A 144,179-nucleotide genomic window follows, 5' to 3' on the forward strand; every position below is an offset into this window, starting at 1 on the left:
CAGACAAGATCGTACACAGAAGCATACACATATACATTCCCAAAAAGAGGAAAAGGGGAAAAAATCATAGATCTTGCTCTCAAAGTCCACCTCCTCAATTTGGGATGATTCGTTGTCTATTCATGTATTCCACAGATGCAGGGTACATCAAGTTGACTGTGGAGCTTTAATCCGCTGTTTCTGAGGCTGCTGGGAGAGATTTCCCTTTCTCTTCCTTGTTCTCACAGCTCACAGGGGCTCAGCTTTGGATTTGGCCCTGCCTCTGCATGTAGGTCGCTGGAGGGCGTCTGTTTTTTGCTCAGACAGGATGGGGTTAAAGGAACCGCTGATTCAGGGGCTCTGGCGCACTCAGCCCGGGGGGGAGGGAGGGGCATGATGTGCGGGGCGGGCCTCGGGGGCAGAGGCTGGCGTGACGTTGCACCAGCCTGAGGCCTGCCGTGCGTTGTCCCGGGGAAGTTGTCCCTGGATCCCGGGAACCTGGCAGTGGCGGGCTGCACAGGCTCCCCAGAAGAGTGGTGTGGATAGTGACCTGTGCTCTCACACAGGCCCCTTGGTGGCGGCAGCAGCAGCCTTAGCATCTCCCACCCGTCTCTGGGGTCTGCGCTTTTAGCCGCGGCTCGCGCCCGTCTCTGGAGTTCCTTTTAGCACCACTCTTTTTTTTTTTTTTTTTTTTTTTTTTTAACATCTTTATTGGGGTACAATTACCTCACAATGGTGTGTCAGCCTCTGCCCTACAACAAAGTGAATCAGCTACACATATACACATGTTCCCATATCTCTTCCCTCTTGCGTCTCCCTCCCTCCCACCCTCCCTATCCCACCCCTCCAGGCTGTCACAGAGCACCGAGCCAATATCCCCGTAGCACCACTCTTAAACCCCTCTCCTCGCGCACCAGGAAAAAAAGAGGGAAGAAAAAGTCTCTTGCCTCTTTGGCAGGTGCAGACTTTTCCCCGAACTCCCTCCCGGCTAGCTGTGGTGCACTAACCCCTTCAGGCTGTGTTCAAGCTGCCAACCCCAGTCCTCTCCCTGTGCTCCGACCGACGCCCAAGCCTCAGCTCCCAGCCCTGCCCGCCTCGGCGGGTGAGCAGACAAGCATCTCGGCCTGGTGAGTGCCGGTCGGCACCGATCCTCTGTGCAGGAATCTCCCCGCTTTGCCCTCCGCATCCCTGTTGCTGTGCTCTCCTCCGTGGCTCCGAAGCTCCCCCCTCCACCTCCCGCAGTCTCTGCCCGCGAAGGGGCTTCCTAGTGTGTGGAAACCTTTCCTGCTTCACAGCTCCCTCCCACTGGTGCAGGTGCCATCCCTATTCTTTTGTCTCTGTTTTTTCTTTGTTTTCTTTTGCCCTACCCAGGTACGTGGGGAGTTTCTTGCCTTTTGGGAGGTCTGAGGTCTTCTGCCGGTATTCAATAGGTGTTCTGTAGGAGTTGTTCCACGTGTAGATGTATTTCTGTTGTATCTTGGTGAGGAAGGTGATCTCCCCATCTTACTCTTCCGCCATCTTCCCAGCACTCCAGTGAGGGTTTTATTGTTATTATTATTTGTTATTTTATTTTTCAGTTCTTTATTTGCCATGTGGACCTTTTTAATAATGATTATTTCTTTGCCATATTTTCTAGTTTGAAAATTTGATTCAGATATTTTGAAGTGGTTTGTTGAAGCACTGTTGTGATGGCTGCTGTAAAATATGTGTCAGACAGTCCCAGTTCTGATTCTTCTCAGTGTTAGCATCTGTTGTCTTTTCTCATTCATGTTGTGATTTTCCTGGTTCCTGGTATGATGAGTGATTTTCTGTTGTATCCTGCATATTTTGGATATTGTATTATTACACTTAGAAACCTATTTCATTCTGTTTTTTAGTAAGACATCCTTTTTTTGAGGTAGTATGAGATCTGGGTTGGTTTGTATGGTTAGCTTCCTGCTTGACCTTACTGACACCAACCCAGAAAACGTGGGGTGCTGATTTACACTGTCTTTGCAGATGGGTAGAGTGGATGCTCAGTTACTCCTGTAACCCTGATGACATTTTCTTGCTGAAAGTGGGGCTCCATCTAACAGTTTCTCATTGCCTCCATGTGGAGGTGTAAGATCAGCTTCTTTTTAGGCAACACTGCCAGCAGGGAAAGGGGAAGTTGAGGACTGATTCATACTGCTTTGTTGCTACAGGACAGATGTGGAAACTCAGCTCCTTACTGGACTCTGATGATATAAGAATAGGCAAGAATGCCTCACCATGCACCTCCAGGTTTATTCATATTGCTTCCAGCTGAGCTCCATCCTCAGCTCCCCACTGGGCCCCACTGACATGGAGATGGGCATGAAGTCTAGCGGTAATTAGCTTTGACTCATATTACCTCATTAATTCATATTACTGTTGGATGGGGATACAGATCCAGCTTTCTGCTGGATCCAACTGACTCTACCTTGGCAAGGGAAACAGAACATCACCTGATTTTTCTGGGTGAGGGTAGATCAGCTCCCCACTCAGCTTCACTGACACTACCCTGGTTCAAGAATTGGAGCACTGTCTAATTCTGGTGGGAGGGAGATATAAAATCAATTGCCTGCTCCATCCCCAAAACCACCCAATGAGGGACTCAGTGTACTACTGACTTCTGCAGGTGAGGGGTTTAGAAGATCAATTTCTCGCCTGTCTCTACTGAAACTGTGGAGGTGGTGGGCATGTAATTTTCCATAGGTGTTTGGCTGGAGTAGGATGAGTATTGCTCAAAACAGTTTCTGTTGTTAGGCCACATTTTCCCCTGTCCTTTCTAGGAGAAATAATCTCTTTCTGGAGTTTTCTGTCTGTGACTGTTAGCAGTTCCAGGTTGGATTTTTCTGCAGCACCATGTCTGGTATATATAAGAGACAACAAGGGAACTCACTAACATGTTGTTCTTCAAATCTCAAATTCTCTAGGCAGCCAGGCTTTATCTTTCCACCTTTAAGAGATTTTCTATGCTTGATTTTTGGATTATATCCAGGGTATTTTAGTTGTAAGGGGTAAACCTGAGGGGAATGAGGCTCTTGCATCTTGGCAGAACTGTAAATCTCTGCAGTTATTTTTAATTCAGGTATTCATTTACTAATTCAAAAACATTTATTGGGCTTCCCTGGTGGCGCAGTGGTTGAGAGTCCATCTGCCGATGCAGGGGACACAGGTTTGTGCCCCGGTCCGGGAAGATCCCACATGCCACAGAGCGGCTGGGCCCGTGAGCCATGGCTGCTGGGCCTGCACGTCCGGAGCCTGTGCTCCACAACAGGAGAGGCCACAACAGTGAGAGGCCTGCATACCACACAAAAAAAATTATTATTTACTATCTACTACACAAACTGTTAGATACTGGGGACTGGTATCATTTCTGCTCTCATGAATAAAACATCTTAATGGGGAAGAGAAAGACAATAAATACATAAACAAATACACTAAAAATAGTATTTCAAATAGTTTTATGTGCTATGAATAAATTAAGAGAAGGTATAGGGATAGTAATTTCATTGGGGATGTGTGAATGCATATGTGGCCTTGCTAGACAAGACTTCTATGAGAATATAACATTTTAGTTTGGGTTTGAGTAACAGGAAGCTATGCCAGCTATGCCAATATCTGGAATAAGGGTGTTTCAGGCAGAGCAAACATCACCTACAAAGACCTTGAGAAGAAAATAAGCTTACCAAGTGTGAAGAATAGAAAGAAGGTCAGTGGGGTTGTAAGACTGTTGGGAAATAAGTCAATGTGATAGGCAGGAGCCAGTTGATATACAGTTTTAGAGGGCAGTGTAAGAAGTTTCAATTTTATTATAACTATGATGAGGAGTTTTAAGAATGGGAGTGATATTACCCACTCTATCTATCTTTCTATCTAACTATCTATCTGTCTATCTATCTATCTATCTATCTATCATCTATCTATCTGTATATCTATCTTAACATCATTATTGGAGTATAATTGCTTTAAAATGGTGTGTTAGTTTCTGCTTTATAACAAAGTGAATCAGTTATACATATACATATGTCCCCATATCTCTTCCCACTTGCGTCTCCCTCCTTCCCACCCTCCCTTTCCCACCCCTCTAGGCGGCCACAAATCACCGAGCTGATCACCCTGTGCTATGCGGCTGCTCCCCACTAGCTATTTTATGTTTGGTAGTGTATATATGTCCATGCCACTCTCTGACTTTGTCCCAGCTTACCCTTAGCCTTCCCCGTATCCTCAAGTCCATTCTCTAGAAGTTCTGAGTCTTTTTTCCCGTCTTGCCCCTAGGCTCTTCATGACCATATTTTATTTATATATATATATATATATATATATATATATATATATATATATATATATATATATGGTCTACAATCTACAGATTCAGTGCAATACCTATCAAATTACCACTGGCATTTTTCTCATTTTATTTATCCTCTATGGGACTCTGTACTTCCTGGACTTTATTACTTATTTCCTTTCCCATATTAGGCAAATTTTTAACTATAATCTCTTCAAATATTTCTCAGTTCCTTTCTTTTTCTCTTCTTCTTCTGGGAGCCCTATAGTTCAAATGTTGGTGCATTTAATGTTGTCCCTGGAGGTCTCTGAGACTGTCCTCAATTCTGTTCTTTCTTTTTTCTTTATTCTGCTCTGCAGTAGTTATTTCCACTATTTTATCTTCCAGGTCACTCATCCGTTCTGCTGCCTTATTTATTCTGCTATTTACCCTTTCTAGAGAATTTTTAATTTCAGTTGTTGTGTTTTTCATCACTGTTTGTTTGCTCTTTAGTTCTTCTAGGTCCATGTTAAACGTTTCTTGTATTTTCTCTATTCTATTTCCAAGATTTTTGATCATCTTTACTATCATTATGCTGAATTGCTTTTCAGGTAGACTGCCTACTTCCTCTTCATTTGTTAGGTCTGGATGGTTTTTGCCTTGCTTCTTCATCTGTTGTGTGTTTCTCTGTCTTCTCATTTTGCTTAACTTACTGGGTTTGGTGTCTCCTTTTCGCAGGCTGCATGTTCGTAGTTCCCATTTTTTTTTGTTTTCTGTCCCCAGTGCCTAAGGTTGGTTCAGTGGGTTCTGTAGGATCCCTGGTGGAGGGGACTAGTGCCTGTTTTCTGGTGGTGGAGGCTGGATCTTGTCTTTCTTGTGGGCAGGTCCACTTCTGGTGTTGTGTTTTGTGGTGTCTGTTGCCTTATTATAATTTTAGGCAGCCTCACTTCTAATGGATGCTGTTGTGTTCCTGTCTTGCTAGTTGTTTGGCCTAGGGTGTCCAGCACTGTAGCTTGCTGGTTGTTGAGTGGAACTGGGTCTTGATGTTGAGATTGAGATCTCTGGGAGATTTTTGCCGTTTGAAAATCCATGCAGCTGGGATGTCTGTTGTGGACCAGTGTTCTGAACTTGGCTCTCCCACCTCAGAGGCACAGCCCTGACGCCTGGTTGGAGCACCAAGAGCCTGTCATCCACACAGCTCACAATAAAAGGGACAAGAACAATAAAGAAAGGAATAAGACAATAAAATAAAATAAAAGAATGTTATTAAAATAAAAATTAATAATTAAAAAATGTTTAAGTAATAAAAAGAGAAAGAAAGAAGAGAGCAACGAAACCAAAAGACAAATTCACCGATGATAACAAGTGCAAAAAACTATACTAAAAAAAAACGGAGAGACAGAACCCTATGACAAATGGTAAAAGCAAAGCTATACAGACAAATTCATACACAGAAGTGTACACATACACACTCACAAAAAGAGAGAAAAGGAAAAATTATATATATATATATATATATATATATATATATATATATATATATATATCATTGCTCCCAAAGTCCACCTCCTCAATTTGGGATGATTCATTGTCTATTCAGGTATTCCACAGATTCAGGGTACATCAAGTTGATTGTGGCGATTTAATCTGCTGCTCCTGTGGTTGCTGGGTGGGATTTCCCTTTCTCTCCTTTGTTTGCATAGCTCCTGGGGTTCAGCATTGGATTTGGCCCCTCCTCTGCATGTATGTCCCCTGAGGGCGTCTTTTCTTTGCTCAGACAGGTTGGGGTTAAACGATCAGCTGATTCAGGGACTCTGGCTCACTCAGGCTGGGGTGAGGGAGTTGCACACAATGCAGGGCGAGCCTGCGGCGGCAGAGGCCAGTGTGAAATTGCACCAGCCTGAAGCACGCCGTGTGTTCTCCCTGGGAAGTTGTCCCTGGATAATGGGACCTTGGCTCTGGCGGGCTACACAGGCTCTTGGGAGCGGAGGTGTGGAGAGTGACCTGTGCTTGCAGACAGGCTTCTTGGTGGCTGCAGCAGCAGCCTTAGCATCTCATTCCCGTCTCTGGGGTCTGCACTGATAGCCGCGGCTCGCACCCGTCCCTGGACCTCCTTTAAGCGGCACTCTTAATCCTCTCCCCTCATGCACCAGGAAACAAAGAGGAAAGAAAAAGTCTCTTGCCACTGTGGCAGCTCCAGACTTTTTCCCGGACTCCCTCCCAGCTAGCCGTGGCGCACTAACCCCCTTCAGGCTGTGTTCAGGTAACCAACCCCAGTCCTCTCCCTGGGATCCAACCTCCGAAGCCCGGGCCTCAACTCCCAGCCCCTGCCTGCCCCGGCGGGTGATCAGAGAAGCCTCTCTGGCTGGTGAGTGCTGGTCAGCACCGATCCGCTGTGCAGGAATCTCTCCGTTTTGCCCTCCATACCCCTGTTGCTGCACTCTCCTCCATGGCTCTGAAGCTTCCCCCCTCTGCCACACAGTCTGCACCCACAAAGGGGCTTCTCATGTGTGGAAACATTTCCTCCTTCACAGCTCTCTCCCGCTGGTGCAGGTCCTATCCCTATTCCTTTGTCTCTGTTTTTTCTTTTTTCTCTTTTGCCCTACCCAGGTACGGGGGAGTTTCTTGCCTTTTGGGAGGTCTGAGGTCTTCTGCCAGCGTTCAGTATGTATTCTATAAGAGTTGTTCCACATGTAGATGTATTTCTGATGTATTTTTGGGGAGGAAGGTGATCTCCACGTCTTACTATTCTGCCATCTTGAAGCTCCTCTCCCAATCTATGTTTTTAAAAGTTCTCACAATTTGCAGTGGAAAGGATGTGTAGTGGGAAGGCAAGGGTAAAAGTATGAACAGGGAGGAGGTTATTGCTTTTGTTGAGTTGAAAGTTGATAGTGGCCTGTACTTGGCTGGGGGTGTACAAATGTTAAAAATAGATTGATTTTGGATACATTTTGAATATACTACTGGTAGAAATTATGGTTGTATTGGAAGTTAGGGGTGAGGGAAAGGGAGGGCTGAAGGATGACTCTTACGTTTCCATCTTGAATAGCTTAACAGATGGTGATACCATTTGCTGAAATGGGCTAGAATGGAGGAGCAGCACATTTAGTGGGAAAAAGCAATATTTCTCCATTAGACATATTAAAATATGAATTTCCTTTTCTACATCCTAAAGACACAATACATTCTCAAGCTCCCTGCTGTCATATATGCTGTTAGTCTGGCATAGAATGTTTTTTCACCTATCTACCAAGTTTCTCCTCATCCTTCAAGGTTCAGCTGAAGTATACTCTCTTTGTTATTCCTCCTGATCCCTCCCAGTTATCTGGTTCTTCCATCTGCTTTCAGAGCACTTTACTTATAACTGTCTTCTGTACTGGAAAATGAGCTTGAACAGTTTATCCCTGTATCCTTAGTGTCTAACATAATGTCTGAATTTTATTTTTTAATTGTAACATGAGACTGGATGTAGGTATGGACAAGACGGCTGACTAGGTAGACCCTGAACTCACCTCCTCCCATGGGCACAATGAAACTGCAACTATTCAAAGAGCAACTATCCATGACAGCAACCTGAAGACTAGCAGAAATGACATGCTACAGCTAAAGATATAAATAAGGAATCACAAGATGAGTAGGAGAGACAGAGCTTCCGTATAGTTGAGACCCATATTCCCTGGTATATGACCACAAAGGGAGAATAATCCCAATTGCACTGGTTCTTCCCACATTGGGCTCTCCAGCCGTGTGGTCCTGCACCAGTAAGATGAGCCTCCAGAACATTTGACATTGAAGGCCAATGGGGCTTTTTGGAGAGACAGAAGACTGTGGGAAACAGAGACTCCACCCTTAAAAGGCACACACAAAATTTAACATGCTCTGAGACTCAGAGCAGAATCAGTAATTTAAAAGAAACCTGGGTCAGACCTGCTTACTGATTTTGGAGAACCTCCTGGAGAGGCAGGAGGCAATTGAAACTCACCCTGGGGACACAGACACTGGCAGTAGCCATTTGTGGGAGCTCATCCCACCAAGAGTACACTGGTGCTGGTAAGCACCATTGTTGCTTATTAGTGCTGGAACCTGGCCCCACCCATCAGCCATTTGGCACCAGTTCTGGGATGCTCCATGTCAGTCAGCTAGCAGAGCAGGGACACAGCCCTACTCACCAGCAGGCCAGCTTCTGTAGGACCCCCCACCCCGAGACCCAAGCCCTCCCGGGATTGGACCCGCCCACCAGAGGACCCAGGAACCAACCCCACCCACTAGTGGATCGTTACTAACCCTGGAACCCAGCATCGCCCACCAGGGCATGGGCAAGAGCCCCAGGATCCCCTGAGCCTAGTTCCTACCCACCCTTGTACTGACAACATCTCTGGGACCACCAAGGTCATGCAGCCAAAGATGCTGGGACCCAGCTCCACCCACCAGTGGGCTCTCATTAGCCCCAGGACTTCCTGGGCCCTGGCACCACCCACCAGTAGGACAACTTCAGATCCAGAAACTCTGGGTCCCATAGCCAGAGACCCTAAGACCTGGCTTTGCCATCCTGTTGGCTGGCACTAGCTCTGGCACCAGGCCTCACCCACCAGCAGGCAGACTCCAGCCCCAGGATCATCAAGGCCCTGTAGGCAGCTGTGTCAACACACAGTGTAAACACCAGCAGCCTGGCACCAGCCCCAGGATTCCCTTGTCTCTTGCCCTATCCACCTACCTATACCAACTCTAGGGTACCCAGGGTCCTGCAGAGACCCACCAGTGTGTTGGCATTAGCCCTGGGTCATCCTTGGCCCTGGAGCTGGACACCAGTGGGCCAACACCAGCTCTGGGAACCCGTGCCCCACAGCCAGGTACCCCAGGACCTAACTCTTCAAGTCAGTTGACACCCAGGACTGAGCTTCAGCTGCTTCTGTGTGAGCACCAGCCCTGGGACCACGGCAGCCTTGCATCCAGCTGTGGCAAGAACCAGCCTGTCCTCTAGCAGGCCAACACCACCCCAGGACGTCCTGGGGCCCCACCCAACAGCAGGTCGACACTTGCTCTGAGATCCCTGGCACCAGAGCCAGCCACCATGGGACCTGGCTATACGCACTGGTGGACCAGCACTAGCCCTGAGATCCCTCTGGGCTCAGTAGCCAGTCAACCTATGACATGGCCACAACCATCTGTGGCTTGGCACCAGGACCTGGAATCCCCTGACTGTGAAAGCAGCCATACCAGGACATGGTCTTGATCACCTGTGGCTCACAGCCTCTGCACAAGGCAGTGTCTGGCAACCAACTGGACAGGGGTACAGTCCCACCTACCAGTGTCCTCACAGTAATCAGCCCACCACAACAGAAGGACCCACACAGCCCACATAGAGGGAACCCAGAAAGTATACTGTCTTTTCTCATTCAAGTTGTGATTTTACTGATTCTTGGTATGATGGAACTCTGAATCATATTAAAACAATCTATTTTAGGAGGCAGTAACCCTGTTTATGTTTAGCATAAGTCCTGGCATAACTTTGTGTTCCAATGGCAATGTAACTTTCAGAGACTTTGCTGTGCTCTTCAGTTTTGCTTGGTCTCTCTGGTGTCACTGAGGTTCCTGTTGACCTCTGCCAGAACCATTATTGTCTCTGGGTAGGAAAAGGGATTCTCCAGCTTACAGGCACAAAGAGTGCTTCTTGGGCTGCAGCTTACTATGTTGGGATTCTCCTTGCAGTTGCTTCCTAATGTCTAACTGGGGGAGGAGAGTCTCTGGTCAACAGAGATGAAGAGCAGCTTCCATGGTTACTTGATGTAAGCAAGGCTCCTCCCCAGTCCCTCGTTCCAGAGTCCCAGGCCCACCTGGGCTGTCCCTAGGACTCCTTTTTGACTTTGGGCTGCATTCTTCTAGGTTAGGTGTTAGGAAGATGATTTGTTGCTATGTTTCTCTATTCTTCTTCAGGCTGCCTTCCTCTTCTCTATCTTTTTGAGCCCTTCTATTGTTGTCTTTTTAAAATTATTTCCAAGGTTTATTTATCTCCAGAGAGAGGTGAACCTATGGCATCTCATCTAAACTGGAAGTCCAATTTATGTTTTTCAAACATCACTTTTCTGCATGGAGAATCAATTGTAGGAGGCTGGAGTGAATGTAAGGTTATAAGCAGGAGGCTACCACACAAATCCTGGTAACAGATGGTTGTGCTTTAGTCTGGGGTGGTAGCAATGAAGATAGAAACAGATGAATAAATTAAAGATATTTTGGAGGAAAAGCAAACAAGGCTTACTTTGCGATTTCTGACTTGAGCAATTGAATGGATGGAAGTGCCACTTAATTGTCAAAAACATCTCCTACATCCCCACAGGGAGAACACCCACTACAAAAATGCATACTTTTCTGTAATACATGGGCTTGAGCTTACATTCCCCAATCAGGAGCAGAGTTACACATTCAGAAAAAACGTATCCCCATCCCACCTACTTCTCCTTGTCTCAGATTCGTGACTGAGACCACCTTCCATTTGCATACAGATTACAATAATTGAGTAGAGTCCCCAGAGTGCACTGAGTTTTCAATAACCTTCACGTTAACAATACACCAACAGAGTTCTGCTGTTAAGTGCATTGATTATGCAATGGTTTAAATACTCTCATTTGATTTTATCACTAAAAATCCAAATCTTCTCCCTACTCCACACCCTGTTATGTTTCTGAGACTTCCAGTAAAGCTCTCCACAGAGCCATTGACCACAGTAAACCAAGATGAATGATGGGCTCTGGCCTGTGTTTTACCCTCCAACTTTCAACATTATTTAGCACCTGAACACCAGCTTTGTGGGTTTCTACAGTTAATCTGCAAAGTGTTGCTAACTAGGCAGACAGTTTTGCTGGAAAGACAGGAAAAGGAAAGTTGGATTCAATATGGGTAACAAATGATGGAGATTAGTGGAGTTTCCATGATATAGAAGGATGAAGCAGGTATTTGGAGTCGAATAGATGAGGGCTTGAATCCCTACTCAATTTTTAGCTGAATGACCTGGGGTAAAATCACTTACTCTCTATAATAATTTGTTTACTAAAAGGTAAAACAAAGTATCACCCTGATAGAACTAAGGGAAGTAAAATGCAATCAGGTATTAGATGCTTTGTAAAGTGTAAAGCACTATGCATTTCAGTTATTATTTTAACTGTCCCTGATGCCTCTTCCATTTTCCACTTGCCATGTAAAATGGTATTATGGATACTATAGTAAGAATGGGCCATCTTATCCCATCCCTAATCTGTGTCTTGTCTGTGCTCTCTGACCAAGGTTTTAGAGAGGCTTGAACTTGTAAGTGACAAAGGAATATTGCTTTAAATTACCAGAGGAAGGACTCTACCCTATAAAGAGGCCCCCAAAATTGCAAGTAGACCTCTCATACCCCCAACTACCAAAAGAGCCCATTAGATCTGTGCCCACCTCTCCTTGCCCAGTGTAAAGGTTTGAGCTTAGTTTCAGCCCTTTATTTCCCTCTGGCAACTTTTCTTTGCATTCAGAATACTTTTGGCACTTATGGGTCAAAAGATGGTACCTACCACTCTGATTCTGAGGCTTCCTCTTGGGCAGCTTCTTCACTTCCAAAACACAAACCTGCAGAGTCCACAAAGGATAGGCAGACCCATTCTATGACCAACACTAGTCACCCCCACCAGTCTCGCTGAGTGCTCTCTTTTTCAATAACAGTCACAACTTCCCAGAGGCCACAGAGACAATCAAATTCACCAAGTTCACTCTTATGGTGTTCTAACAAGCACTTTAATGTGTAGGATTTTCTGACTAAAACATGGAGAGGACACTCAACATTCCCTTCAGTGCAAATGCACCAAGAACTTGGAGTACTGCCTTCCTGAGGAGCTTTTGCCTCCAAAGGTTGTAGTTGCTCATGACAACAATATTCCATCTACCCACTTAACCAAAACAGTCCACTGCCAAGAAGAATCAAAATACAAGTTGGATCTTAAAATCCCACCCCACCCATTCCCCATCAAGACTATGTTCTTAGTCCTAGTTTAGATTTGGATTATCATCACAGCTCACTTAGCCTCAGTTCAAACTGAACTTGCCTAAGTCCTGGAAAGCAGTAGAAACCTAATCAGTGAACCTTACTCTTGGTATCTACTTTGTGAGAGGAGTCAGTTTTTAGAAATTTCCAGACCTTCCAAGTGTCAGTGGGTGATATAATATAGCTGTTGAAATTTGTGATATTAGATACTAGGGGACTCAGCCCCAGGTGCCCAAGTGGAGTAAAGAAACTAAAGAAAAAGAAAGCATATCATTTCCATGTAAATAAATTAGTGAAGAAATACTCTTTTGAGTTTGATTCCCTCCTCTGCCTCATTAAAACCCATTCCCCTTTGACAATGACAATGAGGTCAGCTGCTAGTCCATGACCTGCTGGGAGTGTGTCCCAGATGTGCAGTTCCAGGATCCAGCTGTTATTGCTTGAGAGACAGAAGCTTGAAGCTGTCATCCAGGATGGACCTCCTGTTGCGCCGTAGCTTTCTCTGCCGATGCTGGTACCACACCACACCACCAAGAGCCAGAGCAATGAGCAGGAGAGTGACACCCATGGCAATCAAGACAGAAGTCAGTATCTCGATATCCTTTACAGGGATCTGCATGCCCAGCATCCTCACATTGCTTTCTCCAATGTCTCTGGGAATTGCTACTGAAATGGAACAAGAGGCAAGTGGGAACCCTGCGATGGAGAATATTCTAAAATGTCTTATTTTATAGTCAACTCTGGGAGAGGAGAAATAAGGTCATCCAAATAGGACAGAGGAACTATCCTTAGCCCTCAAAAGATCAGCCAATGATGACAGATACGGAGGTTACAGAGAACCAGCATAACAAAATGTCATAGCTGAGAAAATTATTAGGAAGCATTGAGGCACCAGTCCCCCCATGGAAAGAGCTAACACTCAGAGTGAGAAGGGCCTTGACATATTTCTTTAAATATATAAAAACCTGTGATGTAGAAAAAAAAAAAAGAATTGAATTTGGTTTGCGTGGTTCCAGAGGGTAGAACTGGGAGCAGTAAGTAGAAACTCCTGAGAAGCAGTTTGACTCAATTATCTAGCTTATCAATACTCACTTTGACCATTGGACCATGACAAGAGCCTGTCTCTGTGCTGTCTGGTCTCTCACATCTTTGCGTCATTATAACACTGATGTCACATTGATCTTTCTAGGTGAAATATCTAATTTTCTTAGTTCCTGGCATACAAACTTTTGATGATCTCCAATCAGCCTATGGAATAAAGCTCAGACTCAAGTCAGACATTGCAACTCTCACGATCAGGTTCTAACTTAGCCTACTCTTATTTACTATCTTCAGGGATAGCAACTCATTCTTTGTTCTACAGAATGGGTGAGCCTCTTCAGGCTTCCAAGACTTTCTCATGCTGCTCCCATTGCCTGAACACCCTTTCTTCTTCCTCACCATTCTATCCCTAGCTTAAACATTATATGTCTCAGCAAAGCTTTCTTCAATTCAGCTGTATAACTAACAATGGTCTTTCTTTTGTGTGCCCAAAGTACCTGTACTGTTTGTACTCCCACAATTTACTTCCTTGGGCTAAGTGACCTAATCCACCCTCACTTCTGGATTTCAGTCTCCTCTTTTATAAAATGGGGATAATAACCATACTTAATTCAGTGGTTTATTGTGAGGCTTGAGTGAGTTGATATTTATAAAATATTTAACATAGCTCCTGGAAGACATCAAATGCACAATAATTGATCCGTTGTTATTATTGTTTCCCCACTTTAAAAAAATAACATAGTATCCAGCACTGCAATTATTGTCTCTGTGTCTCATTCCACTTTTAGACATGAATCTCTTGGAAAATAGTGACTATGTCTTACTTTTTTGGTGTCTCTGGCAGTTAGTATGTGTTTGATGAATGTATAACTGGATGAATCAATATTCTTACAGAACTGAGAGAAGATGAAATATAATGAGTTCAAATGGAAGCTGGGAAACATTCTGGTTTTGAGTTTACATTCTACCACTTACTTCCCTTGTGACCTTGGAAAAATCACTTTCCATCTCTCAGAAAATATTGGGCTTTAGTAGACCACCAGTTTTGAGGGGTTTTCCTCACTGTTTAACGTTTTTAACAAACAAGAGCTTATGAGGATGTATGTATGTATGTACACACTGATATGTAAAAATGCATATACAAATGTATGCACAAAATATGTATATATAAAAATATATGTGTGTATATATATATATGTATATATATATATACAAATACATATACATATATGTATGTCACTCTGCTCTCTCTGCTTCATCTTACCTCTCCCTAATCCTCCAGGACATACCCTAGTCCCCTGGTTGACTGTTTATAAGATACTTAGATCATTAGGACCTTTCCAAACAGAGCTGAAAAACCTCCAGACTAAACTGAAAATCTCTAACATCTATTCTAGCCTCTCACAACTTTATGAATCTTTCTCAGTTCAGGTACAAATGAGGTAGAGAGTGAAAGCATTATTTGAACCCAGCCTGGATAGAACAAGAAGCTCTATTTTCTGGAAGTACAGAAATGGATGGTTCTAAAGTGTCAACTATTTAGTATTCTATAGATGAAAGATTAATTACCTGGTGCAGACTGAATGGCATTTGTCCTAGTTTCACACTGTCCTTGTGGGGAATTCATATCTGTACTATAGCACCTTCATTCACAACTCAGCAAGACCTTGAATTTTATTTCCCCTCATACATTAGTAAGAGGATAAGATAGCAGCCTTCACTGAGGATGAGGCAATTTTCCTCAACTCAGGAGGTTGGGCATGGGGGTCAGAGAGAATAAACCTGCTGAGGGAAGCTTAACTGGAAGCTTAACCTTAGATTCCTGGCTTCTGAAATCTTAAATAAATCTCAGGATGTTTTCTGCTAGTATTGAGGTCCACATTTCAGCCATATGAAACTCATCTTCTAGAGGCACTGAACTTTTCCCCAAATGCACAACATATATAACTACCCAATCTGTGTATCCTTCTCCCTACCTTTTCCAGTCTCTTCAGAGATGATGGTGGTAGTGCTTAAGTGTTCTGGAGGAAAAAGAGAAAAGAAGTTAGTCCTATTATTCTTCCTACTTATCCGCAGGCTTGTTGTAGGAGGTTAGCAATGGTTGGAGGACTCTCTGTGATATAGTAAGCAAAATGGAGGTGACTGGAATTAACTGTCTTGTGATCAAAGTCAGTATTGGTATGTGGATTTGATTTTGAGCAGTGACACAAAATATAAGCAAGAGCATAGTCTTAGGAGTCCAAAAGGTAAGTCACCCCTCTGCCAAAATTTACATATTTATTGACACTTTATCCTCATTATTGCTCTTTTTGCCACCTTTTCCCAGCCTTCCTTCAGGAAGCCCCTGTTCTTTGTCAAACCTGCACCCCTACATATTCAACCTTTTTAGAATACTTCTTCCTCTTCTTGCTTTAATGAGGCTGAGCTCTTTTCTGAGAACTATACTTCCTTTATATCTTCTCAATACTGTTTTGAGATTATTTATTATTCCTCCCCTTTTTGCAAAGATCCATCTCTTTTGAGGCTTATATTACTTGGCTAAAAAATCACAACCACTTCTTGTCACTGTTACCTAGCAGTTTTCATTCATGGAAGTCTTTGGTACGTGGCTCAGTCTTTCTTGTCTTCAATTCCCATCATAAGTGTCGACCTATCCAACACTTAAGCCTCACAGTTTTTAGACCTCTTAACTCTTAACAAATTTCAAATATACTCCAACTCTATCAACCACTCTTATGGTTACATTGGGCTAATTATGCAGACTTGCTCCATCTCATAAGTCTAAAATCTAAGAACAGCCTCCTATTCTCTCCATGTTCTAATGCTATTTATTCTATTTCACCTGTTATTTTCTCCTCTCATGAAGACCTCTAGCTCCTGGACACTTCCATTTTTCTCACCTCACCAGTTTCCTCCTGTTTTTTTCTTCCATTCCTGGCCAGGCTGGACTCCATTGTCTATCACTTCAACTACTAACTTACCAGGAATATTATAATCATTTGCTGAAACCCCAGTAACTATACTTTCATTGTATTTTTTTCTGGTATTATGATGAATGCTGGTGGAGAAACATCACACAATTGTAAAGATCAGTATTCTTTGGGTCCAACTTCAACTAAGTCCTCAGTGCTGCTTGGCAATAATTAATTTATTTCCCATCACTCAGAGTAACTTTTCCCCCACCACCCAGAGTGGTTATTTCATAACCACTTTGCCCACTCTTCTAAAGCCCCTTACACTACCATCTATCTTTCATTCTTAGTAGATGACTCTGTCTCCTCCATCACAGATGAAACACAGACCATCAGACAGAAATATCTACCTTTTTGTCAAGCCTCTCACCCAAACCTACACATTGGTCTTTTCTGTTTTCTTTCTTCTTTTAGTAGAAAAAAATGACCTTACCCCACTCTAATATTTTTTTGTAGCTCTGACTTTCATCCCCTGCTTCTTCCCTGGGAAGCCCTTTCCAACAATTAGTCTTTTATTCCCTATCTGTCTTCAACTCTTCCCTCTGGTTGGCCTGTTAGCTTATATGTGATTGGAACAATATCAAATTAGACCATAGTCTGTCAAACAAACAAAAGGTAAATAGGTAAAATTTATGGACTGGCTCATTATTATAGAGAGAGGTAAGTTATTCTTATTCATGGAAGTTCCTTGATGATATGTATTGATGCAGTCTCTTATCTATTAGATGGTCCATATTTGACATGACCCGTTACTACATATGGAGAAAATCTATTGCTTTGGATCTATAGCATCTTGATGATATATCAATTCACCACTAGAGTTTGATTCTAAGGACTGACAGGATACAACAAAGAATTATGTGTGCCTGTCTGGGTGGTAGGGAATAGTACCACAGTAGTAACTGGAAGACACATTCTAGCAGTATGTGTTACCAGAGAACAAAGTTTTCCAAAGATATAGGAAATCATAATGTACAATTATTCGTCTTCCTCCCTGGGGGTAAATAGCAGAGTTGTATTTTCTACCCTGGTTTGCTAGCCCTGTTTAAATGTCTAAAGACATTTTCCCACTTTCTATTCCTGCTGACAGAATGTCAATGGCTGGGAATCCCAGAATACCTACCTCAATATAACCAGTTTTCAAAACAGCATGACTTAAAAAAAAAAAAGAACAGGAGAAAAAATACCTCTCTGGATTCATGTGGGTCCCTAGAGTTTCTATTGAGCCTCTTGCAAGGGGGATAATGATGAGTACTGGATTCAGGTTAAGAGACTTAAGAAGTGAGACTCAATGCTTTGATGACCCAAGGACACAAAATTCAACACAGCCTACTCTTCTATGTTATTGGTGGTGAACAAAGATTTATTGGTAAAGAAAATACCCTGGCTATTACGTCTCCATATAACAAATACAAGGAAAAAGTTTTTTCCATCCTTGTTAGCATCTGTCTGGGATTAGTTGTAATTGAAGGCTAATATCTCTTTCCAGCCTTAGACAATCCCCACAAAACAAACTAATTAAGGGGTGACTGTTGGAATTATATTTTTCCTTTTTATAAAAAAAGAACTCATTAATAAGATTCCTTTGAAATAGTTAATACCTCTAATAAACTCTAAAATAATAAATTTACATACAAATTAAATGTATTCAAAGGAAGCAAATCTACACTAAGCATCAATGCATACAGCCCAGCCAGGCTGAGTCAATTCATGTGAGCTCAACAAGTATCAAAGAAATTAGGAGGGGGCATGAGCAGGGGAGCAACAGGGAATGAGAAATATTGGTTGGGAGAACACTAGAAGGGGTCTGTTCTGTCTTCTTGGGATCAGAAGATGGATGCAAGTCACTTCTTGGATTATCTGGTTCTTACAGGCTAGATACAGTGCCAGAAGATATCCTAATTAGGCTTTACCTCTTTGGGACAAAACCATAAAGACAGTCTCCATGCCAGCATGGACATGGTCTGTAACATGACAGTGAAGCAGCCATGTCCCAGGGTTGCTGGTCACCATCTCCACAACCTCAAAGGTCCCTGGGAACAGATCCACCACGTCTGCCCGGTAACTCTCTCCACTCTGCAAGAGAGATTGTGGGTGAGAGAGAGAAAGTGAAGGGTAGAGATAGTCTCAGAACTTATAGGAATTAAAAGGCTTGGGTATCCACACCAGAGACATGGAATTTCAAGATTCACAGACCAGAGAACAGCTTAAAGATTCCATCTTATCCATCTCTTCTGTGAACCCACCCATACAAACTGACTCAACAGAGGAGACTCTCTCTCCTCCTACTTTTTCTTAAAGTGTCCCAAAGTAAAGTTCATTTAGTCTTTCATTAGGGGGATAAAAACTAGTATATCCATACATTTTAGCAGGCTTAAGCCTTGACCCCTAGGAAGGATCCACATATTTACTTTAGAAATGAAACTCAATTTAGTTTCTCCTCTATGCCACCACCTTTATCAGGACTTCTAAGTCTTTAAGTCCACATTAATGCCTACAACTCTGACCCCTTTTCCTAAGACAAAATTTCTTCTTCAAAACCCACATGTAGTCCCATGTAGGTCCTGAATTGAAGTTCAGGAATGGATTAAGGACTTTCAGAGATTGTGAGACACTACTCTGAAATTTCTTACTCAGGATGACTGCTTACGGGACCTCAAGTCCCTGACTGAGACCCAATTACATTTATTCCTTCAATCTCCTTATCACATAAATGAGCCATTCATTTCTTCTATATCATAGGGGAAAGCTAAGGCCTGGAGGGCAATGACTGACCTTGGGATACAAAGCCAAACTAGAATTCCCTGATCAATACTCCATGTACAAGACCTTTCTTCTTTTAACTGATTATTATCATGTTTCTTTTTATTCTCTTCTTTCTTAATGGATATCAAAGCACTCTGAGGGACTCAGCCTCTTTTCCAGCTCACCCGATAGAGAAAGCTTTCTGCATGGAAATGGACAGTGTGTAGGTCAATATCTTGTCCCATGGCCAGCATGTACCAAGCCACTCGTTCTCCTTGGTACATGGTAAGGCCCCTGAGGTTGGCATAGAGTTTTCCATTAATGGCTGTAAGAGAAGAAAACTATTTTATATCTCTCATTTTGACTTACCACTGCCACTACCCTAGAGCTAATCCCTATCATCTCTGATGATAGCAATACCCTCCTAAATTCTCTCATTTTTATTCCATTTGTCCCTCTCCAGTCTATCTTCCACATTGGTGTTACAAGAGTGGTCTTTCTAAATAACTAATATGATCATGTTATTCTGCTGCTTAAAATACTTTAATAGCTCCCTCCTGCCAAAAATATCAAGTCCATGCCTCCTTAGCTCAGCCAACAAGGTCCTTCAAAATACAGCCCCAAACTACCTTCCCAAACTCATCTACCATTATCTAACATATTTATTTCAATTAAGGTGATTTTTTCACCATCCCCCCATATGGTCCCATATTCATGTTCTCTGTGTTCTTGCTTATGTTTCTGATCTTCCCTCCCAGAAATTTTCCCTACTTTTATCCATCTTTTCAAAGCCCAGTCATACCTTCACCTCTTCTAATAATACTTCCCTGATCTAGCGCCTCTCAGCACCTCTCATTGCCTGCATTCCTTTCCACAACTAAACTCCTCCAGTACTGTCTGTACCACCCTTTGGAACTCACTAGAAACTGCCTTATACATTTACCTATCTTTTAATTTGTGGAATTTTATATCCCCAACTAGGTTGTAGGTTTCTATTAGGCAGGACATAAATGTATATACTATATTCCTTGTATTCTTCAGAACACCCAGCAGACACCTGAGCCTACAATAAATGTTTAAAAAAATACCTGTCACATTCTTGGAATTTATAATGATATTAACACATGGGACTCATCATCTGCCTCTTCCCAGGCCACATCCTATGCTTTAAAAACAACAAACCACTCATCACCATGTTAATTCACACTGTCAAGACTATGCCCAGGATACACACCCCAACTTTTCATGTTCTCACAGAGGGAAGATGATTTATACTCTACATCCCAAGAGAGGAAATAATGGAAGGAACATTTATAGCCTATTTACTCTGGCCAAATTTTGTATTTGAGAGAAGGGACTAAATACGCTTAACTCAGTCTGACCATAGAAAGTGGTGCAGATGGATTTGTTATTCCATCATGGGGAAGATTTTATCCCTGTGAAGGAGGAGGGTATTGTTGTCCCTCTACGTCAATGACAGGATGAAAAATCTATCCATTGTTGGGGTAGTATTAGTAAGCCCATTTTGTTGCAGAACTAAATTCAGTTTGCAAATTAGCTTTCTCAGTAAGTTCACATTTGATCTTAAGCATCTCTGCCTCTTGCTCAATTGGTTCAGGAATCTGGAAGTGAGAGAAAGGGTATTATTTGTTTGCCCTCAGACACCAACATTATTTTTTTTCTCTAGTGTCAGCACTCAGAGAGTTTTCAACAAATATTTGATAGGTAGATAGATTGATACCTGAAGAGTTTGGATGAATAAACACGTAAACAAAAAGATGGAAATGAGCATTATCTAAACCCCTGCACTAGCAAGATCTGTGTCCTCTTTTCATTTTGGTTTTGGGCAATTTATTTCTCTGATTTGAAAGGAGCTAAAAAAATTCATTTTGTAAAGTTTGTGAATCACTGGATTCAATGTGAATCACTCATATTTCCATCAAGGGGAAATAGCTAGAATCTGTGTGACTATGAGATACTACTTTTGAGTTCCAGTAGAGTCACTATAAAAGCTGCAACTTATCCTCAAATCAAAGAAATACTACACTAGAAGAGATAGTGAGAAATCACTTCATACATTCTGCTGCACTTAAATTCTCCCTCTTCTTTGAGATTTTCTCTATTTTTTTTAAAGATACACAAATCTCTAGAACAAAGGAAGGCTTGAGTGCACAATTTACCTCCAAAATCCATTTGAGCATCAAGAAGCTCTTATTTGTATGTAATATAACCCAGTATGCTGCTCTCTGAATGTCTCTCTCCAATCCTTCCATCTGTAAATTGAACCTTTGTTTTAAAAATAGATTAAAAGATAAGCTGTCCTTCATTTGACTATATTAGAATATATTGAGAAAACAGATCTCAGATCCAGAGTGGTAAGGAAATAAGATAATATTGAGAAACTAAACTCAGAATTTTTAAGTAGAGAGGCCCTAATCAGCCAGTGCACCAGGTACATTGAGGGTCATAAATGTCCATCTTGCCTTCTCTAATATGTTAAAATGTGCTAGTGTCACCACAGCAACTTTACAGAGTCAGCTTCCTGCTTTCTGGGCACTTGAACTAACGTAGACCACATTACCTATTTTATGTATGAAATATATAATACTGTAGTAGGAGACATTTCTTTTAATTTGTCCCCATTCCACTTTCCTATCCTTTCAGAAAATATGCTCCCTTGGGTTGTGATGGGCCTATCAGATACCCCCATGCAGCCAGTAGGGACTTCTTTGGAAGAGGGTTAGGTTCTTTTCTACAGACCATGCATTTTATTGCTCTCCAAGAAAGTCTCATCCTGTAGGTTAACATGGCCTGGATCCTGGGGCCCATAAGTTTCCACATTCTCTTCCAGATACCAAGACTGGTTCTCATCAAAAATCAAGAATAACAAGGCAAATTCTCGGTCCATGTCATGCCGTCCTCCATTGGGCTCTAGGATGCCCTTTCGGCAGATAGCCAAGGGTCCCACCAGGCCACTGTACATGTCCTAAGGATAGGAGGAAGAGGGAGAGAGTGAACTAGATGGAGTTGTTTCTGGGTGGTAGTGCTCTACAGAGAGATAGGCTAACATCCAAGCCCATTGTGCCCTCAGCACTTCATCATAATGTCTTGTATTTATAAGTACCTCATCTATATTATCTGAATTCATCCTCACAACAATCTTGGGACATAGGAAAGATATGCTATCTCACTTATGATTTACCTCTGCTGGACTATTCGTTGATCTCCAAACTCACCAATCATTTTCACAACACAATGCCTTTTCTCAGGCTGTTTCTTCTTCCTGTAATGCCCCCCCACCACCATATCCCTATCTTTTATCATACTGCTATTCAGCTTTCAAGGCTCAATGTATGTCTACCTATCATTATGTTGCCTTCTCCAGTTTCCCCCTCATTCATCCTCTCCTCCAAGCAGAAGTAATCACTCTCTCATGGACCCCCACAGCAGTTTCTATTAAATGGTTTTATAGAGCTGCTAATACTATGCTATATTTAAATTTTATTCTGTGTATATATATATATATAGTTATATTTTATATATTTAATGTCAACGTTATGTTTATATTCATCTGTCTCCCACAACTAGATCATACTCTTTGAAAATGGGAACTGTATCTTACATTTGTATCATCCAAAGCACCAGGTAAAATGTAGTAGGCTCTCAATAAATGATAGCTGACATCTGCCTGTGGATGGGTGGCTACATAGATAAGCCCATTTTCCAGGAAACAGAGGCAGAATGACTTGCCTAAAGTCACTTCAAAAGCAAGACAGAACAAAATTTGGGCTAGAAACCCAATCTCTTGACAACAAATTCTAGGCTTCTTGAATCATAACATACTGCCTTATATTATCCAAGAAGAAGAAATAAGGAAGAAAATCCTCAGAACTAACATGTGATGCTACCTATTCCTTTCATCCCTCCTCCTAACTACTAGAATAAGCCCAGCATTTGAGGAATTTCACCTGAACCCTGGACTTTAGTGCTGGGCTTCTTACTACATCTGTTTAATAACTTCTTTTTACTAGGCAGCCTGCCCAATTCTGAGACAACTCCAGGAAGCCAATATTGTCTTTACCTTGATGGGATCCACTGCAGAATAATAGATCCAGGAAACACAAGTAGAATCATTGGGCCCAGGGCCAGATCTCTCTGGGATGTTCCACTGGTAAGTGAGAACCTCACCTAGAAGTGGTAACAGGAGTCTCCAGTTAGACCAGATCAGAAATTTCTCCCAGTTCCCGGGTATCCCTAAGAGGCTGTGGCAGGTGAGTCCCAGGACCTTTAAGATATTTCTCCATCATTTCCATATCATTCTTCATTTTATTTTTGTGACTTTATTCTTATCCCTCCTGGGACACCCTCAACATCTCTTCTACTGTCCCTATCTTTAAATATTCAGGTCCAATACTCTAGTAAGGCAGTTCTGCTACTATTCTCCCTGCTTATAATGACCTTCCTTCTTTGGCTCTGTTTTGGTCTCCCTATCCTGCTGCTGCCTCCTAAATGCAGCTGTTTCTTCAAGGCTCTGTCTCTAGTCCTCTTCTCCTCTTTTTCCATACTGTCTCCATGGAAGATTTAAGCCATCTTTCTGATGTCAATTAATCTGCGTGTATTGATGCCTCAAATACTTAGCCAGACTTTCCTTGTCATTAAGCTCCAATCCAAAATGGGCATAGAGAGAACGTACCTCAACATAATAAAGGCTATATATGACAAATCCACAGTAGGCATCACACTCAATGGTGAAAACCTAAAGCATTTCCTCTAAGATCAGGAACAAGACAAGGATGTCCACTCTCACCACTATTATTCATCATAGTTTTGGAAGTTCTAGCCATGGCAATCAGAGAATAAAAAGAAATAAAAGGAATACAAGTTGGAAAAGAAGAAGTAAAACTGTCACTCTTTGCAGATGACATGATACTATACATAGAGAATCCTAAAAATGCTACCAGAAAACTACTAGATCTAATCAATGAATTTGGGAAAGTTGCAGGATACAAAATTAATGCACAGAAATCTCTTGCATTCCTATACATTAATGATGAAAAATCTGAAAGAGAAATTAAGGAAACACTGCCATTTACCATTGCAACAAAAAGAATAAAATACCTAGGAATAAACCTACCTCAGGACACAAAAGAATTGTATGCAGAAAACTATAAGACACTGATGAAAGAAATTTAAGATGATAACAACAGATGGAGAGATATACCATGTTTTTTTTTGGAAGAGTCAATATTGTGCAAATGACTCTATTACCCAAAGCAATCTACAGGTTCAATGCAATCCCTATCAAATTACCAATGGCATTTTTTACAGAACTAGAACAAACAATCTTAAAATTTGTACTGAGACACAAAAGACCCCGAATAGCCAAAGCAGTCTTGAGGGAAAAAAACGGAGCTGGAGGAATCAGACTCCCTGACTTCAGACTATTTATTTGTTTGTTTGTTTGTTTGTTTGATGGGATTAACAGAAACAAACTACTTTATATAAAATAGATATGCAAAGAGGATATACTGTATAGTACAGGGAATTATAGCAATTATCTTAAAATATCTTATAATGGAGTGTAATCTGCAAAAATATTGAATCATGATGCTGTATAACTAAAATTAACATAATATTGTAAATCAACGACTGAACATTGGGGACAGAGTCAAGATGGCAGAATAGGAGGATGTGGAGTTTGCATCTCCTCACAAATACATCAAGAATACATTGGAACAATTCTCAGAGAGCACCTACTGAACACTAGTGGAGGACCTCGGACACCTAAGGGGACAAAAAAATCCCCGAGCAACCAGGTAGGATGAAGGAAAGGGGGAAGAAAAGTGGAAACAGGATGAGACCAGTGCCCCTGAGGGGTAGCTAAAGGAGAGCAGAGGTTCCTACACTCAGAAAAGCTCACTTACAGCAAGGGGAACAGTGGTGACAGAGAGGGACTTTCAGGGGATTGGGAGATTGGAGGGGAATGCAGCAACCAGTATGTGTAAGGCAGGACAGAGTAATACCTATTCACATAGTCTGTGCCACAGCCCTGCACACCCCAGCCTGAGTTGTGTGTAGGAGGGCTGGGTGCTGGAGAGTGAGGTTTGGAGAGTGGACCCAGGGAGGGGGTAGCTGTTGGTTGTGAGGAGACAGCCTGAGGCAGCATGAGGGAAGGGCTCCATGGCCAGAAAAGTTTGCAGAGGAAGCCCAGGCCACTATGGAGGTGAGATGCAATTGTTGAGTGGTGTGCAAAGAGCAGGATTGCCATTGGAATGCCCTTTCCCACCCGTTTGGCTGGCCTCCTTGGGCAACGTAAGTTGTGCATGCCTGAGCAGGCTCACCCACCCTGAAAACCAGGGTTCCCCTCACCTGCTCAGGCCTTGGCAAGCCTGCTAGGGACCCAGGCCTGAGCCCTACCCCTGCCAAAACCTCCTCTGGCCACATGGGTTCAGGTGGACCTGAGCACAACTCCCCCAAAGCATCCATGGGCTGTGTGGGTCTTGGCAGCCTGCCACCACCCCTGACAAATCTTCCTTTGTCCACGGAGGTCCTGGCAGGCTGAGCGCCACCTTTCTCCAAAGCCTCCTCCATCTGTGCCAGCCCCTGAAGCCATGCCCATGGAAGTCTGCACCCTGGCTGGCCTATGCAAGCATGTGTGCTCCAGGCCAGCTTCAGGAGCAGATGCTGGTGAGAGGAACACAAGCAGAGGTGGGGATGACACAGCTGGTCCAGAGACCTACCAAGAGGTCTTGGAGGAACTCCTGGGGAGGTGGGGGTTGGCTGTAGCTCACCGTGGGTGCAGGGACATTGATAGTGGAGGCATCACAGAAGTTTCCATTTTTAAATTTTTTATATTTTTATCTTTAACTTTATTTTTTAAACTTTTAAAATTATTTTATTTTATTTTATCTTTTTGCTGTTGTTCTATTTTGCTTTGTTATTTCATTTTTATTTTTTCTAAAATATTTTTTATTTTTCTAATTTTATTTTTCTTTTTATTCTTTGTTACTGTCCTGCTCTTTGTTATTTGTTGTCCCTTTCTTCCTGTTGGTTTGTTATTTTGATATTTTTGTTTAGTTTTGTTTTGCTTTGTTTATTATTTTCTTTTGTTTTTATCCTTTTTTTCTAGTTTTGATTTTTTGTGTGTGTGTCATTTTTGTGTGTTTGTCTTTTGTTCACTCAGCTTTTCTTTTAGTTTGTTTTTTGATTTTCTTTTGTTTTCAGTTTTCTGTTTGGGTTAGTTTTGTTTTTATTATTGGTTTTGGTTTGGGGGCTCTCTTGTTCATTTTGGTGTCTTCTTGTTTTTTTGCTTTCCTTGGGTTTTTTTCGTTGTTGTTGTTTGTTTGTTGTTTTGTCTTTCGTTTATTTTGATTTTTTTTGTTGTCTTTGGTTTTATTTGTCTGTTTGTTTTCTTTTGTTTGTGTGATTGTTACTTCTTATTTTTGTTGGTTCGGTTTTGTTTTTATTATTTGCCTTGGGCTTTGTTTGTCTGCTTTTTGTTTGTTTATTTGTTTTTGTCACATTGTGCAACTTGCAGGATCTTGTTTCCCAGGCCAGGGGTTAGGCCTGAGCCCCTGTGGTGGGAGCACCAAATTCAAACTGCTGGGCTATCAGAGAACTACAGGTCCCAGGAAATATTCATTACTGTGAGGTCTCGAAGAAGTCCTCATCTCAGCACCAAGACCTGGCTCCACCTAACTGCCTGCAAGCTCCAGTGCTGGACGCCTCAGGCCAAACAACCAGCAAGAGAGGAAAACAGCTCCACACATCAACAAAAATGAGATGACAGAGAAATATGTTACAGATGAAGGAGCAAGGTAAAAACCTACAAGACCAAATAAATGAAGAGGAAATAGGCAACCTACCTGAAAAAGAATTCAGAGTAATGATAGTAAATATGATCCAAAATCTCGGAAATAGAATGGAGACACAGAACAAGACAAGGATACCCACTCTCACCATTTCTGTTCAGCACAGTATTGGAAATCCTAGCCACAGAAATCAGGTAAGAAAAAGAAACAAAATGTATCCAAGTTAGAAGAGAAGAGGTAAAATTCTCACTATTTCTAGTTGACATAATACTCTATATAGAGAACTCTATAGTCTCCACACAAAAACTATTAGAACTAATAAAGAAATTCAGCAAGGTTGCATGGTACAAGGTTAATATACAGAAATTTGTTGCATTTCTTTACACTAACAATGAAATATCAGAAAGAGAAAGTAAAAAGTAATCCTGTTTAAAATGGTGTCAAAAAATACCTAGGAATAAACTTAACCAAGGAAGCGAAAGACCTATACACTAAAAGTTATAAAACATTGACAGTAATTGGAGATAATTCAAGGAAATTGAAAGATATCCCATGCTTTTAGATTGGAAGAATTAATATTGTTAAAATGGCCATACTACCCAAAGCAATCTACAGATTTAATGCAATCCCTATCAAAACACCCATGATATTTTTCACAGAACTAGAACAAATAATCTTAAAATTTATATGGAACGAAAAAAGACCCAAAAATTTCAAAACAATCCTAATAAAAAAGAACAAAGCTATACTTCCAGACTTCAGACAATACTACAAAGCTACAGTTATCAAAACAGCATGGTATTGGCACAAAAACAGACATATGGATCGATGGAACAGAATAGAGTGTCAAGAAATAAACCCACACACCTACAGTCAATTAATCTTTAACAAAGGAATCAAGACTGTACAATGGAAAGAAAGAAGTCTCTTCAACTAGTGGTGTTGGGAAAGCCAGATGGCCACATGTAAATCAATGAAAATAGAACACTCGAACACTTCCTCATACCATATTCAAAAATTACTCAAACTGGTTTAAAGACTTAGATCTAAGACATGAAAGCATAAAACTCCTAGAAGAGAACAGAGACAAAACATTCTCTGACATAAATCATAGCAATATTTTCTTAGTTCGGTCTCCCAAGGCAAAAGTAATAAAAGCAAAAATAAACAAATGGTACCTAATAAAATCTAAAAGCTTTTGCACAGCAAAGGAAACCATCAATAAAACAATAAGACAACCTGTGGAATGGGAGGAAATATTTGCAAACAATGGAACAAACAAGAGATTAATATCCAAAATATATAAACAGTTCATACAATGCAATATTGAAAAAAGAAAGAACACAATCAAAAAATGGGCAGAAGACCCAAATAGACATTTCTCCAAAGTAGACATACAGATGGCCAACAGTCACATGAAAAGATGCTCAACATCGTTAATCATTACTGAAGTGCAAATCAAAATCACAATGAGGTATCACCACACACTGGTCAGAATGGCTACCATCAAAAAGTCTACAAACAACCAATGCTGGAGAGGGTGCAGAGAAAAGGGAACCCTTGTACACTGTTGGTGGCAATGTAAATTGGTTCTCTCTCTATGGAAAACAGTAGTTTCCTTAGAAAACTAAAAATGGAGCTACAACATGATGCTGGGCATATATTCAGAAAAGGTGAAAATTCTACTTCAAAAGATATGTTCACCCCAACGTTCATAGTAGCATTATTTATAGTAGCCAAGACATAGAAAACACCAAATTGCCCATCACAGATGATTGGTTTAAGAAGATGTGGTATAGATATACAATGGAATATTACTCAGCCATAAAAAAGAATGAAATATTGTCATTTGGAAAAACATGGATGGACTAGAGAATATTACACTCAGTGAAGTAAGTCAGACAGAGAAAGACAAATACTATATGATGTCATTTATATGTGGAATCTAAAATATAATACAAATGAATCTATATACAAAACAGAAATAGACTCACAGATATAGAAAACAAACTTATGGTTACCAAAGGGGAAAGGGAGAGGGGAAGTGATAAATTTGGAGTATGGTATTAACAGATGCAAGCTACTGTACATAAAATAGATTATGAACAAGGGTTTACTGTATAGCACAGGGAAATATATCTATAGCTATCTATCTATATATAACTGAATCACTTTTCTGTACAATATTGTAAATCAATTATACTTCAATAAAAAAATCAGAAATAAAAAAACTAAAATCACAAGTGAATGTAGGGATATTTTATCAACCTCACAGAAATAAAAAGGATTATAAGAAAACACCAAAACAATTATATATCCACCAATTATATAACCTAGATGAAATACACAAATTCCTAGAAATATACAAATTACCTTTCAATACTATCAGTTTTTGATTTCATGTATGTTGGAGTTCTGTTGTTCAATGTGTGCATATTTAGGACAGTTTTTATTTTATTTTTGAGAATTGATCTCTTTATTATATTGTAATATCTTTCTTATCCTTGGTAGATTCCTTAGTCTAAAGTGTACTTTCCCTGACAGTAGTATTAGCCATGTTAGAGTTTACATGGTACATCTTTGTCCATTCTTTCACTTTTATCCTATTTTTGCCTTTACGTTTACAGTGAATTTATTTTATATAACATATAGTTGGGTAATCTTCTAAAATCCAGTATCACAATATACATCTGTTTTTATTGGTGTATTTATATTTGTTTAAATTTAAAATTATTATTGCTATTGTTGAAATAAAATCTATCATATTGGTAGATTTTTTTTTCTATTTTTCTATTTCTTTTTGTTTTTTCCTTCTTTCTTGCTTTCTTTTGCATTAATTGAGCATTTTATGTGATTCCATTTTTTCTCTATTATTAATTCACGCTACCCCTTTAAAAATGATTTTACTTATTGCTCTAGAATTTATAACATATATTAGAATCTATCTTCAAATAATATTATATTGGTTACTATCTAGAAAGAGATCTTTGCAACTGTATATTCCCAATACATCACTTCCAATCATTGTGGCATTTTTTGTCATATATTTTATATTTGCATATACAAAAATACACTACATTGATAAAGTTTTCTTTTAGACAGTCTTTTGAGCACTAAAAATGAAAAAAAATTATCTTTATTTATTCTATTTCCAGCACTCTTTATTTCACTGTATAGTTACCACTTGCTTTCTGGTGTCATGTCAGTTCTTCCTGAAGTGCTTTCTTTAAAATTTCTTGTAATATAGATATACTAGCAATGAATTCTTATAGCCTTTTTTTCTGAGAATGTTTTTATTTTTCCTTATTAGTTTCACAGAATATATAATTCTTCATTGACAGCATTTTTATTTCAGCACTTTAAAAATGTTTCATTACTCTTTCTTGCTTTTATAGTTTCTGATGAGAAATCTGCCATAAGTTTTATCTTTGTTCCTTTGTATGTAATGTGCTTTTGTTCTATTTTTCTGGCTGTTTTCAAGATTTTTCTGATTGTCTTTGGTTTTAGTAGACTTTACATGGCATGACTAAGGGTGTTTGCAAGTGTGTGTGTGTGCATGTGTGTGTATGTGTGTGTATTTATTTGTTTGCTTTTGGTAATTATCCCCGTTGGTCTTCTCAGAGCTTCTTGATTCTGTAGTTCTATGTCTATGGTTGATTTTGGAAAAGTTTCAGCTATTATTTCTTTAAATCTTTTGCTTGTCCTATCTCTCTTTCTTCTCTTATGATTTCAATTTCATTTATGTTAGAGTGTCTGATATTATCACGCAGATCTTACATGCTTCATTCTGTTTCTTTTTCCTCTTTTTTGTCTCCTAGTGTTTCAGTTTTGGTAATTTTTACTGACCTATCTTCAAGGTCAGTAGTCATTTTCTCAGTTGTGTGAAGTCTACTGAAGAGACCAGAGAAGCCTCTCTCTCTCTCTATTTTTCATTTCTAGCATTTTCATTTGATTCTCTCTTATAGTTTTTAATTTCTCCACTGAAATTATCATCCCATTTTGCATGTTTGTCACCTTTTCCATTAGGGCCTTTAACATATTAATTGTAGATATTTAAAAATTCCTGTCAGGCAGTTCCAACATCTATGTTATATTTGAATTTGGTTTGTTGTTTTCTTTGTTTCTTAGAAGTATGGGCTGTCAAGGAACAGGAAGCTGGTGTTCCCTAATCTGCAAATTTTGCTATCCTCCAAATTCTTTTTTTAAGTGAAAAGAATCTAGAAGTCAAAAGCTAAACTGTATGATTCAACTTTTATGACATTGTACAACGGAAAACCATAGGGATGTAGAACATAAGGAAAGTGGTTGACAAAAGTGGTGGGATTGGGGGAAAGGCTTGACTACAAAGAGGCAGCCTGAAGAAGTTGTTTTGGGGTAATGGAACTGTTCTGTATCTCGGTTATGGTGGTGAATACACAACTGTATGCATTTTCAAAATCCATGAAATTCTACAGTATGAGTGAATTTTACTAAATATAAAGTTATTTTTAATTAAAAAAATTCTAAAACAGAAGTATTAGTCCTTCCCTCTGTTAGAACCATGGGTCTTGATTAGGCCATGATCTGTGTGGTCAGGCCTTAAACTCTGATGGGTAACATATTTTTCTTTGGCTGAGGGTCATGCAAGTTATCAGATGATGAAGTACAACACATGTATGGCTGAACAATTAAAATATCTGGGGCCCCTAAAATATTTATATTTGAAATGATTGTCACTTATACACAGAATTCTGCTCAAAGTATGGACAAGATCCTTAGTTATTTAAAAACATGGATTAATGGACCTCATCTACAATCATGATTGCTGAATTCTGAAAGTCAGGATTTTGGTGCATCATGGAAATTTGATAAAGGCCTTGATTTCCATTTTAGGCTTTTTAAAAGAGTATGATTTCAATTTAATTTCACTGTAAAATATATTCATTAATGTATAATATATACTTTCTTTAAAAAGCTAAAAAAATTCTTATAGCATGGAAAACAGATCACTTCAGTCACTGTTGAAGAAGCAATTTTTTCCCTGAGCTACTGAAGCTTTTTAATGCTGATGGGAGTGACAGTGAAGGATACAGAAGTAGCCTAAGAGTTGAACATTGGCCAAAAGAAAATGGATTGCCCAAAAAGAATTCTCAACAACTAGATCACTTATATCTGCTGTTGGAAAACTGCTTGCAAACATCTGGCTATTAAAGCAGACACAAAAAGCGACTCTCTTTACCAGAGGGTAAAGAAGCCTCATCATCACAGGGTTCTCAGGAGGCAGTCTAAGACACAATGTAGGAATATTCTGAACACAGTTCCTTTCAGGAAAACACCAAATCTAAATCTACTTATGGGAAAATTTCCTCTGAAAAGAGACCTGAAAACTGGCTGAGTGGTTCCTTCATATTGGCAAATGAGAAAAGGATCACATCGAGGCAGTAGGAGGGGCTGAGACATGGTCTTACCATAAATCCCGCCCCAGCTCAACAATCCAGAATTAGGAGGGAACTCACACAACCGAAGCTTCTCCCTGAGGAGCAAAGTGTTCATACCTCATATCAGCACCCTCCCCCTTTAATACCTGAACCTGAAATATGAAGCTGTAAAATATCTGGCTTTTTAAACCAATGGGGCTCATGTTCATGAGATCCAAAGCGATGTAGTGAACTAAGAAATACCTTCTAAATGGCTCATATGCAGACTCACTCGCCCCAGGGCCCAGCACAGACGTAACCATTCGAAAAGCACTCAGACTTTATGTCAAAGCAATTCATTGCTAATCTTAAAGCACTGACCTGAGGAGCAGGGGCATGTTTGGATAATCTCCATGGATGAAGATGCTGGTGGACACCATTTTCACACTCTCGCTCTAAAATGCTAAAGCTGACAAGAGCTATTTTTTCTCAATGGGTGCCACCTCTACCCACCAATTGGTGGGCACCATCTCTGTGCTCCCTCTCTCTCTCTCTCTCTCTGCCTTGATAAAGCTGGCAGGCACTAAGTCTTTTTTCCCTCAGTAAGTGCCACCTTCACTGTTGCCCTCTGCTACTGTCCAGAATGCCAGTATCTCCCAGAGGGAAGCTTTTATACATGTCTGGTGCCCCAGTTTTTATATCTGGTGCCGTGGTTTATGTGGCTGCAGCCCAGGAGTTTCCCCTTAAATGCCTGGCTCTGGTGACTAGGGGGGGCTTGTGTTCCTGGGTCACATGGGATTGTCACAATTGGAGAGACAGTTCCTGGAAGGCTACCATCCCTGGGGTACTGCACACAGAGCAGACTGAAACAAACCCCCAGTCTTTCCTTGAAAGAGGCCTCTTTGTTTGTCCTGGAGTTTTAGCTTTGTGTGTGGAGGGGAGGGCTGTCTTCAGGTAAGATAAAGAGTTTTCCAGACAAGCAAAAATCTTAAGAAGTTCATCAGTACTAAACAAGAAAACTAGTATGGTGGATAAAAGACAAAAGTAGTTAAAATAACAATAACTACAATAATTAGTTAAGGGATATGCAAAATAAAAAGATATAAAATGTGACATCAAAAACATATAATTTGGGGGGGAAGAGTAAAAATGTAGAGTTTGAGAATGCATTCAAACATAAGTTGTTATCAACTTAAAATAGATGGTTATAAATAGAGGTTGTTATATGTGTCGTAGTAACTACAAAGGAAGACCTATAGTAAACACACAAAAGATAATGAGAAAGGAATCCAAGCATATCACTAAAGAAAGTCACCAAACCACAAAAGTGAGCATGAGAAGAAGAAACAGAGGAACTACAAAACAGCCAGAAAATAAACAAAATGGCAATAAGTACATGATAAACATAGGTTTATCATGAACATAGATGCAAAAATCCTCAACAAAATATTAGCAAACCAACATCAACAATACATTAAAAGGATCATACACCATGATAAAGTGAGATTTATTCCAGGGATGCAAGAATGGTTCAGTATCCACAAATCAGTCAACATAATTATACACCACATTAACACAATGAAAGATAAAAATCATATAATCATCTCAATAAATGCAGAAAAAGCGTTTGCAAAATTCAACATCCATTCCTGATAAAAAAAGCTCAACAAACTGAGAAGAGACAGAATATAAGTCAACATAATAAAGGCCATATATGACAAGCCCACATATAACATCATATTCAACGATGAAAAGCTGAAAGTTTTTCCTTTATGATCAGGAACAAAACAAGGATGCCCACTCTCACAATTTTTATTCAACATAGCATTGAGTCCTACCCAGGGCAATTAGGCAAGAAGAAAAAATAAAAGGTACTCAAACTATAAAGGAAAAAGTAAAACGGCCACTATTTGAGGATGACATGATCTTATATATAGAATACTCTAAAGACGCCACCAAAAAACTTTTAGAACTAATAAACAAACTCAGCATAGTTGCAGGACACAAAATCAACATACAGAAATCCGTTGTGTTTCCATACACTAATAACAAACTGTCAGAAAGAAAAATTAATAAAATAATTCCCAGTTATAATTCCATCAATAAGAATAAAATACTTAGGAATAAAATTAACCAAGGAGATGAACGACCTGAAAAATAAAAACCATAAGACAATGAGGAAAAAAATTGAAGAATACACAAATAAATGGAAAGATCTTCACAGATTGGGAAGAATTAATATTGTTATAATGCTCATACTACCCAAAGCAATATGCAGATTTAATGTAATTGCTATCAAAATTTCAATGGCATTTTTCACAGAAATAGAACAATTCTAAAATTTGTTCAGAATCACAAAAGAATCTGAATAGCCAAAGCAATCTTAAGAAAGAAAAACAAAGCTGGAGGCATCATGCTCCCTGGTTTCAAATTATATTACACAACTACAGTAATCAAAACATTATGGTACTGGCATAAAAACAGATACATAGATCAATGAAATAGAATAGACAGCCCAGAAATAAATCCACACTTATATGGGCAATTGATCTACAACAAAGGAGACAAGAATATACAATGGTGAAAAGACAGCCTCTTCAATAAACGGTGTTGGGAGAACTGGACAGCTACATGTAAAAGAATCTAACTAAACTACTTTTCACACCATATACAAAAATAAACTCAAAATGGATATAGACTTAAATGTAAGACCTGAAACCATAAAAATCCTAGAAGAAACCATAGGTACTACACTCTTTGATGTTGGTCTTAACATTTTTTGGATCTGTTTCATCAGGCAAAAGCAACAACAAAAAAATAAGCAAATGGGACTACATAAAACTAAAAAGCTTTTGAATAAAAAACCCATTTTTTGAAAAGGCCACCTACTGAATAGGAGAATATATTTGCAAACAGTAGATTCAATAAGGGATTAATATACAACATATACAAAGAACTCATACAACTCAACATTCAGAAAAATGAACAACCTGACTAAAAAATGGGCAGAGGATCTGAATAGTCATTTTTCCAAAGAAGACATCAAAATGGCCAACAGGTACCTGAAAAGATGCTCAACATCATTAATTATTAGGGAAATGCAAATCAAAACCATGTTAGCAACTCATATCCATTAGAATGGCTATTATCAAAAAGGCAAGAAATAAGTGTTGGCAAGGATGTGGGAAAAAGGGAACCCTTGTGCATTGTTGATGGAAATGTAAATTGGTGCAGCCATATGGAAAATAGTATGGCAGTTCCTCAAAAAATTAAAAATAGAACTACCATATGATCAAGCAATTCCAATTCTGGGTGTTTATCCAGAGAAAACAAAACCCCTAATTCAAAAAGATATATGCACTCCCACATTTATTTCAGCATTATTTACAATATCCAAGACATGGGAACAACCTGAGTGTCCTTCAGTGGATAAAGTTGATGTGATATATACATGTGTGTGTACACACACACACACACACACACACACACACACACACACACACACACAAAAATGGAATTCTATTCAGCCATAAAAAAATAAAATCCTTCCATTTGTGACAAATGAATGGACCATTAGGGCATTATGCTAAGTGAAATAAGTCAGAAAAAGTTCAATACCATATGTTCTCACTTATATCTTAAATTAGAAAAAAACAAGCAAAAAATAAACAACAAAAAACCCAAGATACAGAGAGCAGATTGGTGGTTGCCAGAGGCATGGGTTAGGAGTTGGGCAAAATGGGTAAAGGCAGTCAAAAGGTACAAACTTCCAGTTGTAAAATAAATGTCATGGGGATGCAATGTAAAACATGGTGACTATAGTTTATAATACTGTATTGCATATTTGAAAGTTGTTATGAGAGTAGACGTTCAAAGTTCTCATCACAAGAAAAAAATTGTAACTATGCATGGTGACGGATATTAACTACACTTATTACGGTGATCATTTCATAATGTATACAATTATTGAATTATTATATTGTACATCTGAAATGAATATAATGTCAAATGGCAATTATACTTCAATAAAAAAGAAGCCTCATCATGCAAATCCAAGATTGCTGTTGTCATTACCGTAGATGAACAGTGTCTCTGGGAAATCTGTTGTCTGGGGCTTCAAAACAGACTTGAGGTTCTGTAATGCAGTGATGGGTACCTTTCAGGAGCCTGGTGAAGCAGACCTGATGGTTGTTTTTTTCTCAAAATCCTAACTTGTGTGCATATTCAATAAGAAGTCTCTATCATATCCAGATATATCCAGTTGACCAATCTGTTACAGAGTTTTACTGAAGACAGTTTTTATGATGTTTTGTGATCAACTTTGTAAAGTGTTCCGGTTTTAACTTGAGATCTTTTTGTAATGAATTGTTCATAATATGTTGTAGCTGTACTTAACTCAGCCCATCTTTCACTTAAGATAGTTGTTTACAGACATAAGTATGTGAGCATTGTTGATTTGGAGTTGACCACCTGTTAATATGCGGAAGAGGTAGATGATAGTTCTTGATTCTTGTGATGAATGTCTCTATATGTTAATGATTTGTTGGTGAGCACTCAAGGTAATAGAATTGATATACATGTAATATAGCATGCTTCTGAAATACAATTTATTATTTAATCTAGATGTTTAACACTATTAGAATATAAGCTTTTCCAAGGGTGTAATTTTTCCATGTATAATTTACAGTCTCTTTAAAAAATATATATGGTGTCTGTAGAATGTGCTATGTGTATTTATAACAACTATTTATATATTATGGTGTAAGTATTTTTAAATTACATGTTTTACATAGATATGTGGGAAAACATTTTTAAGGTGTGTGTACATTTACAACTCTAACTACATGATACTTGTTTTTATAGTAGTAAAATATTATGCTGCATTATTACTTGCATAATCCTCATTTCACCACAAGTTAACCAACACTCTAACTTATAATACAGACACTAAACTAGGATTTAATAAAGATTTTAGGTTAAAATACAAGTTGTTCATGCCAGTATTCTGAAGTAGTAAGTACAGTTTTTCAACAGTGGTGTGATTGGTCTCATAATTGGGTTAGGTTTTTCCTCTCTACTAAGAAGAAATTTACTGAATACAGGAAAATTTGTACGCCATGTGGGAGTATGTATTATAAAACCTTTAAATTTATTTGGGGAAGAGGGGGAGGTGTACAAATTCCAAGCTTATCAGAACCTATATCATTTAATATGGTTTGGGGATTAGGGCATGTCTGGTATAACCATCTTGGAAAGTGGTTTTAAAATGATCCTTCAAAGTGGTTTTAAAATGATCCTTCTATTAAAGGTTTTAGTCATTTACATTGACTAAAATTTAAATAAATTTATCATCTTCCTCCAAAAAAGATCCATAGCAAAGGGTGAGAAAAGTTAGTTGTATCCCCCTTGAGATTAGGAAAAAGCTAAAGGTTACCACCACTATCACTAATATTAGAGATCCTGGCAAACACATATGTCAAAAAGGAAATAATGAGTAGAAGGATAAAATACTCATTTTTTGCAGAATCAACAAACTACAGAATTAATAAGGAAATTCAGGAAGCCTACCAGATAAAAGATTAAATTATAAAAATCAATAGCATTTAACTACATTAGCAATAATCAATTAGAAATATAATTTAAAATTAGCAACAAAAGCAATAAAACATCTACAGATTAACTTAATTAGGCATATGTAAAACCTTAATGGGGAAAATTTCATAACACTATGAAAAAAGTGTTATGTGTCTTCACAGAGAAGACTATCTGAATAAACGGAAAGTTATTCCAACAAGTGAATAATATAAAAATGCCAATTTTCTCTAAAATAATCTATAAATTCAACACAATACAAATCAAAATCATAGTTGGATTTTGTTGTTGAACTTGATAAACTTACTCTAAAATTTATATGAAAAAATAACACATACTTCAGTCAATCTTGAACAAAGGAGGCCTATCCTCCAAATATTAAGACAAATTTCAAACTTATAATAATAAAAATAGTATGATATTTTTGCAATAACATAATAACATACAAATACAGCAGAATAAAAACTTGGAGTCAGATCTATTTATTTAAAGAAAGTAAACAATGAATGTCCATCAACAGAGGAATGGATAAAGAAGATGTGGTACCTATATACAATGGAATATTACTCAGCCATAGAAAGGAATGAAATTGGGTCATTTGTAGAGATGTGGATGGACCTAGAGAGTGCCATACAGAGTGAAGTAAGTCAGAAAGAGGAAAGCAAATATCATATAATAATATGTGATATATGCTTGCATATATGTGGAATCTAGAAAAATGGTATAGATGATATTATTTGCAAAGCAGAAATAGAGACACAGACGTAGAGAACAAATGTATGGATACCAAGGGGGAAAGGGGTGGGGTGGGAGGAATTGGAAGACTGGGACTGACACATATACGTTATTGATATTATGTATAAAAAAGACAACTGATGGGAACATACAATATAGCACAGGGAACTCTATCTAATGCACTGTAGTAACCTAAATGGGAGGGAAGGCTAAAAGGGAGGGGATATCTGTATGTGTATGGCTGATTCATTTTGTTGTGCAGTGGAGGCTAACACAACGTTGTAAAGCAACCATACTCCAATAAAAATTCATAAAAAAAGAAAGTAAACTATAAAGGTGGCAAAAACAAGTAAAATGGGGAAGAGCTGAGTTTTTTAAGACATGGTATTGAGAAAACTTGCTCACTATATGGAGAAAAAAATTAAATGGATCCCTAGCTAATGGCACATAGAAAGGTAGATTCTGGCATTATTAAATATCTGAATGTGACAAAATTATAAATAGAAGATAATATAGCCCAATATCCTTATGACCAGAGGTGAAAAGGACTTTATAAACAAAACTTAAAAAGCACAAATCATGAGGCCAAAATTTGATTACAAATGATGTTCTGTTCAACAAACAACACCATGAACAAAATGAACAGATGAATGACAAATTGGGAAAAGATACCTGCAATGTATAAAACAGACAAGGAACTAATAAGTAAAATATAGAAACTCTTGAAAATCAGAAAGAAAAATCTATCTAGAAACCCCAATCTATCTAGAAACCCCAGAATCAGAACACTTCTTACTCCTTTCACTGTATTTGGCTGGCCTGAGCTGCCATCATTTCATACCTGGATTAATCTAATTATCTCGGTCACTCTTTATTGTCTAACTCACTCCCTAAGTGATCTCATGCATATTATATCTTTAAATATCATCTACATGCTGATGACTCTTAAATTTCTATCTCGAGTTCACACCTCTTCTCTAATTTGGCTACACGTGTAGCCAAATACCTACTTGATATTTCCACATCTTAAACTTTATTTCAAACTTCTCCATTTCATTGAATGACAACTATTTCCATTGGTCCAGACCAAAAACCTTGAAATCATCTTTTTCTGCTTTCCCCCTCCCATCTCACATCTAGACCATCAAAATATCTCATTGGATCTACCTTAAAAACCCATCCTAAGTATGACCACTGCTCATCACTTCCAAGCTACCATCATCTCATCATCTCTAAACAGAATTACTGCATTGCTTCCTAGATCATCTCCCTAATTCCTCCCTTGCCTACTTATAATCTCTCCTCAACACAGCAATCGGATTGATCCTGTTAAAATGTAAGTCAGATCATGTCGCTCCTCTGCTTAAAATCTTCCAATGGTTTCCCAATCCACTCAAAGTTCCTATTATGGCCTGTAAGACCCAACATAATCTGCTTCCTGCTCTTCTTCCACTTTTAACTTTCTGACCTTTTCGCCTACCCTTCTCCCTGTGGCCTACTCAATTCCAGAATACTAGCAGTCTTGCTCTTCTTGATCAGAACGAATACACTCTTGCTTCAGGGTCCTTACCCTTGCTGTTCCTTTTTCTTGGAATTTTCTCTCCTTCCTCAAATACTCTTTTCATAGTTGTCTCCCTATCTCCTTATATCCACATCAGGTCTCAAATTAAACGTCATGGCCTCAGGAAGATTTATACACTTCTCCCTCCACCCTGTCACATTATCTTCTTCTGCTTCCTTCATAGAACTTACCAAATTTTGTAAATATGTATGTATCTATTGGTTTCTCACTTACTACCTGCTTTCTCCCCTAGACTGTAAAATTTATGAAGGCAGAGGTCACATTGGTTTTACTAACCAATTTGCACTGCAATATTTATTAGTGACCCCCCAATTTTTTTCATTAGACATTTGTATTTCTTCCTTCATAAATTTCCTGTCTATATACTCATTTTTCTTTTGCTACTCTTTAAAAAAAATAAGTTTCCTACCTGTAGTAACAATATCTTATGTGTTAAACATCTTTTTAGGGTCTCAAACTTAGAAAAATCTATCTCCACCCAGAATTCAGATATATTGTCTTTTAATTCTTTTATTTTTAAACTATTTTACCTTTAATCTGTTTGTAATTTATTTTAGCATATGGTAATAAACAGAGATCTAATTTTGTTTTTGGCAAGAGACAACTTGTCCTAAAGCCATATAGTCCTCTCTCGGTATCCATGGGGGATTGGTTCCAGGAACCACCATAGATACAAAAATCCATGCTTAAGTCTCTTATATAAATGGTACACTATTTGCATATAATCTACACACATCCTCTCATATACATTAAATCATCTCTAGATTACTTTTAATATCTAATACAATGTAAATACTATGTAAATAGTTGTAAATACAATGTAAATGCTATGTAAATAGTTCCTGGCCCATGGCAAATTAAAGTTTTGGTTTTTGAAACTTTCTGGAATTTTTTTCTGAATACAGTTGACCCATGAACAACACAGGGTTAAGGATGACAACCTTCCACACAACTGAAAATCCACATATAAGGACTTCCCTGGTGGTGCAATGGTTAAGACTCTGTGCTCTCAATGCAGGGGGCCCAGGTTTGATCCGTCGTCAAGGAACTAGATCCCACATGCATGCTGCAAATAAGAGTATGCATGCCACAACTAAGGAGCCCACAATCCACAACTAAGGAGCCCGCTTGCTGCAACTAAGACCTGGTGCAACCAAATAAATAAATAAATATGTTTTAAAAATTATATAAAAAATGAAAATCCACATATAACTTTATGGTTGGCTCTCCATATTCATGGTTCCTCATCTGTGGATTCAACCAACCACAGACTGGGTAGTACTTTAGTACATATTTATTGAAAAAATCTGTATATAAGAGGACCTGTGCAGTTCAAATCCATGTTGTTCAAGGATCAACTATATTTTCAGTCTGTAGTTGGTTGAATCCATGGATGTAGTTCGTTGAACCAGTGGATATGGAGGGCTGACTGTATTGATCAATTTTTCCTTTCTGCCACTGAAATGCTAGATTTTTCTAATATTAAACTTTTATATACACTCAGCATTAGAGGCAAGAGGCAAGATTTCTATGCGTTTGTGATAATATTAATACAGGACCACAAGAATGTCTGACTTTTATTAATTACTCCTCTCCTTGAGGCTTCTGAAAAACTTTGACTTAAAGTCCTAAACAAAGCTTCCTCATTCCAGCCCCTTGAAACAGATAGCTTGATCTGCAGTGCAGACATAACACAGAAAACCAGTTATATGAGTCTTAACTCATATAACCAGTTTACCCATTTGCAGGCACAGATCAACTTACCACATGGAAGAGTGAAATAGAGAGTGCTGAGATGAGAGAAAGAGTAACCCTGCCCACTAGTAAGGCATTGTCCAACAAATGTCCTGGGTTCTGACTAATCAGGTTAATAACATTTCCTTAGTGAGGAGACCTAAGGAGGGAGGTAGAAAGAAGACATGTGGGCTAGTATTGGAATAATTGTATTCCCACAGCTGTTGACAAAGGTAGAACTTTGAGTCTGTTTCAGGGATTTTTTTGTCCTATTAATTATTTTTTAACAGTACCATGCTGCTTTAATTATTGTACCTTTATAATATGCTGTAATATTGGGTTGTGCTAGTCTTCTCTCATTAATCTTTTTTATTAAAGAGTAGTTGATTTACAATATTGTGTTAGTTTCAGGTGTACAGCATAATGATTCAGGTTTTTTTCTGATTATATTCCATTATAGGTTATCACAGATATTGAATATAAATCCCTGTGTTATGCAGTATATCTTTGTTGTTTATCTATTTTATGTATAGTAGTTTGTATCTGTTAATTCCATACTCCTAATTTGTCCCTTCTTCCTTTCCTCTCCCCTCTGGTAACCATAAGTTTGTTTTCTATGTCTGTGAGTCTGATTCTGCTTTGTATATAGACTCATTTTATATTATTGTATTATTTTTTTAATTTCCACATATAAGTGTTATCATATAGTATTTGTCTTTCTCTGTCTGACTGACTTCACTATGTATTATATTCTCTAGGTCCATTCATCTCATTCATCTTTTAAAATACTTCTTGGATCTTCTTGTCCAGGCATTCCTTATTCTTCCAAATGAACTTTATATACAATCATTTCATTTAAGTATAAAAATGTCCAATTGTGCTTTTGATTAGAACTGCTTCAAATCTATAAATTATTTAAGGTATATCACCTCCTATTAAATAATGGTATTTGCAAAGTTCCATTCTCAGCTCAATGTTATTGTCGCTTTACACACTATCTCACTAGGTGATCTCACATATGACCATGATTTCAACTATCATTTATTGTAGTTACTGGTGACTGTTAAAGCTCCACATTTTTACAGATATTTCTTCCAAATTACAAACCCATACTCAAATTGAGTACAGCCTCCTATTTTATTTTATTTTTTTTTTGCGGTATGCAGGCCTCTCACTGTTGTGGCCTCTCCCGTCGCAGAGCACAGGCTCTGGACGCGCAGGCTCAGCGGCCATGGCTCACGGGCCCAGCTGCTCCGCGGCATGTGGGATCTTCCCGGACCAGGGCGCAAACCTGCATCCCCTGCATCGGCAGGCGGACTCTCAACCACTGCACCACCAGGGAAGCCCAACCTCCTATTCTTTTCAGTGCTGTCTTTTCCACCTGGATGTCTTACAGGTACCTTATATTCAAGACAATCAAAAAAAAAACTTAATGGGCTTCTCTGGTGACACAGTAGTTGAGAGCCCACCTGCTGATGCAGGGGACACACGTTCGTGCCCCAGTCCAGGAAGATCCCACATGCTGTTGAGCAGCTGGGCCCGTGAGCCATGGCCGCTGAATCTACGCATCCAGAGCCTGTGCTCCACAACAGGAGAGGCCACAACAGTGAGAGGTCTGTGTACTGCAAAAAAAAATAATAAAATAAATAAATAAACTTAATATCTTCCCCCTCTAAATAAACAAACAAAAACACCCCATACTTCGTGCTTTTTTATCTTCTTTTGTGAGTGGTACCACCATCTAGGTGCTTAATCCAAAAAATCAGCTTGTAATCCTTAACTCTCTCTTATCCCCTAACACCTGTACAATCATCGTGTCCTATTGATTATCCATTAACATCCCTCAAACCCAACTAATTCTCTCAATCCTCATTTCCTACCATTTTTGTTAAAGTCATCATCATCACTTGTATGTACAACAACCTTCTAAATGTTTTCCCTGCTTCCAATGTATCTCCTTTCTCCTTTTACTCATTTATTGATGATTTTAGTACCTGGATCACCATCTTCCTTTCCACCCCAATCTCTACCACTCTTCTGAGTAACTTTGAAGTCTATATGTATGACTCATCCAACACTCTAGCCTTTCAGTCCCTTGATCTCAATTCCATTAACTTTCACTTCCACTTTACTTTAGCCCCTGGTCAAACCCCAGACCATCTCGTCACCTGAAATTGCTCTTCTTAAGTCTTAAAATCAATCCACACTCACTGTTTCTACTCCCAACTCTCCCAATTACTCTTTATTCCATTATAATCTGGCTTCTTTTCCCACCAATTTATGAAAAGCACCAGCCATTCCTCTGTTGCTATATCCAATGGGAAATTTTATGTTATCTCATTTAATCCCTCTGAGGAAGCTGAAACTGTTGACCTCTTCATTTTTGAAATGATCTTTTAAACATTTTCGATACAATCTTATCATGGTTTTTCTTCTAACATCTTGCTCACTTTTTCTCACGCTTACCTTTCAATTAGTACCTCCCTTAAAAGTTGGTTTTCCTCAGGGTATCATTCTAGGATTCCTACTGTCCCAATGAATATACTCTTCCAGGGTGACTGTGCTTATTTCTTTGCCTTCAATTACTACTTAAATGTTGATGTCTTTCACACCTATTCCTTCAGATCCTACATTTCTTTTGAGCTTTGGACCTTTATGTCTATTAGATATCTCTATTTCGTTGTCTTACAGACATCACAAATTCAAGAAATTCCAATGTGAACTCACCATCATCCATTCTTCCCCATCCCAAATCAGTTTCTGCCCATGTTCCCTATAGTGGTGAATGACATTACCATATGTCTGGTTGTCCAGGCCAAAAATGTGGGAATCATTCCAGGATTTTCCTCCAAATATCTGGCTGTTATTCAAGAATCCTCCTTCTCACCTTCCATATCCAATTAATCAAATCCTGTTGATTCTACTTACTTGATCTTTTTAGAACCCATTCCTCAACATCAAATTTCTTCTTTTCTTCCACACTATCAATTTACCAATTTACCTGTATACTTACTTCTCATTTTTTAGATTAGTGGTTCTTAAGGTGTAGATCCTGATCCAGCAACATCAGAATCACCTAGGAAATTGTTTGAATAAGAAAATTCTTGAACCCTATCCCAGACCTACTGAATCAGAGGATCTGGGGATATTCCCAGAAATCTATGATTTAACAGACTTTCCAGGTGATTCTGATGCATGCTAAAGTTTGAGAACTACTGATTTAGATCTCAGCTATCACCTACTCTGGGAAACAATCCTTGACCATCCAAACTTTAGATTAGGTACCCTATTCTACACTTCCATGGCACATTTTTAAAGCCCCGATTTAACAGTTAAAACTGGGATTATAATTACTGGTTTACTTATCTATCCTATTAGCCCAAGTTTTTTTTTTAGGGTATGAAAAAGTATTATTCCCTACTCTTTCTATAATTTCTAAAATTTCTCCTGCACCCAGTAAGGCTCCAGTAAGTGTTAATTCAATGAATGAATGCATGGAAGATAATGTGGTCAGGAATATGGTAACACTACATTTAGTATTAGAAGTTTAGTATATGACTGAAGTTAGGATTTAGTCTGTACTAAGAGGACAAGAACTTTATCTATGGCTGGGTTTAAGGATCAGTTTGTGGTCTGGTACAGGTCACTCTCTAGTCATGATTAGGAGCTCAGACTATAGCCAAGTTCAACTTCAGATCTAGAGAGGGTTAGAAGCTCAATCTGTACTCAGTGCTAATGACAGTATAAGGCTCCATGTGTGGCAAGTGTTGAGCATGTCTTTGATTAAACAAAAGACCTAAGGTGGTGGAAGATGGCAGAAGAGTAAGATGCGGAGATCACATTCCTCCCCAGAGATATATCAGAAAAACATCTACACGTGGAACTGCTCCTATAGAACACCCACTGAATGCTATCAAAAGACTTCAGACCTCCCAAAAGGCAAGAAACTCCCCACGTACCTGGGTAGGACAAAAGAAAAAAGAAAAAACAGAGACAAAAGAATAGGGATGGTACCTGCACCAGTGGGAGGGAGCTGTGAAGGAGGAAAGGTTTCCACACACTAGGAAGCCCCATCGTGGCCATAGACTGTGGGTGGCAGAGGGGGGAAGCTTCAGATACATGTAGGAGAGCACAGCAACAGCAGTGCAGAGGGCAAAGTGGAGAGATTCCTGCACAGAGGATTGGTGCCAACCAGCACCAGCCCGAGAGGCTTGTCTGCTCACCCGCCAGGGCAGGTGGGGGCTGGGAGCTGAGGCTCGGGCTTTGGTCGGATCGCAGGGAGAGGATGAGGGTTGGCAGTGTGAACACAGCCTGAAGAGGTTAGTGCACCACAGCTAGCCAGGAGGGAGTCCAGGAAAATGTCTGGACCTGCCAAAGAGGCAAGAGACTTTTTCTTCCCTCTTTGTTTCCTGGTGCATGAGGAGAGGGGATTAAGAGCACTGCTTAAAGGAGCTCCAGAGATGGGCGCAATCCGCAGCTAACAGTGCGGACCACAGAGACGGAGATGAGATGCTAAGGCTGCTGCTGTCACCATCAAGAAGCCTGTGAGCGAGCACAGGTCACTATCCACACCACTCCTCCCGGGAGCCTGTGTAGCACGCTACTGCCAGGGTCCCGTGATCCAGGGACAACTTCCCCAGGAGAACACACAGCACGCCTCAGGCTGTTGCAACATCATACCAGCCTCTGCGGCCACAGGTTCGCCCCGCATCTGTACCCCTCCTTTCCACCGACCTCAGTGAGCCAGAGCCCACAAATCAGTTGCTCCTTTAACCCCTTCCTGTCTGAGGGAAGAACAGACGCCCTCAGGTGACCTACATGGAGAGGCAGGGCCAAATCCAAAGCTGAAACCCGAGAGCTGTACGAAAAAAGAAGAAAAAGGGAAATTTATCCCAGCAGCCTCAGGAGCAGTGGATTAAATCTCCACAATCAACTTGATGTACCCTGCAACTGTGGAAAACCTGATTAGACAACGAATCATCCCAAATTGAGGAGATGGACTTTGAGAGCAAGATATATTATTTTTTCCCTTTTTCCACTTTTTGTAAGGGTGTACATGTATGCTTCTCTGTGAGATTTTGTCTGCAAAACTTTGCTTTCACCATTTGTCTGAGGGTTCTGTCCATCCATTTTATTTATTCATTTTTTATTTTTTTAAAAAAATTTCTTAATAATTACTTTTTATTTTAATAACTTTATTTTATTCTATTTTATCTTCTTTCTTTCTTTCTTTCTTTCTTTCTTTCTTTCTTTCTTTCTTTCTTTCTTTCTTCTTTCTTTCTATTTTTTCTCCCTTTTCTTCTGAGCCATGTGGATGAAAGGATCTTGGTGCTCCAGCCAGGAGTCAGTGCTGTGCCTCTGAGGTGGGAGAGCCAACTTTAGGACACTGATCCACAAGAGACCTCCCAGTTCCACATAATATCAAATGGTGAAAATCTCCCAGAGATCTCCATCTCAAGACCAAGACGCAGCTTCACTCAACGACCAGCAAGCTACAGTGCTGGACACCCTATGCAAAACAACTAGAAAGAAAGGAACACAACCCCACCCATAGCAGAGAGGCTGCCTAAAATCATAATAAGGCCATAGATACCACAAAATACACCACCAGACGTGGACCTGCCCACCAGAAAGACAAGATCTTACCTCAGCCAAGAGAACACAGGCACTAGTCCCCTCCAACAGAAAGTCTACACAACACATTGAACAAACCTTAGCCACTGGGGACAGACCCCAAAAACAATGGGAACTACGAACCTGCAGAATGAAAACAGGAGACCCCAAACACAGTGGGATAAGCAAAATGAGAGGACAGAAAAATACACAGCAGATGAAGGAGTAAGGTAAAAACCCACCAGACGTAACAAATGAAGAGGAAATAGGCAGTCTACCTGAAAAAGAATTCAGAATAATGATAGTAAAGGTGATCCAAAATCTTGCAAACAGAAGTGAGAAAATGCAAGAAACATTTAACAAGGACCTAGAAGAACTAAAGAGGAAACAAGCAACGATGAACAACACAATAAATGAAATTAAAAATACTCTAGAAGGGATCAATAGCAGAATAAATGAGGCAAAAGAACAGATAAGTAACCTGGAAGATAAAATAGTAGAAATAATTACTGCAGAGGAGAATAAATGAAAAAGACTGTAAAGAACTGAGGACAGACTCAGAGACCACTAGGACAACATTAAACACACCAACATTCAAATTATAGGGTTGCCAGAAAAAGAAGAGAAAAAGAAAGGGACTGAGAAAATATTTGAAAAGATTATAGTTGAAAACTTCCCTAATATGGGAAAGGAAATAATCAAGTCCAGAAAGCACAGAGAGACCCATACAGGATAAATCCAAGGAGAAACACGCCAAGACACATACTAAGCAAATTAACAAAAATTAAATACAAAGAAAACATATTAAAAGCAGCAAAGCAAAAACAACAAATAACACACAAGGGAATCCCCATAAGGGTAACAGCTGATCTTTCAGCAGAAACTCTGCAAGCCAGAAGGGAGTGGCAGAACATACTTAAGTGATGAAGGAGAAAAACCTACAACCAAGAATACTCTACCCAGCAATGATCTCATTCAGATTTGATGGAGAAATTAAAACACTTACAGACAAACAAAAGCTGAGAGAGTTCAGCACCAACAAATCAGCTTTACAACAAACGCTAAAGGAACTTCTCTAGGCAAGAAACACAAGAGAAGGGAAAGGCCTACAATTACAAACACAAAACAATTATAAAATGGGAATAGGAACATATATATCAATTATTACCTTAAAGGTAAATGGATTAAATACTCACACCAAAAGACAGAGACTGGGTGAAAGGATACAAAAACAAGACCCACATATATGCTGTCTACAAGAGACCGACTTCAGACTTAGGGACACATAGAGACAGAAAGTGAGGGGATGGAAAATGATATTCCATGCAAATGGAAATCAAAAGAAAGCTGGAATAGCAATTCTCATATCAGACAAAATAGACTTTAAAAAAAGACTATTAAAAGAGATAAAGAAGGACACTACATAATGATTACGGGATCGATCCAAGGAGAAGATATAACAATTGTAAATATTAATGCACCCAACATAGGAGCACCTCAATACATAAGGCAAATACTAACAGCCATAAAAGACATTAGCATAATCATAGTAGGGGACATTAACACACCACTTTCACCAATGGACAGATCATCCAAAATGAAAATAAATAAGTAAACAAAAGCTTTAAATGATACATTAAACAAGATGGACTTAATTGATATTTACAGTACATTCCATCCAAAAACAACAGAATACATATTTTTCTCAAGTGCTCATGGAACATTCTCCAGGATAGATCATATCTTGGGTCACAAATCAAGCTTTGGTAAATTTAAGAAAATTGAAATTGTATCAATTATCTTTTCTGACTACAACACTATGAGATTAGATATCAATTACAGGAAAAGATCTGTAAAAAATACAAACACAAGGAGGCTAAAAAATACACTACTTAATAACAAAGTGATCACTGAAGAAATCAAAGAGGCAATCAAAAAATACCTAGAAGCAAATAACAATGGAGACCCAACGACCCAAAACCTATGGGATGCAGCAAAAGTAGTTCTAAGAGTGAAGATTATAGCAATACAGTCCTACCTTAAGAAACAGGAAACATCTCAAATAAACAACCTAACCTTGCACCTAAAGCAATTAGAGAAAGAAGAACAAAAAAAACCAAAAGTTAGCAGAAGGAAAGAAATCATAAAGATCAGATCAGAAATAAATGAGAAAGAAATGAAGGAAACGATATCAAAAATCAATAAAACTAAAAACTGGTTCTTTGTGAAGATAAACAAAATTGATAAACCATTAGCCAGACTCATCAAGAAAAACAGGGAGAAGACTCAAATCAATAGAATTAGAAATGAAAAAGGAGAAGGAACAACTGACGCTGCAGAAATACAAAGGATCATGAGAGATTACTACTAGCAACTCTATGACAATAAAATGGACAACCTGGAAGAAATGGACAAATTCTTAGATATGCACAACCTGCTGAGACTGAACCTGGAAGAAATAGAAAATATGAACAGACCAATCACAAGCCCTGAAATTGAAACTGTGATTAAAAATCTTCCAACAAACAAAAGCCCAGGATCAGAGGGCTGCACAGGCGAATACTAACAAACATTTAGAGAAGAGCTAACACCTATCCTTCTCAAACTCTTCCAAAATATAGCAGAGGGAGGAACACTCCCAAACACATTCTACGAGACCACCATCACCCTGATACCAAAACCACACAAGGATGTCACAAAGAAAGAAAACTACAGGTCAATATCACTGATGAATATGGATGCAAAAATCCTCAACAAAATACTAGCAAACAGAATCCAGCAGCACATTAAAAGGATCATACAGCATGGTCAAGTGGGGTTTATTCCAGGAATGCAAGGATTCTTCAATATACACAAATCAATCAATGTGATACACCATATTAAAAAAAGAGGAGAAAAACCATATGATCATCTCAATAGACGCAGAGAAAGCTTTTGACAAAATTCAACCCCCATTTATGATAAAAGCCCTGCTTTCCTCAGGGAAAGCAGGGAAAATTTCCTCAACATAATAAAGGCCATATATGACAAACCCACAGCCAACTTCGTCCTCAATGGTGAAAAACTGAAACCATTTTCACTAAGTTCAAGAACAAGACAAGGTTGCCCACTCTCACCACTATTATTCAACATAGTTTTGGAAGTTTTAGCCACAGCTCTCAGAGGAGAAAAAGAAATAAAAGGAATTCAAAACGGAAAAGAAGAAGTAAAGCTGTCACTGTTTGAATATCACATGATAGTATACATAGAGAATCCTAAAGATGCTAGCAGAAAACTAGTAGAGCTAATCAATGAATTTGGTAAAGTAGCAGGATACAAAATTAATGCACAGAAATCTCTAGCATTCCTATACACTAATGATGAAAAATCTGAAAGTGAAATTAAGAAATCAATCCCATTTACCATTGCAACAAAAAGAATAAAATATCTAGGAATAAACCTACGTAAGGAGTCAAAATACCTGTACACAGAAAATTATAACACACTGAATAAAGAAATTAAAGATGATACAAACAGATGGAGAGATATACAATGTTCTTGGATTAGAAGAATCAATATTGTGGAAATGACTATACTACCCAAAGCAATCTACAGATTTAATGCAATCCCTATCAAACTACCACTGGCATTTTTCACAGAACTAGAACAAAAAATTTCACAATTTACATGGGAACACAAAGAACCTGAATACCAAAGCAATCTTGAGAAAGAAAAAAAAAATGGAGCTGGAGGAATCAGCCTCCCTGTCTTCAGACTATACTACAAATCTACATTCATCAAGACAGTATGGTACTGGCACAAAAACAGAAATATAGACAAATGGAACAGGGTAGAAAGCCCAGAGATAAACCCACGCACATATAGCCTCCTTATCTTTGATAAAGGATGCAAGAATATATAGTGGAGAAAAGACAGCTTCTTCAATAAGTGGTGCTGGGAAAACTGGACAGGTACATGTAAAAGTATGAAATTAGAACACTCCCTAACACCTTACACAAAAATATACTCAAAGTGGATTAAAGACCTAAATGTAAGACCAGGCACTATCATAATCTTAGAGGAAAACATAGGCAGAATACTCTATGACATAAATCACAGCAAGATCCTTTTGACCCACCTCCTAGAGAAAAGAAAATAAAAACAAATATAAACAAATGAGACCTAATGCAACATAAAACTTTTACACAGCAAAGGAAACCATAAAGAAGACCAAAAGACAACCCTCAGAATGGGATAAATATTTGCAAATGCAGTCCCTGACAAAGGATTCATTTCCAAAATGTACAAGCCGCTCATGCAGCTCAATATCAAAAATACAAACAACCCAATCCACAAATGGGCAAAAGACCTAAATAGACATTTCTCCAAAGAAGATATACAGATTGCCAACAAACACATGAAAGAATCCTCACCATCTTTAATCATTAGAGAAATGCAAATCAAAACTACAATGAGATATCATCTCACACTGGTCAGAATGGCCATCAACAAAAAATCTAGAAACAATTAATTCTGGAGAGGGTGTGGAGAAATGGGAACACTCTTGCACTGCTGGTGGGAATGTGAATTGGTTCAGCCACTATGGAGAACAGTATGGAAGTTCCTTAAAAAACTACAAATAGAACTACCATATGACCCAGCAATCCCACTACTGGGCATATACCCTGAGAAAACCATAATTCTAAAAGAGTCATGTACCAAAATGTTCATTGCAGCTCTATTTACAATAGCCCAGAGATGGAAACAACCTAAGTGTCCATCATCAGATGAATGGATAAAGAAGATGTGGCACATATATACAATGGAATATTAGTCAGCCATGAAAAGAAACGAAATTGAGCTATTTGTAATGAGGTGGATAGACCTCGAGTCTGTCATACAGAGTGAAGTAAGTCAGAAAGAGAAAGACAAATACTGTATGCTAACATATATATATATATATGGAATTTAAGAAAAAATATGTCATGAAGAACCTATGGGTAAGACAGGAATAAAGACACAGACCTACTAGAGAATGGACTTGAGGATATAGGGAGGGGGAAGTGTAAGCTGTGACAAAGCGAGAGAGAGGCATGGACATATATACACTACCAAACGTAAGGTATATAGCTAGTGGGAAGCAGCCGCATAGCACAGGGAGATCAGGTCGGCGCTTTGTCACCGCATGGAGGGGTGGGATAGGGAGGGTGGGAGGGAGGGAGACCCAAGAGGGAAGAGGTATGGGAACATATGTATATGTATAACTGATTCACTTTATTATAAAGCAGAAACTAACACACCATTGTAAAGCAATTATACTCCAATAAAGATGTAAAAAAAAAAAAACTAAAAATAGAATTACCATACGACCCAGCAATCCCACTACTGGGCATATACCCTTAGAAAACCGTAATTCAAAAAGATTCATGGGGCTTCCCTGGTGGCACAGTGGTTGAGAGTCCGCCTGCCGATGCAGGGTCCACGGGTTCGTGCCTCGGTCCGGGAGGATCCCGCATGTAGCGGAATGGCTGGGCCCGTTAGCCATGGCCGCTGGCCCTGCGCGTCCGGAGCCTGTGCTCCGCAGCGGGAGGGGCCGCAGCGGTGAGAGGCCCGCGTACCGAAAAAAAAAAAAAGATTCATGTACCAAAATGTTCATTGCAGCTCTATTTACAATAGCCAAGACATGGAAGCAACCTGTGTCCATCATCAGATGAATAGATAAAGAAGTTGTGGCACATATATACAATGGAATAATACTCAGCCATAAAAAGAAATGAAATTGAGCTTTTTGTAGTGAGGTGGATGGACCTCCAATCTGTCATACAGAGTGAAGTACGTTAGAAAGAGAAAAAAAATACCGTATGCTAACACATATATATGCAATCTAAGAAAAAAAATAAATAAAAAGGCCATGAAGTACCTATGGGTAAGCTGGGAATAAAGACACAGACCTACTACAGCATGTAGTTGAGGATATGGGGAGGGGGATGGTAAGCTGTGACAAAGTGAGAGTGTGGCATGGACATATATACACTACCAAACGTAAAATAGATAGCTAGTGGGAAGCAGCTGTATAGCCCAGGGAGATCAGCTCGGTGGTTTGTGACCACCTAGAGGGGTGGGATAGGGAGTGTGGGGGGAGCGAGACACAAGAGGAAGAGGTATGGGAACATATGTATATGTATAACTGATTCACTTTGTTTTAAAGCAGAAACTAACACACCATTGTAAAGCAATTATACTCCAATAAAGATGTTAAAAAAAAGAATAAAAAAATAAAATAAAATTTACATACCTTAAAAAACAATGTTTTGTGTATATATATATATATATATATATACACACATATATATGTGGGGTATATATATAGTGTAATATTATTCAGCCTTAAAAAGGAAGGAAACCCTGTCACAAAATACAACATGGATGAACCATGAGAACATTATGCCAAGTGAAGTTATCTAGTCAGAAAAGGTCAAGTACTGTATGATTTTACTTACATGAGCTACCTAGGTCAAATCCATAAAGACAAGAAAGTAGAATGTTGGTTGCCATGAGCTGGGGAAGGAGGAATGGCAAGTTACTATTTAATGGGTATAGAGTTTCAGTTTTGCAAGATGAAAACAGTTCTATGGCTGGATGACAGTGATGGCTGCACAACAATGTGAATGTACTTAATGCCACTGAACTGTACACTTAAAATGGTTATGATAGCAAATTTTATGTTTGTTTTGCCACAAATATTTTAAATGGAAAAAGCAGGCAGAAAATCAGTGTTATAGTGACACAATGTGAAAAAGATTCATCCCACTGCTGCTGGCTTGAAGCTGGGGGAATCGGGTGTAAGCCAAGGAATGTGGGTGACCTCTAGAAGCTGGAAAGGACAAGGAAATGGATTCTCCCCTAGATTCTCTAGAAAAAACACAGGCTCTGCCAAAACCTTGATTCTAGTCCAGGAAGACCCATGTCAGACCTCTGACCTACAGAACCAGAAGATAATAAATTTGTATTATTTTAAGCCACACACACACACACACACACACAAGACCTTAGGTGAACAGTCTGTTCTGAGATTGAAAAAATGAGTGTTTCATAGGGACAGATTCAGACTGGGGCTTAGTTCTGGTTAATATTCCTGTTTCTGTTCGCTAAGGACACACATATATATATATATATATATATATATATATATATATAGTTTTTAAAGGAACAAGCCAGAGAGCTGAAACAGAGATGCTTCACGTGTTCCTTCACTAAGTGTTCCCACTCACCAGGCTCAGCAGCCAGTGGCCAGCCGGTGCTAGATTCTAGCACTCCATGGGCATGCACAGAGTAGGGCCGGCTGGCATTGTTCTTGAATACCACAGTTAGAATATCACCAACCTCTCCTCTGATAAGTGGACCTAGTATACACAAAAGAAGAAAAAGTCTCATTAGTAGAATAGTGGAACAGGGACATTAAAGACATTAAAAAAGGGATATACATAGGAGCTCCCTAGATTTAGGAGTTTGCCTGGAGAAAGGGTCCCAAAACTGAAAGTCATGACTGACTCCATTTTTAAATTCAGAAGTCCTTGAGTTGATACTGCTACCCACAGGATAAAGGTACTTCAACAAGATTATGCCTCCAATTATCCCTACTTTTCCCACTCCAACTCTGTATAACAGCCCAAGTTTCTAGATATTCAGGGCTCTGTGGAATAATTGTTGGTAAGGAGTGAGAGTTTGACACAGAGTACAGAATTGCTGGGTTCCCTTCAAGGACCAGTGGGTCCCTTCTGTGTGAAGATAAGAATGATGAAACTCATTGGCTCCTATGAAAGTGAAAAAACTACAGCAATAATTGCAAGGGTGTAAGTGTCATACTAGTTCCCTGTACCATTTTTCCTACTCTTCGATGTTCCTAAGTTCCCTTGCTTTTAGCATTGAAAAAAAAAACATCACCCTTACAGATCCCTAGATATAGAGGCCTGGAAATACCTGGTTTAGGTTGCAGCAGAATTCATGAATTACCCCCATATGATTGCTTATTTTCATGGATGATTTATAAAATATGACCATAGTTCCACTATAAGGAAAACTGATAATGGGGAATGGAGAGGCCTTCCTGATATGACATGACCTCCCTAAGAGCATAACAGGTTTCTAGACACTAGAAGGGAAGTGGAATTCCCTTACCTAAGATTCCCAAGTGTTCCTCTGATCCAGTCCTTGGCCGTCGGACCCTGAATGTACCATCAGTGTATTCCCTGAATACAGCTTTCTTGTATCTGGAACCCAGGAGTCCATCTTTGTTGCTCAGGAAGATGTGACCATAACTAGAGGAATCCAAAGAGTGGCATCAGCACCTTGCCCTTAACCCCTCATTTTCAAGTATGGGAAATCTATGTCAGACCCAACCTCATGTCACAGGTATAAGAAGGTGAGGCCTATTCATTCTAATATCAGATTACACACTTTGGATGCATATCTGCAGTTAAAGATGGCATATTTCAATATTTATTTATATTTCCTTGTTTGCCATCATCCAGTTATGAATTTATAGTAAAATTAATCTGGTAAGAATCAGAGCCCTGAACTCTAGCTCAAGCCTTAATGATGTATTAGATGGAATTAGTCTGACAAAGAACAAGGTACAGGTGGTAGGAGAATGGAGAATACTAACTGCTTCTGTTGTTGGTGGATAAGGGGTAGGGAGAGGTAGGAAGAAAATGAAATCTTACAGATTTCTCATTATGGGATGTTTTCCTGTTTACAGAGAACTTTACTATTCATTTTATCATTTGATCGTCCCAATAGGCTGATGAGGTATGTATGTCCTAGAGGTGGAATCCAGTGATCTAGAGGTGACAGGGCTTATCTTCATTGATACTATCAGCCAGAAAGGGAGCCAGGGCTTGGATTAAAGGCTGCTCAAGTTCTTTCAACTATACCACATCACTTTAAAGATGAGTAAGCCAGAGTCCAGAAAAGGGACTTAATTTTTTCTAGCTTGCAGTACAAGTTAGCAAGAAGGCTTCAACCTTCAAAAACCAACAGAAAGATTGGCAAAGGGTAGTGAGAACACCAAAAATAAACTATAGTTGAAATTGCTAAACTGTACCATAATTTCCATTCTCCACTCCTTCCTTTTTAGTAATAGAATCACCTAGGTTTTAGCTGAGCACATGGCTGCCTAACCAGAGATTACACTTCCTGGACTTTCTTGCAGCTAGGTATGGCCATATGAATAAGTTCAGGATAATGGGGTTTCAGAGAAAGTAATGTATTACAACTTCAGGTCATTGCCTCACAGACAATGCTGCTTGCCATGGATTTAGTGTCCATTTCTTGATAGCTGGGAGTGACTACAACTGGAAGAGATGTCTTAGTTCCAGAGATGAAAGCAAGTGTTATGGGTAACTAGTTAACCTATTGGTCCCGAACTGCTCATATTTGTACTTAAGCAAGAAATAAAATTCTAACATATTTAAGCCACTCTATTTTGGCCTTTTTCTTCTATACAGCTTAGCCTCTATCTTAATGACATTTTGTCAAGGGACATCTGAGCTTGGGGACATTCAGTCCCTTGAGTAAATTCCCTATAAAGTTTAAGTCCCAATATCAGTGCTTCTGGCTAACCAGAGGAAAGGATGCCAAGACTGAGAGCATGAGGATGTGGGCAAGGTTTTACTTCAGCTCTACAGTATAACAACATAGACAAAGCACTGAGTACCAGCTTACCTGTGTTCTAGTCCTTCCTCTAGATTTGTTGGTATCTTATTAGTTGACTTCAGATAAGTGCCTCCACAGCTCAGAATTTCAGTATCCTCCTCCATTTCAGTAAAATGGTCCAGAGTCTTTGAAAGTGTGATCACTTCTTTTCTGAAGCCTTACCTGTCCTTCTCAGACTGGTTGTGCCATTCTAGTTCCCAGCTCCTGTCAGGGCAATAGTCCCACTCCATCTCTTCTGCCATGATGTAGTAGATCCTTGCAGCTTGGTAATGTTGACGAGAGTTGGCTTGGTGGCCAGGACACTGGGAGACATTATAGATTGCCCTCATTCCTGCTTCTCTATGGCTGCCTGCCTGGCAGTAAATTTCAAATGTCCCTGAGGTAGGAACAGAGAGAAAAACCTGAATCAAAACACCCCTGTATAGTGTCTGAGGTAGTTCCTACTTCTCTCTAGGCATATTGCAGAGAGTGGGTAGTTTTAGATAAGGTTTTTCCATGCATTAGATAAAAGATTATTACAAGTTTATTGAGAGCAATGAGCACAGAGTTTAAGAGCTCTGGTGCCAAAGCTACATTGTCTGGGTTTAAAACTAAACCTGCCACTAGGATGACCAGCTCCTCCCTGTTTACCAAGGGCTTCTCTAGTTTTAGCACTGAAAGTCCCATGCCCCTGGAAACTCCTCAGTTCTGAGCAAACCGGGATGGTCAGTCACCCTATTTGACACTTATTTTCTATATAACCTTCAGGAAAATTTTAAGCCTCTGTATGTTTCAGTTTCCTCATGGTAAAGTGGGGAGCATTTTACTTAATAGGATTTTTTTAGAATTAAACACAATAATATGTAGATATTGCTTGGCACATTATAGAGTAAATGTTCAATAAGTGAAACTATAAGTAAGTAAATAAAGCTGTAATTATTATTTAAAGGAAGAAATTGACCAATTTTCTCCCTTCCTACCAAGTCTCAAAGAAATAAATGTGGGCTTATATATATATATGAATTTCTTGATCACAAGAATTCTTACATCAGAGAGCTTTGGAATGGCTTCCCCTAGGTTTTTTACAATGAAATATTTGGATATCAGTCTTAAATGTCTGAACTGTAGAGCTGCCTGGATCTAATCTCAAGATCCAGATTTCTATGTCAAGGACACATAGGCTCATAGACTATTGATCAGGAGAAACTAACTTTTTTACATTTTCCCCAGTATTACTTCCTTTACTGCTGACTGCCTATACCACCACTACAAATTCCTCCTAGCTTTTAAAGGCCTCTATGAGCTAGCTGAAAACTATTGATGCAATCCCACTTACCACTCTGTCCCAAACTCATCAGTGCTTTAACTAAATCTGTCCCTGATTGCCCCTCTCACATATCTCATTCTTATCTTGGAATTTTCACTCATGTTATTTTTACTTTTCTGGAATAGACCTGCCCATCCCCTTCCCCATAAATATCTATAAGTGTTCACTCATTCTCCAAGACCCAATTCATGCTTCATCTCTTCCAGAAAGTCCTCGCTGACTACTCTGGCCCACATTGGACTTTATGTTCTTGACCTCTCTACTCTTAAAACACTTTACATATAAATCACATGGTTAAGGACTAAGTGCTCCTCTCTTTAAAAAACAGTCCTTTCCACTAGTTTATAGACTTCTTGAAAAAATCTAATATTTTCTTTCCATATCTACTTTCTGACTTTTCAATTTCCCTTATACCCCAAATCTATTCCATCAATAAATCCTATCATCTCTTCCCTCACAGTCATCCTTCTGTTTCCACTCTCACTTCCTTAGTCAAAGCCACTATCGTCTCTCACCTGGAAAACTTCAATGGTCTCACAACTGTCTTCTCTGTTTCTCCCTCCCACCTCAAACATTCTCCAAACAAGATACAGGGTCCTCTTTAACAAATATGATCCAGAGCACATTGCTGCCTTGTTTAAATGCTCCATTCATACTCAGAATACAATTCAAGTTCCTGACTGTGGTCTATAAGGCCCTATATAATATGACTCTTGCCAACCTCTATGATTTCATATGATGTCAGGCTTCTCCTTGCTCACTACACTCCAACCATACTGGCCTTCTTTCTGACCCTTGAACAAACCACGTTTATTCCCACCTTGAGACATTTACACTTGCTTGTCCCTCTGCTCGGAATATTCTGCTCAGAGATCTTCATATAGCTCCTTCCTCCCCATTACTTAGATCTTAAATGTCACAATCTCAGAGTGGTCTTCCCTAAATAACTTCTCTAAAGCTCCAATCAGTTCATCACACCATTGTATTTTATTTCCTTCATGACATATATCATGATCTGAAATTATCTTATTATTTTATGTGTGTGTGTTTGTTGTAGATTTCCCCTGGGAGTAAGTATCATGTCTATCTTTTCACCTCTCTATCCCAGTCTTAGCAAATGGAATGTGTGCAATAAATATGTGTTGAGTGAATGAATTTCTGTGCAAATGAATGACTGCATACACTGTCCAAACATCATAGCTTAGGGGTTGGTATGGAGAAGAAAGTCTGATGATCACTGGAGGGAATGGGAAAAGATAGAAGCCTTTTTGGGAGAATCATATGACCTAGGACTATCACATCATCTCATATGGACATTGTTGTCCAAGGTGATTCTTTTTTTAAAAAAAATTTATTTATTAATTTGGCTTCACCAGGTCTTAGTTGTAGCACATGGGATCTTTAGTTGCACCATGTGGGTTCTAGTTCCCTGACCAGGGATTGAACCCGGGCCCCCTGCATTGAGAGTGTTGAGTCTTAGTCACTGGACCATGAGGGAAGTCCCCAAGTTGCTTCTTTTTCAACGCTTTTCTGCCTTTGGCATATGAGTCTCCTCCTACCTCTGTGACCAATTTTTTTCTCTCTCCTTAACCTGGTTTGTCTTCTCCCTTCTACCACTTAAATGTTGAGTTTTGCTTTAAGTTTTATTTCCTATAACTTTACATGCTAAAGGACTTCAACTATGAAAATACTCAAATCTCTCTCTCTAGCCTGGACTTTTCCTCCAATGTTTATATTTCTACCCACAGCTATCTGCTGTAAAGTCCACACCACTTGGACTTCACAAGAAATGTGAAGTAATAATGTGAAGTAATAAATGTTCTCTTTGCTGCTGAGAAATCTAACATGAAGTTGGTGGAAAATAGCACATTACAAGCTCTAGCCTCTTTTTCTGCCACTTTCCCTGGATATCAAAGCTCTAGTATCAGTGGTTCTTTCGGAAAAGCTGAGGTGTATTATTCGGGACATTTTTAAGTGCAAAATCATCATTTCTATTAAAGGTAATTAATATTTGAAATTAAAATATTATTAGAATTTAAAGCAAAGCAAAAACAGGATTAAAAATGTCACCGATAAACCCACAACACTCACACTCCTAGCATTTTGCTGCATTTTTTTCTGGGAATTTATTCTTCTGTTTTGTTAAACATAATTGTAAGCATCCAGCAAACAACATGTTGAATCTCCATGGTAATGCTTTAAGTCATCTGCAAAGCTGCTTAATTGCATATTTATATTTACCAATCTTCATTGCTACCCCTTTTTCTAGAATTCCAAAGCCAGATTCTGGTTCTGGCTTTTCCATTAACTTGGAAATTTTGTCCTGTCTTTGGGGAACTACTTACAATGGCCTCTCTCAGTCTTAATCAGAGACTAAACTCTCAAGGTAGAATGAAGGAGACTTCAGATTAAAGAGATTACCTAGGAGTAAGAATCAACAGGGGTTGATGAAGAAGGGGCAAGAGGAAAAAAATTTAGAGCTGACGTTCCTAACATGAGAAAATCATTTTCCCCCCTCCAGATCTCTGTCTCTTCCACCCATTAGCAAAATAAGTGAAAGATGATCTCGAAGGGGCTGTACCAGTTCAAACATTCTATGACTCGAGGATTGTTCAGAAAGAGGAGAGTTTGAAAGGACTGGAAAATGCAAAGGTAAAAAGAGCCTGGGCTTTTTCTAATAAGAAAACTCAGAAATCTTGACCAAGATTAACCTTTTAAGCCTTTACTGTTATAAACCCATTCACTGCCTCTCTTCCCATGTTTTTAAGCCATCTACAGTCACTCTCCTTGGGCCTTAGTGTGGCACAAAAATAATTTCACTCATCCAGAGTAAGAATGAGCCCCACAGAGGCATATAAACCTGGCTGGGTAGCCTGGCTAATTTCATAGGAAGGATATTAAACCTAGGATTTGACTTTGGGACCAAGGCTAGAGAGATGGGTCTTTCTTTCTCAGAAGTTCCCCACCCTAGCACTCACTACAAGCACTTAATTCTATTGTCCCTTTCAGCCCCATTAATGGTTATTTCTAATTTGCTAACAACAACTCTTCTTGACCAAGAAAGTATCCTAGGTAGATGGGGAGAAATGAGGACCCAAGTGATGTTTTTTGTCAAGTTTTTGTCAAACCCAGTGCCAGGCTGAAATTGTTAATTTGTCAAGGAAACTTCCTTTGTTTAAGGATTTTTTTCTCAAATATGAATGGAATTTACAGAACTAAAATAAAACTTTCGTGGGAACTGCATTTAACTGACAGATTTTTCTTACCAACACTATTGCCACCTACTGCCTGGACAAAAGAATATACCTCAGGCACTGCAAAGAGAAATTACTATATTTCTGTTTTTAGTATAGATCAATGAGACAGGATAGAAACCCCAGAGATAAACCCATGCACATATGGTCACCTTATCTTTGATAAAGGAGGCAAGAATATACAATGGAAAAAAGAGAGCCTCTTCAATAAGTGGTGCTGGGAAAACTGGACAGCCACATGTAAAAGAATGAAATTAGAACACTTCCTAACACCATACACAAAAATAAACTCAAAATGGGTTAAAGACCTAAATGTAAGACTAGACACTATAAAACTCTTAGAAGAAAACAGGCAGAACACTCTATGACATAAATCACAGCAAGATCCTTTTTGACCAACCTCCTAGAGAAATGGAAATAAAAACAAAACAAAATTAAAAAAATGGGACCTAATAAACTTAAAAGCTTTTTCACAGCAAAGGAAACCATAAACAAGATGAAAAGACAACCCTCAGAATGGAAGAAAATATTTGCAAATGAAGCAACTGACAAGGGTTAATCTCCAAAATATACAAGCAGCTTATGCAGCTCAATAGCAAAAGAACAACAACCCAATCCAAAAATGGGCAGAAGACCTAAATATACATTTCTCCAAAGATATATAGATTGCCAAGAAACACATGAAAAGATGTTCAACATCACTAATTATTAGAGAAATGCAAGTCAAAACTACAATGAGGTATCACCTCACACTGGTCAGATGGCCATCATCAAAAAATCTAGAAACAATAAATGCTGAAGAGGGTGTGGAGAAAAGGGAACACTCTTGCACTGCTGGTGGGAATGTGAATTGGTTCAGCCACTATGGAGAACAGTATGGAGGTTCCTTAAAAAACTACAAATAGAACTACCATATGACCCAGCAATCCCACTACTGGGCATATACCCTGAGAAAACCATAATTCAAAAAGAGTCATGTACCAAAATGTTCATTGCAGCTCTATTTACAATAGCCCGGAGATGGAAACAACCTAAGTGCCCGTCATCGGATGAATGGATAAAGAAGATGTGGCACATATATACAATGGAATATTACTCAGCCATAAAAAGAAACGAAATTGAGCTATTTGTAATGAGGTGGATAGACCTAGAGTCTGTCATACAGAGTGAAGTAAGTCAGAAAGAAAAAGACAAATACCATATGCTAACACATATATATGGAATTTAAGAAAAAAAAATGTCATGAAGAACCTAGGGGTAAAGCAGGAATAAAGACGCAGACCTCCTAGAGAACGGACTTGAGGTTATGGGGAGGGGGAAGGGTGAGCTGTGACAGGGCGAGAGAGAGTCATGGGCATATACACACTAACAAACGCAGTAAGGTAGATAGCTAGTGGGAAGCAGCCACATGGCACAGGGATATTGGCTCGGTGCTTTGTGACAGCCTGGAGGGGTGGGATAGGGAGGGTGGGAGGGAGGGAGACGCAACAGGGAAGACATATGGGAACATATGTTTATGTATGACTGATTCACTTTGTTATAAAGCAGAAACTAACACACATTGTAAAGCAATTATACCCCAATAAAGATGTTAAAAAAAAAATCTAGAAACAATAAATGCTGGAGAGGGTATGGAGTAAAGGGAACACTCTTGAACTGTTGGTGGGAATGTAAATTGATACTACCACTATGGATAACAGTATGGAGGTTTCTTAAAAAACTAAAAATAGAACTACCATACGACCCAGCAATCCCACTACTGGGTATATACCGTGTGAAAACCGTAATTCAAAAATAATCGTGTACCACAATGTTCACTGCAGCACTATTTACAATAGCCAGGACATGGAAGCAAACTAAGTGTCCATCGACAGATGAATGGATAAAGAAGATGTGGCACATATATACAATGAAATATTACTCAGCCATAAAACGAAACGAAATTGGGTTATTTGTAGTGAGGTGCATGGACCTAGATTTTGTCATACACAGTGAAGTAAGTCATAAAGAGAAAAAAATTACCACATGCTAACGCATATATATGGAATCTAAAAAGAAAAAAAAAAGGTTCTGATTATCCTAGGGACAGGACAGGAATAAAGACACAGACGTTGAGAATCGACTTGAGGACACGGGGAGGGGGGAAGGTTAAGCTGGGACGAAGTGAGAGAGTAGCATTGACATATCTACACTACCGAGTGTAAAACAGATAGCTAGTGGGAAGCAGCTGCATAGTACAGGGAGATCAGCTCGGTGTTTTGTGACCACGTAGAGGCGTGGGAGAGAGTCTCAAGAGGGAGGGATTTTGGGGATATGTGTACACATATAGCTGACTCACTTTGTTACACAGAAGAAACTAACAGAATATTGTAACCCAATTAAACTCCAATAAAGATGCTAAAAACATAATCAAAATATACAAAAAAAGAGAAATGACTGCTACGTTATGAAATATCAGACACAGATGGAATCTGGAGAAACATTCTAGTCAAATTTCATCATGAAAGAAGGATAGGGAGAGGGAAAGGGAGGAGGAGAGGGAAGGAAGGAGGGACAGAGGAAGAAAGAGAAGAAAGGAAGAGAGGGAGAGAGGGGGAAGAATGAACAAAAAATAAAAAGAAGGAAGAAATCTAGCCACAGAGAGGGGAAGTAATTAGACAAAAATTGGACAGCAAGTTAATGAAAGAGCCTGGACTAGAAGTTCCTGTGTTCTGATTCCTAGGCTGCAAATGTTACAGCACACTTCGCCCCCCACTCCCACCAGAAGTTTGCAAAACTCCTCACAGAATATCAGAGTTGGAAGCACTTATAGGTACATCTCATGGACCTCTTTTCCAGTGCAAGAGTTAAATCTATAGAATCTCTACATGGCCAAGGGTCTATGCAACCAAGTCTACCCTCTGCCTATACAAGAATTGCCCTGATACTGGGCAGCATCCCTACTTCTCTCCTGTTGTTTCAGAAAAGAGCTTCCTCAGCTCTTTATTCTGCCTGCAACTGAGAAGAGAATCCAAATAACCAAAACATGGAGTACACATTGAGGAAGGAGAAGACACAACTGTTTTGAAAATTCACAAGTACCCTCAACATGACTTTCCTTTTCTCTTCACCAGCCCCCCACCTCACCCAGTCCAATGCCCAATAAAGTTTCTCAGCCTAGGGCCAGCTGCTAAAGCACTTACCAGGGTTGTCAGGCTGCATGATGGCCATAACAAAAGTGTGAGGAAAGAGCATGGCTGCACTCTTTCTCATGCCCTGAAGCTGCACAGTGTTGCCCTGGAACGTGACCCCATGCACATCAGTCTCTGTGCCCAGGCCAACCAGGTGCCAGGCCACTGTGTCACCCTTGCACATGTCCAGCCTGGGCAAGTTAGAGAACAGAAACCCGTTAATGGCTGGAAAACAAAAACACAAGACAGGATGGGGAGGTGAGACCAGACTACTTGGGCACCAGCCAGCAGCATGGCATCAGCTCTGTACTAAGTTTTCCCACAACTTGAAATTTCTGAGTCATTCTCAACTCCTCTGCCTTCTTCCCTAAGCCACTTTAGTTCTACTTATGAAGATCTGCCTCTTGGGACGAGGGCCCTATTGTCCTTTCTGGCTTTACCTGCTGCCCCTCCTCCACCATACTTCACATCCTGGCAAAACTGAACTACTCTCCACTCCCACAACTCTTTCACACACTTACACACACACACACACACACACACACTCACACACACACACACACACACGTATTAATCTTTCCTATTCCCACTTTCTTGAAACTCTTCTCCCTTGGATTCTATAGCACCAAATGTCCCTGGTTCTCTTATAACTTTTCTGAATGTTCCTCCTCCATCTTATACTCATTCTCCATGCCTCTGTAAAGTGTTGGAGTTCCCCAAGGTTCCTTCCTCAGCTTTCAATCTGTTTCCTCCTTTTCATCTTCACTCCCACTGCCTTATTTCTGGCTCTCAACATCTCTGGTCTGAACTCCCACACGAAAGCCTCCTCCCTGGTACTCCTACCTATATCCTATCCTCTCACTCTCTTTCACACACACATACACACCTTTATCCTGTGAGCTCTATTTGCCTCTGTATTCCCAGGACCTTAAACATGGTAGGCACATAGAAAATACTTGTTGATTTTTCACAGGCTGTTCCCTTTGCCTGGAATAAACTTTCCCTCTGGTTTCTCTCTACAGCAAATTACTACATATCCATCATGCACTAGCTCAAATATCATCTACCCTGTAAAGCAGTTTCTGCACTCTTTCTGGCTTCCTTGAAACTTTTCTCCCCACAAAATTCTGAAATGTCACTTACCACAGAGTCCAGTGATTTAAGTAGAAATTTATCTCCCACACTAGATTGACCTAGCATGAAGCACATCATTTTTTCCAAGCACCTCGCATGTTACCTAGTACTTATCAGTTGTCAAATAAATTCATACTGGAATAAACTTGGTTTGTAGACTGTATTACTTTTTCCAACTGATGTAACTGACTGGTAATGAGAAGCAAGAGATAGAGCCAAAAGACAACACACTCGTTCTTGACCCTCTCCCACCCTGCATACTCCGCTCAAAAATACAGGGAGACCTGCTTGAAGCTGATCCCTTTTCAATGTTCCTACATCCACTGGAACCAGCTTTAATGAGTAACTTTATTTGATAATCCCCTGGGATGCTGATGGAACCATCGCTAACTGCTTGATTCTGCTTCCCCTACCTATAATGTTTGATTGCAAAGTTATTCAGACTTCAAGGCTCAGTCAAGCACTTCCTTCTTCCAGGAATCCTTTAACTGGATTGTTCCTCATTAATGTTCTCCTTTTCTGAATGCTATGTCACTTAAAAGCTGTTCCACACAATTTAGCACTTAATTATAGTCTGTCTTGAATATTCTATAATTGTTTCATGGGTGTTAGTTTCATTTCATTGCAAAATGCTGAGAGTTCCTTACAAACTTGGACCATGACTCCCCATTAATTCACTCACCCACCCACCTATTCATTAATTTAGTAGTTCACTAGTTCAATAACTACTTACTATATATTAGACCATGTAAAAGATACACAGATAAACAACAAACAATACTCACCTTTAAGGAGACTACACTCTAGCAGAAGTCAAAAGGCACGTAACAAATAACTACAATATTTTGGAGTGTATGGAACTTGCTATTGAAAGAGTCTGATAAAAATACAATAGTAGTTAGTAAGAGGGTATCATCATCCTGGGACTTGGTAATAAGAAATGAGGAGGAGGTAGCTTTTGAGTAGGGCCTTAGAAAGTAGGGCCTTAGAAGAATTTCCACTGGCTAAGAGCAAAAATGTAAGGAGGGGTATTTCAAGTGGAGGACAAATCATTACAAAAGCATGGACTCAGAAGAGTACAAGGTATGTCTATATAGAGAAAATATCCCTATTTGGCTGGAGTATGGGGTTGGGAAGCAAGAATAGCGGGTGATAAGAAAGAAGAAGATAAGACTGGAAAGGTATCATCCCAGCTTACTCTCCTCATTCTCTAGCGGATTCTTTGTGTGCAGTCCTCATTTTACAGTATCTTTTTCTAGTGTCTCCCATACTGTGTAACACAGAACAAAGCACAAGAAAGGACTAAATATAAGATATGTTATCTTAGGTTTAATACCTTGATGTAGCTTGTCTCTTGGGAAGAGATGACCGATAGGATCAATGTTTTCAGGAATGGATCATGATTAAATCTAGGCTAGATTTTACTTATAATCTCTCAGTTGTAGCTTAGGGTAAAAGCACTCCCCATACCATGCATCCGATTAGAGTCTTGGAAACCCTTGAAATCCTCTGAGATCAGTCGGGAATCCAACATAGCAGCTGCTTGATTGGCATTGCTGTACCAGCTCTTGTTCTCATCCAACACAGTGAAAAGGAGAAAGAATTCTTTATCCACTCCTTTCTGTAGTCCCAGTGGAAGAAAACAGAGTGGGAATAACCACAGTTTCAGCAGTTGTGGACTGTGCAGTTCCAGAGCCCAATGATCCCTGATTATTTTCCATTTCCTTTTCCAAACACAGATCCAAGCCCATATCTCCTGCCTAGAGCTGCAGTTGCTTGCTGTAAAGTTTTTCCTCAGGTAACTTCAAATTGCAGGTGGGTGAAGGGGGTTAGAATAAAGTGATAAGACTGGAGGGGAGGGATGTATGAAAGAGGGCAGGGAAGAGGCACAAGATTGTGCACAAGATTGATGAAGAGGTACAGAGTGTGATAGAAGAGAGCCTGGAATCAATTAAGGGAAGGAGTGGGGAAAGACGGCTGGGAGATCGGGGAGGGGGTGGCAGAGGATTCTATGGGAATGGAGAAGCTAGAAAATAAAAGAAAAAATAATTATACTAATTACTAACTTACTATTATTTTATTATTAATTTTAGTAATATTATTATTATTACTGCTAACATTTACTGAGTCTTTACTAGGTATCAGACACTGTGCCAAGCACTTTATATGGATTATTTTAATTAGTGTTCACAGAAACTCAAGATACCTTCTTCTATTGTTAACCCTTTACTGTAGATGAGGAAACTGAGACAAAGAGAGGTTAAGTAATTTGCTCAAGGTTAAACAGCTAAGATTTATGGGCTGGTTATGAAAGAAGGCAAGAAAATAGTAGGGCAGAGTTAGGAATTAGGAGCAAGGTTTAAGGGCCACTGAGGTTAAAACAATGAGGAGATGTTGGGAGAATATAAAATAGAAAGGAATAGAGACTAAGGAAGATATGTGTTTGTGAATAAAAGAATAGCATGCAAGATAGCATGAAGTCACCAACTATTAATTTCTGATTCAATAACTTTTGTTTTTATTCCTTCACTACTAGAACCCAGTTCCATGCTTAACTCCTATTCAGCAACCCAACCTCATCATCTTCCCAGCAGGCTTTCCAGCCAGAAACCATGGCAATACCTGCTTGCCATCTGCACCCAAGGCACCAGCCTTGCACACAAGCAGGGGGCCCACCAGACCAGAATTTGTATCTCTTATGGGATCAGCAGCAGAGAAGTACATCCAGGTGAGACAGGCAGGATCCTGAGCAGTGGGGCCAGCATTGGGAGGGACTGTCCAGCGGTATGTTACTTTCTCAAAGGGCTTAGCCACCAACCCAGGGCGGGATGAGCCTATAGGAAAAGACATAGAATTCATTACTCACATTGGCTAGAGTGAGTATCATCATCTCCAAACAGTGAAGTAAAGATCATAATCTACAAATGCATTTTGGAGTAGCAGTAGGAGAAGCAGCAACATAAAATATAGAATATTAAAAAAGGTTCTGAGTAGGAGTCAAGAGACTAGAGTTTGGTTTCTGGTTCTGCCACTACTTGTGATATGAACTGGGGAAATTTAAATTTCCCTAGGTTTCAGTTTTCCAAACTCATAGGACCCAAGGATTGAAAGAACTTTTAAAACTTATTTGGAATATCCCTCACTTAAAAACATACATTCATCTCCTCTTGTAGTCCTACCTCTGCTTAAAAGTATCCAGAGATAGAAGACTCACTACCTACCATCATAGCCTGTTTAATCTTTGAATGGTTCTAACTGTTGAACATATTTTCCTCTCTATGTGTATTCATGTATGTATGGATGTGTATATGTTTTGTATGTATGTGTGTGCGTGTGTGTGTATATATGATACTAAGGCTGTAATTCCTTAAATAGACACAAGTCATGGTCAGGCAATTCACAGAAATTTTATTTTATATGTTCAAACCTATTAGTAATCAAATTAGTACAAGTGAAAATATAATTTTTTTGCCTGTCAAATTAACAAAATTTTACAAATTATAATAATCAGTTCTGGTGATAAGTGGTTCAAATGGCACTTACTCCTCTCACTCACCTATTAAAAGGGTAAGTGTAAATAAAAATAACCATTTTAGAAAAAATGTTGACAGAATGTATCAAAAGCCTTAAAAAGTTTATGTCCACAAAAAAAGTAAGATACAAAATAAATACTGAAAAGAATGTTCAACCTAATGCAAATAGAAATAACAGTGAGTTTTGTTGTTTGCTTACAAGACTGACATTTTGACAATGATTAAAATGGCTGCCCTCTGCTGGTGAGGTTGTAAGAAAATGTGTCCTCCCTCTTGGTAACTGTTGATGGAATTCCAAATTGATGTGACTGCAAATTTTTCCAGAGAGCAATTTGGACATAGGTATCAGAAATTTTCATGTGTGCACCCTCTGATATTATTCCACATCTTAAATATATATTCTGATGAAATAATCATAAAAGTAGGCAAAGAAGCATACATAAGGATATTTGTAGTATAATTTATCATATGGTGGTATAATTTAGGATAGCTTTAACTTATTTTTTCTTATTCATTCATTGTTCCTAACTCTTTAAATTTTTAAACATACAAAAAACCTTAAAAGATAGTGCGATAATTACCCTACCACTTGGAGTTGATTGTTAACATTTGGCCACCTTTTTTCTCTTTGTATTTTTTTAAATTTATTTATTTATTTTTACAGTAGGTCCTTGTTGGTTATCTATTTTATCACAGACTTGGCCATCTTTAATTTATCTAAATCTATGTGTATGCTTACTTTTTCTAAATCATTTGGAAGTGAAATGCAAACAAAATGACATTTTACTTCTAAATACATCAGTAAGTATCTGCTATATTACCATAATAACATTACCAGACCTAAGAAAATACCCTAATATCATCTAACATCCAGACAAGGTTTGCACATTGCCCTTGGTGTTGTCTCTTTAATTCTTTTCCCTATGGCATTGATTTCTTGAACATACTAGACCAGATGCATTGTAGAATGTTCTTTTATTCCAGATTTGTCTGTAAGTTTGCCCTTTATGCTTTCAGTATTTTTTGGTATTTTTGGCTTGAGGTTAGCAGGTGTTAATATTATTCTCAGGGAAAACAAGAAATTAACTACCCAATAATCCCACTTCTTGGATTTTTTCCTAAGCTAGTAGTCCAAACCAAATATATATATTCATTCATTGCAACATGATTTACAATATTAAAAAATAATGAAAGCAACCTACATGTCCAAATAATAGAAGATAAGGTAAAATCTATGTGTTAGAGTATTATATAGTCATTAAAATGTTTGTAAGATTATAATGACATAGAAAATGGACACAATATAATGGTAAGTGAAAATAGTAAGACACAAAACTATACAAAATATATCATCACAAATTTTTAAATATATAAATTTGTATAAACACAGAAAAATGTTAAAAGGTATATAAAATATATTGGCAATTTACTTATGAATGAACTTTATTTATTTTATAATTTTCCATGTTTATCAAAATTCCATAATACATGTACTTTCATAATCAGAATATATTTAAATATATTTAAAAGTAGTTGTCTCTTATTGATCCCAGCTCTGTCTCACTAAAATATCATACATTCATTCAACAACATCCGTCCATGGCAGTTAATTCTGCCTTCTTTTCTCTCTTTCACTCCTTTATTTATTTGTACTCTATAGGTACCTGTTATTATCTGTAGCCCACATTACTTGAAACCCTGCCTGCTCACCATCATTGTACACAGTTCCCTCGGAGTCTTTCTCATAAAAGACCCCATGAGGCTGTATGCTGAATGGCTGGGAGGCACGGTTGTAGAAGATCACCTGGATGGTGTCACCCACCTCAGCCCGGATCACTGGCCCTGGAAAATGGGAAGGAGAGACAATGGTAATGTAAACAGGATGATCAGGTAGGATGGAAGTAGGAGAGGGAAGAAAAGTAAAAAAGAAGTGAAAAAGATAGAGAAGTTTTTCCTCTGCAATAAGAAGAATAATCTTTTTCAAGTATATTGCAATTTACAGTTATAAAAAGCACTTTAAAGTCCACCACCTCATTTTGATCTTCAATCACCATTCAAAGGTATAAAAAGCAGATGATATCATCATTTTTCAGATGAGGAAACTGCAGCTCAGAGAGTTGGAACTGATCTGCCCAAATTCAAATGACTGATTAGGAAGAGAACCAGGTCCTGAAGTCAGGGTTTTCTCCTACTCCACTGTCAGGTCCAATCCCATTTCCCCAGTTCCCACAACTGCATTTCCTGGTAGAACTCAACTAAAAATCTGAGCTTGCCTCAATCCTAAACTGAATTGAAACAGATGAAATTATTATAACTTCTAGTCAGGTCCTGGACTAGGTAGTCTAGCCATCACTTCTACACTTACCTTTCTTCCATTACCTACCACATCTAACCTAGCCTGGAACAACTTTGAGATCAACAAGAAATACCAAGACAATACCTTGAGTACTTATGGTGGCTCTAACCCTAGTTCAGGGTTTCTGGCTTAGTTTTTACTCAATTGCTACTCCTAATGTTGCACTTCTGTTCAAAGACTAGGAACCTATACCCCACTTACAATAATGGAAAAAACAACTATACAAAAGATAAGCAATGAAATGAAGACAAAACACACGATAGACCAACTAGATATAATTTATACAGAACACTCTACCCAACAAGAACAGAATACACATTCTTCTCAAGTGCACAGAGGACACATTCCAAGATAAACCATAAGTTAGGTCACAGATTAATCTCAATAGACTTAAAAATATATCATACAAAGTATTGTCTCCATCCACAATGGGATAAAGTAAGAAAACAATAACAGAAGGAAAACTGGAAAATTCACAAAGTTGTGGAAATTAAGCAACACACTTTTAAACAACCATAATATCAGAAAAGAGATCATAAGGGAAATTACAAAATATGTAGAGGAAAATGAAAATGACCACACAACATACCAAAAGATGAGAGGTAGTAAAAGCAGTGCTAAGCTGGAAACTTATACCTATAAACACATTTAAGAAACAAGAAAGTTCACAAACCAACAACCCAACTTTACAACTTAAGGAACTAGGAAAATAAAAGCTAACAAAACCCAAAGCTAGCAGAAGAAAGGAAATTATAAAGATTAGAGCAGAAATAAATAAAATAGAGAATAGAAAAACAATTTTAAAAGTCAATGAAAATGAATATCGAGAACATTCAAGATGGTGAAGGAGTAAGACGTGGAGATCACCTTCCTTCCCACAAAACATCAAAAATACATCTACATGTAGAACAACTCCTACAGAACACCTACTGAATGCTGGCAGAAGACCTCAGACCTCCCAAAAGGCAAGAAACTACCCATGTGCCTGGGTAGGGCAAAAGAGAAAAGTGGAAAAAAAGACAAAAGAATAGGGATGGGACCTGCACTTCTGGGAGGGAGCTGTGAAGGAGGGAAAGCTTCCACACACTAGGAAGCCCCTTCACTGGCAGAGATGGTGGGTGGACAGTGGGGAAGATTTGGATCCATGGAGGAGAGCACAACAACAGGGGCACAGAGGGCAAAGCAGAGAAATTCCCACACAAGGATCAGTGCTGACCAGCACTCACCAGCCAGAGAGGCTTGTCTGCTCACCCACTGGAGCAGGAGGGGGCTGGGAGCTGAGGCTCTGGCTTTGGAGATCAGATTCCAGGGAGAGGACTGAGGTTGGCTGCATGAACACAGCCTGAAGGAGGCTAATGCACCACAGATAGCCAGAAAGGAGTTGGGAAAAAGTCTGGAACTGCCTAAGAGGCAAGAGACCATTGATTCGGGGTGTGCGAGGATAGGAGATTCAGAGCACTGCCTAGACGAACTCCAGAGATGGGCGCGAGCTGCAGCTATCAGTGTGGACAGCAGAGGCGGGTATGAAACACTAAGGTTGCTGCTACAGGAGATCAGCTCGGTGCTTTGTGACCACCTGGAGGGGTGGGATAGGGAGGGTGGGAGGGAGGGAGACACAAGAGGGAAGAGATATGGGAGCATATGTATATGTATAACTGATTCACTTTGTTATAAAACAGAAACTAACACACCATTGTAAAGCAATTATACCCCAATAAAAATGTTAAAAAAAAGAAGCATGTGTGCAAGCACAGGTCACTATCCATACACACACACCTCTCCCCCCAGGAGCCTGTGCAGCCCGCCACTTCCAGGGTCCCGAGATCCAGGGACAACTTCCCTGGGAGAACAAACAGTGTGCCTCAGGCTGTTGCAACATCACACCAACCTCTGCCGCCTCAGGCTCACCCTGCATTCCAGACCCCTCCCTCCCCCTGGCCTGAGTGAGCCAGAGCCCCCTAATCAGCCACTCCTTTAACCCCATTCTGTCTGGGTGGGGAACAGATGGCCACAGGAGACCTACATACAGAGACAAGGCCAAAACGAAAGCTGGAGCTGTGCGAACAAATAAGAGAAAGGGAAATCTTTCCCAGCAGCTTCATGAGCAGTGGATTAAATCTCCATAATCACCTTAATGTACCCTGCATCTGCAGAATACCTGAATAGACAATTAATCATGCCAAAACTGAGGTAGTGGACTTTGGGAGCAACTGTAGACTTGGGGTTTGCTTTCTGCATCTAATTTTTTTCTGGTTTTATGCTTATTTTAGTTTAGTATTTAGAGCTTATTATCATTGGTAGATTTGTTTATTGATTTGGTTGCTCTCTTCCTTTTTTTAACATATATATTTTTTCCTTTTTCTCTTTCTGTGAGTGTGTATGTGTATGCTTTTTTGTGTGTGTTTGTCTGTATAGCTTTGCTTTTACCATGTGTCCTAAGGTTCTTCTCTCTGTCCGTTTCTCTTTTTCTTTTTGTATAGTTTTTAGCGGTTGTTATCATTGGTGGATTAGTTTTTGGGTTTGGTTGCTCTCTTCTTTCCCTCTTTTTTAAAAATATTTTTTACTTTTTATTTTTAATATTTTTTTCTTTTAAATATTTTATTTTTCTTTATTTTATTTTTTTCTCCCTTTTTTTGAGCTGACTGGCTGAGAGGGTCTTGGAGTTCCAGCATGAGCCTCTGAGGCAGAAGAGCTGAGTTCAGGATATGAGTCTACCAGAGACTTCCCGGCCGCACCTAATATCAAAAGGCGAAAGCTCTCACATAGATCTCCACCTCAATGTTAAGACCCAGCTCAACTCAAAAAAACAGCAAGCTGCAGTGCTGGAAACCATAGGCCAAATAATTAACAGGACAGAAACACAACCCCACCCATTAGCAGAGAGGTCACCTAAAATCATAATAAGTTCACAGACACCCCAAAACACACCACTGGATGTGGTCTTGCCCAGCAGAAAGACAAGATCCTGTCTCATCCACCAGAACACAGGCACCAGTGCCCTCCACCAGGAATCCTACACAACCCACTGAAACAACCTTACCCACTGAAGGCAGACACCAAAAACAATGGGAACTACGAACCTGCAGCCAGTGAAATGGAGACCCCAAACACAGTAAGTTAAGCAAAATGAGAAGACAGAGAAATACACAGCACATGAAAGAGCAAGATAGAAACCAATCATCAGACCAAACAAATGAAGAGGAAATAAGCACTCAGCCTGAAAAACAACTCACAGTAATGATAGTAGATGATCCAAAATCTTGGAAATACAATGGAGAAAATACAACAAACGTTTAACAAGGACCTAGAATACTAAAGAGCAAACAAACAATGATTAACAGCACAATAAATGAAATTAAAAGTTCTGTAGAAGGAATCAATAGCAGAATAACTGAGACAGAAGAATAGATAAGTGGCCTGCAAGATAAAATAATGGAAATAACTACCATAGAGCAGAATAAAGAAAAAAGAACAAAAAGAATTAAAGACAGTCTCAGAGACTTCTGGGACAATATTAAACACATCAACATTCAAATGATAGGGGTCCCAGAAGAACAAGAGAAAAAGAAAGGCACTGAGAAAATATTTGAAGAATTATAGTTGAAAACTTTCCTAATATGGAAAAGAAAAGAGTCAATAAATTCCAGGAAGTACAGAGAGTCCCATACAGGATAAATCCAAGGAGAAACATGCCAAAACATATATTAATCAAACTATTGAAAATTAAATACACAGAAAAAATATTAAAAGCAGCAAGGGAAAAGCAACAAAAAACATACAATAAAATCCCCATAAGGTTAACAACTGATCTTTCAGCAACAACTCTGCAGGCCTGAAGGGAGTGACAGGATATATTAAAAGTGATGAAAGGGAAAATACTACAACCAAGATTCCTCTACCCAGAAAGGATCTCATTCAGGTTCGATGGAGAAATTAAAAGCTTTACAGACAATAAAAAGTTAAGAGAACCCAGCACAACCTACCAGATTTACAACAAATGCTAAAGAAACTTCTCTAGGCTGGAAACACAGGAAAAGGAAGAAACTTGCAAAAACAAACCCAACACAATTAAGAAAATCATAATAGGGACATACATATCAATAATTATATTAAATGTAGATGGATTAAATGCTCCAACCAAAAGACTGGCTACATGAATACAAAAACAAGACCCATATATATGCTGTTTACAAGAAACCCACTTCAGACCTAGGCACACGTACAGACTAAAAGCGAGGGGATGGAAAAATATATTACATGAAAATGGAAATCAAAAGGAAGTTGGAGTACTGATAGTCATATCAGACAAAATACACTCTAAAATAAAGACTACTACAAGAGACAAGGAAGGACACTATATAATGATCAAGGGATCAATCCAAGAAGAAGATATAACAATTGGAAATATTTATACACCCAACATAGGAACAGCTCAATACATAAGGGAAATGCTAATAACCATAAAAGGGGAAATTGACAGTAACCCAATAATAGTAGGGGACTTTAACACCCCACTTTCACCAATGGACAGATCAACCAAAATGAAAATAAATAAGGAATCACAAGCTTTAAATGATACATTTAACAAGATGGACTTCATTGATATTTATAGGACATTTCATCCAAAAACAACAGAATACACTTTCTTCTCAACTGCTCATTGAACATTCTCCAGGATGGATCATATCTTGGGACACAAATCAAGCTTTGTCAAATTTCAGAAAACTGAACACATATTAAGTATCTTTTATGACCACAACTCTATGAGGCTAGATATAAATTACAGGAAAAATGGCTAAAAATTAAAAACACATGGAGGTTAAACAATACACTACTTAATAACAAAGAGATCACTGAAAAAATCAAAGAGGAAATCAAAAAATACCTAGAAGCAAATGACAATGAAAACAAACCGACCCAAAACCTATGGTATGCAGCACAAGCAGTTCTAAGAGGGAAGTTTATAGCAGTACAATGCTACCTTAAGAAACAAGAAAAATAAACAACCTAACCTTACACCTAAAGCAATTAGAGAAAGGAGAACAAAAAAAAAAACCCCAAAATTAGCAGAAGGAAAGAAATCATAAAGATCAGATCAGAAATAAATGAAAAATAAATGAAGGAAACGATAGCAAAGATCAATAAAACTAAAAGCTGGTTCTTTGGGAAGATAAACAAAATTGATAAACCATTAGCCAGACTCATCAAGAAAAAAAGGGAGAGGACTCAAATCAATAGAAGTAGAAAAGAAAAAGGACAAGAAAAAACTGACACTGCAGAAATACAAAGGATCATGAGAGATTACTACAAGCAACTCTATGCCAATAAAATGGACAATCTGGAAGAAATGGAGAAATTCTGAGAAAAGCACAACCTTCCAAGACTAAACCAGAAAGAAATAGAAAATATAAACAGACCAATCACAAGCACTGAAATTGAAACCATGATTTAAAATCTTCCAACAAAGTCCAAGACCAGATAGCTTCAAAGGCGAATTCTATCAAATATTTAGAGAAGAACTAACCTATCCTTCTCAAATTCTTCCAAGATATAGCAGAGGGAGGAACACTCCCAAACTAATTCTACAAAGCCACCATCACCCTGATACAAAACCTGACAAAGATGCCACACACACACACACACACACAAACAAAAACTACAGGCCAATATTGCTGATGAACATAGATGCAAAAATTCTCAACAAAATACTAGCAAACAGAATCCAACAGCACATTAAAGGGATCACACACCATGATCAAGTGGAGTTTATCCTGGAAATGCAGAATTCTTCAATATATGCAAATCAATCAATGAGATACACCATATTAACAAACTGAAGGATAAAAATCATATGATCATCACCATAGATGCAGAAAAATCTTTGACTAAGATCAACATGCATTTATGATAAAAACCCTCTGGAAAGTAGGCATACAGGGAACTTACCTCACCAAAATAAAGGCCATATATGACATACGCACAGCCAACATTATTCACAATGGTGAAAAACTGAAACAATTTTGACTAAGATCAGGAACGAGACAAGTTTGCCCACTCTCACCACTATTATTTAACATAGTTTTCAAAGTTTTAGCTACAGCAATCAGAGAGGAAAAAGAAATAAAACGAATCCAAATCGGAAAAGAAGAGGTAAAACTGTCACTGTTTGCAGATGACATAATACTGTACATAGAGTATCCTAAAAATGCGGCCAGAAAACTACTAGAGCTGATCAATGATTTGGTAAAGTAGTAGGATGTAAAATGGAGACATATACCACATTCTTGGATTGGAAGAATCAACACTGTGAAAATGACTCTACTGCCCAAAGCAATCTACAGATTCAATGTAATCCCTATCAAACTACCAATGACATTTTTCACAGAAGTAGAACTTTTTTTTCACAATTTGTATGGAAACACACAAGACCACGAATAGCCAAAGCAATATTGAGAAAGAAAAACCAAGCTGGAGGAATCTGACTCCCTGACTTCAGACTATATTACAAAGCTACAGTAATCAAGACAGTATGGTACGGGCATAAAAGCAGAAATATAGATAAATGGAAGAGGATAGAAAGCCCAGAGATAAACCAATGGACTATGGTCACCTTATCTTTGACAAAGGAGGCAAGAATATACAATGGAGAAAAGACAGCCTCTTCAATAAGTGGTGCTGGGAAAACTGGACAGCTACATGTAAAAGAATCAAATTAGAACACTCCTTATCACCATACACAAAAATAAACTCAAAATGGATTAAAGACCTCAATGTAAGGCCAGACACTATAAAAGCCTCAGAGGAAAACACAGGCATAACACTCTGTGACATACATTGCAGCAGATCCTTTTTGATCCACTTCCTAGAGAAATGGAAATAAAAATAAATATAAACAAATGGGACCTAATGAAACTTAAAAGCTTTTGCACAGCAAAGGAAACTATAAACAAGATGAAAAGACAACCCTCAGAATGGGAGAAAATATTTGCAAATGAAGCAACTGACAAAGGATGAATCTCCAAAATATACAAGCAACTCATGCAGCTCAACAGCAAAAAAAAAAAAGCAATCCAATATAAAAATGTGTAGAAGACCTAAATAGACATTTCTCCAAAGAAGAGATACAGATTGCCAACAAACACTTGAAAGGATGCTCAACATCACTAATCATTAGAGAAATGCAAATCAAAACTACAGTGAGATATCACCTCACAACAGTCAGAAAGGCCATCATCAAAAATCTACAAACAATAAATGCTGAAGAGGGTGTGGAGAAAAGGGAACCCTCTTGCACTGTTGGGGGGAATGTAAGTTGATACAGCCACTATGGTGAACAGTATGGAGGTTCCTTAAAGAAACTAAAACTAGAACTATCATATGACCCAGCCATCCCACTACTGAGCATATACCCTGAGAAAACCATAATTCAAAAATTGTCATATACCACAATGTTCATTGCAGCACTATTTACAAAAGCCAGGACATGGTATCAACCTAAATATCCATTGATAGATAAATAGATAAAGATGATGTGGCACATATATACAATAGAATAATGCTCAGCCATAAAAATAATTGAAATTGAGATATTTGCAGTGAGGTGGATGGACATAGAGACTGTCATACAGTGTGAAATAAGTCAGAAAGAGAAAAACAAATACCGTATGCTAACAAATATATATGTAATTAACGAAAATGGTTCTGAACAACTTAGGGGCAGGAGAGGAATAAAGACACAGACCTAGATAATTGGCTTGAGGACATGGGGAGGTGGATGGGTAAGCTGGGTGAAGTGAGAGAGTAGCATGGACATCTATACACTATCAAATGTAAAATATATAGCTAGTGGGAAGCAGCTGCAGAGCAAGGGATATCAGCTCTGTGCTTTGTGTCACTGTAGAGCGGTTGGATAGGGAGGGTGGGAGGGAGATGCAATAGCGAATGGATATGGGGATGTATGTATACATATAGCTGATTCAATTTGTTATACAGCAGCAACTAACACAACATTGTAAAGCAATTATACTCCAATAAACATATTTAAAAAAATCAATGAAACCACAAGTGGTTCTTCAAAATGGTCAACAAAATTGAAAAATCTTTAGTTAGATGGAGTAAGAAAAAAGTATAGGAGATTCAAATTACTAAAATCAGAAATGAAATTGGGGACATTACTACTGATTCTACAGAAGTAAAGAAAAAAATGTTTATAAGAGATTATATAAAAAGATTATAAGAAATATTATTTAAAAGATTATAAAAAGATTATAATTTGTTTGTAAACCAACAAATTGGAAAACCTAGATAAAATAGACAATTCCTAAAACAGAAAACCAACCAAGAATTAATCATAATGTAATAGAAAATCTGAAAGACCTATAAAGAGATTGAATCTGCCATCAAAAATCTGGGAATTAAGAAAAGCCCTGGACCTGATGGCTTTACTTGTGAATTCTACTAAACATTTAAAGAAGTAATACCAATTCTCAAATATTCCCAAAAAAATTGTAGAGGAGGGAATACTTCCTAAATCATTCTATGAGGTCAGCATTACACTGATATCAAAGCCAGGCAAAGATATTACAAGAACACCACGCACCAATATTACTTATGAACACTGATGCAAAAATCCTCAATGAAATACTAGCAAAACAAACTCAGCCACATATTAAAAATATTACACTGTAAAGCAATTATACTGCAGTAAAGATGTTAAAAAAATAAAAATACATTCAATTCTAAAAAAAGCAAAAAAAAAAAAAAACAAAAACATTACACACCATGACTAAGTCGGTTTTATTCCTGGAATGCAGGAATGTTTCAACTTACAAAAATTAATCAATGTAATATATTATGTTAAAAATGAAGGGAAATAATGATCATGTTAATTGATGCAGAAAAAACACTTGACAAAATTCAACACCTTTTAATAATTAAAAAAAAATCCAGAAACTAGAAATAGAAGGAGTCTACTTCTATATAATAAAAGCCATATATGAAAAACCCACAGCAAACATCATACTCAATGTTGAAAGACTGAAAAGTTTTCCTCTGAGATCAGGAAAGAACAAGGATGCCTGCTTTTACCACTTGTATTCAACATATTACTGGGGCTTCTAGCCAGATCAATTAGTCAAGAAAAAGAAATAAAAGATATCCAAATTGGAAATGAAGAAGTAAAATTATCTGTTTGCAGATGATAAGATCTTTATCATACTTATTTAGAAAATCCTAAAGTGCCCACAAAAAACTGTTAGAATCAATGAATTAGGCAAAGTAGTGAGATACAAAATCAACACACAAAAGTCAGTTGCACTAACATTGAAAAATCTGAAAAAGAAATTACAAAAGGAATTCCATTTATAATAACATGAAAAGAATAAAATACTTAGAATTTATTTAACCAAGGTTGTGAAAAACTTGTAGAATGAAAACTACAAAACATTGCTGAAATAAAATAGATATAAAAAATGGAAACAGGGCTTCCCTGGTGGCACAGTGGTTGAGAGTCCGCCTGCCGATGCAGGGGACGCGGGTTCGTGCACTGGTCTGGGAAGATCCCACGTGCCATGGAGTGGCTAGGCCCGTGAGCCATGGCCGCTAAGCCTGCGCATCCAGAGCCTGTGCTCCGCAACGGAAGCGGCCACAACAGTGAGAGGCCCGCATACCACACACACAAAAAAAGGAAACACATTGCATGTTCATAGATCAAAAGACTTAATATTGTTAAAATGTCAATACTACCTATAGATTCAGTGAAATTTCTATCAAAATCTCAATGATGATTTTGAAGAAGTGGAAAAACCCTTTCTAAAATTCATATGTAATCTCAAGGGACTCCAAATAGCAAAATAATCTTGGGGAAAAAAGAACAAACTAGAAGACATCACATTTCCTGATTTTAAAACTTACTACAGAGCTATGGTAATCAAAACAGTGTGATATTGGCATAAAGACAGATATAGAGACCAAAGGAATAGTATAGAGAGCCCAGAAATAAACCCTTGCACATATGAGGATAGTCTTTTAAACAAATGGTGCTGGGAAAACTGGATTTCGATATGCAAAAGAATGAAGTTGAACCCTTACCTAACACCATATGCAAAAATTAAATAAAAGTAGATCAAAGATCTAAATGTACCTAAAACAATAAAACTCTTGGCAGTAAACATAGGGCAAAATATTCAGGATACTGGATTGGGCAATGATTTCTTGGCTATGACACCAAAGACACAGGTAACTAAAAAAATAAACATATTGTATTTCATGAAAAAAAATTTTAAGTGTGCATCAAAAGACACTACCAGCAGAGTGAAAAGGCAGCCCACAGAATGGGAGAAAATATTTGCAAATCATACATCTGACAGGAGATTAATATCCAGAATATATAGAGAACTCCTAAAACTCAACAACAAAAAAATAATCCAACTAAAGTTGCGCAAAGGACTTGAATAGACATTTTTCCAAAGCAGATATACAAACGGCCAATGGGCACATGGAAAGATGCTCAACGTCACTAATCATCAGGGAAATGCAAATCAAAACTACAATAAGCCAACTCCTCACACCCATTAGGATGGATACTATGAAAAAAATCAGAAAATAAGTGTTGCCAAGGATGTGTAGAAATTGGAACACTTATGCACTGTTGGTGGGATTGTAAAATGGTGCAGTCACTGTGGAAAACAGCATGGTGGTTCCTCAAAAAATTAAAACTAGAATTACCATAAGACCCAGAAATTCCACTTCTGTGTATATACCCAAAGTAATTGAAAGCATGTCTCAAAGAGACATTTGTACACCCATATTCATAGCAACATTATTCTAAACAGCTAAAACGTGGAAGCAAACCAAGTGTCCATTAATAGATGAGTGGATAAGCAAAACTACAATGGAAATTCTGCAATATACTACAACATGGATGGACCTTGAGGACATTATTCTAAGTGAAATGTTAGTCACAAAAAGACAAATATTGTAAAATTCCACTTATATGAGGTGCTTAAGGTAGTCAAAATCATAGAGACAGAAAGTAGAATGGTGGTTGCCAAGCGCTGGGGGGAGGGAAGAATGGGTAGTTATTTTTTAATGAGTATAGTGATTCAGTTTTACAAGATGAAAAGAGTTATGGAGATGGATGGTGGTGATGGCTGTGCAATGCTATGAATGCATTTACTACCATTGAACAGTGTACTTTAAAATGGTTAAGATGGTAAATTTTATGTTATGCATATTTTACCACAATAAAATATTGAAGAAAAACAAGGACTGGGGACCAACACTGAATACCAGCTAATGATAGCTCCTTACTACTCGCCACCCACCCTCTTTCCCAAACCCAGGTGGGTTTCTTCTCCTTATATCTCCCTATCCAGCTAATGAAACAGCAATTGTCCATGTTCAGGTCTCCTAAAATCAACTGGCACAAACCTATCCCCAGAATATGGTCCATTACTTTATTTCATTTTCAAAGTTTTTTCCCATCTGATCTATCTTATTTCCTGCTCTACCAAGTGACTAAGCCACACCAAACCTTCCTATAGTAATTCAGTGCTATACTGTGATTTAGGCCTTCTAGATACCTTCTCTAAGGTCAGGCCCTAAGCTTTGTTCCACATCCCTCACCATAGCAAGCATGTCTGCATGTCATGCCAATCTGCTCCTGGTCCCGTATTGCCAAGAACATGAACAGTCTTACTGCCTTATATAGCCCTTCAGAAATACACCTAGAGAATAACGTTTAAAAGTGTGATATGGGGCTTCCCTGGTGGCGCAGTGGTTGAGAGTCTGCCTGCCGATGCAGGGGACATGTGTTCGTGCCCCCGTCCAGGAAGATCCCACATGCCGCGGAGTGGCTGGGCCCGTGAGCCATGGCCACTGAGCCTGCGCGTCCGGAGCCTGTGCTCCGCAACGGGAGGGGCCACAGTAGTGAGAGGCCCGCGTACCGCAAAATAAAAAAAAATAAAAATAAAAAAGTGTGATATGTACAACACTGCTATCAGAAGATGTTCAATGAAAAAAGGTTTCAGTAGCAAAGCAAATATAGAAATGCTATATACTCTACTCCCATCTTGGAGATTCATGATGAACAAAAATAAATCCAAGGCTCTGGGAAGCCCTGCATCAAAGAACACTATTTGACTGTTTAACTTAGTGTTTTGCAGACAAATTCAGACCTATAACACTTTCTCACAAAACACTCATCTCTTGGGACTCACTTTGGGAAATGTTGGTCTAGAGTGTGTTTCTGAGCTGTCATCAGCCTCCAGTTTCTAAGCCCTTCCCAATTCTCTGGCTCTAGTCAATTAAATTCACAAGTTAAGGATTCCTCACCCAGGATTCCAAGATGCTTATCTTCCTCCAGCTGCACCTTTTCCTGGAATGTCTCATCTTGGAAGGCTTCATATCGAACTTTCCAGTAAGTACCCCCGATTCGGCTGGAGCTCTTCTGGAAGAATTTATCTGAGCCACTGGCATACAAGGAGGCAAATGTCAAATTATTTAGCCATGTGTCAAATAGGTTTCCATCTCACCCTTTTTCTCATCAAGTTATGGATCTTTGTGATTAGGAAGGACCTCAGAGATCATCCAGGTTAACTTCCACCCACTGAAGGTATTTCCTCTGGTGACAACACAAATTAACAATACACAGCTTCTGCTTGAGCCTTTCCAAGATCAGGGAACTTATTTTCAGAGAAAGCAATTCCTTTTACTGTTGTATAGAAATAGGCTGAAATCTTCTTGCTTGTAAGTTCTAGACACTGGGATCAGTTTTGTTCTCCAGAGTTAAGTAGTCTTACATCTGTCCTTAATCATCCTCAGGTACTCAAGATCCTTTCTTCCCTTAATCAATAATATCTTTCTTTCAAAAATGAAAACCCACTAACTTAACAAGACGAGCTGCAGATTCTTAGAAGCCATGCTGACACCCAAGTGCCTACTTTCCTATGTTTTCTGCAGATTCATTCCATTATGTCCTACTGGAAGAATAAACATGATTGGGTGTCCTAGGATATTTCTCCATAAACTCTCTTAGTCATCTATCAAGTGCCTCTTTTGAAAAACCTTGAATCACTGATAGACCAGTGAGTAAGTATAACTTAAGGCTTAGCAACTGATTAGGGCACTAACCTTCTACTCTATCTTGCCCACATCTGAGTCATGGATGAGGCATGAGAATTTGGAGAAATTCCTCCAAAAGGATGAGCATGGAATGGCCACAGGCAGGTTGCTTCCCCTCTTCCTACACTTCTCAGAGTGCATTTTACACTTCAGCTTAAATGTCTCCTTCAGACTATGGTAAAGAAAGGAAGGAGCAAAGACGTAAATAATTAGTAAATTATTTTAAATGATCCGGTCCCACCTGGACCTTCTTTTCTGCTTGGACTCTTTGCTGGGAATATGACTCTTTGCTTGGACTCTTTGCTGGGAATATGACATAACCATACAAAAAGTTTTATAGCTCCCCAAGAGCAAGCACTTCTGGGGGCTACAAGAATTTGGCTATCAGTTGTGCCATGTAACTTCAGACAAACAATGATTGTGATCCCCAAGTGAAGTGAGAGATTTCTGAGAGGGAATAATAGGTGTGTGTTGTTGGGCCCAGGAGTAGGGAGAGGGAATACACTACCTCTTACCTGCCTGGCTCCCTCAAATTCTTCCCCGTACTCCCATCATGCCCCATTGGGCCGTAGTCCCATTGAATCTCATGGGCCTCAATGAAGTACTGCCGGACTTTGCCTGTGAGTAGGTTCATGGGAGGTGCCATGGAGCAAGACTTGATCTTGTAGAGTGCTTGCATGCCATCTGCAGGAAGAACATCATGGCTAGCTCCATTCCACCCAAAACATCTTCTACCCAGGTGACTCAGCTTTCTCCTTCTCCTAATGTTTCCCCCTTCCACCTTCCACTAGGCTCTTTACCCCTGCCTCCAAATGGGCTACTTTCTCTCACTCCTAAAGAGCCTAGCTGGGAGAGAGAAAGCCTATGTGGGAATTCAAATATCTCCACCTGCTCACCACCATTGACTCATTTACCAGACCCTTGCTCTTGCCTCTGCAAAATGCTTACATTGTAGCAACATCACAGAGCTTGAAGTCAAAATACCTGAGTTCAAGTCCAAGACTTATCCTTATCTATAGGACCGTAGGCAAGTCACTTCCTAGACCTGAGTTTAACCCCTGATTTGTAAATGGGAGAATAGGGAAATCTACCACACTAGGCCCATGGGAGCATCAAATTTTAAAAAGAGGAGTAAGTTATTTGTAAAGTGGGAAGCTCCCAAAGTAATGGAACATCATCTACACATGAAGATGAAGCTTCACACTTGGGACTGTCAGGAAAATTCAGATTCTAAGTAGTGTTTCCAAATGTGGAAGATGTTACATTGAGGCATAATGGTAATGGATGATGCTGTGTTATATTTGTTTGGCTAATTATAGAGGTCATTCAGGTACATTATCTCATCTGAGTCTCACAACATCCCAAGGAGATTTGAAATTTGAAATCAGAAATCAGAGGTATGAAGAAGGAGGAGGTAAGGATATTCATTTTTGTTGAATGTGTACTATATGCCAGGCCCTGTGTCAGGTGATTTACATATGTTATCTCCTTCAGTCCTCATAACTAGCCTATGAAGCAGACTTTTAATGTCCCTTTTTGAAGATTAAGAAAATTAAGGATCAGAGAGGTTAAGTAAATTGCCCAAGATTACATAGCTAGTCAGAGGTACAGTTGAGATTTAAGTGCCTATCTTTTAACTGCAAATTTGAGTACTCATTTTCTTCTCTTGTATCCAGGATCTTGGTCTCATCATTCCCCCATCTCTAAGATTCAAAATCCCATTATCTCTCTGAAACCTCATTACAACTTTATATGGTAGGAATCATTATTGCAATCCTCATGAGGAAACATAGACTCAAAAAAGTGATATGTCTTATCAAAGGTAACTAACTGGTGGAACCAGGTTTTGAATCCAGGCTTGTCTGGCTCTAAGGCTTATGTTTGTTTCACTATTGCACTGCATCCCTAACCTCCATCCACATTCATACTCTCTTATCCAGGTACATCTGGTACTGAGGGCAGACCCTGGACAATGGAACATGAATACCTGGCTCCTATTGGGTCAAACTTACCATTCCAGAATCAATATCCCACCAGTCTATAATTCCTCACCTACTCAAATCGACTTTCACATACTCACATATCATTTTCATGACTTTCACTTGATTTACCATACTTCAAATAATTCTAGAAAGTGAGAGCTGAAGATCTTAGAAACTATTTAAACCCAATCCCGCATTATATATATATATATATATATATATATATATATATATATATATATATAGCAAATGAAGCATAGAAGTGGGAAGGGATTTTTCCAAAATCACATAGAGATTTCTTCAGTTTTCCACAGAGCTGAGACAACTTGAACCTTCTAATCACCTACCTAATGCTCTTTCCATTGTCTCATAGGTTCCTCTGGTCCTCTGATGTTTCTCACTGCACAGGGCCATTACCTCAACCATTCTTCTTCTAAAAACCAAACCTTCTAAACCTATTGCTGTTGGATTCTAACTAGAGTGTCACTACTTGCCCACAATACTCCATGATCTCCTGAAAAAGCCTTACTCTTCTTTAACTAATTACTCCTTCACTCCCTGTTCAATCAGCAGCAAATACTATCAGGTCTTAATTCCTTAGAATTCTGAGCAAAAAAAAGGCAGCTTAAAAGTTCACTCATCCATTCCTATACCACCTTATGTTAGAGATGGGGAAGATGAAACTCAGAGAGTAATGCCCCAGGTCAACTTGCAATTTAATGGCTGAGCCAGGAAAGAACCTGGAATCCCAGAATTCTAGTCTAATGTTTCATCATTTATATCCAACTATCTCACCTGAAAGACCAATTTTATGTCTCCAGGTCAGAAACCCAGCCTCCTGATAATCATCACTGCCACCTATGTCCTGTATCTGAAAGATCAGAGATGTTGGATCTCACCTTGCAAGTGACTATTCACTTGACAGCTAATTAACCAGGTGCCAGGTTCCCGGGGTACCATCTCAGCAGTCACAAAAGTGGCTGGAAAGATATGAGCCACATCAGTACGGTGGCCTCGGATGGTCAGCATCTGTCCATGGAAGAAAGCTGTGTGGACATCTACCTCGTTGCCCATGCCAAACAAGTGCCAGGCCACACGCTTCTGTGCACACATGCTCAGATCTGGTAAGTTTCCAAAGACAAAGCCATTGATTGCTGCAAAAGAAAATATCAGAGTTAGGAAAGGACAGCCCAATGAGAGAGGCCTTACCATCAGACAATAATAATAGATAACATTTAGATGAGGATTCAAAGAGCACACTGTGCTGACCATATGTATTATCTTATATAAATCTCACAAACATCCCTGGGAAAGAGGCAGAATTCACTGTTATTATGTAAAAAAATGTGAAAATCAAAGCTCAGAGAGCTAAAGTTACTTCTCTCCCAAGACCACAAATCTATTATGTGGTAGAGCCAGGATTCCAACCCAGAAATCTGAGGAAGCTTTCTAAGAAATGGAGTTTATTTTACAAACTTTCTGTCCATCTAAACCAATTTCCTTCTGAAATTTCCACAGGACAGCTGTCAAGTTAGCTAACTAATTATCATAGTTATTACAAGCAATTGGTTTAAAACTAAGGGAAATTTGAGCTGTCCAAGCCATACTTTGCATCTTCCCTCTGAGTTTTCACCTCCCCTTGGGACTCTCTCATTTTGCGCCCACCTCTGTCACCAAGTAAATCACTCCCAAAAATAAATGAAAGCAAAATCACTTACTTTCATTTCTAAACTCAGTTCTCTGTCCATGCCCCAGGCTTTCGTGCCTTTAGTTTGTTTTAAATTTAATTAAGATGGGCAACTCCCTTATGGGAAATCATTTATTTTCTCTACAAAATGTGTAATTTTAACAGTTTGCATCCTTTTTAGAACAAAGAAATGTTCACTAATTATATCAGTAGGCAATCCTCACCAAAGTGACCTGAGCATATAGTATATGATTTTGGAGTCCACAACCTGGGCTATTCTACTTTAGAAAGCAGGGTACCTAATGGCAAGAGCATAGCCTACGCAGTCAGACATATCAGGGTTGGAATTTTAGCTGTGCCATTTATTTTCTGTGTAATCCTAGAGCCTCGGTTTCCTCATGAGTGAAACGGGAAAACCATCTAATACTCACGGTCTTTGTGAGAATTAAAAGGAACAAGGTATGTGAAAACATCCACCAAATGCTAGGCCCAGTGGAGACCCTCCATCAATGTTCACTGTCATAGTGTGGCCACATACTCCCACCTTACCATGCATCCTATTGCTCTCCTGAAAGGTCTCATCTTCTATGTCAACTGAGGCAGGGTCTGAGCAATAAGTGGCAATGTTCTCATTGATATGCCAGCTAAGGTTCTCATCTATCACACTAAAGAGGAGGAAGAAATCATTGTCCACATCCTGCCGCTGAGGAGGGAAATTCCCATCCAGGGTTCCTAGGGAAAGTAAGAAAAGAGCCTTTAAGAACCTTCTTTCTTGGAAGTGGAGGAAGATGGTAGAAGAGTAAAACGCGGAGATCACCTTCCTCCCCACAGATAAGTCAGAAATACATCTACACGTGGAACTGCTCCTATAGACCACCCACTGAACGCTGGCAGAAGACCTCAGACCTACCAAATGGCAAGAAACTCCCCATGTACCTAGGTGGGTTTAAAAAAAAGAAAAAACAGAAACAAAAGAATAGGGATGGGACCTGCACCAGTGTGAGGGAGCTGTGAAGGAGGAAAGGTTTCCACACACTAGGAAGCCCCTTCGTGGGCAGAGACTGTGGGTGGCTGAGGGGGAAAGCTTTGGAGCCACGGAGGAGAGCACAGCAACAGTGGTGTGAAGGGCAAAGTGGAGAGATTCACGCAGAGAGAATCATTGCCAACCGGCACTCACCAGCCCCAGAGGTTTGTCTGCTCACACGCCGGGGAGGGCGGAGGCTGGGAGCTGAGGATCGGGCTTCGGTCAGATCACAGGGACAGGACTGGGGTTGGCGGCGTGAACACAGCCTGGAGGGGTTAGTGCACAATGGCTAGCCGGGAGGGAGTCCGGGAAAAAGTCTGGATCTGCCGAAGAGGCAAGAGACTTTCTCTTCCCTCTTTGTTTCCTGGTACGCGAGGAGAGGGGATTAAGAACGCTGCTTAAAGGAGCTCCAGAGACAGGCGTGAGCCGCGGCTATCAACGCTGACCCCAGAGACGGGCATGAGACGCTAGGGCTGCTGCTACCACCACCGAGAAGCCTGTGTGCAAGCACAGGTCACTAACTACACCTCCCCTCCTGGGAGCCTCTGAAGCCTGTCACTGCCAGGGTCCGGTGATCCAGGGACAAGTTCCCCAGGAGAATGCACGGAGCGCCTCAGGCTGCTGCAACGTCATGCTGGCCTCTGCCGCCGCAGGCTCACGCCACAGCCGTACCCCTCCCTTGCCCCGGCCTGAGTGAGCCAGAGCCCCCGTATCAGCTGCTCCCTTAACCCCATCCTGTCTAAGCACAGAACAGATGCCCTCAGGCGACCTACACGCAGAGGCGGGACCAAATCCAAAGCTGAACCCCAGGAGCTGTGCAAACAAAGAAGAGAAAGGGAAATCCCTCCCAGCAGCCTCAGGAGCAGCGGATTAAACTGCCACAATCAACTTCATGTACCCTGCATCTGAGGAATATGTGAATAGACAACGAATCATCCCATATCGAGAAAGTGGACTTTCAAAGCAAGTTACATTATGTTTTCGCCTTTTCCTCTTTTTGTGAGTGTGTATGCGTATGCTTCAGTGTGAGATTTTGTCTGTATAGTTTTGCTTTCACCATTTATCCTAGGATTTCATCCTTCCGTATGATATTTTTTTTTACTTTTTTAAAAAAATATTTCCCTTAATAATTAGTTTTTTTAAATAAATTTACTTTATTTTATCTTATTTTATTTTATCCTCCTTCTTTCTTTCTACTTTTTCTCACTTTTATTCTGAGCCATGTGGATGAAGGGCTCTTGGTGCTCCAGCCAGGAGTCAGTGCTGTGCCTCTGAGGTGGGAGAGCCAGCTTCAGGACACTGGTCCACAAGACACCTCCCATCTCCATGTAATCTCAAATGGCGAAAATCTCCCAGAGATCTCCATCTCAACACCAAGACCAAGCTTCCCTCAAGGACCAGCGAATTACAGAGCTAGACATCCTATGCCAAACAACTAGAAAGACAGGAACGCTACCCCATCCATTAACGGAGAAGCTGCCTAAAATCATAATAAGGCCACAGACATCCCCAAACACACTACCAGACACGGACATGCCCAACAGAAAGAAAAGATCCAGCCTCATCCACCAGAACACAGGCACTATTCCCCTCCATCAGGAAGCCTACACAACCCACTGAACCAACCTTAGCCATGGGGGACAGACACCAAAAACAACAGGAACTACGAACCTTCAGCCTGTGAAAAGGAGACCCAAAACACAGTAAGATAAGCAAAATGAGAAGACAGAAAAACACACAGCAGATGAAGGAGCAAGGTAAAAGCCCACCAGACATAAAAATTGAAGAGGAAATAAGCAGTCTACCTGAAAAAAATTCAGAATATTGATAGTAAAGATGATCCAAAATCTTGGAAATAGAATAGACAAAATGCAAGAAACATTTAACAGGACCTAGAAGAACTAAAGAGGAAAAAAGCAACGATGAACAATGGAATAAATGAAATTAAAAATACTCTACAAGGGATCAATAGCAGAATAACTGAGGCAGAAGAACGGATAAGTGACCTGGAAGATAAAATAGTGGAAATGACTACTGCAGAGCAGAATAAAGAAAAAAGAATGAAAAGAACTGAGGACAGTCTCAGAGACCGCTGGAACAACACTAAATGCACCAACATTCAAATTATAGGGGTTTCAGAAGAAGAAGAGAAAAAGAAAGGGACTGAGAAAATATTTGAAGAGATTATAGTTGAAAATTTCCATAACATGGGAAAGGAAATAGTTAATCAAGTCCAGGAAGCACAGAGAGTCCCATACAGGAAAAATCCAAGGAGAAACCCGCCAACACACATATTAATCAAACTATCAAAAATTAAATACACAGAAAACATATTAAAATCAGCAAGGGAAAAACAACAAATAACACACAAGGGAATCCCCATAAGGTTAACAGCTGATCTTTCAGCAGAAACACTGCAAGCCAGAAGGGAATGGCAGGACATATTTACAGTGATGAAGGAGAAAACCTGCACCCAAGATTACTCTACCAAGAAAGGATCTCATTCAGATTTGATGGAGAAATTAAAAGCTTTACAAGCAAGCAAAAGCTGAGAGAGTGCAGCACCAACAAACCAGCTTTAGAACAAATGCTAAAGGAACTTCTCTAGGCAAGAAACACAAGACAAGGAAAAGACCTACAATAACAAACCCAAAACAATTAAGAAAATGGGAATAGGAACATACATATTGATAATTACCTTAAATGTAAATGGACTAAATTCTCCCACTAAAAGACACAGACTGGCTGAATGGATACAGAAACATGACCCATATATATGCTGTCTACAAGAGACCCACTTCAGACCTAGGGACACATACATACTGAAAGTGAGGGGATGGAAAAAGATATTCCATGCAAATGGAAATCAAAAGAAAGCTGGAGTAGCAATTCTCATATCAGACAAAATAGAGTTTAAAATAAAGACTATTACAAGAGACAAAGAAAGACAGTACATAATGATCAAGGGATTGATCCAAGAAGAAGATATAACAATTGTAAATATTTATGCACCCAACATGGGTGGACCTCAATACATAATGCAAATACTAACAGCCATAAAAGAGGAAATCGACAGTTAACAATCATAGTAGGGGACTTTAACACCCCACTGTCACCAATGGATAGATCATCCAAACTGAAAATAAATAAGGAAACACAAGCTTTAAATGATATATTAAAAAGATGGACTTAAGCGATATTTATAGGACATTCATTCAAAAAGCAACCAAATACACACTTTTCTCAAGTGCTCATGGAACATTCTCCAGGAGAGATCATATCTTGGGTCACAAATCAAGCCTTGGTAAATTTAAGAAATTTGAAATCGTATGAAGAATCTTTTCTGATCCCAATGCTATGAGACTAGATATAAATTACTGGAAAAGATCTGTAAAAAATACAAGTAATGGAGGCTAAATGAAAAACTACTTAATAACCAAGAGATCACTGAAGAAATCAAAGAGGAAATCAAAAACAATTGACAATGCAGACACAACGACCCAAAACCTATGTGATGCAGCAAAAGCAGTTCTAAGAGGGAAGTTTATAGCAATACATTCCTACCTTAAGAAACAGGAAGCATCTCAAAGAAGCAACCTAACCTTACACCTAAAGAAATTAGAGAAAGAAGAAGAACAACAACAACAACAAAAAAATTAGCAGAGGGAAAGAAATCATAAAGATCAGATCAGAAATAAATGAAAAAGAAATGAAGGAAATGATAGCAAAGATCAATAAAACTAAAAGCTGGGTCTTTGAGAAGATAAACAAAATTGATAAACCATTAGCAGACTCATCAAGAAAAACAGGGAGAAGACACAGAGAAATAGAAATGAAAAAGGAGTAGTAACAACTGACACTGCAGAAATACAAAGGATCATGAGAGATTACTACAAGCAACTGTATGCCAATGAACTGGACGACCTGGAAGAAATGAACAAATTCTTAGAAACACACAACCTACTGAGAGTGAACCAGGAAGAAATATACAATATGAACATATCAATCACAAGCACTGAAATTGAAACTGTGATTAAAAATCTTCCAACAAACAAAAGCCCAGTACCAGATGGCTTCATAGACGAATTCTATCAAACATTTATAGAAGAGCTAACACCTATCCTTCTCAAATTCTTCTAAAATATTGCAGATGGAGGAACAGTCCCAAACCCATTCTATGAGGCCACCATCACACTGATACCAAAACCAGACAAAGATGTCACAAACAAAAAAATCTACAGGCCAGTATCACTGATGAACATAGATGCAAAAATCCTCAACAAAATACTAGCAAACAGAATCCAACAGCACATTAAAATGATCATACACCATGATCAAGTGGGATTTATTCCAGGAATGCAAGGAGTTTTCAACATACACATAACAATCAACGTGATACACCATATTAACAAGTGAAGGAAAACAACCATATGATCATCTCAATAGATGCAGAGAAAGCTTTTGAGAAAATTCAACACCAATTTATGATAAAAACCCTGCAAAAGTAGGAACAGAGAGAACTTTCCTCAACATAATAAAGGCCAAATATGACAAACCCACAGCCAACTTCGTCCTCAATGTTGAAAAACTGAAACCATTTCCACTAAGATCAGGAACAAGACAAGACTGCTCACTCTCACCACTCTTATTCAACATAGTTTTGGAAATTTTAGCCACAGCAATCAGAGAAGAAAAAGAAATACAATGAATCCAAATCAGAAAAGAAGAAGTAAAGCTGTCACTGTTTGCAGCTGACATGATACTCTACATAGAGAATCCTAAAGATGCTACCAGAAAACTACTAGAGCTAATCAATGAATTTGGTAAAGTAGCAGGATAAAAAATTAATGCACAGAAATCTCTTGCATTCCTATACACTAATGATGATATATCTGAAAGTGAAATTAAGAAAACACTCCTATTTTCCACTGCAACAAATAGAATAAAATATCTAGGAATAAACCTACGTCAGGAGACAAAAGACCTTTATGCAGAAAATTATAAGACACTGATGAAAGAAATTAAAGATGATACAAAGATATGGAGAGATATACCATGTTCTTGGATTGGAAGAATCGACATTGTGAAAATGACTCTACTACCCAAAGCAATCTACAGATTCAATGCAATCCGTATCAAACTACCACTGGCATTTGTCACAGAACTAGAACAAAAAATTTCACAATTTGTAGGGAAACAGAAAAGACCCCGTATAGCCAAAGCAATCTTGAGAATGAAAAATGCTGGAATCAGGCTCCCTGACTTCATACTATACTACAAAGCTACAGTAATCAAGACAGTATGGTACTGTCACATAAACAGAAATACAGATCAATGGAACAGGATAGAAAACCCAGAGATAAACCCATGCACATATGGTCACCTTATCTTTGATAAAGGAAGCAAGAATATACAGTGGATAATAGACAGCCTCTTCCCGTGAGCCATGGCCGCTGAGCCTGCGCGTCCGGAGCCTGTGCTCCACAGCAGGAGAGGCCACAACAGTGAGAGGCCCGCATACAGCAAAAAAAAAAAAAAAAAAGACAGCCTCTTCAATAAGTGGTGCTGGGAAAACTGGACAGGTACATGTAAAAGTATGAAATTAGAACACTCCCTAACACCATACACAAAAATTAACTAAAAATGGATTCAAGACCTAAATATAAGGCCAGAAACTATCAAACTCTTAGAGGAAAACATAGGCAGAACACTCTATGACATAAATCACAGCAAGATCCTTTTTGACCCACCTCCTAGAGAAATGGAAATAAAAACAAAAATAAAAAAATGGGATATAATGAAACTTACAAGCTTTTGCACAGCAAAGGAAATGGTAAACAAGACCAAAAGACAACCCTCAGAATGGGAGAAAATATTTGCTAATGAAGCAACTGACAAAGGATTAATCTCCACAATTTACAAGCAGCTCATGCAGCTCAATAACAACAACAAAAAAAAACCCAATACAAAAATGGGCAGAAGACCTAAACAGACATTTCTTCAAAGAAGATATACAGATTGCCAACAAACACATGAAAGAATGCTCAACATCATTAATCCTTAGAGAAATGCAAATCAAAACTACAATGAGATATCATCTCACACCAGTCAGAATGGCCATCATCAAAAAATCTAGAAACAATAAATGCTGGAGAGGGTGTGGAGAAAAGGGAACACTCTTGCACTGCTGGTGGGAATGTGAATTGGTTTAGCCACTATGGAGAACAGTATGGAGGTTCCTTATAAAACTACAAATAGCACTACCATATGACCCAGCAATCCCACTACTGGGCATATACCCTGAGAAAACCAAAATTCAAAAAGAGTGATGTACCAAAATGTTCATTGCAGCTCTATTTACAACAGCCCAGAGATGCAAACAACCTAAGTGCTCATCAACAGATGAATGGATAAAGAAGATGTGTCACATATATACAATGGAATATTACTCAGCCATAAAAAGAAATGAAATTGAGCTATTTGTAATGAGGTGGATAGACCTAGAGTCTGTCATACAGAGTGAAGTAAGTCAGAAAGAGAAATACAAATACTGTATGCTAACACATATATATGGAATCTAAGAAAAAAAAAAGTCATGAAGAACCTAGATGTAAGTTGGGAATAAAGACCCAGACCTACTAGAGAATGGACTTGAGGATATGGGGAAGGGGAAGTGTAAGCTGTGACAAAGTAAGAGAATGGCATGGACATATATACACTACGGGACATAAAATAGATAGCTAGTGGGAAGCCGCCACATAGCTCAGGGAGATCAGCTCGGTCGTTTGTGACAACCTAGAGGGGTAGGATAGGGAGGGTGGGATTCACTTTGTTATAAAGCAGAAAGTAACACACCATTGTAAAGCAATTATACCCCAGTAAATATGTTAAAAAAAAAAAAGAAGATGTGGCACATATATACAATGGAATATTACTCTGCCATAAAAAGAAACGAAATTGAGTTATTTGTAGTGAGGTGGATGGACCTGGAGTCTCTCATACAGAGTGAAGTAAGTCAGAAAGAGAAAAACAAATATCATATGCTAACACATATATATGGAATATAAGAAAAAAAGTCATGAAGAACCTAGGTGTAAGTTGGGAATAAAGACCCAGACCTACTAGAGAATGGACTTGAGGATATGGGGAAGGGGAAGGGGAAGCTGTGACAAAGTAAGAGAATGGCATGGACATATATACACTACCAGACGTAAAATAGATAGCTAGTGGGAAGCCGCCACATAGCTCAGGGAGATCAGCTCGGTCGTTTGTGACAACCTAGAGGGGTAGGATAGGGAGGGTGGGAGGGAGGGAGTTGCAAGAGGGAAGAGATATGTGAACATATATATATGTATAACTGATTAACTTTGTTATGAAGCAGAAACTAACACACCACTGTAAAGCAGTTATACTAGAATAAAGATGTTAAAAAAACCTTTATTTAGCAACAGTTAGCTGTAAGGGGTACTCATAAGTAAAGGATAGAAAGAGAGGGGCCTTAAGAGTCTATCAGCAACAGAAAAGTAGGTAGAGACTTCTGCTGCTAATTTGTATTTCTGAATTCTCCACATGAAACCACCAATTCAGTTGAGCCTGTGACTTGAAGATGAGGTACATAGGATCTAGAATAATTCCTTCCCACCATCCCTGCCTATGTCTTCAACTCAGGGCCTTGATCTAACCACACTCCTGTAACACACAGGTCTTCAGGCCTGACTACACCTTAAACATACCATATTTCAAACGAAACCCACAATCCTCCCCAAATTCTGATGACTACACTTTCAATCCTATCCAACAGGCTATTAACACATACCTTAGTCTTATGTAACTTGACATCCATCATTACTAATTCGAGTTTTTTAAGTAAAATAAGAAAAAAAGAAAGTAGCAAAGTGTTTTTAAGTATTTTGTTTCTGTTTTTTGTTTGTTTTTAGAAAAAAAGTAGTGAAATAGAAAAAACAGTGAAAAAGGGAGTTTGGCAGGATTTATTCCTGTTAATAAACTAGGGTGCTAAATTAACACTCCCCAGCCTGCTGCTTAATATGTAGGTGAGTCAACAATATCACTGCTTCCCCTAGATATCCCAAACTGTATCTCACAGCTCACATTTGGGGCTTATACCTCTTTTACAGGTTATAAGGGGTCCAATAAGGCCAGTAGCAATGTCTCGTGGAGCATCTACGTGAGAATGATAGATCCAGGTGAGGCACGCTGGGTCAGCATCAGTGGGTGCATGGCCTTCTGGAATGGTCCAGTTGTAGATGTGGCTGCCTCCCGGGGGAACAGAGTCATCAGCTTTCAGCCAACCAGAGGAACCATCTGGATATAAGGATCCTAGAAAATGAAATTGCATATGTTTAGTCCCAGGGTGAGTGAGAAGGAGCCTGGCAGATGTAGAAGCCAGGAGAGGGACGTATGGAATACCTAGTTCCAGTCTTGTGGAAGGTAGAGTTCTAAAGTTCAGCACAGTGTTCCTCACAACCTAAGGAAGGCACAGATTCAGGTAATATCTAGCCAAGAAACCTAGACCTCAAATCAACAGTGGGTAGAATGCTAGCAGCCCTTGGGGAAGGAGCTATGACCATAGAAAGTGCTATACAGCCTAACCTAGTAAGGCTCTAGTGCAAAGCCAATGGAGGCAAGAGAGAAGAAAATATTCCCTTCCTTCAAGCACTCACTTTGAAAAACAGAAAGCAGACAATCACAGAATTTCCATTTAAAAGCAACTTAGTGATCAATTGATCTATTCCCATGTTATGAAAAAGAAAACAGAGGAAAAATAACTTGTCCACAGGGAGTTAATGGTCAAGTCAAGACCTTCTGAGTTTGCTCTCTATTCCCCTCACTCACCGTTGTGTCAGTACTATAGGCCATTGGGCCTGGGATAGTAGGAGATACAGATGAGTAAACTGATCTCCCTCTTAAGAAAAACAATGGGCCTTTTGGAAGACTGTGGCACAAGAATAATGCTCCCTTACATTCACAGAACACCCCTCTCTTTTCAAAACACAGTCAAATATTTTACGGAAATGCCATTCAAGTAATTCTTTGTGATAAAAGGTAAATTGAATCTCTACATTCTTAATGAAGAATTTGAGGTTCAGAGAGGGACAGTGACTTGCCCAAAGTGACAGTGTGTGAATAGCAGAACTGATAACAGTACCCAGCCATATTTTCTCTGAGGAGAGTCCCTGCCACTTCAGATCAAAAAGGAACACTATCTTCATTCCCAGCTCCTCTCCCATGGCAGCAAAGAAAAAGCGATATTTGCTGTAGGTAGGAGAAAAAGGATGGGCTGATTTACCTTCTGAGTCTTTCTCATAGAAAACACCATGGGGGTGGATTGTGTAGGGACGAGTGGCAAAATTCTTCAGGTGGATAAGAATAATATCTCCCACCTCAGCCTTCAACACTGGCCCCAGGAAGCCCAGCCAGGCTGGCTGAACCATTTCATCCATGTATGAACCATCCCTGTATTCCTTGTAGATGGTCTTCTTGTAGCTGCTCCCTATTCGGTTCTTGTCAGACTTCAGGAAGTTGGAAGCTACTCTGGGAAGGAAGGAAAGGGAAAGTCACAATTTTGCCTTTTTCCAGAGGTGGCTGACCAAAATGTGTCCATCTTTGTTTAGGGCAAAACAAGAGGAAATGGGATTGTACTGATCAAAACATGAAATCTTTACGTTAGAATCTAATTGTTAGACAATGAGAAGTATTAAGTTAAACCATATGAATTTGCTGATATTTGAGCAATTTTAACCTACAAAATAGACAATTTCACTCAGTAAATCCTAATATATAATAATGTGGAGGCAACCAACTATGGACAGACTCTTTTTAAGTGATCAACTCCCTATCCAGGTGGCCTAACTTAGTGCTGCCCTTCTGTATATGGGAAGTCTTATAACATAGTGGTTAAGTTCACAAACTCTGGAGCCAGGGAGTTTCAATTAAATGCCAATATTGCCATTTCCAAATCTGTAGGACTTTGAGCAGGTTACTTAACTTCTCTATGCATATTTTCTCCATCTGTAAAAGGAGATAACCATGGTACCACTTATTACTGGTGACTAAAATAATTAAAATACATAAAGAATTTAGAAAAGTACCTGGAAAATAGTAAAATCTTAATAAATGTTAACTATTACTTCAAGGTATTGGAGAAGGGGATAACAAAGTTATCCCTCAAAGATACTTTTAATACAGACTCTGTGACGCCAAAACTAGATGAGTAGAAAAATGGTTTGTTAAAAAAGAGAGCTGTTTTTCTTACTCTAATTCTTCCTAGAGAGCTCTGAGATGTTACAGTCAACTTTGGAAAACTTTGAGGCTTTGGAGAGACAAATCAATTCATGATCACAAAAGATTTTTTAATACATAAATTCGATTTTTTTCAATGGGCATTTGTGGAACACCTGCAAAGCTCTAAAATCAAGAAAGGTTAATCCTGGGCTTCCCTGGTGGCTCAGTGGTTGAGAGTCTGCCTGCCGATGCAGGGGATACCGGTTCGTGCCCCAGTCCGGGAAGATCCCACATGCTGTGGAGCGGCTGGGCCCGTGAGCCATGGCTGCTGAGCCTGCGCGTCCAGAGCCTGTGCTCTGCAACGGGAGAGGCCACAACAGTGAGAGGCCCGCGTACCGCAAAAAAAAAAAAAAAAAGAAAGGGTAATCCTGTAGGATCTGTGAGAGGCAGAATGGTGAGAAGAGTACCAGCTTTGCATCCACATTACCCAGGTTCAAATCCTAGCTGTCCGTTTACTAGCTCTTGGACTTGAGCAAGTCATTTGATCTCCCTGAGCCTCAGTTTTTTCATCTATAAGATGAGAATATTCATACTCACCTCCTAAAGTTTCTGTAAGAATTAGGTGGGACAAAGTATATAAATTTCTAGTACAGTACCTGTCACAAAGTGTTACATAAGTGATAGCTATTGCTGTTATTTCCTTGATTGTAAGGCTGATCTTATTTTTTCTCATTTTTACATATCTTAAATCAGTATAGTTCCACTGAACTATGGCAGCATACATATACTACACACATCTTACAAACACTGTATATATATCATGTTTTTTCTTGCTTAAAAGCTAAATACCTATTATTAAAAGAGCATTGTGGATATCACCTTAGAATCAAGGCAATGTGGAATGACCTTTAGGACCCTAAAAATACTTAGGCATCTCACTGTGGAAAAGCAAACTCCATATGGGATACTGGCTCCTGAGTCAACTAGTTGTCTTCTCAGGAAATGTATCACTGGGCTTATGGCCCAGAGAGATCAGGAGCTGGCTGCAACCACACCCTGGGGAAAGGTCTTCAAGAGCTACCTATTGACCTCAAGAGTGCCCCTCCCTAACTCCATCTTTAATTCCACAAGAGATTAAACCTACGTGTCACTGTCCAGAGGCTGGTTTGTGATGACATTCCTTCCCTTAGGAGCATAGTTCCACTGCACGTCCTGGATGCCCAGATAGTAGACTCTAGTGGCCCCATCAGTCAGTCGGGGCCACAAGGGTTGCACGAACAGCAGAGACCATAGAAGATGGCCTGGCTCCATGGCCCACATTACTCTGGGAAACAGGCAAATGAATAGCTGTCGGTATAGAAGAAAGAGAACAAAGGGGCTTTGCATGTGTCTCGAAAAGTAAAGAGGCAAGAGCCAGACTGAGTGACTGAGAAAACAAAAACCGATTAGCCTAGAATCTCTGCCTTACCTTTTTCCTTTCAACAAGTGTTCAAGGATCTCTACACATTGGACTTTGGAGGGCAAAGTTAAAAATCACTTGTACTGACAATTGTGTATCACTTTCTTCAGAAGAGAAATCTGGATCCATTTTCTTCAGCAATGTAGAAAGAAGAATATACTCTAGCCCAAAAATTAGGAAACAGGCATCAGTAGCCCGAATGAGCCACTGACTCACTCGGTACCCAAATCAGGTCACTAATTCTCCCTGTGTCTCTGTTTTCACCATTGTCACTTTCCATCCTCTATGAACTGTGTTTAAAAACAAATGAGAATTCACCAAAATACATTTATTAGGATGTTCATAGACCCAAACTGGAAACAGTCAATATGTCCATGAACACTATAATGGATGAGTAGATGATATTTTATTCATATAATGGAATTCTATATAAATGGTAATGAGCAAACTAACACTATACATGAAAATATGGATGCCTCTCACAAATACAATGGTGCAGAAAGAAACGAGACACAAAGGGTACATATTGTATGATTTCATTTATATAAAGTACAAAATCAGGCAAAACTAATCTATGCTGTTAGAAGCCAGGATAATGTTTTCTCTTAAGGTAGGGATCAGTGACTAGTAAGGCAGAGGAGGAAGGCTTCTAGGAAATGTTCTGTTTCTTGATTTACTTACTGGTTACATGGGTACGTTCAGTTTGTGAAAATACACTGAGCTGTGAACTTAGCACATTTATCAGAAGAAATGTTCTCTGCTGGTTCTCTGCCATGCACAAATCCATTTAATGTGTCCAATCTTGAGTCAGAGTTAGAACTAAGCTTCTAACCTTTCATTCTGATACATCAGCCAGGCAGTTAGACTTTTGGGGGCTGATATGAAGCACTCAGTCATACTATACACAGCCACAGTCAATCCCAGAAACACAGGTGACATAACATAAACACAAATATACATACACTTGCATGCATATACATAGACACATGCAGTCTTATCTAAAAGCAGAGATGCAGACACTTTCATCCACACTAGAACCACAGTGTCACACAGAACCTTAGTCACTTTCAAAATAATAATAACCTACAATGGAAAAGAATCTGAAAACGTATATATATATATATATATATATATATATATATATATATATATATATATATATATATATAACTGAATCTCTTTACTGTACACCAGAAACACAACATTGTAAATCAACTATGCTTCAATTAAAAAATAATAAAAATAAATATTTATAGTGTGTGCATGACATGTCAGACATTGTTCTAAGTGCTTTACAGATTAAATCATTCAATCTTCACAGCAACACTATGAAGCAGATGCCATTATTATCCCCATATTATAGAAGGAGAAACCGCAGAACAGCAGTATAAGATAATTTGTCCAAGTTTACCTAGTTAACAATCAGTAGAGTTGGGTTGTGAGCTCAGGGAAGTATAGGTCCAGTGTCTATGCTTTTTTTTTTTAATTGAAGTATAGGTGACTTACTATATTATGTTAGTTTCAGGTATACATGTTCGTAATTACCATACTATACTACTTTTCACAAAATATACTTGCACACACAGAAAACATGTACAGACATATCTTGCTTTATTGTGCTTCACTTTATTTCACTTCACAGACATTGTGTTTTTTACAAATTGAAGGTTTGTGGCAATTCTGTATTGTCAGATGATGTTTAGCATGTTTTAGCAGTAAAATATTTTAAAATTCAGGTATGTACATTTTTAAAGATGTAATACTATTACACACTTAATAGGCTACATTATAATATAAAGATAACTTTTACATGCACTAGGAAACCAAATAATTGTGTGAAGATTTATTATGGTATTAACTTTATTGCTGTAGTTTGGAACCAAACCCACAATATCTCCAAGATATGCTTGTATATGCCTATAGCTATAGTTATATCTGAGAAAACCCCATACATTCTGAAACATGCAATCATATGTAGTTGTGATTACTTCCAGAAACAGACATATATATTCATATGGGCAGAGATACATCTAATCAATATAATTCATGATGATGATAATAATGATGGTAACTATCATTCATGCAGAAATTACTACACACTAAATGTGATGCTCACTTTTTTATATATAAATTATTTCACTAAATCCTCAACCTAAGCACATGATATTAGGGACAATTAATCAAAAATAGAAAATCAAAAATATGCACAGACTCACACGTGGATAGGAAATCCCCAGATATTTACCCTGATTGATAAACAGAACTACAGATTTCCCTACATATTCTCAGACCCCTCCACACAAAGTAGTGGCCCAAGTGTGTAATCCCCAGTCTTCATATGACATTTGGAAGAAAGCCCTTGATATGTGGGAGGACCTGTTTTTGGATTCCTCTTCCTAAAACCTGGCTTTCCTACTGACCAATTGTGTAGCCTTGGATGATATTTAGCCACTCTGGACCTGTTTTCTTATCTATAAAATATATCTAATAATATAAGCCTTGGAGAAGTAAATTAGAAAATTACATGTAAATTCCCCAGTACAATTAGTGCTTAGAACATAACAGACAGTAAATGTTGGTTTTCTTCCTCTTCCTTCTCCATCCTGGTGACAGTTTGTTAATTTATCCTTACTGTCTCCCACACATCTTATGTTCTATATTTCAACTGTAAGGGCTAACTTAAATCCTAACTGCTCCAGAAGACCCACTCTAGCCTCTCCATATCACTGTTCTCTGAAGAACTATTTACTCTCTATAACACCCAAATACATGAAGTGAAACTTTGTATTATTATTTTCTTTGTCTCATAAGCTGCCTCATGAACTGTCTTTATTTACCAGATTGGACTATAAACTCCTTGAGCGTGGATGTCACATCTTAGAGGTCTTTGTGTAACTACTGGCAGATATGGTGATGGGGGCCCTGTAGGTGTAACATAAACAGCTACTGCTAAAGTGACATAAAACAACATAGACATACATTTTCCCACCAGTTGACTTTAGTCAAGTTCGCCACTGGTTCAAAGAGTAACCTTAGTGAGCCCCAGTTTTCTCATCTATAATATAATAGAGCTGGACTATAACTTACTTTTGGGGGGTCATGGATCTTCGGGAATATAATGAAATGCAAAAACACAGAACTACAAAAATGTTTTATATAAAGAGCTCTCAAAGAGTCTTTCTAGCTCTCACATTCACTGATGAAATACAGGTGCATTCACATGCACCAACATATAGTACCACATATGGATACACAAATATCATGTCCTCAGCAAGGAGGGAGTGTCCTTGATTCAATGAGAATCTGAATGCAACATGCACCTCTTTCAAGCTTCCTTATCAAAGAGGTGTCAGCAAGGCTGTTGTGCCTTAAACTAACGTAGAGAGAAAACTGTCCCAGGTAAGAGTTCCACAATTGAAGAAGCACATTGTTAACTTGGAAATATTCCCAGAAAAGACTGGTATAGAACTTCAGCAATAAATGAAAAATCATTCAAAGGGTGACTAATGACCAAAAGGACTAGATAATAGAACCTGGGAAAAAATGCAACTTAGCATTTGCCTAGCACTTTCCACTGTACAGTATGTTTTTCATATCTTCCATATTATTTAATTCTCACATTCTTGTGAGATAAGGATTTTCTTCCCCATTTTGCATTGAGGACACAGGCTTTGGAATCAGATTGCCTAAACAAATCCTGGCTTCGCTTTTCCTAGCTCTGTGACTTGATAAACTGCTTCACTTCTCAAGCCATAGTGTCTTGATCTTTGAAATAAAATTTATATTATTTGCTACATCTCAGAGTAGTTGTGAGGATTAAATGAATTAAGATCTGTAAATGAATAGAACACAAATAAGTACTCAAGTGCACAAGAGATCAAAAAGTATTAGTGGCTATGATTATTACAGACAAGGAAATAGCTTTAGAAATGAAAATTGCCAGATTCACAAAGCTTTAACATTTTATGGATAGCCATAGCACATACACACTCATAAGTTCCTATATACAATAGCACATTGTAAGCATATAGGCACATGTATATGGCTGAGATTAATTTCTTTGGAAGGAAAATGATATATGAAAAGAACCAGAACTTTTGAGTCAGATAAACTTAGGTTTGAGTGCTGTTTTCAGCTGCGTTTGAAAGAAATAGCACCAAGGACTTAGTAGGTATCTGATAAGTATAAGTTTTCACTTCTTCTAGTCACTAACTTCCCTTTTTATTCCCAAAGATGCATTTGTTGTTGCTACTTTTATTGTTGTTTTTTTAAACTTGGTTTATCATTATAAAACAGAAGAAAGGGAAAGCCCATAACATTCTTTTAGAATCACTTGGATATTTCATGGTAAAATTGAAAGTCTTTAGACTCTAGGAAAATAGATTCTAGTTATGAATTCATCATTTATTAGTTGTATGACATGGAAAAAGTCACCTAGTTTCTTGAGCCTTGATTTCATCATCTCTTAAATGGAAATAATCTCTGCTTCAGACTCCCTATTAGTTTGCTATGAAGATAAAATGAGATGAAGGATTTGAAAGCCCTATATAAACTTTTCACTTGGACAGGGCTATTTTTTTTCAGCTGAGCCCACAGGAGGAGGTCTTATAGAAAGGCCAGACTGAGGAGGAAAAATAAAAGGGAAAGGTAAAAGGAGAAATGAAATAAAGTGAGCAAGAATCCTGGAGGAAAGTGAAAAAAGAGGGCAAAAGGAGGAGGTGCTCAAAGGAGGAGAGAGAAAGAGAGAGAGAGAGAGAGAGAGAGAGAGAGAGAGAAGGGATTTCTGGGATACTTCTAATTAGACATAGTTTAGTCAGTGTACACTGAGACTAGTCAAAACTTCCTTTCCTGGCATCCCAATGTTACCTGGGCCTGGTCTCCATCATCCATGATAGTTTTCATCACTGTTTTCCCTAGAATTTGCAAGTTGATCCTTTAATGAGACAATGCTCTTCACTCTGAGTTTGAATAGACTGGTCTGGACACTCTCATCCTAGACAAAGGATCACTCAGCTGGACACAGAAATGCTGAGCTATCCTTGAGGTTTCATCTCCAATTTCAGAAGTCTTACTAATAGAACCCTCCATCAAGATTGACCTTTTGGTCCTCCACTTTCTTAATGCTGTGTGGTTTTTTATTTACCTTGTGACTCAAAATAGGGGATTTTCTCACCTTCAGAGGGTATGGGACTTTACTGGAAGGGAAAATGGGGAGAGTGTTTAAAGTCTCAAAAGAGTAGTACAAGTACAATTTATATTATTTTTTAATCATTGTCACTGTATCTTAGTATGTCAGAGATGGGAAAATGGAGACCCACAGAGGAAGAGACTCACCTGAAATCCTGAGAGCTAGTACTAGAACCTAAGATCCTCTAGCCTGGCAATCATGTCCAGTATATTATCACCATACTGTTCCTGGGACAATATGATTTCACTACATATTTGCATTTGTATTAAGGAGGTTTCTTTATTTCCTCACACCCCAGTTGTGGTATAATAGAAAGTATACTGATTTGAAACTAGAAAGGCTGGATTCAAATTCTCTTTCTTGCCTGTAATAGCTATGTGACCTTTCAACAAGTCACTTTCACCTATTTGAGCCTCAGTTTTCTCATCCAGTTGGGGGTAATATTTATTTCACAAGATTGTTTTGAGGCTCAAACAAAATAATGGATATATGAGCCCCTAGCAAAGGGCTTAGAATACAGTAGATGCTCAGTAAAAAACTGAATGTATTTTAGATACATACATCCACAAAGACCTTTAGAAACTATATTTTTTCAATCCCTGATGTGACATATAGAAAACTGAGACCAGAGAGATGAAGGGGCTTGCTCAAAGTCAAGCAGCCAGTTACTGGCAAAGCCAGAATTTGAACCCATATTTTCTAAAATATTTCTTCTACTTAGGCACTAAGTGTGAGAAATAATTCAGATTTTAAGCTGATAGCTTAGTTCAGCTATAATTTACTGCCTTACTTTGTGCCAATCTGGATCTCAAAGTATGAAACTAAATGATCATTTTTAAGTGCTTGAGCTTCCCATTTACATAGTCCTCAGATCCATTACTTCAATAAACCCCACAAACTGTGAGACAGAAAATGAGCACACTATTTCAACAGGAAAATTAACTACTCTCTACAACTCCAGGATCGTCTCTGAAACAGCTGAGCCAGTGTGGTCCTGGCCATTTTGGTGAGAGGAACAAAGAGAGCGTATTGTCCACTTTAACTTTCCTGCACACCAAGCCATGCTTCCTCCAACTTCTCAGCCACTGACTTTCTCTTCTAGTGGCCCAGGATTCCCCTAAACCAAGCTGAATAAAGGTTTTCTTCAAAGAAAGGGAGGCAAGGTAGGGTTTGGAAAGAGAGGGGGAAAAAGCTTACCTTTGCTGCAGAAAACACTTCCATATTCATGTCAGTGGCCTAGTGATGCTAAGCTGCAGACCCCAGCATGAGTCTGCCAGCCCTGCTCAGTCTGTATCCTGGGTTACAGAGCCTTTCTCATAAATAAAGTCCGGGGCTCCAATTTGGCTGGTATTACTGGAGAGGGGTGAATGGAGGCTGGGGCAGTTCTAGGTGACCTCTTTTCCAGAAACTAAACTGCTGGAATGTCTTGTTCTGGGCCTGGTTTGGTACAAAACCCGGGACGGTTCTTTGACCATATCCGGTGTTTTCCAAATCCCGGTTAGGATCTCCAGAGGAATTACAAGAGGGTGGGCTGCACTTCTCTTATCTCAGCTTGCTAGTTGGTATTTGCTGAGAGGGGGAAGGAAATGCACTGTCACTGTAGCCAGTCAAAACTCACAGGATTCCAACAGCCTCATTTAAGGAATAGGGCCCTCTGCAAGGGTTACAAGATGTGAAAAGAGCCCCCATCCCCATCAACATTTTCCCTTGTTGTGAAGTACAGTTATCAGCCCTCCTAATATTCTGAGGCCATGGTTGCTTGGTAATAGAGAAAAATAAAACTGGTAATAAAACAAAGAGCTTTCTACATGCCAGTCCCTATGTTAACCACTTTTCATGCATTCTCTCATTTAAGTTTCACAATTATTCTGTGAAATGAATATGCTAATTCTCCTTATTTTACAGCTGAAGGAAAGCAGGCTCCGAGAGAGAAAGTAACAGTTCAAAGTCAAACAATTAAGAAGTAAAAGGCGGGGTGGGGTGGGGTGGGGGATGGGGGGTGGGGGGGTGGGGGGTGAATTTTACTGGGTCTGTCTAGACTCTTAGCCACCACACGACCACACTGTGCTACTTCAGGGAGAATCACAGAGAGCCCTTTTGCAAGGAAGGAAGTGACTTCACAGTTATTGAGTGCCTGCAATCCACCAGTCACTGCTAGATTTTTTAAAATGTACATTAACTCTGCCTCTGCCGTTTTTATCAGCTGCTAGGGTGAAACCCCAGGGCTGTATTACTCACATTTTCCATCGAGGAGACCGGATGTAGCTACAAGATAGCCTGGATTAACATAAGTCAACATCCTAAAAACTAAGAAGACCCAGAAGAATTGGAAATATTAAATTTAATAAAAAAGGAACTAATAAAAATAGCAAAACGGGGCCCAAAATTTCTGGGTGAAGCTGGAGTCTGGATTTGTTTAAAACCAGAGTCCATCTTTGTTCCTGTTAGAAAGAGACAGTAATGAAAAATCACTGGTCTGAGTCAAGTGACCTAGGTTCCAACCCCCGCTTGCTCTTGCAGTAATCAGATATGTGGCATTGGCTCAGGCCCTTCTCTTCTTTGGGCCTCAGTCTTTCCATTTGTACAATGAGGACCTTAAACTAGGTAAGGACCCTCTCAGCTCTATAAATTTACATATCTAGGATTCCATGAAGAAGGCACATTCTTTTTTTTTTTTTTGCGGTACGCGGGCCTCTCACTGTTGTGGCCTCTCCCGTTGTGGAGCACAGGCTCCGGACGCGCAGGCTCAGCGGCCATGGCTCACGGGCCCAGCCGCTCCGCGGCACGTGGGATCTTCCCGGTCCGGGGCATGAACCCGTGTCCCCTGCATCGGCAGGCGGACTCTCAGCCACTGCGCCACCAGGGAAGCCCAGAAGGCACATTCTTGATATTAAGAGTAGAAGAAAAAGAGATTTTAAAGATGCAAAGTGTAAGAAAAGAATGGGTGCAGAGTAATTCGTGGAGAAAAGGTAGAGAACTCCATGCCTCTTTAGAAAGGACTGCATCTACCCACCAGAACCAGGTATAGGAAGGAGAAAGGTATGATGGCAGTTCCACCACCTAGTATCCTTACTTTGTGATGGGGTAATCTTGGCTAGGAGCAGATGTTGTTCCCCAGGCAGTCTCAACACATTTTTCTCTCCTGGATTTAAAGTGTCTGGAGCAGGGTCCAGGGAGGAGGAGTTTCAAAGACTGAGCCAGTGGGGCAAAGTCTGGGTCATAAACCAATGAAGGTGCTTAAAGGTGCCTAGACATTTAGGAGCTGCCCCCACAGACTGCACCCCAGGCTAACCCAAGTAGAAGCACCAATAGGGAGAAGGCAGGAAGCACATTTCTTCAGCTCCTTCAGAAGTTATCAGTGATCAAGGGAAGATGGATCAGGCCACAGCAGCCCGATCTGTCTCTCCCCCAACTTAGCACAGATGTAGACCTTGAAGCTAGAGTGGGAATGTGGAGACCAAACCCATTAAGCTGGGATCCAAGTCCAGGCTTAAAGGCATTTATGACAGGGAGGGGTAGGGATAAGGCCTGTGTTCTGACTCACAAAAGACAACAATAAACAGGTCTTATGGACACACTTGAGTCAACATAGTGAAGACTGCAGGAGGCCAGCTAGGCTAGGTTTCTGAGCCTGTATTATTCATTCAGCAATTCACTGAAAGGGCACAGAGTACCTACTTCTGCAAATCCTGGGCATATTTCTAGTGCCTTTCCTCAAGGATCACCTAAAAATGGTTTAAGTTGATACCTATAGACTAGGATGGTAAACTATTTCTGTCAAAGGCCAGTTAGTAAATATCTTATGTGCAGAACATACAGTCTCTGTCTGTCATAACTATTAAAATAGGCCATTGTAGCATGCGGGGTATATCTATATTCCAATAAAAGCTAATTTACAAAAACAAGCAGCAGACCAGATTTGGCCCATGAGTTGTAGTTTGAAAACCACTGTAATATAGACATTTACAATAAGACAACATTATTAAGAGTGCGGAAACTAGAATCAGACATCCTAGATTGAAATCCCAATTCTGACACTTCCTGATTCTGTGACCTTGGAAAAGTCATCTAATTCTTCTAAACTTCAGTTTTACATCTGTAAAATAGGGATAATAGTACCTATTTTATAGGGCTGTTATAAGGACTGAAATAAAAGTTTACATGTGAACTATTTAACAGAGTGACTGGTACATAGTAAATGCTCAAAAATGAGTTATCATTTTAAAATGTTTAATAAAGAAATCTAAATTCTTCTGTCCTGATTCTTAGAAAATAAGTTGTATTAATTCAGGGAGAAAAGGAAGAGTGTTTCAAGAATCCTAGTTTTAAGTTTTAGTTATGCTACAAAAGAAAACACAGTGATCTTGGATAAGTCACTTTGCCTTTATGGGACTCAGTTCCATCACCTGTAAAATGGAGAAGATAGTCTTGACTTGTCATTTTTCAAAATTATTTTTGGTGGCAAAACTATTTCCCCAAAGAGAATCTTATAGTAAACCTCCACTATCTATGGAAGTCTCATCTTTCCTGTGGAGCACTACAGGCAAGTTAGGAGGGAGAAAGGAAATGGGCAGGGATGAGGATACCCAGGGACCTACTCATTTGTATGCCTGCCCATGCAGACAATGTGGTTAACCCTGGAGCACAAGTAAGGACCTTCATTAACACTAAAAGCATGTTTGAGTAGCACAAGACCAGAATGTGCTTAAGCATTCTTCAAGTCTTAAATTCTGTCACTAACCCATCTCTTCATTTTTTCATTTACTCAGTCAATATTTCCATGTTATCTGTGTATGGACAATCACAAGGGCATGGCCCTGGGATGTCTACAAAGATGAGAAGATCACAGGGAACTTCATGCTAGGGAAAGGCTATCCAGTGTGAGAAGCATGGGGTTTGGAGTCAAAAACACCAGGATTGGTATCCTGGCTGGCTCCTTCTGAGTTGTGTGACATTGGGCAAGTCACTTAACCTTTCCGGCTCTCTGGTACCTCATCTGTAAAACTGGAACAATAACACTTCCATGACTGAAACATTGTGAGGATTAAATAAGCTGCAATTTGCATGAACCCTTGGAACAGTGCTCAATAACTTAGGGACTGTCAATAGATATTCCTTTTCTTCCCATCTTCCCCACAGTGAAATTTAGTGGCAGCATTAGTTGCCTTGTGAAAATAAAAAGCCCTGAGCAGTGCCCTGGCATAGCCAGTCTACCATTTTATCTCAGGACTCTGATGAACTTGCCCTTAGCAGTTTTTAAAAACAGGGACTCTGGGAAAAGACTGAGGGATGCAGGGAGGAAGAGAGGAAGGGGTTTTCCCCTAGAGACCACACCTCTGAAGACACCATTCTCCCTTTTCATTACCCACCACCACTTCTCACCAGCAGGCTCTATCATGCTTTGAAAGGATTGATCTACACTGCTGTGATGTGTTTCCTTGGCTCCCTCAGGGCACACTGTCTAGTTCTTGAGCTGTGGTTCTTGAATTCGACTTGTTGCTTTCTTAAGTCTTCTAAGGCAGTGGATCTCACACTTGGGCATGCACCAGAATCCCTTGGAGTGTTTGTTAAGAAACTGAATTTCTGCTTCAGTAAATCTGGGGTGAGGACTAATAATTTGCATTTCCAACAAGTTCCCAGGTGATTCTGATGCTGTTCATCTGAAGACCACACTTTAAGAACCACTGCTCAGGGCTAAGGGACTCTGGCTCTGAAGCTTACCCCCCTGCCAGCTAACTTGCACTTGTAGACTGATTTCGACAGCTCTCAACAGCCTTGGTACTCAGGTATCCAATATTTGGCTCTAGGTCAAAAAGTATATTTCCTTTAGCTTTCTGGTACCTCATTCATCTGCAGTCTCCCTGAGTGTCCTTCCAACACCTATTTGCCCACTCCCTTTACCTCAGACCCTTCTTGCCTGCCTGAGTAAACTTCCCTTTCTCCTCCACACTCAGTTAATATGTCTTGTTTTCTGGCTGCCATCTTTGAACAGCTCTATAAATGGCCTCAGCTTCTCCTTCCACCTCTCCTCTATATTCTCATGTGGCTTCCTGATTGTGGGCTATGGGCACAGACAGTGAATCTGTGAATCTTGGCTCTGCCTCTCCCTGAAGTATGTGATCGTGGGAAGGTACTTGAGTTCCACAAGCCTCAGTTTGTCATCTGTAAAATCAGGCTGTGAAAATAAAATGTAAAAATGTCTATAAAAAGGCCTAGTGCAACACCTGTCACATAGTAAGATATCAGTAAATGTTAGTCTCTTTTTCCTTACTTTCTCTACTTTTCTCACTCCAGCCTACCACCTCTGCTACTAAGGAGCTGGCAACAAGTAAGAAGGATAAAACAATGAAGGAATAAAAAACCTTTAATTAGTATAAAATAACATAGTAAGTGAGAGAAGGGGGGCATATACAAAGTGTTACAACAATTAAGAGAAGGAAGAAGTCATTTTTTTTTCTTTTTTTTTTGTGGTACACGGACCTCTCACTGTTGCGGCCTCTCCCGTTGCGGAGCACAGGCCCCGGACACTCAGGCTCAGCGGCCATGGCTCATGGGCCCAGCCACTCAGCGGCATGTGGGATCTTCCTGGACCGGGACACAAACCCGTGTCCCCTGCATCGGCAGGTGGACTCTCAACCACTGCGCCACCAGGGAATCTCAGGAAGAAGTCATTTTCAATAGGTGTGTGTCAGGATAAGCTTCATAAATGACTGAATGATATCATTTTCCCTCCCACTCCCATTTCTCAAGCCAGAAATCTGAATGTCATCCAAGATTCCTGCCTTCTCCATCACTATCCACACCCATTTCATTGACAAATCTTGACATATTTATATTTTAAATATCTTTTGAATCCACCCACTTTTCTCCATCTCCACTGCCATAGCCGTGATCTGAGCCATGCTCATCTCTTAATTGAATCACTGTAATGACCTCCTCATTGTTCTTTTTGTCTTCATTCTTGCCTCCCAAAATCTGCTCTTCAAATAACAACCAAAGCTATTTTGTCCAAAACACAAATGTATATTTTCCCCTTACTTAAAATCCTCCAAAGTGCTTGCCTTATTGATTGAAGTTAGAGTAATATGGAGATTAACAGGGCTCTCGGGTAAGGATAACATTTAAACTGGTGAAATGTTCCTCACGTGTGTGTGTGTGTGTGTGTGTGTGTGTGTGTGTGTATGCGCACATATGGAAATATCTCCAAGATATATCATTAAGTAAAAGATAAGGTACAGAACAATGAGCATTTTGTGTTTCCTTCATTCACACACACACATACTTCTATGTATATACTTATACAGGAGAATAAGGAATTTTTCTTCTGGAAATCATCACAAAAATATTTTTAACAGTGGTTTTCCTTCAGGGAGAGTGACCTAGTTGGGGAGGAGCATGAATTTCATTTTTTACTTTGAACTGTTTGAATTTTCAAACCTCATACATTAATTGTTTTTTTAAAGATTATCTAGAAAGTGAATATATACTGACTTTTGTTTCTTTCTTTGTATTCCTATGTATAAGAAAATTATAACTGTTATATTGAGAAAATTAATGACTTCTCATTTTCTCTAGGATAAAGGTCAAACTCTTTAGCATGGCTTATATGGCCCTTTGTAATTTAGCTCCTCCTACCTAATCTTTCTAGCTCACTGTTTGTCGTTCCTCACCTCATACTCTGTGTTCCACCCATACTGGAGTTCTATCAGTTTGTCCGTTTTCCAAGGTACTACATGCTTTCTCTTACCTCCAGACTTTATATGTTGTTCTATCTGGCTCAAACACTCTTCACTCTATTATTCTTACCACTCATCTTTTGGGTCTCAGTTTAGAATTCCCTTCCTCCAAGTGGTTTTCCCTGACTTCCTGTGTTTCTCAGTTAGGTGGCCCTTCCATGTGCTCCCAAAACACAATGTGTATTTAACCAGAGTTTATTGAAATTCCTTGTTTAACTGCCTGTCTTCACAGCTTATAATAGAAACCCTCTGAGTTCAGGGATCACATCTTTCTTGCTTCCCATTGTAGCCTCAGAGCCTAGCACAACACTTCATATAGACTTGGTGCTCAATAAACATTTGCTAGATGAATGAATGATGAACAAAGTAATCAATAAGACACTCTTTGGGCATGGTCAGCAAAATCTTAAGAGAAAACAGCTGCATTCATAACCTTCATTTGGGAAGATGACTTAGGTGGGACTTTTCCAGTTTTAAGGTTGGCTTAGTTGTACTTGATAGTTTCACTATTTGACCAACAAGTCTGTTACCAAAACGTCCTGTGTGTCTGTCACTGCCAGTCCCTATGCTTTTCGAATTGACCCATTGTAATGAGCCTGGCCCAGTTCCTCTAAGCACCTAACCCCCAAATCCACCTGGAGTACCTCGGGTTAGAAGAATAGTGAGCAAAAAAGGCCTCAGAAGGCATGGATGGTGTTTACTTCCATATTAGGTTGCTTCCCAGGGCTCTTAAAGGAGCTGCATTTACCTGTTTTATATTCTGGGTTAAGCAACCATGTAGACCTTCATTCAAAGAAACTGTTCTTAGCAAAATAAATCAGAAAACTCCCAATACAACAATCTTTCCTTATGACTATACAAACTCTGTTTGGATGCCTCCAATAATTGAGAGCTCACGATCTCCCAAGACAACTCATTCAACTTCCCAGTTATTTTCCTTATATTAAATAGCTAAATATTTGCCTTCCTCTACCTTCTGTTTATTGGTTCATTTTTCTACTGAATTTAGGACTCCTGAGCAAAAATTCTAGTCAATGTCATCTAACCTCTTTTTAACAGCAAAAAACTAGCTGTCTTGTGGACAATATTTCCTCTCTTGGGCATGTACAATGCAGTGCTGACTCCCAGGTCTCATCTTTTCTTTGTTCTCATGTCAATATTTTCTTCATTCCCAGAGAATTATGGTAGGAAATGCCACATTCAGGAGACCTTCAAGATGGCGAAGTAGTAAGACATGGAGATCATCTTCCTCCTGACAAATATATCAGAAATACATCTACATGTGGAACAACTCCTACAGAACACATACTGAATGCTGGCAGAAAACCTCAGACTTCCCAAAAGGCAAAAAACTCCCCACATACCTGGGTAGGGAAGAAGAAAAAAGGAAAAACAGAGACATAAGAATAGGGACAGGACCTGCACCTCATGGAGGGAGCTGTGAAAGAGGAAAAGTTTCCACACACTAGGAAACTCCTTCACTGGCAGAGATGGGGGTGGGGAAGCTTCAGAGCCACAGAGGAGAGCACAAGAGCAGGGGTACATAGGGAAAAGCGGAGACATTCCCGCACAGAGGATCTGTGCCGACCAACACTCACCAGCCTGAGACGCTTGTCTCTCACCTGCCAGGGCGGGTGGGACTGGAAGCTGAGGCTCAGGCTTCAGAGGTCAGATCCCAAGGAGAGGACTGGGGTTGGCTGCATGAACACAGCCTGAAGGGGGCTAGTGTGCCACAGCTAGCCAGGAGGTTGTCCAGGAAAATGCCTGGAGATTCCTAAGAGGCAAGAGATCATTGTTTTGGGGGTGTATGAAGAGAGGGGATTCAGAGAACCGCCTAAGCGAGCTCCAGAGACTGGCTTGAGCTGCGGCTATCAGTGAGGAACACAGAGACAGACATTAAATGTTAAGGCTGCTGCTGCAACCACCAAGAAGCCTGTGTGCAATCACAGGTCTCTAACCACACTTCCCTGCCCAGGAGCCTGTGCAGTCTGCCACTGCCAGGGTCCTGGGATGCAAGGACAATTTCCCTGGGAGAACACATGGCACGCTTCAGGTTGTTGCAACATCTTGATGGGCTCTGCCGCCGCAGGCTCGCCCTACCTTCTGTACCCCTCCCTCCCCCCGTCCTGAGTGAGCCAGAGCCCCCTAATCAGCTGCTACTTTAACACCGTCCTGTCTGAGCAAAGAACAGATGGTCTCAGGCAACCTACATGCAGAGGTGGGGCCAAATCCAAAGCTGAACCACAGGAGCTGTGCAAACAAAACAGAGAAAGGGAAATATTTCCCAGCAGCCTCAGGAGCAGTGGATTAAGTCTCCACAGTCAACTTGATGTATCCTGCATCTCTGGAATACCTGGAAAGAAAACGAATCATCCCAAAATTGATTCGGTCAATTTTGGGAGCTACTGTAGGCTTAGGGTTTGCTTTCTGCCTCTAATTTTTTTCTGGTTTTAGTTTATCTTAGTTTAGTATTTAGAGTTCATTGTCATTGGTAGATTTGTTTATTGATTTCATTGCTCTCTTCCTTTGTTTTTTACACATAGATATGCATATATATTTTTCCTTTTTCTTTTTGTGTGTATGTGTATGCTTCTTTGTGTGAGTTTGTCTGTATAGCATTGCTTTTACCATTTGTCCTAGGGTTCCCTCCATCCGTTCTTTTTGTTTGTTTTGTTGGTTTTAGTATAGGTTTTAGTGCTTGTTATCATTGGTGGATTTGTTTTTTGGTTTCTTTGCTCTCTTCTTTCTTTCTTTTTTTATTACTTTTAATTTTTTATTTTAATAGTTTTATTTTTCTTCTTCCTTTCTTTCTTTTTTTCTCCCTTTTCTTCTGAGCTATGTGGCTGACAGGGTCCTGGTGCTCCAGCTGTGTGTCAGGCATGTGCCTCTGAAGAGGGAGAGTGAAGTTCAGGAAATTGGTCCACCAGAGAAATCCCAGCTCCAAGTAATATCAAACGGCAAAAGCTCTCACAGAGATCTGCATCTCAATGCTAGGACAAAGCTCCATTCAACAACCATCAAGCTACACTGCTGGAAACCCTATGCCAAACAACTAGCAAGACAGGAATGCAAACACACCCATTAGCAGAGAGGCTGCCTAAAATCATTATAAGGTCACAGACACCCCAAAACACACCACCAGACATGGTCCTGACCACCAGAAAGAAAAGATCCAGCCTCATCCTCCAGAAAGGAGGCAGCAGTGCCCGCCACCAGGAAGGCTAGACAACCCACTGAACCAACTATAGCCACTGGGAGCAGACACCAAAAATAATTGGAACTACAAACCTGCAGACTGAAAAATGGAGAACCCAAACACAGTAACTTAAGCAAAATGAGAATACAGACAAACACACAGCAGATTAAGGAGAAAGGCTAAAACCCACCAGACCAAACAAATGAAGAGGAAATAGGCAGTCTACCTGAAAAAAAAATCATAATAATGATAGTAAAGATGATCCAAACTCTTGGAAATAGAATGGAGAAAATACAAAAAGGTTCAACAAGGACCTAGAAGAAATAAGAGCAAACAAAAAATGATGAAGAATACAATAAACGAAATTTAAAATTCTCTAGAAGGAATCAATAGCAGAATAACTGAGGTAGAAGAATGGATAAGTAACCTGGAAGATAAAATAGAGGAAATAACTACTGCAGAGCAGAATAAAGAAAAAAAGAATGAAAAGAATTGAGGACAGTATCAGAGACTTCTAGGACAAAATTAAACAAACCAATATTCAAATTATAGAGGTCCCAGAAGAGATGAGAAAAGAAAGGGTCTGAGAAAATATTTGAAGATTAAAGATGAAAACTTCCTTAATATGGGCAAGACAATAGTCAGTCAAGTCCAGGAAGCACAGAGAGTCCCATACAAGATAGAAACAAGGAGAAACAAACAAAGACACATATTAATCAAACTATCAAACATTAAATACAAAGAAAAAAATTTAAAAGCAGCAAGGGGAAAGCAAGAAATAGCATACAAGGGAATCCCCATAAAGTTAACAGTTGATCTTTCAGCAGAAATTCTGAAAGCCAGAAGGGAGTGGCAGGACATATTTAAAGTGATGAAAAGGAAAACCCTACAAGATTACTCTAACCAGCAAGGATCTCATTCAGATTCATCAGAGAAATTAAAACCTATACAGACAAGGAAAAGCTAAGAGAATTCAGCACCACCAAACAAGCTTTACAACAAAAGCTAAAGGAACTTCTCTAGGCAGGAAACAGAAGAGAAGGAAAAGACCTACAATAACAAACCCCAAACAACTAAGAATGGTAATAGGAAAATACATATTGATAATTACCTTAAATGTAAATGGATTAACTGCTCCAACCAAAAGACATAGACTGGCTGAATGGATACAACAACTAAACCCGTATATATATGCAGCTTACAATAGACCCACATCAGACCTAGGGACACATACAGACTGAAAGTCAGGGGATGGAAAAAGATATTCCATGCAAGTGGAAATCAAAAGAACGCTGGAGTAGCAATTCTCATACCAGACAAAATAGACCTCAAAATAAAGACTATTAAAAGAGACAAAGAAGGACACTACATAATGATCAAGGGATCAAACCAAGAAGAAGATAGAACAATTGTAAATATTTATACACCCAACATAGGACCACCACAATACAAAGGCAAATGATAACAGCCAGAAAAGGGGAACTCGATAGTAACACAATCATAGTAGGGAACTTTAACACCTCACTTTAACCAAAGGGCAGATCATCCAAAATGAAAATAAATAAGGAAACACAAGCTTTATATGATACATTTAACAAGATAGACAATTGATATTTATAGGACATTCCATCCAAAAAAAGCAGAATAAAATTTCTTCTCAAGTGCTCATGGAACATTCTCCAGGAGGAGTCATATCGTGGGTCACAAATCAGGCCTTGGTAAATTTAAGAAAATTGAAATCATATCAAGTATCTTTTCTGACCACAACACTACAAGAGTGGATATCAATTACAGGAAAATATCTATAAAAATTAAAAATACATGGAGGCTAAAATATACACTGCTAAATAACCAACAGATCACTGAAGAAATCAAAGAGGAAATCAAATCATTGTGTAAACACAATGACCCAAAACATATGGGATGCAACAAAAGCAGTTCAAAAAAGGAAGTTTATAGCAATACAATCCTACCTCAATAAACAAGAAACATCTCAAATAAAAAACTTAACCTTGTAACTAAAGCAGTTAGAGAAAGAACAAAAAAAAAAGCAAAAGTTAACAGAAGGAAAGAAATCATAATGATCAGAGCAGAAATAAATGAAAATGAAATTAAGGAAGCAATAGCAAAGAGCAATAAAACTAAAAGTTGGTTACTTGAGAAGAAAGACAAAATTGATAAACCATTAGCCAGACTCATCAAGAAAAAAAGGGAGAGGACTCAAATCAATAGAATTCGAAATGAAAAAGGAGAAGTAAAAACTGACACTGAAGAAATACAAAGGATCATGAGAGATTAGTAAAAGCAACTATATGCCAATAAAATGGACAACCTGGAAGAAATGGACAAATTCTTATAAAAGCACAACCTTCCGAGACTGAACCAGGAAGAAAGATAAAATATAAACAGACAAATCACAAGCACTGAAATTGAGACTGTGATTAAAAATCTTCCAACAAACAAAAGCCCAGGACCAGATGGCTTCACAGGTGAATTCTATCAAACATTTAGAGAAGAGCTAACACCAATCCTACTCAAACTCCTACAAAATATAGCAGAGGGAGTAACACTCGCAAACACATTCTACAAGGTCACCATCACCCTGATACCAAAACCAGACAAAGATATCACAAAAAAAGAAAACTACAGGCCAGTATCACTGATGAACATAGATGCAAAATTCCACAACAAAATACTATCAAACAGAATCCGACAGCACAGTAAAAGGACCATACAACATGGTGAAGTGGGGTTTATCCCAGGAATGCAAGGATTCTTCAATATATGCAAATCAATCAATGTGATACACCATATTAACAAACTGAAGGATAAAATCCATATGATCATCTCAATAGATGCAGAAAAAGTTTCAACAAAATTTAACACCCATTTATGATAAAAACCGTACAGAATGTAGGCATACGGGGAACAGACCTCATCATGATAAAGGTCGTATATAACTAACCCACAGCCAATATCGTTTTCAAAGGTGAAAAACTGAAACCATTTCCACTAAGATAAGGAGCAAGACAAGGTTGCCCACTCTCACCACTCTTATTCAACATAAGTTTTGGAAGTTTTAGCCACAGCAGTCAGAGAAGAAAAAGAAATAAACGGAATCCAAATCCGAAAAGAAGAAATAAAGCTGTCACTGTTTACTGATGACATGATACTATACACACAGAATCCTAAAGATGCTACCAGAAAACTAATAGAGCTAGTCACTGAATTTGGTAAAGTAGCAGGATACAAAATTAATGCACAGAAATCTCTGGCATTCCTATACACTAGTGATGAAAAATCTGAAAGAGAAATTAAGGAAACACTCCCATTTACCACCGCATCAAAAATAATAAAATACCTAGGAATAAACCTACCTAAGGAGACAAAAGATCTGTATGCTGAAAACTATAAGAAACTGATGAAAGAAATGAAAGATGATACAAATAGATGGAGAGATATACCATGTTCTTGGATTGGAAGAATCAACATTGTGAAAATAACTATACTACACAAAGCAATCTACAGATTCAATGCAAACCTTATCAAAGTACCAATGGCTTTTTTCACAGAACTAGAACAAAATATTTCACAATTTGTATGGAAATGGAAAAGACTCCTATTAGCAATCTTGACAAAGAAAAATGGCGTTGGAGGAATCAGGCTCCCTGAGTTCAACTATACAACAAAGTTACAGTAATCAAGAAAGTATGGTATTGGCACAAAAGCAGAACTATAGATCAATGGAACAGGATAGAAAACCCAGAGATAAACCCAGGCACATATGGTCACATTATCTTTGATAAAGGAGGCAAAATATATAATGGAGAAAAGACAGACTCTTCAATATTTGGTGCTGGGAAAACTGGACAGATACTGTAATAGAATGAAATTAGAACACTCCTTTACACCATACAGAAAAATAAACTCAAAATTGATTAAAGAACTAAATGTAAGGCCAGACACTATAAAACGCTTAGAGGAAAACATAGGCAGAACACTCTATGACATAAATCACAGCAAGATCCTTTTTGACCCACCTCCTAGAGAAATGGAAATAAAAACAAAAATAAAAAAATGGGACCTAATGAAATCTAAAAGCTTTTGCACAGCAAAGGAGATGATAAACAAGGCAAAAAGAAACCCCTCAGAATGGAAGAAAATATTTGCAAGTGAAGCAACTGACAAAGGATTAATCTCTAAAATTTACAAGTAGCTCATGCAGCTCAATAACAAAAAAACAAACAACCCAATCAAAAAATGGGCAGAAGACCTAAATAGACATTTCTCCAAAGAAGGCATACAGATAGCCAGGAAACACATGAAAGGATGCTCAACAGCACTAATGATCAGAGAATTGCAAATCAAAACTACAGTGAGGTATCACCTCACACCAGTCAGAATGGCCATCATTAAAATATCTACAAACAATAAACGCTGGAGAGGGTACGGAAAAAATGGATCCCTCTTGTACTGTTGGTGGGACTGTAAATTGGTACAGCCTCTATGGAGAACAGTATGGAGGTTTCTTCAAAACTAAAAATAGAACTACTATACGACCCAGCAATCCCACTCCTGGGATATATCTGAGAAAACCATAATTCAAAAAGAGTCATGTACTACAATGTTCATTGCAGCTCTATTTACAATATCCAGGACATGGAAGCAACCTAAGTGTCCATCGGCAAATGAATGGATAAAGAAGATGTGGCACATATACACAATCTAATATTACTCGGCCATAAAAAAGATGAAATTGAATTATTTTTAGTGAGGTTGATGGACCTAGCATCTGTCACACAGATTGAAGTAAGTCAGAAGATAAAAACAAATACCATATTCTAATACATATATATCAATCTAAAATAAGGTTTTGAAGAACTTAGGTGCAGGACAAGAATAAAGACCCAGACTTAGAAATTGGACTTGAGGATATGGGGAGGGGGAATGATAAGCTGGGACGAAGAGAGTGGCATCGACATATATATACTACCAAATTTAAAATAGATAGCTAGTCGTAAGCAGCTGCAAAGCACAGGGAGATCAGCTCGGTGCTTTTTGACCACCTAGAGGGGTGGGATAGGGAGAGTGGCAGGGAGATGCAAGAGGGAGGAGATATTGGGATATATTTATGGCTGATTCACTTCATTAAAAAGCCAAAACTAACACATCATTGTAGAGCAATTATACTCCAATAAAACTGTTAAAAATATATATATGGTAACTTCTGAATGTATTGATTTTAGCAGTATTGCATTAATAATTAATTTCCAATATTTTTTTCTTTTAATTATTATTTATTCAAATTTGAAATACAAAAAAGAAAAAGAAAAGAAAATGCCACATTGGTGGCTGGCTTAACCACTGACAAGAGGAAGCAGTCATCTCCATGATATCATTTAAGGGACTCAAAAGCACTTGCACTGCCTCTAAACATGACATCTTTGTTCCGAGTAATTGGACCTAGTAGTGAGAAATATATTCTAGTACTCTCTATGCCACAATCTTATGTGTTACCTGGGGTGGCCTATTTTCCTTCTTTGGTCTTAGTCTTGTCACTTGTACAAGGAGAGCCTTGTATTAGCTGGTCTTTGAGGTCCCTTTCAGTTCTCACATCCTATATTTCCATGATCCAGTCTTTTGAATTAGAGCCCACCAGCATCCAGAAAGCTTATGCAAATGTCTGAATACTATTTATACGCCCTCTGTGTTTGCCTGAGTAAGTTTATGGGAAGTTCACCATTTGGGGAAATGAATCATGTACAGTTTCAAAACCTGAATCTTTATTCACATTCATTAAATGCAGACATTCTCACAATCCAGCATCTCTTCCAGGAAATGTGAACACAATCTAATCTCAGGATATAACCCAGGTTATAGTAGATGGGTCCCTTCTCAGCCTTATTTTCAAAAACATTTGATCTATTCCTTTGGCTACCTGTTACTCTTTTGCAGTGTATTAGGGAGTGAGGTAGGCAAAATAATGCCTCTCCCAAAGATGTTCATATCTTAATCTCCAGAACCTATGAATATGTTACATGAACAAGAGGAATTAAAGTTGCAGATGGAATTATGGTTGCTTATCAGCTGACAACCCACCTGCAACTGAATATTTTAATTTCACTTTAATTCTCTGCCACTTCCTTATTGTGAAATTTAGGCAAGTTTCTTAAACCTCATTGTGCTTCAGTTCCCTCATCTATAAGATGGAGATAGTAATACCTCACAAGATTGTTTTGACGAATACCTCACAAGATTGTTTTGATGATTACATGAATAAATACATGGTAAGTATATAAATAGCTCCTAGCACATACAAGATACTCAATAAATATTAGTATTACTCGTGAAATCTTCATAAATTTTACTAATAGCTTTGACTGCTATGTTTTAGTCAAAGGAATCCATAATTTCTGCTTCTCTGATTCACTTAAATTTTATAAGAACTATAAGGAGACTTTTCTTTCTGAGGCAGTGTTTAGATATAAAAATAGTGTGAGGCAAAAAAATTATAGATGCCAAAAGGAAATATCAGTTTATAAACAGAGCCTAATTTTGGAGTGTAAACATGTTCCATCTCTCCCCCCACACCTTACTTGAAATGTTTTTCCTTTCACTAATCCAAATCCTTCCTGTCCTAGAAGGATGAGTTTAAATCCCATCTTCTCCAGAAATTCTTCTCTGACTCTAGTCTTCATGAATTGCTTTCACTTCTTAGGTTCTAGAGCAGTTTTAGTTGGTACCAAGTAACATTGTTTTTAGTTCAATAATGTCTCATATCACGTTCTAGTAACTCAGTGTAGGAATTTTGTCTTATAAAGAGGGCAAGATATCTATCATCTCCCTAATCACCAGGACTGATTCACATGACTCACATGGTTACCTTTTCTTCTTTAGTACACTCCTGGTGATGAAAGGAGTGCAATGGGCATTGCAGACACATAGTAGTCTGACTGCCAATCCCAATGTGAAGGAAAATGTGTGAGCATTGTTTAAAAGTGGGTTTACTGGGTTCATCATTTGGATCTCTTAGAGTCAGGCATACTGACATAATATCTGTTGGATGGATGCACAAAGGAATACAATGCTGGCACATACTAACAAAGTACAAAGTAGATTCACCAAAATCTAATGAGCTAATGAATACTTAGATTAAAATTGTTATTCTGGCAAAAAGTATGGTTTTGGGGAAGGCAAATACTTTCCTTCAATATTTTTAAAAACAAAAACATTTTTAATTGGGGTATAGTTGTTTTACAATGTTGCGTTAGTTTCTACCATACAGTGAAGTGGAATTCCCTGTGCTATAGAGGAGGCTCTATGAGTTATCTGTTTTATACATATTAGTGTGTATATGTTAATCCCAATCTCCCAATTCATCTCACCCTGCCTATCAACCCTTGGTGTCCATACTTTTGTTCTCTACATCTGTGTCTCTATTTCTTCCTTGCAAACCAGCTCATCTGTACCATTTTTCTAGATTCCACAAATATGCCTTAATGTACAATATTTGTTTTTCTCTTTCTGACTTACTTCACTCTGTATGACAGTCTCTAGGTCCATCCAGGTCTCTACAAATGACCCAGTTTTGTTCCTTTATATGGCTGAGGAATATTCCATTGTATAAAGTACCACATCTTTATTCATCTGTTGATGGACATTTAGGTTGCTTCCATGACCTGGCTATTGTAAATAGTGTGGCAATGAACATTGGAGTGCATGTGTCTTTTTGAATTATGGTTTCTCTGGATACATTCCCAGTAGTGGGATTGCTGTGTCATATGATAGTTCTATTTTTAGTTTTATAAGGAAGCTCCATACTGTTCTCCATAGTGGCTGTATCAATTTACATTGCCAATAGTGCAAGAAGGTTCCCTGTTCTCAACACCCTCTTGAGAATTTATTGTTTGTAGATTTTCTGATGATACCCATTCTAACTGTGTGAGGTGATACCTCATTGTAGTTTTGATTTGCATTTACCCAATAATTAGTGATGTTGAGAATCTTTTCATGTGCTGCTTGGATATCTGTATTTTTTCTTTGCAGAAATGCCTATTTAGGTCTTCCACCCATTTTTGCATTGGGCTGTTTGTTTTTTTGATATTGAGCTGCATGAGCAGTTTGTATAATTTGGAGATTAATGCTTTGTCCATTGATACACTTGCAAATATTTTCTCCCATTCTGAGGGTTGTCTTTTCGTCTTGTTTATGTTTTCCTTTCCCGGGCAAAAGCTTTATAAGTTTCATTAGGTCCCATTTATTTTGTTTTTATCCCCATTACACTAGTAGGTGCATCAAAAAGATCTTGTTGTGATTTATGTCCATGAGTGTTCTTCCTATGTTTTCCTCTAAGAGTTTTATAGTGTCCTCTGGTCTTACATTTAGGTCTTTAATCCATTTTGAGTTTATTTTTGTGTATGGTGTTAGGGAATGTCCTAATTTTATTCTTTTACATGTAGCTGTCCAATTTTCCCAGAACCACTTACTGAAGAGACTGTCTTTTCTCCATTGTATATCCTTGCCTAGTTTGTCATAGATTAGTTGACCATAGGTGCTTGGGTTTATCTCTGGGTTTTCTATCCTGTTCCATTGATCTGTATTTCTGTTTTTGTGCCAGTACCACACTGTCTTGATTACTGTAGCTTTGTAGTATACTCTGAAGACAGAGAGCCTGATTCCTCCAGCTCCGTTTGTCTTTCTCAAGATTGCTTTAGCTATTCGGGGTCTTTTGTGTTTCCATACAAATTGTGAAATTTTTTTGTTCTAATTCTGTGAAAAATGCCATTGGCAATTTGATAGGGATTGTATTTAATCTGTAGATTGCTTTGGGTAGCACAGTGATTTTCACAATATTGATTTTTCCAATCCAAGAACATGGTATATCTCTATATCCATTTGTGTCGTCTTTGATTTCTTTCATCACTGTCTTATAGTTTTCTGCATACAGGTCTTTTGTCTCCTTAGATAGGTTTATTCCTAGGTATTTTATTCTTTTTGTTGCAATGGTGCATGGGATGGTTTCCTTAATTTCTTTTTCTGATCTTTTGTTGTTAGTGTATAGGAATGCAAGAGATTTCTGTGCATTAATTTTGTATCTTGCAACTTTACCAAATTCACTGATTGGCTCTAGTAGTTTTCTGGTGGCATCCTTAGGATTTTGTATATATAGTATCATGTCATCTGCAAATAGTGACAGTTTTAATTCTTCTTTTCCAGTTTGAATTACTTTTATTTCTTTTTCTTCTCTGATTGCTGTGGCTAGGACTTCCAAAACTATGTTGAATAATAGTGGCAAGTTCCTGATCTTACAGGAAATGTTTTCAGTTTTTCACCATTGAGAATGATGTTTGCTATGGATTTGTCATATATGGCCTTTATTATGTTGAGGAAGGTTCCCTCTGTGCCAATTTTCTGGAATGTTTTTTATCATAAATGGGTGTTGAATTTTGTCAAAATCTTTTTCTGCATCTATTGAGATTATCATATGGTTTTTATTCTTCAATTTTTTAATATGGTGTATCACACTGATTGATTTGCATATATTAAAGAATCCTTGAATCCCTGGGATAAATCCCAATTGATCATGGTGTACAATCCTTTTAATGTGTTGTTGGATTCTGTTTGCTAGTATTTTGTTGAGGATTTTTGCATGTATGTTCATCAGTGATTTTGGTCTGTAATTTTCTTTTTTTGTAATATTTTTGTTTGTTTTTGGTATCAGGGTGATGGTGGCCTTCTAGAATGAGTTTGGGAGTGTTCCTTCCTCTACAATTTTTTAGAAGAATTTGAGGAAGATGGGTGTTAGCTTTTCTCTTAATATGTAATAGAATTCATGTGTGAAGCCATCTGGTCCTGGGCTTTATATGTTGGAAAATATTTAATCACAATTTCAATTTCATTACTTGTGATTTGTCTGTTCATATTTTCTATTTCTTCCTGGTTCAGCCTTGGAAAGTTATAACTTTCTAAGAATTTGTCCATTTCTTTGAGGTTGTCCATTTTATTGGCATGGAGTTGCTTGTAGTAGTCTCCTATCATGTTTTGTATTTCTGTGGTGTCCATTGTAACTTTTCCTTTTCCATTTCTAATTTTATTGATTTAAGTCCTCTCCCTCATTTTCTTGATGAATCTGGTTAAAAATTATCAATTTTATTTACCTTCTCAGAGAACCAGCTTTTAGTTTTATTGATCTTTGCTATTGTTTTCTTTGTTTCTACTTCATTTATTTCTGGTCTGATTCTTACGATTTCTTTCATTCTATTAACTTTGGGTTTTCTTTGTTCTTCTTTCTCTTGTTTATTTAGGTGTAAGCTTTGACTGTTTATTTGAGATTTTACTTGTTTCTTGAGGTAGGATATTATTGCTATAAACTTCCCTCTCAGAATTTCTTTTGCTGCATCCCATAGGTTTTGGGTTCTTGTGTTTTTGTTGCCATTTGTCTCTAGGTATTTTTTGATTTCCTCTTTGATTTCTTCAGTGTCTTTGGTTATTTAGTATCATATTTTTTAGCCCCTGTGTGTTTCTGTTTTTACAGTTCTCTTTTCCTGTAATTGATTTGTAATCTTATAGCATTGTGCTCGGAAAAGAGGTTTGATATGGTTTCAATTTTCTTAAATTTACTGAGGCTTGAATTGTGACCAAAGATATGATCTATCCTGCAGCGTGTTCTGTTTGCACTTGAGAAGAAAGTGTAGTCTGTTGGTTTCAGTTGGAATGTCCTATAAATATTGATTAAATCTATCTGGTCTCTTGTGTCATTTAAAGCAGCCGTCCCCAACATTTTTGGCACCAGGGACCAGTTTCGTGGAAGACACTTTTTCCACTGATGCAGGGGGGATGATTCATCCGGTAATGCAAGTGATGGGGAGTGATGAGGAATGGTAGATGAAGCTTTGCTCGCTCTCCCACTGCTCACCTCCTGATGTGTGGCCTGGTTCCTAACAGGCCAGGGACTGGCACTGGTCCAGAGCCTGGGTGTTGGGGACCCCTGATTTAAAGCTTGTGTTTCCTTATTAATTTTCTGTCCATTGGTTTAAGTGAGGTGTTGAAGTCCCCCACTATTATTTTGTTACTGTTGATTTCCACTTTTACAGTTGTTAGCAATTGCCTTATGTACTGTGGTGTTCTTATGTTTTGGGTGCATACATATTTATAATTATTATATCTTCTTCTCAGATTTAACACTTGATCATTTTGTAGTGTCCTTCCTTATCTCATGTAACAATCTTTATTTTAAAGTCTATTTTGTCTAATATGTGTATTTCTACTCCAGGTTTCTTTTGATTTCCATTTGCATGAAATATATTTTTCCATCCCCTCACTTTCAGTCTTTATGTGTCCCTAGGTCTGAAATTGGTCTCTTGTAGACAACGTATATATGGATCTTGTTTTTGTATGCATTCAGCAAGTCTGTCTGTTTTAGTTGGCACATTTAATCCATTCACATTTAAGGTAATTATCAATATGAATATTCCTATTACCATTTTCTTAATTGTTTGGATTTGTTTTTGTAGGTCATTTTCTTCTCCTGTGTTTCCCAGTTAGAGAAGTTCCTTTAGAATTTGTTGTAGAGCTAGTTTGGTGCTGCTGAATTCTGTTAACTTTTGCTTGTCCATAAAGCTTTTGATATTTCTGTTCAATGTGAATTAGATCCTTGCTGGGCAGAGTAATCTTGGTTGTAAGTTTTTCCCTTTCATCACTTTAAATATATCCTGCCACTCCCTTCTGGACTCCAGAATTTCTGCTGAAAAATAATCTGATATCCTTATGGGGATTCCCTTGTGTGTTAATTGTTGTTTTTCTCTTGATGCTTTTTAATATTTTTTCTTTGTATTTAATTTTTGTTAGTTTGACTAATTTTGTCTCAACATGTTTCTCCTTGGGTTTATCCTGTGTGGGACTCTCTGGGCTTCCTGGATTTGATTAGCTATTTCCTTTCCCATGTTAGGGAAGTTTTCAACTATTGTGTCTCCAAATACTTTCTCAGACCCTTTCTCTTTCTCTTCTTCTTCTGGGACCCCAATAATTCGAATGTTGGTGTATTTAATGTTGTCCCAGTAACCTCTGAGACTGTCCTCATATCTTTTCATTCTTGTTTCTTTATTCTGATCCACAGCAGTTATTTCTACCATTCTATCTTCTGGCTCACTTATCCGTTCTTCTGCCTCAGTTATTCTGGTATCTATTTCTTTTAGAGTATTTTTAATTTCACTTATTGTGTTGTTCATCACTGTTTGCCCTTTAATTTTTCTAAGTCCTTGTTAAACATTTCTTGTATTCTCTCTCCTCTATTTATGAGTTTTTAGATCATTTTTACTATCATTACTCTGAATTCTTTTTCAGGTAGACTTCCTATTTTCTCTTCATTTGTTTGGTCTTGTGGATTTTTACCTTGCTCCTTCACCTGCTTCATATTTCTCTGCCTTCTCATTTTGACTTACTGCCTTTGGATTCCCCTTTCCACAGACTGCAGTATCGTAGTTCTTCTTACTTCTGGTGTCTGTCCCCAGTGGGTGAGGTTGGTACAGTAGCTTGTGTAGACTTCTTTGTGGGTAGACTGCTACCTCTGTTCTGGTGGTTGGAGCTGGATCTTGTCCCTCTGATGGGGAGGGTCACATCTGGTGGTGTGTTTTGGGGCTTCTGTGAGATTACTATGACTTTAGGCAGCCTGTCTGCTAAGGTGTGGGGTTGTGTTCATTTCTTGTTAGTTGTTTGACATGAGGCGTCCAGCACTGGAGCTTGCAGGACTTTGGGTGGAGTCATGTCATAGTGTTGAGATGGAGACTTCTGGGAGAACTCTCACCAATTAATATTCCATGGGATCAAGAGTTCTCAGGTGGTCCAATGTCCTGGATTTAGCTCTCCCACCTCAGAGGCTTAGGCCCAATCCCTGGCTGGAACACCAGGACCCCAGAAGCCACATGGCATGGAAGAAAAGGAAAAAAAAAAAAAGCAAACAGACAAACAAATATCTGAGAAAAATGGTAAAAGCAAAACTGAACAGACAAAAACAGGAAAAGAAACACACACACACTCACAAAAAGAAGACAAAAAAGAGAGCAAGCAAACCAATAAACAAACCCAAAAATGAAAACAAAGACTAAAAACTAAACTGACAAAACCAAAATATCAAAAATGGATCAAACACAGAAAGCAAGCTAAAATAAGGCAAAGAGAGTTGAGGAAGATGGTGGAAGAGTAAAACACGGAGATCCCCTACTTCCACACAAATACATCAGAAATACATCTACACATGGAACTGCTCCGATAGAACACCCACTGAACACTGGAAGAAGATCTCAGACCTCCAAAAAGGCAAGAAATTCCCCAAGTACCTGGGTAGGGCAAAGAAAAAAGAAAAAACAGAGACAAAAGAATAGGGATGAGACCTGCACCAGTTGGGGGGAGCTGTGAAGGAGAAAAGGTTTCAACACACTAGGAAGCCACTTCATGGGCAAAGACTGTACGTGGCAGCGAGGGGAAGCTTTGGAGCCACGGAGGAGAGCACATCAACAGGGATGTGGAGGGAAAAGTGGAGAGATTCCCGCACGGAGTATCAGTGCCGACCAGCACTCACCAGCCCGAGAGGCTTGTCTGCTCACCCACTGGGGAGGGTGGAGGCTGGGAGCTGAGGCTCGGGCTTCACTCGGATCGCAGGGAGAGGACTGGGGTTGGTGGCGAGAACACAGCCTGAAGAGGTTAGTGCACCACGGCTAGCTGGGAGGGAATCCGGGAAAAAGTCTGGACCTGGCAAAGAGGCAAGAGAGTTTTTCTTCCCTCTTTGTTTCCTGGTGCATGAGGAGAGGGGATTAAGAGCGCTTCTTAAAGGGGTTCCAGAGACAGGTGCGAGCCACGGTTAAGAGTGCGGATCCCAGAGATGGGCATGAGATGCTAAGGCTGCTGCTGCTGCTACCAAGAAGCCTGTGTGCAAGCACAGGTCACTATCCACACCTTCCCTTCTGGGAGCCTGTGCAGTCCACCACTGCCAGGGTCCCGGGATCCAGGGACAACTTCCCCGGGAGAATGCATGGCATCCCTCAGCCTGCTACAATGTCACGCCGGCCTCTGCTGCCGCAGTCTAGCCTCACATTCGTACCCCTCCCTGCCCCCGGCCTGAGAGAACCAGAGCCCACGATTCAGGTGCTCATTTAACACTGTCCTGTCTGAGCGAAGAAGAGATGCCGTCAGGCATGCTACAGGCAGAGGCAGGGCTAAATCCAAAGCTGAATCCTGGGAGCAGTGCGAACAAAGAAGAGAAAGGGAAATAACTCTCAGCAGCCTCAGGAGCAGAGGATTAAATCTCCACAATCAACTTGATGTACCCTGCATCTGAGGAAAACCTGAATAGACAACGAATCATCCGAAATTGAGGAGGTGAAGTTTGGGAGCAAGATATATTATTTTTTCCCCTTTTCCACTTTTTGTGAGTCTGTATGTATACGCTTCTGTGAGATTTTGTCTGTATAGCTTTGATTTCACCATTTGTCCTAGGGTTCTGTATGTCCGTTTTTGTGGGTTTTTTACCTTTGAAAAAAATTTTCTTAAAAATTATTTTTATTTTAATAACTTTGTTTTATTTTATTTTATCTTCTCTCTCTCTCTCTCTCTCTCTCTCTCTTTCTTTCTTTCTTTCTTTCTTTCTTTCTATGTTGTTTCCCTTTATACTGAGCCATGTGGATGAAAGGCTCTTGGTGCTCCAGCAAGGAGTCAGTACTGTGCCTCTGAGGTGAGAGAGCCAACTTCAGGACACTGGTCCACAAGAGACCTCACAGATCCACATGATACCAAATGGCGAAAATCTCCCAAAGATCCCCATCTCAACACCAAGACCCAGGTACACTCAACGACCTGCAAGCTACAGTGCCTGACACCCTATGCCAAACAACTAGCAAGACAGGAACACTGCCCCATTCATTAGCAGAGAGGCTGCCTAAAATCATAATAAGACCACAGACACCCCAAAACACACCACCAGACATGGACCTGCCCACCAGAAAGACAAGATCCATCCTCATCCACCACAACACAGGCACTAGTCCCCTCCACCAGGAAGCCTACACAACCCACTGAACCAACTTTAGCCACTGGGGACAGACACCAAAAACAACGGGAACTACGAACCTGCAGCCTGCAAAAAGGACACTGCAAACACAGTAAGATAAGCAAAATCAGAAGACAGAAAAACACACAGCAGATGAAGGAGCAAGATAAAAACCCACCAGACCTAACAAATGAAGAGGAAAGAGGCAGTCTACCTGAAAAAGAATTCAGAATAATGATAGTAAAGATGATCCAAAATCTTGGCAATAGAACAGACAAAATGCAAGAAACATTTAACAAGGAACTAGAAGAACTAAAGAGGAAACAAGCAATGATGAACAACAGAATAAATGAAATTAAAAATACTCTAGAAGGGATCAATAGCAGAATAACTGAAGCAGAAGAATGGACAAGTGACTTGGAAGATAAAATAATGGAAATAACTACTGGAGAGCAGAATAAAGAAAAAAGAATGAAAAGAACTGAGGACAGTCTCAGAGACAACTGAGACAACATTAAACACACCAGAATTCGAATTATAGGGGTCCCAGAAGAAGAAGAGAAAAAGAAAGGGACTGAGAAAATATTTGAAGAGATTATAGTTGAAAACTTCCCTAATATGGGAAAGGAAATAGTTAATCAAGTCCAGGAATCACAGAGAGTCCTATGCAGGATAAATCCAAGGAGAAACACACCAAGACACATATTAATCAAACTGTCAAAAATTAAATACAAAGAAAACATATTAAAAGCAGCAAGGGAAAAACAACAAATAACACAAAAGGGAATCCCCATATGGTTAACAGCTGATCTTTCAGCAGAAACTCTGAAAGCCAGAAAGGAGTGGCAGGACATATTTAAAATGATGAAGGAGCAAAACATACAACCAAGATTACTCTACCCAGCAAGGATCTCATTCAGATTTGATGGAGAAATTAAAATCTTCACAGACAAGCAAAAGCAGACAGGTCAGCACCACCAAACCAGCTTTACAACAAATGCTGAAGGAAGTTTTCTAGGCAAGAAACACAAGAGAAGGAAAAGACCTACAATAACAAACCCAAAACAATTAAGAAAATGGGAATAGGAACATACATGTCGATAATTACTTTAAATATAAAAAGATTAAATGTTCCTACCAAAAAACACAGACTTTCTGAATGGATAAAAAAACAGGACCCATATATATACTGACTACAAGAGACACACTTCTGACCTAGGGATACATACAGACTGAAAGTAAGGGGATGGAAAAAGATATTCCATGCAAATGGAAATCAGAAGAAAGCTGGAATAGCAGTTCTCATATCAGAAAGAATAGACTTTAATGTAAAGACTATTACAAGAGATAAAGAAGGATACTACATAATGATCAAGAGATTGATCAAAGAAGAAGATATAACAATTGTAAATATTTATGCACCCAACATAGGAACACCTCAATAATTAAGGCAAAAGCTAACAGCATTTGGGGAAATCGACAGTAACACAGTCATAGTAGGGAATTTTAACACCCCACTTGCACCAATGGGCAGATCATCCAAAATGAAAATAAATAAGGAAACACAAGCTTTAAATGATACATTGAACAAGATGGACTTAATTGATATTTATAGGACTTTCCATCCAAAAACAACAGAGTACACATTTTTCTCAAGTGCTCATGGAACATTCTCCAGGATAGATCATATCTTGGGTGACAAATCAAGCCTTGGTAAATTTAAGAAAATTGAAATTGTATCAAGTATCTTTTCTGATGACAAAGCTATGAGACTAGATACCAATTACAGGAAATGATCTGTAGAAAATACAAACCCATGGAGGCTAAACAATACAGTACTTGATAACCAAGTGATCACTGAAGAAATCAAGGAGGAAATTAAAAAATAAGTACAAAAAATGACAATGGAGACACAACGACCCAAAACCTATTGGATGCACCAAAAGCAATTCTAAGGGGAAGTTTATAGCAATAAAATTCTACGTGAAGGAAAAGGAAACATCTCGAATAAACAACCTAACCTTGCACCTCAAGCAATTAGAGAAAGAAGAAAAAAAGGCCCAAAATTAGCAGAAGGAAAAAAATCATAAAGAACAGATCAGAAATAAATGAAAATGAAGTGAAGGAACGATAGCAAAAATCAATAAAACTAAAAGCTTGCTCTTTGAGAAGACAGAGAAAATTGAAAAACCATTAGCCATAATCATGAAGAAAAAAGGGAGAAGACTCAAATCAATAGAATTAGAAATGAAAAAGGAAAAGTAACAACTGACACTGCAGAAATAGAAAGGATCATGAGAGATTACTACAAGCAACTATATGTGAATAAAATGGACAACTTGGAAAAAAGGGGCAAATTCTTAGAAATGCACAACCTGCTGAGACTGAACCAGGAAGAAATAGAGTATATTTACAGACCAATCACAAGAACTGAAATTGAAACTGGGATTAAAAATCGTCCAACAAACGAAAGCCCAGGATCAGATGGCTTCGCAGGAGAATTCTATCAAGCATTTAGAGAAGAGCTAACACCTATCTTCTCAAGCTGTTCCAAAATATAGCAGAGGGAGGAACACTCCCAAACTCATTCTACGAGGCCAGCATCACCCTGATACCAATACCAGACAAAGACGTCACAAAGAAAGAAAACTACAGGCCAAGATCACTGATGAACATGGATGCAAAAACCTCGACAAAATACTAGCAAACAGAATACAACAGCAAATAAAAAGGATCATACAACATGATCAAGTGGGGTTTATTCCAGGAATGCAAGAAGTCTTCAATATACGAAAATCAATCAACGTGATACACCATGTTAACAAAGTGAAGGAGAAAAAACACATGATCATCTCAATAGATGTAGAGAAAGCCTTCGACAAAAATCAACAACCATTTATGATAAAAACCCTGCAGAAAGTAGGCATAAAGGGAACGTTCCTCAACATAATAAAGGCCATATATGACAAACCCACAGCCAACATCATCCTCAATGGTGAAAAACTGAAACCATTTCCACTAAGTTCAGGGACAGGACAAGGTTGCGCACTCTCACTACAATTATTCAACATAGTTTTGGAAGTTTTAGCCACAGCAAACAGAGAAGAAAAGCAAATAAAATGAATCCAAATCAGAAAAGAAGAAGTAAAGCTGTCACTGTTTGCAGATGACATGTTACTCTACATAGAGAATCCTAAAGATGCTACCAGAAATCTGCTAGAGCTAATCAATGAATTTGGTAATGTAGCAGGATACAAAATTAATGCACAAAAATCTCTTGCATTCCTATACACTAATGATGATAAATCTGAAAGTGAAATTAAGCAAACAGTCCCATTTACCACTGCAACAAAAGGAATAAAATATCTAGGAATAAACCTACCTAAGGAGACAAAAGACCTGTATGCCGAAAATTATAACACACTACTGAAAGAAATTAATGATGATACAAAGAGATGGAGAGATATACCATGTTCTTGGATTGGAAAAATCAACATTGTGAAAGTGACTATTCTACCCAAAGCAATCTACAGATTCAATGCAATCCCTATCAAACTACCACTGGCATTTTTCACAGAACTAGAACAAAAAATTTCACAATTTTATGGAAACACAAAAGACCCCGAATAGCCAAACAATCTTGAGAACAAAAAATGGAGCTGGAGGAATCAGGCTTCCTGCCTTCAGACTATACTACAAAGCTAAGTAATCACGACAGCATGGTACTGGCACAAAAACAGAAATATAGATCAATGGAACAGGATAGAAACCCAGAGATAAACCCACGCACATATGGTCACCTTATCTTTGATAAAGGAGTCAAGAATATACAGTGGATAAAGACAGCCTCTTCAATAAGTGGTGCTGGGAAAACTGGACAGGTACATGTAAAAGTATGAAATTAGAACACTACCTAACACCATATACAAAAATAAAATCAAAGTGGATTAAAGACCTAAATATAAGGCCAGACACTATCAACCTCTTAGAGGAAAACATAGGCTGAACACTCTATGGCATAAATCACAGGAAGATCCTTTTTGACCCACCTCCTAGAGAAATGGAAATAAAAACAAAAATAAACAAATGGGACCTAATGAAACTTAAATGCTTTTGCACAGCAGAGGCAACCATAAACAAGATGAAAAGACAACCCTCAGAATGGGAGAGAATATTTGCAAATGAAACAACTGACAAAGGTTTAATCTCCAAAATATACAAGCAGCTCATGCAGTTCAATAACAGAAAAAGAAAGAACCTAATCCAAACATGGGCAGAAGACCTAAATAGACATTTCTCCAAAGAAGATATACAGATTGCCAACAAACACATGAAAGAATGCTCAACATCACTAATCATTAGAGAAATGCAATCAAAACTACATTGAGGTATCACCTCACACCAGGCAAAATGACCACCATTAGAAAAGCTGCAAACAATAAATGCTGGCGAGGGTGTGGAGAAAAGGCAAGCCTCTTGCACAGTTGGTTGGAATGTAAATTGATACAGCCACTATGTAGAACAGTATGGGGGTTCCTTAAAAAGTAAAAATAGAACTCCCATTGGAGCCAGCAACCCCACTACTGGACATATACCCTGAGAAAACCATAATTTAAAAAGAGAGGCATGGATATATATACACTACGAAATGTAAGGTAGATAGCTATTGCGAAGCAGCCGCATAGCACAGGGAGATCAGCTCGGTGCTTTGTGACCACCTGGAGGGGTGGGATAGGGAGGGTGTGAGGGAGGGAGATGCAAGATGGAAGAGATATGGGAACATATGTGTATGTATAAATGATTCACATTGTTATAAAGCAGAAACTAACACACCATTGTAAAGCAATTATTCTCCAATACAGATGTTAAAAAATTCATTTATTCATGCTCTAATCTTTACTATTTCTTTCCTTCTGCTAAGTGAAATAAGCCAGACAGAAAAAGAAAAATATTGTATGGTATTAATTATATGTGGAATATGAAAAGGAAGGAAAGGTAAATTTTATAGAAACAGAGAACTAGAATGGTGGTTGTTACCAGGAACTGAGGGAAGAGGGAAATGAGATTATGTAGGTCAAATATTTTCAGTTAAAAGAATAAGTTCTGAGTATCTACTGTACAGTACGTTGACTATAACTAATAATACAGTATTGTATACTTGAAAGCTGTTGAGAGTAGATCTTAAGCATTGTTACCAGCAGAGAAAAAAAAAAAGTTAACGATGTTAACTATGTGAGGTGATGAATGGATGTGATAATTATCTCGATCTTGGTAATGTTGTAATTCTCCAATGTATATGTATATCAAATCATATACATTGTAAACTTTATACACTTTAAATATATACAATTATATTTGTCAACTGTTCATTAATAAAGTTTAAAAACAACAATCTGTAAAACAGAGAAATATATATATTTTTATCAATAGAGGGAAGTTTCTGGAACTAAGGCTGAGCCCCTGTTATGTGATAGTTTTGAATAAAAAAAAAATTTATGGAAAGAAACTCCTGTCCTGTGATCAGAAATAGGAAGAGTTATCAGTGTATAATACAAAATCCAAATTCCCATAAATCACAGAAATGATTTAGTACTAAACAAAACACTTTATTGCATTTGGAAACTTGAGAGAAAAACAGTGATGTAGTATTTAAATACATGTAACTATGAATTGCATTTTAAAACCAGTTTCCTTACAAGAACCCTGTAAGTTCACTTTTTATTTTCAGAGGCTCAGCTGGAAAAGAAAAAGGGAAAGGGTTATAAATTCTGGGTACCCTAAGTGAGTCATTTCTATGAGATATGTGTTTGAGGGGCTTTGTAAATTTTAAAGTGATAAATAAACAAGGGAATTTTGTTAGTATTCCTCCACTGTTCACCACTCCCAGTCACCTATACACCATGATTATGACTACAATTCAGTGCCTGATTACACAGCTCTAAGTCTGAAATGCATTTTAAAAATGAAAATAAAAAAGAGCAAGATGATCTCTTTTCTTATGTCTAATAGATCTCTTACTTTTTTGTTTGTTTGTTGTTTTGTTTTTTGCGGTATGTGGGCCTCTCACTGCTGTGGCCTCTCCCGTTGCGGAGCACAGGCTCTGGATGCACAGGCTCAGCAGCCATGGCTCACGGGCCCAGCCGCTCCGTGGCATGTGGGATCTTCCCGGACTGGGGCATGAACCCGTGTCCCCTGCATCAGCAGGCGGACTCTCAACCACTGCGTCACCAGTGAAGCCCAGATCTCTTACTTTTAAAAAATATTTTCCTCCTCCTTCTCCATCTTTCCTGTTTCTTACATACTCCTTTTCCCTGTTAGTTCCACTTCCTTGCAACCCTTTCTTCCAACATTTTTTCTCACCATCTCTTTTTCTTCCTCTTCACTCATTCTTATTTTCTCTCTGTTCTTCAGCATTGTTTGCTGTCTTAATTACTCCTTTCTTTGACATATTTCACAACTCTCTGCTTTTTCTGTCCCTAGCTTCTGTATGTGTCTCTGCCTTTGTTTCTCTATATCTCTGTTGGTCTCTCAGTCTCTGTCTCTCTTTATCTTTTGCTGACTTTTTCTTTAATACACCGCAACTGAGCTCAAATCCCTCAAGTGCTAGATTACTAGTTACTAGGAACTGTAATCTAAAATTTTTGATGTGAACTTTTCATCAGTTGGTAGTGTTTCATGGCAATCTCTACCCTCAAAAAATGACTTGCTGTTATTTATAGTAATTTTAAAGGGTATCTTCGTTAAAATATTGACTAGTTTTTTGCAATGTTGATGACACTTCAAATGGATTTGCTCTAGCTCTCACAATAGCAAGACAGGAAATAATTGTCCAGGCTGAACCAAGTCACTCAGAAAGACTGTTTCAGAAGATTAGGTAAACACTAAGAAATTAAGATTCTGGGCATGTCTGCTTCACTTTCTCTCTCTCTCTTTTTTTTTTTTTTTTTGCGGGACGTGGGCCTCTCACTATTGTGGCCTCTCCCGTTGCAGAGCACAGGCTCCGGACGCGCAGGCTCAGCAGCCATGGCTCACGGGCCCAGCCGCTCCGCGGCATGTGGGATATTCCTGGACCGGGGCACGATCCCATGTCCCCTGCATCAGCAGGTGGACTCTCAACCACTGTGCCACCAGGGAAGCCCCACTTTCTCTTTTATATGACATCAAACTGCAGTGAAAAGTCAGGTGGCTAAAATTTAGTTCCAGCTTTGACACTAACATTTTTCTTCTCTTTATGACCTCAGAACTTTCACTTAATAGAAATAACCTTACAATCCCCATCTGATATATAAAAAATAAAAGTCCCTCTCCACCAGACTCACATCCAGTCTCTCAAGATCAAGTGAGGTAATGAATATGAAAATATTATGGGAAAGCATAAAGACTTTTATGTAAGAGTTCAAGATTCTTATGATCTCTAAGAAAGGGTCTCATCTCTGATCTCATCTTAGAAAGGGTCTAGAATCCTCACCTAAAAAAATAAAGCTCACCATCATAAAGACTAAATGAAAGGATTCTGAAATGTGGACAGTAGTGAACTCTGAGCTGAACATACACAAGGCTGGAATGCTGGAATTCTCCCTGATGACTTTGGTTTTGATGAATCGCCTGATGATTAGTAAATGGCTTTCTTAAACTGATATTGGAAAGGAAATAAGGCTTTGTACTTCTTTCTTCCTTTCTCCTGAATGTGTCTCTTTCATCATCATCAAAATAGCAATGATTATGCACATTCTTCTTCCTGGTGCCATGTCAAGCCTGATTCAAATATAAGTGCCCTCTGATCACTTACAACCTAAGACAAACAACACAAATGAGGGTTTTTTTTATTGACATTCAAAGGTAATAAGGAACTTAGATGAGAGTGGCAATGTGGCTTAATGAAAAGGGCTTAGATGCCTAGTTTCTACTGTTCTGGTACAATAGTTCTAGTTTCAATAGTTCTGGTACAATTTCTTATTTTCTGTGTGATTTAGAGCCATCCTTATCAACTTTCTGAGCCTTGGTTTTCCCACTGTGAAATGAGACTAGATTATCTAAGAACCCCTTCAGTCCTGGAGTTCTATGAGTTAACAGTCAGATGAGGCATTTTAGTAAAAAAATATTTTCCCCCTTTCTGGTCCTGATGCCTACCAATAGTGAAGTTGTAATTAAATGTTTTCTCCTAGAAAATGGAAGAGATAACTTCCTATTCCACCAATATGGAGTCATTCCATTCCCCTAGGTTCTGCCACTTACAACAAAAAGTCCTGAACATAACAACTATAAGCACAAGAAGAGTCTGGGAAGTGTAAAGAAAGCAGGCTTCCTAAGGACCATGAGACTTGAGGAACACCACAGGACATGGTAGTGTATTCCTTGAGTTTGCTGATTGCCCCCCATATATCCTACACAAGACTCTCCAGAATTCTTCAACCTAGAACCAGCAACAATAGAAAAAAAAACCCTCCATGAAAAGTCTGTTTCTCGTAGCCAAAGGATGTGGAAAAGGGTGGACTAACTTTACTCTAGCTAAACAACAATGGAAAGAAAACACAGCCATATACCCAGCTGATATTCAAACCCACCTCACTCCCTCCACCCTCATCCTAAAAAAGCAAGTGAAACTATCTTGCAGTGGGTGAAGTCAGCAGGGCCAAGCAGGGAGCTAATCTTACATCCTCTAAGCAGAAAGCTAATCTTTCATTTCTCACCAGGCAGAGGTAGAGGAGATGAGATTCTCTCACTTTGTGGTGCCAGTGGGACCCAGCAGGAAACTTAACTTCCACCCCTGCCTGAAGAAATTAAGCAGGCAGTGCTCTGACTCCTCCACGAGGATACTGTCAATGGGTCCATCCAGAAACTGAGTCAGCTAAGCAGAAGCATGCAGACATGAAGTAAACCTCCACCTCTACCCAGCAGCAATAAGGATTAAAGAGGTCATCATTAGCCTTTACCCTCAACCCCACCCCAGAGGTGGAGAGCTGAGCCTCCACACCCACTCAATATCAACAAGGCAGAACAAAGTGTACAAACTAGGGCTAGTAAGCACTCCTCTTTCTTCCTAATCTGATGTCAGTGAAGCCCCATGAAAAGCTGAATCTCCACTGCCACATAGCACCAAGGAGGCAGAATGAGGTGGAGGAAGATTGGGTGGTAATAAACAAGTAGAAAATGAAAATTTAAAATAATTCCATTTATAATATAATCAAAAAGAAAAATACCCAGGAATGAATTTAACAAAAAAAAGCAAAACTTATATTCTGAAACAAAATTTATTGAAAAAAATTAAAAGACTGAAATAAATAGAAAGACACCTCATACTCATTGATCACAATATTTAATATTATAAGATGGCAATACTTGTTCCAAATAGACCTATAGGTTCAACACAATCCCTTTTAAAATCTGAGCTTGCTTCTCTGCAGTAACTGAAAGCTGATTATAAAACTTAAATGGAAATTGAAGGGACACAGAAAAAAACAAAACAATCTTGAAAGAAAAGAACAAAGTTGATAAATTTATACTTCACGTTTCAAAATTTACTACAAAGCTACAATAATCAAGAGGTACTGGTCTAAGGATAGACATATAGATCAATAAAATAGAATTAAGAGTCCCACATACCTATGGCCAGTTGATTTTCAACTGGGTGCCAAGAAGATTCAATGGGGAAAGAATTAATTTTTATAATAAAAGCAGAAACAAATGGATATTAAAATGCAAAATAATAAATTTGGACCCCTACCTTGCACCATATACAAAAATTTACCCAAAATGAATCAAAGACTTAAATGTAACAGCTAACATCATTAAACTCTTGGAAGAAAATATGGGCTGAAATCTTGGATTAGTCAATAATTTCTTACATATGACACCAAAAGCACAAGAGCCAAAAGAAAAAATAATAGATAAATTTGACTTTATTGAAATAAAAACATTTTGTGTTTTTCAAAGGACATCATCAAGAAAGTGAAAAGATAACCTATAGAATGAAAGAAAATATTTTTCAGCTTATATATCTGATAAAGAATTTTTATCTAGAATATACAAAGAACTATTACAACTCAATCATAAACATACAAAAAGACAATGCAATAAAATATGGGCAAGAAATATGGATAGACCTTTCTCCAAAGAAGATATACAAATGGCCAATAAGCACATGAAAAACTCTCAGCATTGTTAATCATCAGGGAAATGAAATTTAATGCCTCAGTACACTGAGATACTACTTCACACCTTCTAGAATGACTATAAATTTTAAAAGTCACATAAGTGTTGGCAAGGAGGTGGAGAAATTTGAATACTAATGGTGCAGCCATTGTGGAAAACAGTTTGGGAGTTACCAAATGTTTAGACTGAGTTACCAATAACCCTGCAATTCCATTCCTAGGTATATATCCAAGAGAAAAGAAAACATATGTCCACACAAAAAGTTGTACATAAATGTTTATAGTAGCATTATTATTATTAATAGTAAAAAGTAGAAATAACCTAAATATATATCAACTGATGAATGAGTAAAAAAATGTGGTATATACACAAAATGAAATATTAGTCAGCTATAATGAAGTACTGGTACATGTTACCACATGGATGAACTTTAAAAGCATTATGCAAAGTGAAAGAAACAAAAGTCAAAGTATCACATATTGTATGATTCCATTTATGTGAAATGTCCAGAAAAGGAAATTCATAGAAATAGCAAGTAGATTAGTAGTTTCTTAGGCCTTGTGGGTTGGGGGTAAGCACAGAGTGACTGTTAATGGGTACAGGGTTTATTTTTATGGTAATGGAAATGCTCTAAAATTGATTGTGTTGATATTCAGATATTCTATAATATACTAAGAAACATTAAAATTTACACTTTAAATAGGTGAATTATATGGTATCTAAATTATATCTCAATAAAGCTATTATTTAAATTTTTAAAAATGCCTTGAGCAAAATGAAAATAAAAATCACCATATCAAAACATGTGGAATATAGCTAAGGGAGTGATAAAGATAAATTTATAGCAATAATGCTAACATTAGAAAAGAGGAAAGGTTAAGAGTGTGGTCAAGATGGCAGAGGAGGAAGACCCTGAGCTCACCTCCTCCCATGGGCACACTAAAATTACAACTATTTGCAGAGTGACTATTAATGAGAAACACTGGAAAACTAGCAGAAAAATTCTTCTATAATGAAAATATAAAGAGGGAACCACAATGAGATGGGTAGGAGGGGCAGGGACACAGTATAGTCAAGACCCATATGCCCAGATTTGTGACTCACAAATGGGATGATAATTACAATTGCAGAGGTTTTCCCCAAGGATAAAAAGGTCTGAGCCCCACATCAGGCTTCATAGCCCAGGTGTTCTGTACTGGGAAGACAAACCTCCAGAACATTTTTCTTTGAAGGCCAGTGGGGCTTACTTTTGGGAGAGCCAGGGGGCTCTGGGAAATAGACACCACTCAAAATGCACACACAAAATTTCACATGCTCTGGGACCCAGGGCAGAAACAATAATTTCAAAGGAGCTTGGATCAGACCCACCTACTGATCTTGGAGAGCCTTCCAGAGAGGCAGGAAGCAAGAGTTCTCCCGGG

The 144,179-nt window shown here is 38.9% G+C and overlaps 1 protein-coding gene across 9 annotated transcripts; it reads right to left on the reverse strand.

The window, feature by feature from the left end:
• Window positions 1-12,007: 12,007 nt before the first annotated feature.
• HEPH (hephaestin) lies at window positions 12,008-101,313 on the reverse strand. 9 transcript variants are annotated; one of them, XM_060002937.1, is made up of 20 exons: window positions 101,132-101,313; window positions 99,053-99,297; window positions 97,870-98,082; window positions 89,271-89,453; window positions 87,934-88,188; window positions 85,568-85,736; window positions 84,264-84,400; window positions 71,285-71,416; window positions 68,664-68,875; window positions 67,512-67,662; window positions 64,920-65,132; window positions 57,340-57,553; window positions 55,642-55,781; window positions 54,735-54,866; window positions 23,103-23,209; window positions 21,782-22,007; window positions 19,207-19,346; window positions 18,190-18,352; window positions 15,281-15,325; window positions 12,008-12,929 (listed from the first exon to the last, which is right to left on the reverse strand). In XM_060002937.1, the coding sequence occupies exons 1-20, from the start codon at window positions 101,305-101,307 to the stop codon at window positions 12,697-12,699; spliced, it is 3,486 nt and encodes a 1,161-aa protein (XP_059858920.1). In that variant the 5' UTR covers window positions 101,308-101,313; the 3' UTR covers window positions 12,008-12,696. The 9 variants fall into 9 exon arrangements, with proteins under 9 accessions (XP_059858920.1, XP_059858921.1, XP_059858922.1 ...); XM_060002938.1 differs by having other exon boundaries at window positions 12,008-12,926; window positions 101,132-101,307; XM_060002939.1 differs by having other exon boundaries at window positions 71,285-71,410; window positions 101,132-101,298.
• Window positions 101,314-144,179: the final 42,866 nt, after the last annotated feature.

The sequence above is a fragment of the Delphinus delphis genome, chromosome X (assembly GCF_949987515.2).
Source record: "Delphinus delphis chromosome X, mDelDel1.2, whole genome shotgun sequence".
Classification (NCBI taxonomy): Eukaryota; Metazoa; Chordata; class Mammalia; order Artiodactyla; family Delphinidae; genus Delphinus; species Delphinus delphis.

Excerpts from the sequence above, each read along its gene's own strand:
- HEPH (XM_060002937.1), bottom strand. The coding sequence starts at position 101,307 with ATGTGGGCCATGGAGCCAGGCCATCTTCTATGGTCTCTGCTGTTCGTG. Across the intron at positions 68,876-71,284 it reads GGGAACTGTGTACAATGATG|GCTCATCCCGCCCTGGGTTG; the intron begins GTGAGCAGGCAG and ends CTTTTCCTATAG. Across the intron at positions 18,353-19,206 it reads CAGAAAGCTTTCTCTATCGG|AGTGGAGAGAGTTACCGGGC; the intron begins GTGAGCTGGAAA and ends TCTCTCTTGCAG.